Source organism: Lichenostomus cassidix, chromosome 1 (genome assembly GCF_008360975.1).
Source record: "Lichenostomus cassidix isolate B80296 chromosome 1, HeHo_3.0, whole genome shotgun sequence".
Taxonomy (NCBI): Eukaryota; Metazoa; Chordata; class Aves; order Passeriformes; family Meliphagidae; genus Lichenostomus; species Lichenostomus cassidix.
Window position 1 is genome coordinate 14,198,276 of NC_139479.1, and position 128,852 is coordinate 14,327,127.

Sequence of the window (128,852 nt, forward strand, 5' to 3'; positions counted from 1 at the left end):
TGCTAGAGCAACGTGGTGGGTTGCAACACACCACATAAGGTCAACCACAAGAACAAAAAATGTCATTTCCTAGAGTGTTCCTATGTCCTGGGATTTTCAGGTAGATGCCTGGCACAGACATATGTCTAAATGTCAGATATACAAGATAACAGCCAGAGCTGATCAATAGCTCTTGGAACATGAATTTCTTCTCAAGTAGTTGCTCTGTTCTTCAGGTCACATGAAGAAAGCCATAGCTATGATGTGTGCATCCTACTTCTTGCTAAATAAAATGAAGGAGAGGGAAATATTTATGTTCAGTGCTACCTGGAGCAGTTCAAGAACATTTCAGCCCATTGACACAAAAAATAAAGGAAATGCAGCATGAAGTTTTTAATTTTGCTGAAACAAATATACTTGGCATGAAATCTTGAATAATCTTTCAATTCCCTTCATATGTACTCCATGTTAAGGAGTTTATTTTTTTCCTCTGAATCACATTTTAAGGACAGGCTGCCAAGCCCATTTGTCCCTCCATTTGCAGTTAATTTGTGTTTGCATGAGGTTTCCACATGCTGTTCAGTTTTCTGGTAGAGAACAGCTCGTTTCCTTTCTTCAATGAGTTTCCTTTCTGAGAATATGCTGCACTCCCACCATTAGAGGAGATGCAACCCTCCCACAAAATTATGGGTGATCAGTATTTCTGAAAAATACCAAAATGAATACTCAATACAACTCAAAAATTCATATCTAGCATGGTTGCAATTGGGCATCTTACCATAGAAGCATGAAAAGCCAGAAGGCAGTTGTGAACTATGATCTTGCATTACATTAGTAGACTTTTGTCAATGGCCTAATTAATCCCATCACTAATTGCTAACAACAGCTCTACTATATATTATCTGAAGACAATGCCTCAATCCCGAAAAGCTAACAGATACAGCCACTTGCTTAGTTCTGATAACACTTGTCAACCATAAGAGGTGGAGACCTCAGCCCTCCAAAGACTCTCTTGATTCATACTGCTGCACAATTTTAGTTTTAATAACTTTGGCTTTTAAATTTTCAACTATAACAAAATTAAGAATTTTTTTTTAATGGGAAAAAAAAAGGAAGCAGACTAATTTTGTGTTTCCGCTATCACAAGAGCTGAGCTATAGCTTTCTGAGGAAAACACAGGAGCAATAAAATCAGGCATTATCATATTCAAAAGTCACTCTAATTCACATAGAGGAAAGAAAATAGCAACAGTGGAAAAATGTCTTTTAGAATAACAACTAGAACTAATCTTTGCTATAAGACTTTGTAATATATCCTCATTGTCTTCAGTGAAACATGCTGTTATCTTCTTAGTATTTGAAATACCTAGTAATTGTAAATTACTAGATTTTCATAATGCATTTACTTTGAGCAGATTTATTAATAATCTATTCGGTATGTGAGACAACTCACTGAAAGTATTTCAGAAAATAATTCAGATGTATTATTTTTTGTCCTTCTCATTTTCTTCTTTTATGATTCTTCCTTTCATGCCCCCACCCCAATTTATCTATTGTCTATGATAGAATAATAGACAAGGTAGAGTTTTATTTTATGTGTATATCAGGTTTCAACCCAGAAGGAATTCCTACAGGCAAACTATCTGTATGTACAATTTTTTAATTTCCAGCATGCAAAATGAGAGATGGTGTTCTTCAATATTAGGGGAGTCCATGGTGGCTTCTTTCTGGAACTGGAAAAGTATTTACTCAAATACATCTTACAAAGTGCAATAAGAAGACAAAAAAAAAGAGGAAACCGTGTTAAGTAAGATTGTCCAAACCAGAACTTGTTTGCATTGCCACTTACACTTTGGGTTGGAAGAGGTGTGAATTAAGGATGACTAATAAATTCAGATAGATATTCTTTATAAATAGAAAAACGCTTATTTATATTTAACCTGATTAGAAGAGGAACTGAGTATCTTCAGGTCCTTCAAGCTTCAACTGAAGATGAAAATATTCAGTGTTCTCTGCATCCATAAAGAGCAGCTGCACCAATATTCTAGCACATTTACGGAAAATAAACCTACTCTAATCAAATTCTGCTTCCTTTTAATATCACCTTTTTCAATGGAAAGTGGATGAGACTAAAAATGAGACTGAAAATCACAGACCTGGAGGAATGAGTAATCCACAGCTCATGTGATCAGAATTTTAACAAGAATTTAAAATATTAAATATCATTAATTCTGCTTTTCAAACCAACAAAGCTAACATGAAAAAAAGGAATGTGTTAACATTGCACAGTATTTCCGGTAACAATAAAGTTTTTCTATCTCTAAAATAGTTTCATTTAGTCGTCTTTCCCCCTTCAGTTTCTGGAGTTTAAATTTAGAGATTATACTTTCTCTCTCCAAATGAAAAATATCAACCTTCACTACACATAAGCCAACACTTTGTTCTGATGAGGATCACTGAGATCTGTCAGTTCTTTCTTGACAGATTCTTTTGAGAAATAATTCTGTTTACTTTTGTTTAGTTTTTAAAGACATAATTGAATTTGATCACTATTTAATGACAAAGATGCCCATTAAAAATCTGGTCTGATTTTAGGATAAAAGCTCTCTGTTAGTCCTTCAAGACTTGGCTTCTTGGAGAGAAGGAGCACAGCTAACAAAACAACAGTGCAATTTCACAGAGAGCATCCCAGTGGTGTGGAGGAGAGGCCATACACTGTGTACAGAACTGTGATGGGAAATTAATCAGTTTTTAGCTATGAAGCTTACACATCTTGTCATATGGTTTGTCTATGAGCTGTAAGTATTCTGTACAGCACATGAAGTTCAGGGTACCCTTCCTGGGTACAAATTACATCCACAGAAATCTTTCCTCCTTTTGAAAGCACATAAATTTCAGCTAAATAAATGTGAGAACCCTCAAGTGGATTTTGTTCTACTTTGTGAGGTGGACTGATCTCTTGTGCACTGTAACTGGACCAAACTTAATGCTTACAAGTTAATTAATGTCTTCAACCTATAATGTAGACATAAATCCAGTATCAGACATCAAACTACCAAATGGCACACTAGTAGGCATGTACTAGGTGTGTTAAGGTGTGAGTTCACATAGACAGGACTGATGTGAACAGGATTAGGTGTTTGTATCTGAAGGAATATCCTAATCTTTGGTTCTATGAAGAGAGGAATTTCTGAAACACAATTCACTGCAGCCCAAGATATTAATTTAATACATGATATGAACCCTGCCCTCAAACCAACTACTCATTTGCACTGACTGCAGACAGCTCAGAGTGATCTAGCTCAAGGCAAAGTTTAATGTTAGAGACATCTAAGGTTAAGTAAAATGAATCCCACACCACTTAAAGTCTGAAAAATAATCTGAGACATGAACTTGTCTTTATTTATAAAGATGCAAAGTCAAAGAAGAAATTCAAGCACAAAACTCAGGAGAATTTTATCCATCTTAGTGAACTCCAATTACGCTCCATTTATGGTAGTACTTAGAATACTAAATAATCACAATTTAGTAGCAATCATGTGCAGGGGTCACACTGGCACTTTCTGTAGCAATACCACAGAATTACAGAATCACACAATATGCTGAGTTGGAAGACACCCACAAGGATCATTGAGTCCAACTCCTGGCCCTGCACAGGACATCCCCAAGAGTCACACCATGCAACTGAGAGCATTGTCCAAACACTTCTTGAATTCTGCCAGGCTTGGTGCTGTGACCACTTCCCTGGCAAGCTGTTCCAGTGCCCAACCACCCTCAGGGCAAAAAACCTTTTTCTAAAATCCAAACAAAAGCTTTCCTGACACAACTTCAGGCCATTCCCTTGAATCCTCTCACTGGGTACCACAGAAGGCTGATGTCAGTAGAGAAGATCTGTTCCAAAACTGTTTGAAAAGATGCCATTCCACAAAAAGAAATGTAAAGCTTTCTATGGAACCTCCTGACTCACATCTTAGCCTAACCTGAGGACCTGCACCTCAGAAGATCCTGTTCTCGGAGAAGTTGCAAACTACTGCAGAGAGTGTCAAAGTCTGTGTCACCCTTGATCACTGTGAGTGACAGCAATTTCAGATTAAGGGTAGTACATATGGCTCTTACTAACAGAGCTACCATTTCAACTTTACCTTTAGCAATCCCATGATGCTGTTCATTCTGTTATTCCCTGTAATGGACAAAGCACAGAAAAGACCTCTACTGGGAGCCAGGGACTTTCAACCAAGCTCTCTTGTTACCATGATTTCTAAGGCACGAGCCCTTCAGGGAACATCTGACTATACCTGCTGATTCATTCTGACAGATGCTATCAATTCACTGCACTTTTTCAAGGGAAGTGTTGCAGGAGTAGCTTTAGGCAAGCAGGAGTCATAAAGTGTTCCATGCTCAGTGGAGCCAGGATAAGTTGCTCTCTCTTAAGTGATTCACTCGTGAATACTCCCTTCACATGGATCCCTATTCTCACTTATATATGTGTGTGTACATCCACCTCACCAGACCATATTCATGTCACCCAGGGACCCCATCCCAGTATGTGCTGCAGAGAGTCAATCATCCTCTTTGATAATAGGTCAACTGTTAAGTAAACATAACAATATCACTTCTGTCCAAAGGCTGCAGCACAGGCAGTGTCTCTCCAGAGACAGAAAAGACTGTAAGGAAAGCAAAGGGGGGCTTTTAACTTTAAGAAGTAAACTGGGATACAGCTATTACATTTTAGAAACAAGCTGGAGCATTCTTGAATACTAAGAATAGAAAGCCTTCCTCTTAAGAGCAGCACAGAAAGAGAATGTAAGTCCTCTGTCAATGGTAGCAACAACTTAATTACTGCATCCCATACCCTGTGGATTTAGGACATAAAAATAAGCACAAATATATTGCTCTGGTTAGTGGTGTGGAATGAGTTTTTACCACCACATCTCATTTCCTTTGCATTTCCTCATGGCACTCATTTCCTTCTTCTTTCGTTGACTGTGAAAGAGAAATGTCTTTACCCATAGTCAGGACTGATCCAGAGGTCCTGCTCAATCCTCTGATTTGCAGACAATAACATGGCAAAAAAACCCCATCACCACAGTTTCTCATGCACCTGAAGAATACACTGAATTCCCAACAGCTGGGCACAGTGTCGATAAAACTCGTGTGCTCAAAGGATTACAACTTATGGAGGAAGGCTGAATTGAATTCTTCAAGCTAGGTTAGTCAAAGCTTAGTCCCATACATCAGTTCCTAAACCATAGAAATAACCCTTGCTGTGACAATCAAGAAGTGCAGACAGGACCAAAGAGATACCTCTTGCCCTCAGCTCTACAACAGCCCTACAGCAGCTTTCCAGCTGAGGTAGCACAAGGCATGACCTGGCTCCCCTGGCACCTCTCTGGCACTTATCCTCTTCTAAGCTACAGCTGGACAGCTTCCAATGCCTGAGCCACCTTGTTCAAAACTAGCACAACTGTGTTTTTACTAGATTCCCACTCACAGCTCTACCTCTAGGATTAAAGCTTCGTCACAACAAAGGAGTGTGGGAATCCTGTGACATTTAAACAATGAGCAAAACCATGAAGAATACATAGCAAGTAATAATCCTACACCAGCTGGGGAGATGCTCTCAGGTACCTATTACGATGTGACAGAATTTTTTTATGGCCAAAATATTTTTATGCCTGATTCAACAAATAATTCTGTGAAACCCTCTTCCACAACTCAATTACCATTACATGGATATTCTGTAAAATATGGAGACATATTTTGAACAGTTTTTTTAGTACTTATAAAACTACTGAAATAGTGTTGTTTCTAATTCAAATATATTATTCTGTAACACAGCCCTGGATTTGCACAGCAGAATGTCGAAGTTTTTTCATTGTTAGTCTGACAGGTAATATATTTTAACTAAATGATTTACCTATACATATTACAAATTATTAGTTGCCAATTAGATACACTAGTAATACAGATAATTATATGTTTCAAGTAAAAAACCTGTACTTTGACTTGCATTTACAGACTAATTAGCACTTATGGCAAGTTTCTAGAAATAGAGCATTCAAAGTAGCAGTAACAAAGTACTTTCTCTCACCCTTCTTTTATCCCATAACTTTTATTCTCCACACATCTATGTTTCACCCTAATGGGGAGTATTTATCTTCTCAGAAATACATATCTTTTTCCGTATGGAGAGTTCTGTAAATAATTTCTTTTGCATCTTAAAAATACAGCAAAATAATCCAAACTTTTTGTCATCTCCATTAACTTGTTTTCTCAAGATAAAAATTCATCCTGTTCCAAGGGTCTGGACTGTAAAGAGCAGAAATCTTTGGTGGCCTTATTGAAAATGGGTTGTTTTACAGATATATGAAAGTGTCATTAGGAAAGGGGCTTGAACCCAGTGCTGAATAAGAGAGAGCAGCAAGTGAAATGTAAGAAACATTCCTCAATTAAATGGTCCTAGCTTCAAACCAAAATGAAAAATCAGAATTCTGTTCCTACACAGAACTTTGAAGGCTTTGGTTATGAACTAATTACAGCAGGCATTGAAATGAAAATAAAACACAAACCTTTGAAAGTCATTAAGAACGAATTCTTGCCCTCTGGACAGCTCTATGGCAAAGATCAGCTCATTTTCAGGGAGGGCAGTGACAAAGGACAGAACTTTTACCCATGACTGAGCACATACAAGAATTTTTTTTGGTCTGTTTTCATAAATTCTAGAGAAAAGCTTTCAGGGTGTCTGTGCAGAGATGAGCAGAAGGAATGTTGTTCTCTGAAATGCTAAATGAAAGAGTTTTTAATTACTTCTGCTGGTGAAAATCCTAAAACTCAGTGATGTCTCAAGACCGACAAAAACAAAGATAAAATAGGAACTGAGAATCTTACAATACATGGGAATTCATGGATACCAGTGGTGTCTAATTTGTTCTACAATGTAAGAATGTGGGAACAACTGCAATTTTAAAAAGCAAGAAAACCACTATTAAGGAAGCAGATCTTACAAATTGCATCCTCCATACTAGTAGTGTGGGCTTCACCAACAAAATCCAGAGCTCTCCTTCCCTCCTGTTTATTTCACTCAGCATCTCATTTCCAAGAAGCAGCTTCTCCGTGCACAACACAGGAAGTCCCTGGGATAGGCAGCCTTGTTTTCCACAGGGAAGTGTATGTGGAGTCAGAAAGAACCAAAACATCTAAAAGTACTGCCCCTAACACTCTCCTTGCAGATGGACCTCTCCAGTTTTCCACTGCCAGGGTGAGAGGAGCTCCCAGAGCCAGCCCAGTACTTTTCCATGGAAGGATGAAATCCCTAAGAATAACAATTTATCAGGAGAGCTGTGGCTGTTTGACCTGGCTCATTTTCAGAGACTAGGAACCAAAGAGCTCCCAATGAATTGTGGTGACTTTGTGGTTGTTTTTTGTTGGTTTTTTTTCTTTCCCTAAGAAGTGATTTTCATGTTTCATCAGTTCTCGAGGAAGGGAGGAGGGGAAGGAATGCACAAGTGTCTTCCCAAGTGGATCAGGGAGAGAATAATAACAAATAATAACTCACCCACGTGGAGGGTCTTTCATCCTGCAGGAGCCCAGGAATGCTGGGGGATGAAGGCTGTGGATTTCAGGGAGAGCAGGAGCATCACACAGGACAGGGCAGAATCCCTGGAAACTTCAGGTGTCCCAAGGGAATCTCCACAGGTATTGCTGGGAAAATAAGTACTTTTAGTGGAGTTTTCACATTCCTGCTCTCCTGGAGCAGAGGATTTTCTACAGGAACAACTCCTTGGTGTTCCATGCTCTGATGAGCAGGTCAGTGGGAGGAATGGGAGATATCCCTGTTGTGATGGAGCAAACAGTCGTGGAATGAGCTTGGAAACCCCTCAGGATGTCTGAAAGGGTCACTGTCATTGTCTTACTGACAGAAACACCCCCTGGCCCTTCCTGCAGCTCCACCTGATGCTTTGCTGACCGAACCCTGAAGATGTGGGTGCAAACAATACCAGGCTCACAGAATCATGGGATCATGGAATGGTGTGGTTTGGAATGGACCTCAAACATCATCCAGTGCCACCCCTGCCATGGGCAGGGACACCTTCCACTGTCCCAGGCTGCTCCAAGCCCCAGTGTCCAACCTGGCCTTGGACACTTCCAGGGATCCAGGGGCAGCCACAGCTTCTCTGGGAATTCTATCCCAGGGCCTCCCCACCCTCCCAGGGAACAATTCCTTCCCAATGTCCCATCTCTCCCTGCCCTCTGGCAGTGGGAAGCCATTCCCTGTGCCCTGTCCCTCCGGCCCATGGAAACTGTCTCTCTCCATGTTTCCTGCAGCTCCTTCAGGCCCTGCAAGGCCACAATGAGGTCAGCCCAAAGCTTCTCCTCTCCATGGACAATCCCAACTCTCCCAGCCTTTCCTCCCAGCAGAGCTGCTCCATTCCTCTGCTCATCCTGGTGCCTCCTCTAGACTCTCTCCAGCAGGTCAAAGAAAATCCCAGCTCCCAGTCCAGTGAAACCAAAGGAAAATTGCTGAATTTGAAGTCTTGACTCCAGAGCAGACAGGTACTGATCCAAAGAGGATTAAAGGTGAACAAGCGGGGGGGGGCTGTTCTTTGAAACAAGTGGTTCTTGGAAGTTGACCCTTAATTTGAAGTTTACCCTTAATTTGTTCCATTTTTACATTAAACTGGGAAAAGTAAATGGATTTTCCAATCCAATAATATTTTTTTTTCTAGCCTGTTATAACAAGCTTGAGCTGCCCTGAAGGCAGCTCTGCATCCAGGGACTCCATTTCAGAGCTGTTGGTTTGTGGGAAAGACGTAGGGAAAAGATTGACTTTGATGTTTTGCAGCCCATGACAGAATTGTTCCCAAGATCCACTCTTCTCCAAGGAAAGGAATCTTCTGGCTGCCAGCAACGTGAGTCTAAAAGGAACATTTTAACATCCAGCAAAAATGCTGGTGATCATAAAAACATTCCCAGAGTTTGGGCTGTCTGAGCACACAGGGAGGCTCTGGGACACTGCAGGAGAAGGTCTCCAGCAAGGAATTCCGTGTAGTGTTTGCATCCCAAGGAGTTTCCAGCTCCTTGGGAATTCTCCAAGTGTCAAAGAGGCTGATCAAACATGGAATTGGTCCTGGGACACGGACAGCAGGCAGGGAGGGCTGGAGCTGGGCCAGAGCAGCTCAGGCTGGAGATCAGGAAAGGTTCTTCCCCCAGAGGGTGCTGGGCACTGCCAAGGCTCCCCAGGGAATGGACACAGCCCTGATGATGCCAGAGCTCCAGGAGCCTTTGGACAGCACTGCTGGGGATGCACAGGCTGGGATTGTTGGGGGTCTGAGCAGGGCCAGGGGTGGCACTGGATGATCCTATGGATCCTTCTAACCCAGGATATTCCATGATCCCATGATGATTTCTGCTGCCAGCAGCTGCCTTGCTCCTGAGGTGCAGCAGAGCCAGGCAAGCACAACTGGAGAAAGGAGCATCTTTTCTGAACAGGCTGTGATCACCCACCCATAAAAGGAAGGAAGGAAGCACCCAAGAACTGTAGACAGAGACAAAAGGAACAATAAAAGCTGGAGCATCCAGAAAAAAAACAGAGACTTTGGTTAAAGACTTGCTATTATTTTTATTAATATCTTATATTTTGTTAGTTTTACTCCTGACTGCACAAGTGCTAGGTCAGTTGCTGACCTAAAATAAAAGCACACGGCAGTGAGTTTGGGCTAAATGGAAAGGGAAGACAGAAAGGAAGAGATGAATTAAAGAGGGGCAGAAAGAGAGAGAGCGAGAGAGAGAGAGAGCGAGAGCAAGAAAGAAAGAAAGAAAGAAAGAGTCAGTTCTCCTTCTTCTTACTACTCTTCCTCTTTTCTTCTTCTACATATTTTTAAATTTTTATTCTTATTCCTATAACTCTTCTTCTTCTTCTATGTATTTTTAATTCGTACTCCTATTCTTATTCCTATAACTCTTCTTCTACTTCTGTATATTTTTTAAATTCTTATTCTAACTACTATTCTTCTTCTTCTATGTAGTTTAAAATTATTCTTCTTCCTCTTCTTCCTGTTGTTCTTCATTTTCTTCGTCTGTGTCATCCTCTTTGTCTTCTTCACCTTCATTGTCTTCCTCTTCATCATTTTCTTCATCATCTTCTTCCTCTTCTTCATTGTCTTCATCCTCATCTTCCTATTCCCATCTGCTGTCCCCAACTCCCACTGGTGTTGGCAGCCCTGTGAGTGCTGCAGTCCCGAAGGGAGGGAGGCTCTGGGAGCAATCCCTGCTGTCAGTGCCCTGCCTGAGCTACTCCTCGGGCTGTGGCGCCAGGCAGGGACACTGGAACAGCCTGCGCAGAGCCCACAGTGCCTGCCTGAAGCAGGAGGGATGTTTCTTGGAGTCCTGGTGCTGTGCCTTTGTCACCTGATCTTGGAAGGCTGCAGAATGTGGTGCCTCTGCCACCTCTGGAGCAAGAGGCCCGGGAGGATCCTCCACCTCAGCAGCTCTGGCCATGGCAGCAGCTGCTGGCTTAGCATCCGTGTCACTCCATGGGTCAGGAGAGGCACTGGGATGGGCCCAACTGGGTCCCTCCAGGGGGTCTTCATCATCCACCCACATCATGGGGGTGTTCCAGATGTCCTGCATGGCATCTTGGGACAGCTCTTGGTCTCTTCAATGCTTTCCTTTTGAAAACACATTGTCCTCAACATTGGAACCAAGAGATGACTTGGAGTCGAACAGCTCTTGCCATTGCGCCTCCACCTTCTCCTTGTACCTGTCCAGATAGGACAGTTCTTGATGTCTGTCAGCTTTGTTGTGTTCCTCAGCCCCAAAACTGTTGGGCAAATTGCCTTCCAGACACTCCAGCATCTTCTGACTCCTCCACACTTTCTCCAGTTCCAGCAGGTTGATTGATGATCTTCGAGCTCTCTCCATCCCACCGAGCAGAGCCCTCCTCATCTGCTCTTTGTCCTCATCTTCCTGATGGGAGAGCTCTTCATCCTCACATTCTTCCCACTGAGAAAGCTCTTTGTCCCCACATTCTTCCCATCAGGAGAGCTGCTCTCCTTCCCACGGGGACATGTCCTGGACATTGTAGACTTCCCCGAAACACAGTTCTTTGTCATGTTTGCTGTCTTCTGAGGAAAGCATCTTATCCTTGTTTTGCCCTTGCGACAGCTCTTCTTGGTAGGTGTCTGCACCCTGGGACAGCTCCTTGTAACTTTTCTTACCCCCTCGGGAGAGCTCATTGTCATCTTCCACTGGGGACAGCTTCTTGTCGCTTGTGCTGTCCCCCAGAATTACTTTGATGGCTTCTTCCACTGGTGGCAGTTCCTGGTAACTCATGCTGTCCCTTGGAGAGAGCTCAATGGCCTCTTCCACTGGGGACAGCACTGAGTCACTGTTGCTGTCCCTTGGAATTACCTTGAGGGCCTCTTCTACTTGGGACAGCTCCTTGTCACTTGTGTTGTCCCCTGGAATGCCCATGATGGCTTCTTCCACTTGGGACAGCTCCTCCCCACTTACACTGTCCACTGGGAAGTGGTCAATGGCCTCTTCCACTTGGGACAGCTCTGGGTCACTGGTGCTGTCCCCTGGAAAGACCTCAATGTCCTCTACCGCTGGGGACAGCTCCTCACCACTTGTGCCATCCCCTGGGAAGAGCCTGATGACCTCATCGACTTCAAACAGCTCCATGTCACTTGTGCTGTCATCTGGCATGATATCAATGGCCTCTTCAGTTTGGGACAGCTCCTCATCACTTATGCTGTCCTCTGGGAAGAGCTTGATGGACTTGTCAACTTTGGACAGCTCCTGGTCACTCGTGCTGTCCCCTGGAATGACACCAATGGCCTCTCCCACTTCAAACAGTTCCTGGTCACTTTTGCTGTACTCTGAAAAGTGGTTGATGTCCTTCTCTACTTGGGACAGCTCCTTGCCACTTGTGCTGTCCCCTGGCATGACATCAATGGCATTTTCAATTTGGGACAGCTCACTGTCACTCATGCTGTCCCCTGGAATAACTTCAATGTTCTCTTCCACTTGGGACAGCTCCTCTTCATTTGTGCTGTCCACTGGAAAGTGGTCAATGGCCTCTTCAACTTTGGGCAGCTCTGGGTCACTTATGCTGTCCTCTGGAGAGAGCTCAATGGCCTCTTCCACTTGGGACAGCTCTGGGTCACTGGTGCTGTCCCCTGGAATGACCACAATGGCCTCTTCCACTGGGGACAGCTCCTCCTCACTAGTGCTGTCCACTGGAAGAGGCTCGCAGGCATCTTGCATTTCAGACACATCCTGATCACTCTTGCTGTCCCCTCTAAAGAGCTCAATGTGCTCTGTCACTTGGAACAGCTCCTGCCCACTGCTGTTTTCCCCTTGGGACAGCTCATTGTCATTTTCCCACTGGGACTCTGGCTCAGTGCCCGTGAGGCTGAGCTCCATGGTTCGAGTCCCTGAGAGGATGCGTGGCAGAGGTGACAGCTGCCAGCTTGGGCACACATGGGCTGTGCCCTCCTGGGCCACCCCAAGTGGGGGCAGGAACACCCTGTGCACAGGGCTGTATGGCTGCCAAGGACAGGGGCTGCAGGGCTTTGGCCCCTTGTCCCCTGCCCTGCCCAGCTCTGTACCCTGGCTCTGAGTGTCCCTGGGCCTCTCCAGGCAGGGCAGTGGTGGCAGCCGTGCCAGCGTTCCCAGCTGTGGCAGAGGTGGCAGCGGTGGCAGGCTGTCCCCAAGGTGGGACAGGCCCTGGCTCTGGCTGCCCTGCAGCACTGCCTGTGGCTCCCTGAGCTCCACCTGTGTGACCTTGAGCACTTTGAGCTTTTTGGGACCTACCTTTGGCTGCCCAAGGTGCACAGGGGGCAGCTTCAGCTGCACCTGCGGGGAGCAGCAGGAGGAGGAGGGGGAGGAGGCGTGGGACAGAGAAGGCTCCCTTGGCAGAGCGAAGATCCTGGCCCTGTCCATCCACTGGCCTCTCCTTCCTACCTCATCCCTCGCTCTCTGCTTCCTCCGCAGGCTCAGCAGTTGACCTTGGGCAGGCTGGGAGTTGGGGTTCATCTTCTCCTTTTCCATCTTCTCAAAATTCTCCGTGGTCGTTGATTGCAGATAAATCCCGGGAGCTGCTTTCTTCTCCAAACGCTGCTCTTCTGGGACTGGGCAGCCCAGGGCTCTGCGCCCCTTATATACCCTAGGCCAGGCTGGGTCTCTCTGGTGTCACAAGGGTCTCTGGCCACCTCCATGTCCCGCATCACAAAGTGCCCCGACACAAAGTGCCTGTGTCACAAAGGCCACACGCGGCACCCCAGCAGCACAGAACAGACAGGCACTGCCACAGAGCAGCCCTGGACTTGTGCCCTTGTGGTCCCTGCTGTGCCCAGAGCCCTGGGAGGCTTTGGCTCCCACAGAGAGCCCCACACTGCAGAGCCCTGCCTTTGCAGGCTGTGCTCTTGTCATGGTTTACATGCTGCCCACACAGCAGATACCCACAACTGCTGATCACTTGCTCTCCCCTTCCACAGCAGGGCAGAGGAGAGGAAAAAGGAAACAAATTAACATAGTGGTCATGAGTCAAGATAAAGGCCAGGAGAAAACACTTCAAGGGCACAACTTAGAGTTGTAAAGTGAATTTATTACTAACAGAGTCAGAGGAGGATAATGAGAAGAAAAATACAGCCTTAAAGACACCATTCTTCCCCCCCAGTCCCTCCCTCCTTCCCACCAACAATGCAGGTAACAGGGCATGGGGGTTTGGGTCAGTTCATCAGGTTTTTAAGTTTATGAATGAAGTTATCTTAACATAAGGTAAGGTTTCCATATTTAATTTACTATGACCTATCTACTTGAGGGACTATTCAGTCAGTATTGGAATGAGACTTAAACCTATCCAAAGCTTACTACCAGAGCCTCCTTCAGCCATGAAAGGCATTGCAACTATTTAGTATTATCTGTATTAAAACCAGAGATAGAGAATTAGGGAGTTACAAGAGAGATATAAGATAAATAACAACTCATGACATACACACCAGTCTCATGTGAGAGACAGTTTTACCCTCAGAGCACTTTTCTAGCTAGGAAATATAGAAATTCAACAAAACCATCTGTTTTGTGCTGCTTTCTACAATGAATGCCCTTCTTCTGCTCTGAAATGCCTTTCAGAAGGATAGCACAAGCCAAACTGAATTGCACAGCTTGAATTAAATAAGATGCTTGTAACAAAATTGTGTCTCCTATGTAGTAAGGGCAGCCCTAGCATGGGTTTGCACACAGAAAAAAAAATTATTTCTTATCATTCACTCCTATTTTATTGTGTTTAGCCAATATTCCATGGAGGCATGCCAATGATTTTCCCAAACAGAAATTGCAAAGGAAATCATAGCACTGTGAAAGTTAAACTTCCTTTTTTTTTTAAATATCAGTGTTTGCTAAGTGTTTGTGCAGCTTTTGCAATGCCTTCTAGAGAGCTGATAAGGGAGAAAACTGAAAAAAGTTGGAATCCACTGTACTTCCTATATAACTCCTTTAGGAATGCAGCTGACTGCTCAAGAACTTGCTATGACAGAAAGAGTGAGCACAAATTCCAGCTTAAGTTCACTCTTGGGTTTCTGCTGTCATGAGCAGCAGCATCACCATTTGCTTGCTGTGTTGAGCACCATATCAATACAGGGAAAGAAAAAGAGCCCCATGAAGCTTCCACTTCTAACTTAGAAGAGTTCTTTTTGTGTCAGTTCCCAGAAGACATTATCTCCTCTGTTTTCAGAACAGGATTGTCAAACACTCTGGATTTACAGCATGCCCTCCATAATACACATGAAGCTGCAGTTGCACAAGACAAGAGCTATCCAACAGTACTCAAAAATCAGGAAGTGCCAGAGCACTCAGAACACCCTGTCTCCTTTCCTTCATCACTCACTGACACCCAGCACTCCAGATTCTGATGAGGAATAAGCAACACAAGTCTTTAGTCCAAATAAGACTGAGCTTCACATCTAAAATACAGTCAACACAGCAACATCTCTATGTCAAAAGCTACTATACATTTGATACAATGTTAGATTACCTTACATGATATTAAACGGGGATTTTGTGATCCCTTATCTAATATAACAAACTTCCATTTAAGGCCATGCCGGAACAAACTATGGTTCCCTGCTACATTTGTCACCCTTCCCTACACAATTCAGTTCTCAATTACTCTTCCTTTAGACTCTAAACCTCTAACTAGAAAGGACCCAGAGGGCAAACCAGCACAATATATAAGTGGATTTTATGAAAATTATTGATTTTTCCCTTACTTTAATTAAAAAACTTGTTAATAACCTGTTACTAATCAGCACAGAAGTGCCTGCACCACTAGCTAAAAACAGGAAAACTGCATTCCTTTGCAAGTTCATCACTTTATATTACTTTTGTTGTATATCTTAGTCTTCTGTATTCTAATTTGAGAATTCCCATCTGCCCTTTGTGACCACAGCACATATAAGGCAAGCCTTAACAGTATTTTTTTTTTTTGCTAAGCACTGTAAATATATATGTTCCAGGAATCCTTAAGCTGTTAAACTGCAAATAAAGAAAAAAAAGGCATGTCCTGCTGACATGCTGTCCCATGAGTCTGCTCTTTCTTGGTGCACTGTTTGATGCAACATAAATACAGCATTTCCTGTCTGCTCCCAGAGTTTGCAAACTTGAACTTCCTTCAGCAACGTTTGTATGTGTGTGTCTATGCATTTTTTGGTTTATCACCTTTGTGGTGTTTGTAGCATAGAATTTCTGCTGCATTATTCACTTATTTTTTCTAGCTACAAATATTTTCTGAAAGAAGTAAGAAATAATGAGTTTTAAAATGGAAAATCTCTCTGATTATCATCAGAGATGAGCTATAAACTGCAATCTTTGAGACTTCTTGAATAAAACATTGCTTTTATAATGGAAAGCACAAGCTGACATAAATACAAGGGAGATCATGCAGTTTTCCTCTAATTCATATGGGTAAGTCAGAATGCTCATGCTCATGAGAGAATTCTGAAAATCTTGCATAAATACTCCCCAGAAGAGTTTTCCATATATTTTCAGCCATAGGCCTTTGCTTTCACCCTCTGCTATTACACACAACTGTGCATACTGGCTGAAAATGCTTGTCAAGCCTTGGGCTCCAAACTTTAAGATAGGTCTTGATGATCTAAAAGATTTCTTTCAACCTGATGATTCTATGAAATTGCTTAAAAGACGGTCACATCTTAGCTTAAAAGAAATCCCAGTATGTCCATTCCAAGTCTTGGTGTGCTCCTAACAGCAGGCTGGACCTTAACAACATAGCCAAACACCAAGATACTAACTTTGACATATATAACAAATTGAATGGTTAGGAAAATAAAAACAAAAAAGTGGGGTAATACTACATTATGGTTTCTCCAACCAACAGCAGGAGCAGTCTGCTTCTATTCCAATCCTGTTGATTTCAGGAAAGATTCAGTTGGGTCAAAAAAAGAGCAAAGCTGTTGCAAAATCGGGGATTTTTAATTTATAATTTTGAATGGAATCCTGACATGGTGTAAATTTGTGTTTGCTGAGAAGTGCTGGCAGCATGACTTACTGGGAAATGGAAAAGCTAGGACCTCAGAGCCTGTAGGGAGCAGAAGGTTTAGTGCTTTTGGAAAGAACAAGTTGAGGATACACAGAACAAGAATTGACAGGCATATTCTTAACTTCACTGAAGGGTCCTGAATAACTCTACCTGGCTACTTCCATTCATTTACTTAAAACTTCCCCTGGCCTCTGTCCTGGTCTCTAATCATTTCACATCATGAAATTCACATTTAAAATCTTCAATAATTCAGCTGTTCAATTAGTCAGCCAATCAATTATTCAGCTATTTATCTGCCCCACAAGGAAAATAAAACCTTAATGGATGGACAGTTAAACTTTCACGAACAAAGGAACCTGTGTTGCTGATTACAACTTAGATTTGATCTCTGCCCAGGCACAATTCTGCAGGGGTGGGCAGGGGGGGCAGGCAGGGGGAAAGTCTATTTTTTCTCTTTGAAGTTCTGAGATCAGCTCTGATATAGTTCCAGAAAATTAGAAATATCTGAAAGTTTCCATCTCTTTGTCACCACGAGTAACATTAAAGGTGATGCTTATCTACCTCACTGGCTTCTTGCTTAGGAAATTATTATGATTGAAATGATGCTTTGGTCTGGAGATAACTAAACACTCCTCTAAATGCTATAATGGAAATTTTAAACCTCAGTCTCATTGTTTTGCTCCTTGCTTTTCCTATTCTAGATGTAATTTCTTCATAAGGGAGCCTTCCAAAAGATTTTTCTTTCCTCTTCTAAGCTCCTTATTTCTGATCTACATCTTTCTTTTTAAGCTCCTTATTTCTGATCTACATCTTTCTTTTCAAGCCTGCTACCAAGCAGTTCCTCCTCCTCCCTTCCTCAGTGATCACTATGCTGAAAGTCCATCTCTTTCAATCTCTTTTCACAAGAACAATGCTGTAGATTTGTACAAGGACTGTGCTTGCTTGGAAACCATTCCTACAGTTCCTAGAATTAGTCACTGATGTCACGAAGCACTGAGACAATGTTACACAACTTGGCCAACCAAGTTCATCCCAGGTCACAGAACTTAGTCCTGCAGATAGTCCAACTTCTGTGCTGCTTAAACCCTGCCACCAACAGTTTCAAACCCTCCCATCAGCTCAAAGAGGGAAAGTACAACCAGGCAGTTACTGACACACCAGCACAGAATTAAAAGGCATTTTTGACATCATACCTGTTTTCTACTGTCACAGTCTCTAGATTTCTAGAAGGAAGGAAGGAAGGAAGGAAGGACAGACAATTTACACACTTACCAGAAAAGAAGACAGCTATTTTCTAAACATCTTCTGATGAACAGCAGGTATCACAAGATTTGGTATTTTTATGAAAAACAGAATAGCAAAGAAAAGTGAGTGGAAAGTGGGTCACAGATGGGTCTCAACCAGCAGTACCCCTGCACAAACTGGTCACCCCAGGACATGTGCTAAACTAATCCAAAAGGGACAACAGGCCTGGATCTCCTCCAAGAGCTCTCAGCAGAGTTATGTGGTTCTTACCACATTTACCAGTGCCCATCAGTCAAGCCCACAAACTTTGACTATTTCTGGTTCTGTCCTACGCTGATGAAAGTTCTGAGAAAGACCTAGTTTAGGGAAGGGAGAGGAGGAAATAGTTCATGCAACACATGTGATGTATAGCACACAAGCACATACACCTGTAATGGATTTCAGCTTCATCATAACGTGTTTTTCCCAACTGCGGTTATAGGAAACAGAAAAGCCATGGCTTTGCAAGGTTGTAGCAAAGTACTACTTACTCATGAATACCTACATGCTATTAAATGTATCCATCCTAAGAATAAGCTCTTAATGCAGTGAAACATTTCTAATCAATAATTTGTAACTTGTGATCATATTAAATTGCAAGACAGTGCCTTCCCCTACCTCAAGAATGCAAACAATGGTACTTAAACCAAAAGAAAAAAGCACAACTTGTCTAATTTTTGGGTTCATGTGTATGAAATTTATGTAAGGTTTTGCAGATAATTCTTCTTCTAGTAATGCACAAGTATACAAATAATAAATCAACTTCAGCAAATTACTGGGAAATATTCATTGAAGAGGAAAAAAATCAGTAATTTTAATGTCAATAGAACTCAAATCACAAAATTGTAAAAGATAGCTTATTAGTTACTTTAAATAGGCATTCAATAATTGACATACCCGGAGGAATAATTTCAGAATATATTAAGATGACAAGAGTTTAAATTCAAAAAGCTAAGACTGCATGCCATAAAGTGCCAAAGACAAATTGAATGAGCCAAAATTTCCTTTGCATCTATTCTCATCCCACATTTGTCCTCCCTGTTATCTACATACAAAGCACAACAAAGTACCTTCAATCTAAATCAGACTGAATGTTTTGGCCTATGGATAAATTTGACAGTAAAATGCACCTACAAAAGATCCACAGAATAGAGCAATAGCAGTCTTTTCCAGAGTAATATGACTGCAGTTTCTTTGATTTATTTGACTTGAAAGAAGGCAGTGCATCTTTTCAGAGCCATATTGGTTTTTTCCTCTGGCATTCTTTATTTCATTGTCACCAAAGGTCCATGGTTCAGCTTATGCTGGGAGGTGTGGTCTCAGTCAAGTAATTGGTTGCTGTATTGGGTTTCCATGGTCATGTTTTGGTAGTGGTGGGGCCACAGGGGTGGCTTCTGTGAGAACCTGCTGGAAGCTCCCCCATGTCTGACAGAGCCAATCCCAGCAGGCTCCAAGATCAATCTGCTGGGGGCCAAGGTTGAGCCCACCAGAAATACTGGGAGCACCTCTGGGATACCTGACCTAAGAAGGGGAAAAAGTTACTGCACAGAAGCAACTGCAGCCCCAGAAGAGAGGATTGAGAATACACAAGAGCAACAGTGCTGCAGACACCAAGGTCAGTGCAGAAGGAGGGGCAGGACGTGCTCCAGATGCCAGAGCACAAATTCCCCTGTGCTCTGTGGTGAAGACCATGGTGAGGAAGGCTGTGCCCCTGCAGCCCATGGAGGTCCACACTGGAGGCAATATGAACCTGCCTTGTGTGGAAGACCCCATGCAAGAGAAAGTGGATGTCCAAAGGAGGCTGTGACCTCATAGGTATTCCATGCTGGAGCAGTCTCCTGGCAGGACATATGGCCCATGGACAGAAAAGCCCACAATGGAGCAGGTTTGTTGGCAGCACTTCTTACCCCATGGGGGATCCACAGTGGAAGATTCTTTTCCTGAAGGACTGCCCCCATGGAAGGGACCTGTCCTGGAGCACTTTGTGAAGAACTGCAGCCCGTGGAAAGGACTCACACTGGAGAGGTTCATAAAGGACTGTCTCCCACTGAAGGGACCCCATGATGGAGCAGGGGAAGAGCGAGGACTTCTTCCTCTGAGGAGGAACAGCAGAGACACTCGATGGACTGACCAAATCCTGATTCCCCATCCTGCTACGTCACCGTGGGGGAGGAGGTAAAAAAATTGAGAGCAAAGTTGAGCCCAAGAGAAAGGGAAGAGCAGAGGGAAGATGTTTTTAAGATTTTTTTTTATTTTCTCTTTATCTTACTCTGATTTTATTGGTAATAAATAATTTTCCCAAGTCGAGTGGGTTTTGCCCATGACAGAAACTGGTGAGTGATCTCTCCCCATCCTTATCTCAAATCATAAGTCTTTAGTTATATTTTCTCTCCTCTGTCCAGCTGAGAAGGGGAGTGACAGAGCAGCTTCAGTGGTCATTTCACATCCAGACAGTTGTATTAATCAGTTTAATAATTAACTCTCACTGAAGTGAAACTTCTCGTTTATTTTCACTTGAGATAGAAAAGGCATAGCCTAACTACAGACCTATTTAAGTAACTACTGGAAAAACAAATTTTATTTGATGTAAAATTTGCTTATTTTCTTTGCTCTTTCATTTTCGTAGCTTTTTCTTCTTTCCTTATCCTTTAGCTTTGCATTTAAACAGTCCAGGCAAAATAGCCTTCAGGTCTAAGTACTGTAGTGCCGTACTGTACTCAGAGTCCATGATATAGCTCAGCAACTACCTGAAATACTAGACAATTTAATCTCTATAATTTCCAAGTGGGGCTGACACATACCTTTAATTTTTGGCCTTATATTTTAGAGATCTATTAAGCCTTGAAATATATCTATCTGCAAATAAAGCAAGACTTTTTCTCCAGAAATTCACCAGACTGACTCTATTATAATCAGACTTTGACTGTACCACTAACAATCATAATTTTCATGCTATGAGATACAAGTGTAGTTTGCAAATATGTTACTAGCTGCAGGGTAGGAAATAATTTAATCAAAAGTCAGTATGATTGGATTATTTTTCTCACCACTGAAAAAACATTTTTTTTCTATACAGATTTCTATATTCAGAGTTTTCTACAAATGGTGATTTCTGTATTTTTATATCACTGTTAAAAGAGGGAGATCCCTGAGCTCCTTTGATTAATATACATCAGAAAACAGGCTGGGTGGAGAGTGCTTCGGGTCAAAAAAAGCCGTCCTTAATTCATGTCTGCTTCTGCAAAGTTTGAAACAAGAAATTTCTTTCCTCAAGCCTCCAAGTGAACCAGACATCAGAGAGAGTATTCCCTCTTGGGAACCTGCTACTAAACCCAGGCATTAAAAGTACATCTGTATCTGTTGAATTCAAAAACCAATGTTCTACATGTTATCTTTGAAGTTTATCTAAAAGCCCAATAGATATAAACATAGGCAATCCTTATAAGGTCTCTCCCCAAAATTCCACCATACCTACCCCAGGCAACCAACACTTTTCACACTTCTCAAAATATTTTATTCATAAACATGTGAACTGTAAGAAGTATACACTGACAAGCAAAGAAACAGATTAACCCTGCAGACCTTGAGGGGAATAAAAAAGGCTGTTTCCTTTGGATGAAGACTTAAGCCACTGCTTCCTCAGCGAGTTTAATAGCTTCCTCCCACACTAGGTTTATTTTTTTAATTCTTACCAGTGGCACAGTCTGAAGTGCCTTCTATGCCTTCTACTGTGTGCTTGGCAGCCATTCCTTCACTGTCCAGCTGGTTTCTCTTGCCATTTACACTGGGATGCCTTTGCTACCAATGGATAAAATTTACAAGCACATTTCAGGCAAAATTACAGGCATTCTTCCTGCTCAACAAGACCAGTATGGAATTATGATTTCCAGAGGAGTATCTTCCACAAACAATGTATGCTGTTTCTCAATTCCTCTTGGCAAGAATGGTATATCCAATCTCTGCTAATTGCTTCCTGTAGACACACTTCTAAATAATAATTTGCAAGCCCCCCAAAAAAAACCCAACTAATTAAGATGCTGATTTTTTTAGGCAAATCCTTCTCAGTTTAAACTTGGTTTAAAAAGTTTTTCCATTGGGAAATAACCTGACACACAGCGTAGCATCACTTGATTCATCACTGTATGAGGCCAGACAGAGGTAAAAAGTGCTCAGAAAAATTTGCTGTTAGATGAACTTTGAAAATTACACCTAGAGCTAGTCTTCAAACACAGTTCATTTCTTAACCTAGAACTGACTAACTTGAATGTCCTGACAAGACTTCGAGCTGTCCAATGTCCACAATAAAAATCTAGAGAGACCTTTCTCAAGTACTTATTTCAGCAGTATCCAGCATGGTCTGAAGCTGAAAAATTCAGACTCAGAACAAACATGAGTAAATGTGTCAGACACTAAAGGACAACAGAAGAAGCTGATAAATCAGTCCATATTAAATGTGTCAATACTACCTTACTAAATACTCATTAGATAGTACTACTACTTATTAAATAGGTGGCATCTAGTAGATTAGGCACCTGAAAAAATTCAAGATATTTAAGACCTATTACTTTGGCTATAACTTGTTAGATGATATCTGAAGAGTAAAGCATTCTCATGCCTTCTAACCCTTCACCTTTATCCCCCAGACTTTGCAGAGTGCTTTCAGTGCAAGGAAGTGCTTAAAAACATCACATTTTCACGCACATATCCCACAAGCTAACTGTGAAAAACTAAAAGTTTACCAGCATGGATTGCAAGTGTGTATGATTGATAAACAGGTTACCCAAGAGACCACTCTTCCTCCTATCTTATCCACTCCTAAGTCCTAGCCTTATTCCTCTTCCTTCTGTCTCACATAACCTAAGGGATTCATTTCCAAGCACTACTTCTTTGTAAGGGTGCAAACTGAACACATGAAAGTAAGTGTGATTAACCAAACACTCGTCTGCTGCAATTGTATTTCTGTTTTTCATTAAGACATAAAACATAGAACATTTGGAGCCAACAGGGATCTATTCCATATTAAGCACAGGAACATACAAAATGTGGGCCAAGCGATTAACATTTCTTCACACAAGGTGAGACAGATTATCCCAGTCTGCATTCCTGCACAGGGACTGTACACTGCAACACACTTTCCAGGCCTGCTCCAGCTTAAAACAAGGGTGACACCACACTGACTTCCAGCTGGTTTATAAATTATATATATATGTACCTTCCCTACCTGCCACCTAATTACTGGAACACAAAGACAGGAATAAATTCAGTTCAGCCTCTTTTAACAACAAAAATGTCAAGACATGGGCAGTGCATGAGCTGGGGTAGTTTTCCCTGTACAAATGCACACAGAGTATTAGGCCCAAGCTAAACATTAAATCAAGATTATGTTGGTTGGGTAACTACAAACTGATGGCTATTTTTTTTTTTTTAGCAGTAAACTGAGGTTTGAGACCTCTTTTTTGACAGGCAGGTCTTTTTTTAAGACTACTACTCATGAGGAGGTGGGTTGCTACATACAAATGACTTACTTTTATGAAAATAAATTGCACTTGCTTTTTATAAAAGAAAAAAAAGTGCAATTCATTTAATACTTGCAAATCCAATGAATCTGTGAATATTTATTAGTTCCTAGACCCATTCTATTTTCACAATACTTTGACCTCCAAACTCTGATAGATGTTTGCTGCATTACAAGACAAGGGGTTTACACAACACAGGGATTTAAAATGTACCTTACACAATAATAGTCAGAAATTTCACAGAAATAAAAATGACAAAAACCCAAATCTCCTAATTTCTTAGCAATATATTTCTATATTGATTAACAGTGACTGAGGACAATAAGGGTCTGATCTAAATCCCATTAGAGGCTAGAGGAACCTCTGCACTTATGTTTTTGAAATTACAAGCAAGCCTTTAATTATTTCTGTGTTTAGATTCTTATGTTGTAAGCCAGTGGATATAATGAACTGCCATGTTCAGTGACTTCAGCTCCATTTGACAACCATATACTTGGAAAGCACCTGTATGTTGGGTTTTTTTCCTTTATGGCCTCATTTAAATGCAGCAATCACTAAGAATATGAAGGTACAAACCAAACACTACACATAAAACAAGATGTCATAAACAGAAACAACCTTCAATCTAAAAGATCCACGGTTAATACCACCTAAAGCACTCCAAACACTCAGCTTTTATGAATTCATTTAATAAAAGTGTCACTGCAACACAGAGTGGGCTACCTCTGATTCATTCTAATCATATGAAAGTCACGCACTTTGTTCTCACATATGGTTAGCAGCCTACAGTAATTGTTCCAATCCTCAGTGATTACTTTATTTTATACTTTATTTGGCATACAAATGCATGCATCTATCAGACCAATTGCAGACCACCAATTTTGGAATCTTTCAAACCACATGGCTGATGATTTGAGGCAGGATGTGACCAAACCAGCACTACAAGCATTAAAAACCTGACAATTAAGGAAACAGTCACCTGGAAGGGGAATATAATTTTGTCTTGCCTTCTGATTTGCATTCCCATTAGTGTGCAACTATCTTCAAACACCAGCATAACGAGAAGATCCCATCCTGCATAGTATTTCCAGAAGAGGAATTTGTGCTGTTTCATGTTTCTTCACTGCCTGGCACAATCAACATCTTTTATTGACTTTTATGTACCACACTAAAAATAATTTCTACTAAAAATAGGAATTATTCAGATTAATGGAGAAAAAAGCTAAGTGTGGGCTAGCAATATAAAAATTATAAAGACAATGATTTGATTAACTGTATATTAATTAGTGCACTATCATCACAGGCAAAGCAGTAAAAAGACTGATTCAGAATACAGCCACAATATAATGATAATCACTGTTTTATGGAAAATAGGTTTCACGTGTTTATGGGACTATGTATTTGGTTAATTTGTGTTTCAGTTAATGGAAAGTATGTTAATAAATTGTCTTGATAAAAACATTGTGATAAACAATTTAGTTTTGTCACATAATAAAGGAATAAACTAAACAGATTGAGGCTTGGTTGATGGATAGGTGTCAACAATAACTATATATGTCAGACCAGTCTGCTGTGACCATCCTTCTGCCAAGACTGGCAGGAGTAACTTCTGAACTGACCATAAGTCGTCATGCAAACCCATGTCTTCATGAATAACCCAGAAGTCCAACACTTGCAGATGACAAAAGGGCAACAGAGTACAAATTAACTGTGGTAACAGGTCAGATTAAATGGTTTTGGTGAAATAGTTTCATTTACATAACACCAATTTTAATACAGCCAAACACAAATCTAATGAAAAAGAACATATGCCAAAGCACATAATGGATGGAGGACTCTAATCTCAAATTTAGAAAGATGCTGGGGATCATGGATAAATTACTGACTGAACTGAAGATCCAAATGCAAGGCTGTGATAAATGTAGGTGTCCACATTGCAAGCGAAGAATTGGAAGTGCCTTAGGAAAAACTGCAAGAACGACACATGTTCATAAAATATGTGACTATGACTAAGTGACTTAATCTATCCAAGAGAATGTTTAATTAGCCTCCTTGATCAGGGTATAGAGACACCACCATTAGGAAGACACTTAGCATAGAAATCTCAGCATAATTAATATTAGAGAAATCTGGACTAGAAACAAAGCATACCACTGCAATTATAAGGGGAAAAAACTTCTGAGGGGAAGTTACTAGAAATGCCTGCCACTATCCACTTTACATAAATTAAAGACAAGATATTTTCTATATGGTATGTCATGGAGTGAAAAAAACACTGCCTTGATGCTGGATTTCCATGAGGTTTTGCATCCTGGATCACAGAAGAGGGGAAGGTACATGATCCCTTCTGCTCTTAAATATCTGTGAATCCAAACTGATACTTGAGGTCTTTGGTAGAATACAGTTTACCACTGTCCAAAAATTTATCTCCAAACCAATCTTTCTCCTGAGTCAAGAAACTGTGATGTCTTCTGTTCACAAGAGGTGAACCATTTTGACAGAAGTCATGCTTTTATGTTTCTTTTCTTCTGTTTAAAATTTAGCCAACACTGAAACATCTGAGAGCAGGTTCAGCATAGCCATTAACCTTGCATGCACCCTGATTCTGCCCAGCAGCAGTAAGCAGTTCATAGCAGTCACACTCAGGTGTGGCTCTGGCTTTCATATAATTGCCTTTATTCTCAGAACTTGATACTATACTTATCTCAGCTCTCAGACTATTTTACTTTCTTTCTAAAGTGATGCCCAGGTGTGAAACATAAACGGCCCATTGAGTCTTAATCAGTCAATGACATTTATAGTTCTAGCTCTCTTTAGTCTTATTAATGAAAACAGATTCTAATACAGCTTGTTCTGGGCCAATACTCCAGCCTGATTCTTGCTTATAATTGGCAATGCCAGGTACCCATAACAACTCTTCTGGTACTGATACAAATCACTTATCATATATTCTTTCAGCAGGCAGTTATTTGCCTTTTGCATCCATAAGTAGCATGAATACCATAATATGCCAGGCAGTCATTTCTCATGTGCTCTGTGAAAATTGTGAAATTTTGCAGTTCCACAATGCCCAAACATTATTATTCTAAAAAAGTAACAGCTCCTTGGTATTCCTGATTAATATTTTCTGTATAAAGACAAAGTGGTTGCATGGCCATCAATTTGAAAGAATTTTTTAATGGCAAGTGTAGCCCCCATCTTCTTGCTTTCTTGTCTAGTCTGTCAATTGGTAGATAAGGACAGCTGAGATTGACCAGCAACCAACATCATTATTCACTTGTAAAATTACTGCCAGTAAAATGGCATGGCTTGTGGAACTGGCAAATACTGACCATTCACCAGAGCTGAACATTGGAACTCTGTCTAATGAGCATTTTTTCCTACATGTGGGCAATTTTTGTTGGAACAATTTTAAAAATGTTACACAGGAAACTGTGAACTGAAATCATTGGGCTATATCCTTGTACTTTATCCTGATGTTTTCTTCCTGTCTCAATTCACATGTACTCTATTACCTACCTTGCCCTAATAGCCTAACATCATGTCTTAGTATTCACTGTTTTCCCAATGTTTGCACCAAATGCTGGAACTGGAACCAATCTTGGAAGCTGGCTGTAACAATATTAAGTTCTTCAAACACAGACAAGTCAAAAAATTATTGTCCAGTCGACTTTGCATCCAGAAAGTGATCCAGAGTCTTATTTATAACCATGATAAACAGACTCAGCCACAGGGCTGAGTACCATCTTTTACTGTTTGTTTCAGTCACTGACTAGGGCATAGAGTGTTTTATAGCTGATTGTTCAACTAGGAGTCCAGACAGCATAGATTTCATGTAGTGTATGACTAGTTGTTTAAGATCCTAATATATGCTCAGTTCTGTCCTCCACTGGGAGGACAAATTCTTGTCCCTAATACAACTGTAAGAAATTGTAAGCAGTTTGGGAACAAGGTAATTCCAGGCATAAGAACAAAATAGTTCTTAAATTCTATATGTGGGTAGTTCCAGGCAGATAACTGGAGAGAACTATGATGAATACGTCATCTCATATTAAACTTCTATGTACTGTCAGTGTCAAAATAATCATTCTAAGCTCACTTCTCACACCAAAGCTATTTCAGGTAGGTCTATGAAAAGTCAGCTGCTGCCAAAATCCGTCCCAGTAAGTCCAGTTTCAATGCAACCAGGGCAAACTTTGAGCAATCAGATTTGCCTCCTTAGCAGAAATTTTATATATCCACAGCATGAGTAAGTGCAAACCTCTATCAAAATGCATTCCCATCATCCTCAATTATGTCCTTGAGTCAGAGAACTGCAAGTACAGTACATTCTGCCGTTTCTTTTACTGCATCCATGCTGTCTATTCTCCCACCACAAAAGTTTTCAAGAGCACCAAGCTGTTGTTATGACTCATAGTAAACACCAACGCAAAGCAAGCAGCCCAATTTTCTTCTTCCCTGATTTCACTAACACACATTCAGTTAGAAGAGAGAAGGAAAAAAAAAAGGGGGGGGGGAGAGAAAGGAGAAAATAACAAAGATTCAGTTCTTATAAGCTTGTAAATCCATATTGAGAAAAGAGAAGGCTGGAGAGGACTAGACAAGAGACGAACAAAAATACCATAGCAATTCAACACATGGTGAGGGGGTGGAGTGGGATAACACTACAGAAATGAATGCTTATGACTCTCACATCATCGCCCCCAAAATAATCAGCCAAGAGAGATAATTACTGGGTTTATCCTAAGTATATATATGTGTGTGTGTACATGGAGAAAGGAACAGAACGAAAGGAACTGATCAAAACCTCCATCTCAAATGAGAGACAGGTTCAATCTATTACTTTGCTAAAACATAAGCTCTAGGTGAGATCAAACTCCAAATCTGAGTCACAAGATTTCTGACAGAAGTGTCCATCTTAACAGAATGAATTGACAGGGTGTGGTACAGATACAAGATAAATCACACAACCCTGAAACTGCTTATAAAAATCCTCAAATAGGACTTCTGAAGGCAAAAGGTTAAGAAGGTCATTGCAACCCAAGCTTCAGCCAATTCATGATCTTTACATAGTGGGGTTTTAGTTGGAGAGTGCTGATGGGTTCTACCTGAGAAGTGAAGGCAAAGATCCAGACTTCTCCACAAGGCCAATCCACACCTGCTACTGCAGGTACTCTTTCATGAAGTATCTTAAACAGTATGGATGACAAAATCTGTGGCTAAAACTGGTACTCATTACCTTTGGCAATCAGACTATCTTTTTTTCTGAACACGAATTTAGGAACATAATTTGATGCTCTTGTATTTGGGGTTAACTTTGAATCATTTTGTGAAACTGAAAACTTCTGCATTTTTAGAGTACAAGCAAGTGAAAAATAAAATGCAAAATAAATTAAATTATATACAAAAACTATTCAGTTTGTTCTCCAATTTAATATCATAAGCTGTTTTGGAAAAAAAAACCGAATTCAAACAACCAGAGATGGACTAAAGGGAGGCTGACAAATGTACTCTGTAAACAAAACAAAAAAATATAAATGCCCTTAAATGGCTTATCTATTTCAGAATGATCATTGCTAATTTTAAATAAACCAATGAGAGGATGCAGCTATGTAAAACATGTTTTGTTACATTTGAAACAATTGCTAAGCCATTATTGTCTCTATTTTCAATTACAGATCAACATTCAGGTAGTGCTGAAATATTCATCATTACATTTTTTCTTAAGCTAATTTAACTTTGAAATTATTTTTAAAATGAAAGCTCCTTTAAGAAATGTGAAAGAAGATGTGTGTAACTTTGGGGGGTTTAAATAAATACAGAAGCCCATACCATGGTCTGTTTTTATAGTAAAATTTTATTTGGGCATTTTTTTTTAAGATTACTGTTATTCAGATTAAAACTTGCTCTTATATCTGCAAGTTGGCATGATGATTCATTCCATGAGCAAGCCAACACCTTTTACAAAGTCAACAAGATCTCCAATTGCGTGCCAGTTCCAGGCGGACTTTTAGACTGGTAACCATCTCCTCTATAAGGAACAAGAAAATAAGAAGTAATCTTACTTATACTGCCACAAAAATGCTAAGGTGCTGAATAAAGAATTCACAGAATTCACAGAATCACATAATGGGTAAGGTTGGGAGGCACCACTGGAAATCACCCAGCCCAACCTCCCTGCTCAAGCAGGGTCCCCTCGAGTACATGGTTGAGTCCAGGCAACTTTTTAATATCTTCACCTGCAAATCCAGTCAGGAAGTTACTGACCAGCTGGTCAATTTCCATTCTGGCTGTCTCAAATTCAACCTTGCTGTTCCATTTCTACAACAGAAATTTTAATTTGGGAGAGTTCAGAAACTGTATTTGGCAATGCAAATTATTCTTCCAAAGGACAAGATACAAGATTGAGTTAACTGCCCCAGAAACAGATTTGAAAATTTCTATGTTCAGAATATCAAGAATAAGAATAAATTATATTTAATTGTGTTTACAATTCTATGTTTGAAATGCATACCCTTTCTGTAAAGAATTTTGGTTTTACCATTTTCTTCTCTGTAAAAAACACATTTAAAAAAGCCCCATTGTAAATGTTCCCATCAGCAATAAATTTCTTCTTAGTATAGCTCAAATCAATACCATGACTTTTCTGCAACAGATTTGGGGACTCAAAACAGCAGTAAGTGGGCCACATGCAACTACTAAAAATGTCACACTTAGTTAACATTTCATTGCAAGCATTGAGATACGCAGCAGGAATAACTATAACCACAGTGGAGAATGGAAAAATGATGGACAACTTCCTCTAGCTTAAGGAAAGCATCAGGAGAAGCTTCAAATGGAAAGGAAATTAAAATCAAAGAATTACTCATAATTCATAAAAATTACTCATAAATAGTCCTACACAGAAAGAGTAGGGTTAAAAAAATCTTGTCATAGGACTTAGCGGGGGGCATCCACCACAGATTTGGGGATCATGACCTGGGAGAATGCTAAGAGTTCCTGTGTAAAATGAAGATTTAATGTAGCCATGGGAGCTATCACCAGTCAAGAGTGACCTCATTTCATTTCAGAGTGGGTGTTCTTGCAAAATTCTGGTAATTTTTTTCCAGAATTAATCAATTTTAAGATAGTTCTACTTATTACCCTGTCTGTGCTATTACCTTGTTACCAAACTGCAAGTGTGATAAAGCTCCAGAGTCTACAAGGTGCTCCAAGAAGAGTAGGGGCTCAAAAAAGAACTGAGTGCAGCACAAGAAAGGAGACTTTTGGGAAAAGCAGGGGAGCTGATGCTCCAAGCTCTGAAGTCATGGAAAAGAAACTTTCCATGGATCAGAGATTACTTCGCAGAAATTGCCGCAACCCAGGAAGCTACTGAGCTGTCTGAAACCTGATGGAAACAAGAATCCAACTGCAGTGACAGTGGCAGGAGATGTAATTACAGACCTTTATTCCATCTCTAGTCACCTTCAGCTTTCATTATTTGAGGAGAAAAGATGCTAAGTATTCTAATGTATGCTATTATAAAATCTGATGTCTTTTTGATTTATAATCTTGTGGAACTTAGAGAATTCAAGGTAAGAAAAATTTTTAAACAAATCCACCTCAAATGTCTGGAGAACTGGTCAACTTCTCCAGTTACACCAGACATGGCACTACCAAAAGGCTCAGAGAATTTGAGTTCCTTCAATAGCACTGCCTTTGGTGTCACACACCAAACAGATGTCTCACCAGCCATTCAGTTCAGGACACAGCCTGGTTAAACACCAGTCACGAAATACACGCAGGAGGACACAACCTACAGTAAGTGTACAGAATTTCTATCAGGGCAAAATATCCTAGGTAGATATTCTTCACCGTCATATTGCTCAAACTAAGAAAAAAAACCCCACTTTTTCTGCTACTTTCCCAGTCAGCAATGCTATGAGTAGCTGTAGCAGCACCTTCTGGAAGAAAGAAAATCAGATAAAAGTGAGCCAGCAAGAAGAAAAGTTTAGAATCATACAGTAGCTAACTTGATTTCATCAATTGCCTTACGAGGCTAAGAAAGAGATCTGGCATGTGGCCTATGCTGCAGAGACTGCAGTGGCATGCATCCAATTATATAAATCTGGCATCCAAGTTTCTCTCCTCTCTGCTCCTCATCCCGCAGCTAAATCTGTAATAGATGATGATCCCTCTCTTTCTCTTCTCATATAGAAGCACAAGTGAGGGATGGGGTCTACTGCACAATTGAATGAGCTGGCACTGCTTTGAGAGTGCAGAAGGGCATGCCTTTTGAAATATCTGGCTGTTAACCAAAGGTTAACATCTCTCTGTAGCTAATGTCATTACAAGCCAGTGGTATTTCAGAGAAGAAAACATAAACATCTCCAAACGCTCTTCTAATAAATAAATTATGGTCCAAGAGTAAGAAAAATTTAAAAAACAACAACAAAACCAAAAAACCAACCAGAAGTGAAGAGGCTGGAAAGAAAACAGATGTAACGGGTGCCAACTATGAAAATTAACTCAAGTGCCTATAAAATAGGTAGAAATCAAACACACAGATGATCTCACATTACCCTTAGCTTTTCTCAATGCCTTTTGCTGTTGCAATTTTGACAGCTCTTGATTTACACACGTTTGCTGCTCACCTAAAAGAAGGCACAAAAGAGAGTTATTCTCTAATTGCTGACTCCTTAGATGGCTGTGTCATTTGCATTTCACACAAGAAACAGTTTGACAAAACCCTGCACACAGTCAAGTCCCACATACTTGTCTCTACCCAGTGTCACAAATGTGCAGGCCTTGCATCAGCACTGCTTCTGGCAGTGCCCACACAAAGCAGCACATGAGTGCTATTAAAAGACACATGTATTATTCAGTGGGACACTGCCCAAACTTCACCCACTAAACTGAGCAAAACGAGCACAGAAAATGCACAGGTCAGACCAGAGCATTCTTATGAGTGCTCATATACAGAGAGAACCAGGCAGTGTAGTTTATTGTTTGAATAACCTTGTATAGAAAGTGAGAAAGAGACCCATCTAATATACCATGCACTCATGGTATTTCTGTAATCCACTGGCCCACTTATAAAGGGTCTTATGAACTGTCAGATCTTGTACTCTTACTTTTTTCCTCCCAGTTATTTTTTACGTTCTTTCTCTGAGCCTTAGATTCAGACACCATCAAGAAAAACAGAAAAGGATGTTCAAACAAATTAGCCAGCTGAGATCTGATGGGAAGCTAAAGGGTCTGGACACCAATTTTCAGTAAATGACCCTACAAATACCAGCTGGGGGTCTCAGGATCCTCTTACAGCCAAGTACATAACTGTGCCAAGAGGAAAGACAATACCTGTGAGCAGACACTCACCACACTTGGCAGTGTAGAACTGAGCAGAGCTGAGCATCTTTGCACAGACTGTCCTCCACACTGGCACCTGTGCAGGCCACAACATAGAGTCACAACATACTGTGGGAACATGCAGCTGTACTCTTCTCCTTAGCCTCAGTTTCAGTATTTTTGGGAAAACAGTGGGAGATTAGGAAGGAGGACTCTAAACACACACAAGAACTGTCAGCTGGGGTGTCAAAACTACATATATCATACTAATTGTTGTTTGGCCATGTGTGCTGAACAAGAAGAATATCTGTGTTTAGATAACACAGACCTGTGATAGACTTAGAGGCACCACATCAAACATGCTTGAGATTCCTGCCTCGGTGTGGGAAAGACCAAAGCACAGTGGTAAATTACACCTGTAGGGATCCCAGAAGGGCAGGTTAGGTGATCATCCAGCATGGACAGTGCTCTGTGGTGCATCCTTGCCTGCATGCCTCTGGTCAGGTGCTGCTTTGGGGATCCTCTGGTTGGGAAGGTAATAAAAATTGATTTATTCTTTGCATTTCATCCATGGTTTTGCATTTCTTCCTGTGGCCTGCCTGTGCCAGCTCACACAGTATTTCAATTTGCTGTGGGTTTGAGCTGTTTCATAAGCTTTGAAGCTAACACATGCTTCACAAGTCAGATATTGGGGACTGCTACTCTGTAGGGACTCTCTGTATAGGGAGAGGACAAGGACATAGAAACCAGCTAGTCCTGTATCTGAAGAAGGAATCACAGACTGTATCCTGGCACTCCAGACTCACTCAACAAATAAATAATACCCAAACTGCTTTCCAGGAAAATCAGTGCTTGTGCACAAGCAGTCACTTCCCAACATTTGTTACATATATAGCATGTATTTCTTTAAACTACCAAAATATAGGCAAAGTGATTCATTCCATCTTTTCACTGAAAGCCTGACTACTACAATTTTTTTAAAGTCCTTTGCAAGATAATTCTCACATAATTCTCTGTGCAGTTCTCTATAGTCCTTAGATCTACATCTTCTTCAGTCTCAGTCTCTTGATCTCAGCATAAACATTTTTCTCTATTTATTTGCCTCATGTTTGTTTTCTTTGACACTGCTGAGTGCAGGCTATCAGCCATCTATTATAATCTTACTGTGTTGAGAAGAAAACTGGTAAAAAGGTTTCATTATTGCACTCCCTGAAGCAGTTGCTTTTGCTTCTGGTCTTCTACAAACTTAGTTGTATTAACACTGCGTTATGAAAGACACCAGATGGACAATACTGGAAAAACCACATCCTTGTTTTCAACAATACATGCCTTAGGTCATCACTGCTCTTCCTCCCTATATGAGGAAACATTATTGCATTTCTTAGAAAAAGTCTACAAGGTGTAGCATGTGGAAGTTTTCCCAGATTCTATAAGCAGACAATTACATCAAACTGCAAAACAGTTTCCAAAATAAAGGTGTTTCATACTGCAAGCTAATACCAGTGGGATGGAGAAGTCTGCTGTAAATATGTCAAAGCTCTAGGTTTCTTCTCACTTCACTCAGCAGCCCTCATTCTGTTTAGACAGACGTCTTGTGTTTATTATTTGTCATATGTTAAATGTTGTTGTTTTTTTTCCATAGGAAAGACGTAAGGTTTTTTTCAAGACGAAACTGTGAAAGCTTCTTGCTAATTTTCTCTGGATCTTGAAATGAAGGATAAGAAATGGGATTAAAGCAAGAGATTAGTAACATTAACAAATAAAATGAGAGAGCCATCCTCGTATTTATGGAGAAAATTCCCTTTGCCCTGTATTCTGTTTACTGCATGTCTTTTGGCACAACTGCTGTTATCTCAAGCTGACATACTATAGTTTAAATGCATGAAACAGTGAGAGAAATAGTGAAATAGGTCTGATACCTGGCTGACATGATTCCAGTGGGTTTTCCCCAGTAGACAAGAGTAAGGATAGTAAAGTGACAGTACAGGTTAAAACAAAAAAAAAAAAAAGCCCTCAAGAAGTCAAGTTAAAATCAGTTGCTGAAAGCTGAATTTCTCTCCAAGTTTCTGGCACCTGGGAACAGGGAATTTCTCATCTGAGCACTCAAGTGCAGCATTTTCTGTTCAATAGTGTCCTCTAGTGACGGGGAAAGACTTTTCAAACAGGAGTTGAACATTTTTCAACGGGTAAAAATGAGGTGGAAGAAAGTCTTGAAACTACATGAGCCAATTTGTTAATGATCTTACTGCCACCATGGGAGTTTTATGTTAATGTACACCTCTGCTGCACTGCAACTAAAAAGATGCCTTGTTGTTGCAGCTGGTCCTGAAATCCAAGCTGAAAATTGCCATTCAAGTCTAGGGCATGGCACTGTAAGGCAGGCTCACCTGAATGGGATGCATCCTGTAGCTGCATAAATTTTTTTCATTCTACAACTGCTACCTCTACCATGGTAAAAAATGTCTCTGATTCTGTCAGAGAAGATAATGACTGATACTGCATTGTAGCTAAATTCTTGCATCTTTCCTCAGGCAGCCTTTAGGTCTACAGAAAGGTGTGCATCCTCTAAACTCCATGATCAATACTATAACTTACTATGTCAGCTGAGAAGTCTAAAGTAATCTTTCAAAATTTAAGGAACTTTATTAGTCATTTTATAATGTAGCCATAACAGTCAACTTTTTTTTCCTTTTGCTTATACTGTATTTTTTGAATTGTCATGAGAAGAATAAACTAAAACACCAAAAAGTAATGCAGATTTTCACATGTTTTTATAGACAACGGAAAATGGAAATCATTAATCTGGCTTTGCTGAAATCTATATTGGCAAGTCTGGCCTTTTTTTTCTCATGTTGTGTCCCTTTACACATATTATTCAAGCACATGGAAGAGTGCATAGACATGAAACACTAGACTTATTTTAGAGCAGCTATTTTCTAGCCAGTTTTATACAAAACAGATGAAACTCTGGAAATTAGAGGTAATTAAAATGTTACCCTTATTTAAATGCCCTCCCTCCTGATACTTTGTGCTGCTCTGAAACACACATTTCCTACTCTTAATTCCCTTTCATCTGTGTCATAGAAACAAACCTTTACTCTGAAGTTTATTTCTTAAAGTGAAAAGTCTCACCCTCTTTACCAAGCTGGCTGACATTTTAAAGAGTTTAATGCTGAACCAGGAAAAGATAATTCTTATTTTTCCCTCTTAACTAACACAGTTAGCCAATTTCAGATCTGCTGAAAGGTTATGGAAAACCAGTAGAAACGTCACTAAGGCTTTTAGTGTTCTTTGTCAAGGACAACCTGGCTGTGCTCCACCACTGAGAGGACAGAGAGACACACAGGGTGGTGGCATGAAGTCATTTCTAGTTTCTCCAGTCAGGGTCAGTGGAATCTGACTGCAGCACCATCCGTGACAGAGCTCACCTTCCTTGGAGCAGCTTGCAGGTGAGATCTCGAAATGTCAGTGTAAATACACACCGAGTCCCATCAGAATACAGCTGGTGCCAGCTGGGAAACTCAACACCAAGCACTGCAAACACACCTGCAGAGAAACACACGTGAAAGCATCTCCAGATGAATCCAAGCCCTGTGGAAGTGGGCAGCTCTGCCAGGAAGGTGGGCAGCTCTTCCACAAGGTCATTTCCCCCTTCAGACTGAACCCACTACAGTTTTACTGAGCACCCAGGCCAATTTCACAGGATTTGTTTTCCTCTTCCTTGGCATTGTCAGTGCATGTCCCCAGCTGAAACCAGTCCTGATACATAAAAACACCCAAAAATGACATAAAATTCTTGTCAGGAACTGTAGTAATAGGACGAGTAATGGGTACCAATTGAAAGAGGAGAAATTTAGGTTACATGTTAGGAAGAAATTCTTTACTGTGTGGGTGGTGAGACACTGAACAGGTTGCCCAGGGAGGTTGTGGATAGTCCAATAGAGGCAGTGCTCAAGGCCAGGCTGGATAAGGGGGCACCGATGGGGAGGGAAGAAGGGGGCAATTTCCTGGTGCTGTTCGCATTTCCACTGTGCTAGCTTTGAACGTTAATTTTCTCAAACCGGTCTAGACGCTTTTTCTTTCCCTACCTTTGCATGGTGCGAGGAAACACAGCGGCCAAATGGCGGCCGCGCGGCTGGGGCCTGCAGCGCCATCTGCCGGCGGACACGGGCAGCACGGCGGGGCGCTGAGGGCGGGAGGGGTCGGGGAGAGCCGGGCGGGGTCGGGGAGAGCCGGGCGGGATCGGGGGGTCCTGGGCGGGATCGGGGAGAGCCGGGCGGGATCGGGGAGAGCCGGGCGGGGTCGGGGGGTCCCGGGCAGGGTCGGGGGGTGCCCGGGTGGTGCCCGGGTGGTGCCCGGGTGGTGGTGTCGGGGAGAGCCGGGCGGGGTCGGGGAGAGGCGGGTGGAGGCCGCGGGCACTCCGCGCCGCTGGTGCGGAAAGAGCCGCCAAACGCCGCCATGGTTTCCAGCTCCGCGGCTGCCCCCAGCGCCTTGCCCGCTGCAGAAGGGCTGGCACGGGCAGGAAAGCCAGCGGGTAGCAGGCTTTGTCTGGGCAGCGCTGCAGAAGGGCTCAGCCCTTGTCTCCAGCGTGTTTCTCACAGTGTTGCTGCCATACACCTTTCCATACATCTCTTTTCCCCTCCCCTGTGTGTAATCAGAGGGTGCGGGAGGATGAGCAGGCAGGGATGTGGAGGGTGCCGGGGTAAGAGCAAGCAGCCGGGACGGGGAGGGCACGAGTGACCGTGTGTGCAAGGGGGTTGTGACAACAGGAGGCAGCTTGTCAGTCCACAGGGAAGATTGCAAGGGAGGACAGGGAAGAGAAAACCCCACAGTCTTTTTCTGTGTACTGTTTCCTTCTCCAGATGAAATCCAAACCCTCATCAACCTAAAACTGAAACCCTTCTAAACCTGCGTAGTTCTTCTCTACCATCCTTACCCCCAAATCTCAGAGAGAATCTCCTCCTCCTCCGAGAAAATCTTCTCATTCCACCACAACAGTGAACTGAATTTTCACATCCTCTATTCAGTTCCCCCATAATTTTCTCATATATTTTCCATCAGAAACCAGCCTGGTGTGGCTTTTCACTCGTTAACTGATTTCTTCACAGGGAGCATTGCACAAAAGAAACGAGCACAATCTTGGCAAAGTGCTTTCTAAACCAAAGTGACTTAGAGTTTTCCAGTTTTGGCTTTAAGGATTCACAGTTCTGAGGTGGAAGCCTGTGTACCTTTTTCCTGACATCGCTATTTCTACAAGTGGTTCATACATATTATCTTACACATGTCTACAGGTAGTTCCACCTACTCAAAGAAGTCAAATCATAAAAATCAGATTTTGATCCCGTTTTGCCATGTGCTTTTCGTACCTTAGATGGAGTGATCCTATGGGTTGATTCTAAGTGTCTTGAGTCTCTGCCTCTTCATTACTTCAACACAGTTCTCAAGTAATACAGGTCTGGTATTAAACTGACCCTGTCCATATCATACTGGGTTGTTGGGTTTTCATTTTTTTTCAACAGCCCTATTTGCAACAAGAAATACGAGACAATGGATGGACAGCTAAAGAAAAAGTGAAATGGAAGTTATAAAAGAAAATTAAGTTCCACATTTGGTACTGACATAACATGTTTTGTAACCTATCATTTCACAAAAACAACCTGTTGATGGGGATCACAGTACCTGGTTTTCCCACATTCCTCCTTGTTGTTTCATAATTTTACCATAACCAATCCAACTTCTTCTATTTCTGCACTAACCATAGCCTCCCATGCAAATGAGATTCATTTTAATAATAGTAAGGTGCAGACTTTGATAAAGTCAGAGAATCTGCAAGAAGACATACAGGAGTCCCCTTCAACTTCCAGAAAATATCCAGCTGCTGGCACACAGAGCAGATTGTTAACAGTGTGATATCCCTCTGCTCTGCTGGGTAGGCATGTGCTCAGCACCATGTGCAGAGGAGACTCCTTCCCCTCTGTATCCACTCAATGCAAGTGAGCACTGCACTCATTCTTGCTTGCTTTTCACTTTGCATTGATAACATTGGCTATATATGATGCAAAGATGAAATTCAGAATGTCTAGGATTTGCTGCTATTTCCAGTTGAAATGTGGTTACACAATAAAGGATTCAAGATTAATCTGCTTGAAATGCTAGAGATGCTAAGTGACAAGAAGCTGGGAACAATGATTTGGAAATGGCAGCTCAATTATGCAGTTTGGAGAAAAACAAGCAAAGACTGAAATTGAGATTAAATGCCTTTAATTCATTCTATTTTGAACTGAAATTTGGATATCATTTCCTTTCTGGTGAACAGCTAGTCTCATCTGCAAATAGTCTGCTGCTGTCTAAAGAGCAGTCTGAAGGCAGTTAACAAAGGAGATGAAGCAGTCTGTGCTTCAGAGGCTTTAGGCAGTTGCAGGAGAGAGACAGGAAGGAAAGAACACTCTCCCTGAGAGATTCTCCACATAGATTTGGCCAAATGAGCACATCCAAAGGTTCCCATGAAGCAGGGGTTAACTGAGAATTTCTTTGTACAGGAAAGAGGCCATGGTTCACGAATAGTCACAATGAATAACCATGTCAGATCAGCTCCCTCTACACACTTGAGAGGATGAGGCTTAGTTCATAGAGTGTCTTCTTAGTTTGCCCTGTCTGTAAGGTTCGGCCTGAACAGCATTGACTTTTTGAGCTTTGCCAAGGCTGCCCTCAAGAGGAGATTGATATTTCACACATGTAAGCATCTGAGTGCAGGCCACCTATGTAGCCTGCCTGTACTTGGATGGTTTGGGCAGCCAGCTCTAGGTGATCCTGTTTGAGCAGAGACCTTGGACTAGATCACTTCCAGTTATGCTTTCCAACCTCAACCATCCTGTGGTTCTGTGAAGGACTGTTTTATTTTATACCTCATGCACAAATTACAGAATCACAGAATCACATACTGGGTGAGGTTGGAAGGGACCACAGTGGGGTCATCTGGTCCAACCTCCCTGCTCAAGAAGGGCCATCCCAGAGCACTTGGCACAGGATTGTATCCAGACAGTTCTTGTAGATCTCCAGTGAGGGAGATTCCACACCCTCTCTGGGAAATCTGTTCTTGTGCTTGATCACCTGAACAGGAAAGAAGTTCTTTCTCATGTTCATGTGGAACTTCCCATGCATCAGTTTCTGCCTGTTGCCTCTTGTCCTGTTGCTGGGCGCCACTGAGAAGATCCTGGCTCCATTCTCTTGACACCCTCCCTTCAGGTACTTACTGTAGTGTGTTGACCCTGGCTGGATGCCAGGCACCCACTAGAGCCACTCTTTCACTCCCCTCCACAGATGGACAGGGGAGAGAAATGTTCATGAGCTGAGATAAGGACTGGAAGAGATTGCTCAGCAAATACTGTTATGGGCAAAACAGGCTTGAATTAGAGATATTAAGTGAATTCATTGCTAACAAAATTAGAGCAGGATGAAGACAAGTAAAACAAGACCTTAAAAAACACCTTCCCCCTCCCCCACCCCTCCCTTCTTCCCAGCTCTACCTCCTATCCCAGCAGAGCATGGAGACAGGAAATCAGGATTATGGTCAGTTCATCACACATTGTTTCTACCACTGCTCAGGGAGAGGAGTCCTACCCCTGCTCTGCAATTACAACTGCGCAATAACTTTTTTTTAGTTCTCCTTCTTAAGAATGTTGTCACAGAGGTGCTACCATCATTTCGAATTGGCCCAGCTTCTTCCAGTGGCACGTCTGTCTTAGAGCCACCAGGGATTGGTTCATAACATTTTACTTTCTGACAAAAATAACCATCTCAGGATGTCCTAAATTTTGTATATTTTATCCCATTGACAAACAAGCCAGCCATCTTCTCCCCAGGAAGAGCTTACTTCTCTAATGTAAGATAGAAAGTATTTTCCTCTTCTTTTAAGATAGCCTAGAATAGGAGCAGTTTATTACAGTGCCTCAGGGCATGGAGAAGTAGTACCTCAGTGGTTTAATTTTAAGGAGCTGCCAAAAATGGCAACATGTCAATGACTAGCTGAGGTATTCCTAATAAATCCATTACCTTGACACAACAGCAAATCTAGATGTACGTCATTTCACAAATGGAGAAACTGAAGCACAGGAAAACCCATTAGTGATGTGTAATCAATGAGTCAGACTAAAGAAAAGGAAAGGAAGGATATCAGGAAAATCTATATGGCTGAAAACAGTGAAAGAACAAAGAGATGTGAAAACTTTGGCTGAAAGGCTTATGGTGATCTTAATGTGTATTTACCCATTTAAATGCACAAAAATGGCACACTTAGGGCTGAAAAGTTTTGTGCCTGCATTTTTAACTGACTGGAAAGAAGTGATTCTGTTTTTCTTGAGTCATTCCTAAATTACTTTGTTTGGATATAGGGGGAGGACACAAACAAACGAACAAACAGAAAATAGCTCACAAAACTCATAAATTCATTGATGTAGGATAGCATCTACACATACATTTAGCTGTTCTTGGTTCTTAGCTAAATTCACTGAGAATGGTCCTGATTTTTGTTCCTGTTTTCTTCTGTTCCTTCCTACATAAATGCAGTCAGATTTTTAACCCTTGGAGTTCTACATGTTCCAGCAGTAACATGGATCTAAGACTTCTCTTTATAACATTCTCATGCATTTCAGATAAAGTGTACATAATCAGTATCCAGTCAGAATTCCCCATCTGCAGGTGCCAGTAGCAGCATGTAGCCATCGTTTTACGCAGAATGAAATGGGTCATAGGAAGCCATAGAGACATACACCATACTCAGCAAGGAACAAATTGAAGGCATCAGCAAGAAGGCCATGAATAAGGAGGAAAACAAACTGATACCTCTTGGAGTCTTTTTTTTTTAAATCAGAAAGATAAAGGACTTATGACACAGGAGCACAGGAATATAATGAAAATATTTTTTCACATGTAGGAGGTAGACTGTGGAGCTAAAAAAAGAAAATTATATGGGAGACAGACAAGCAGTAAAGCTGCATGAAAAACAGTGTTCTCCTTGTGTGAAAATTCCTAAGACTTGGCAGTTTCCCTTACTAAATCACAATAAGTCAAAATCTAAAAAGTATTCATAAATGAAGCAAACGCAAAAAAAAAAACAAAGTCTAAACAAAGAGATTCTGTTTTGATCATTTTGAAGGTCATGTTTTTAGAAGTGGCTTGATTTCATAAAGGAAAAATTAGTTGTCAAAAAGAAACTGGATTTGTTTATTTTTTTCACAATAGTAAAGAAAGATGCCAAGGTTCACATAAAAATGAGACTAAACCTATCTCACAGACAGACTTTTCTAAAAAGCAGAGTTTTGTATGAGAAAAACAGCCACTGAAAATTCTGAAGTAGCCATAGCAATCTAGTAACCTCTCCCACATCTCAGGCTATAGTAAGGAGCTGTTATGAACCAGTAGACAGAACTTTTTTTCTATGGGTGCTCTCTCTTTTCTATTTTAACCACAACACATTTATTGTATGTTTTGAAGGCATTTCTGGACATTCACATGCGTGAAAGAGAGGAAAGAAGAGGTGGAATTTACTCTTTTTCCTTTCAAATCTGGCATCAATGAAATGAAATCTAGTAAAAAGGTATTTCAACTTCAGTAGCAACTCAGATTGCTATAGTGGTTATGGTAACAAAAAAATAAACCAACCTGGAGCCAAAGTAAAAAAATCAACTGGCACCATCTAGTACTTGAGAGACACAGACTCTTTAAATGCTGGTGGTCTCTGTTCTTCTTAGTTTCAATATGAACAATGACTGACTTACCCTACAGCTTGAGTATATTCGATGTGTGGATAATTGTCTCATAAAACAGTTTCATCACCATCATGATGTCTTTGTTCTAGTGTACCCAGAATAAACAGTATTCAGAAGAAAATACTGGACTACTCATTAAACTTTCAATCTACTTCATGTAATAATGAAATTCCTACAAGAAAAACATATTTGTCTTCATTGAAAGTGTTCATCAGCAAGGAGCAGACAGTAGCTGAAATGCAATTTGCAATAAAAGAATCAAAGTGGTTAATTAGGGTATACATCAACCCTTTAGGGGATGTAATGAAGGAACATGTGGAGCAAACTAATAAAAAAATCCTAGGTTGATGCATATAACTCCCGTTAAATTTTAAAGCTAAACATGAAATATAGGGAACTGTAGTTAAAATTGCATTAGCAATTCAAACTACCATTACAAACTGTAGCCCAGCTGCCTACAAGAGGCAGGAAGGATTTCCATTTGCATTGTCAGATTTTCTATAGAGGTTAGGGAAAAAAAAGTGACCTTTCTTGTGGTCATCAGAAATGGTCAACAATTCAACAGATTGGTTATTCTAATTCTTATAAGCAGAAGGCAGTCTGAGAACATAGTAGCAGGATGGCAATTCAAAGCCAGCAGGGTACAGAATAAACTACCCAGAATGACAGAAATGGAATAAAATGTGTCATCTAACCTGGTCTTCTTCTGTGAGAAGGTGACCGCCTTCGGGGATGAGAGAAAGGATGTGGATATTGTCTATGTAGATTTCAGTAAAGCTTTTGACACCATTTCCCACAACATATCCATGGAGCAGCTGGCTGTTCATGGCTTGGATGGGTGTGCTCTTCACCAGGTGGAAACAGGGCTGGATTGCTGGGTGCATAGAGTGGTGGGGAATGGACCTAATCCAGCTGGTGGCCTAATCTAGCAGTGTTCCCCAGGGCTCAGGGCTGGGGCCTGTCCAATACCTTTACTGGTGATCTGAATGAGGGGACTGAAGGCACCCTCAGTCAGTTTGCAAACAACCCCAAGCTGGCTGGGAGTGTTGATCTGCTGGAGGGTGGAAGGCTCTGCAGAGGGACCTGGACAGGCTGGATTGATGGGCTGAGGCCAATTGTATGAGGTGCAACAAGGCCAAGTGCTGAGACCTGTGCTTGGGTCACAGCACCCCAGGCAGTGCTACAGGCCTGGGGAGGAGTGGCTGGAAAGCAGCCTGGTGGGAAAGAATCTGGGGGTGCTGGTTGACAGCAGCTGAACATGAGCCAGCTATGCCCAGGTGGCCACAAAGGCCAGTGGCATCCTGGCCTGGATCAGCAATAATGTGGCCAGCAGGACCAGGGCAGTGATTGTCCCCATGTACTCGGCACTGGTGAGGTCAGTTTTGGGCCCCTCACTAGAACGTCTTTCAACATTGAAGTGCTGGAACATTTCCAAGGGCAACAAAGCCACGGAAAAGTCTGGAGCACAAGTCTTATGAGAAGTGGCTGAGCGAGCTGTGATTGTCTAACCTGGGGAAAAAGGAGGCTGGGAGGGGTGGTGGGCAGATCTTCACTAAGGTGGTTGTAGCAAGGTGGGGTCAGTCTCTCAGCTAGTTTTAAAAGCAACAAGTGATAGGACAAGAGGAAACGTCCTAAAATTGCACCAGGGGAGGTTGAGATTGGATCTTAGGAACAATTTCGTCACTGAAAGGGTTGTCAAACATTGGAACAGGCTTCCCAGTTAAGTGGTTGAGTCCTCCTGCTGGAGGTATTTAAAAAAACATGTAGTTGTGGCACTTCGGGACATGGTTTTGTGGTGGACTTGGCGTTGTTGGGCTAATGGTTGAACTCCATGATTTTCAACCAAAATAATTTTATGTTTCTATGTCCCATATTTTGCTTATTTATGGCTAAATCTAAAGCTACATTAATGATTCCTTTAACTTCTGTAGCATTTCTAACCCAAGCATTTAGAGACAAGGACTGATAAAATATTGTGCTATAGGGTCATAAAACAAAAAGTCACACTATTTAGATGTTTTAGTCCAGAGCCCTTCTGTTGTAGTGCATGATGTAACAAGCATTTACCCAAGACAGCCCACAGATGTACCTGTTTGCACAACATGACACAAGCTGAAGGCGGTAGCAGAAGATCAAAAGTCACCTGCAACACGTCACAAGAACAAAACGATGAAATGCCTGTGTTGCCTTAAGATGTAGGTGACACCCTTCTGTTACCCAAGAAAGCATAAACCATATTCAACAATCCCTGACCTTCTGACCTGGGAAAACTTCCTCCTGCTTTCAGATCTAGTGATTAATGTAATCCTGACTCCATAAATGCAGTATGTCAGCCAGACACTTCCCAACATCCTGCCTTGGAACCACATCAGAAAGCTGACTTGCATTTCCAGGGAAAAGGAGGGGAGCGTCTCCATAGCTGTGCCCTGACGTACCAGATCGCTGTGGTGCAAATGGAATGCAAACAAACAGCAATGCCACAACCTTCCAGAACATCTGATGCTTCACTTGCTAACTCTTATAATTACATTAACCTTCCTTGCAACTACCTCATACTGATGCCTCAGTGCTATTTTATGGTCAGAAAAAACCCTCAGGTGTCTTTTTGCCACCACTTCCAATTATGGTCTAAAGTTTACTGCAGAAGTTTCCATTGGAAGTCCCTAAGAGCATGTCTTTGAACAATGCACCCTCCCATCTCTATCCTTTTCATAACATAATGTTGTTTCCATTTTTATTGTTTCAGGGGAGAAGAGCATCTGTTTCTTTCTCACTACTGATGGAGCTATGCTTTTACTGTCAAGAGCAATTGGTTTTGGTCTCTGTGGGCTCCACAAGCACACAGCTTTCCCTTACTGCAGGGATGTGAATGGATATTGTGTCCTGTAGTGTTTTCACTACCTCAAGCCGACAGCTCCCTGCACACAGCAAACTGTAGTAAGTGGAGAGAAACAACAGAAGAGTGAAAAGAAATCAGAAACAAATTGTTTATAGAATAAGTGGGATTAGTTTGGGGGGTTTTCTTAAAATTATTACTCTGTGACTATTCCTCATTAAGTTTCGCAAAGTCCACATTAAATTTTCCAAGCTCAAGATGCAGCACATTGTAGCCATTCATGGAGGGGTTAAAATCAGACAAAATGTAGTAATTTCTTTTCACAGCATGGTGTATTGCCATCTTGTGGCTGGTTTATCTATACCCTGCTGAAAATGTGAATAAAATAAGTGCACTTTTCTTTTTGAAATCTTATGTAAGCATAACCATTTAAGAAATATAAGAGAGGTTGATCACAAGTGAATGAAGTTTCAGATAAGCTGACAAAAGGCTCAGATAAACTCAGTACCATTCCATCAAACTATTTCTCTTTTATGTGTGGCTGCTGTTTTTCTCAACTGTAACCTGTGTATTCATTGCCTCACTGATGTCCTTCTTTCTCATTTTTTGTGTTATGTTTAATTAAATGCAGTTCAGTGACATTTTTTCTTATTTTTGCCTTTTAATATATCTTGTATTTGATTCTGAAAATAAAATCTCCTCTAATGAGATTCTGTGAAATTGTTGAAGTAAATTCAGCTGGAACTTTGATGCGACTAATGAGTAAAATAATTAGCTAAGAAATTAGCATCAACAAAATGCAAACAGAAAAGCTGTATCACAACAGAAGTGTATTAGTTACATGTTTATATGTCCTGCTCAATAGAATTATTTTTTCCTTAGGTGTATCTCCAGAATACCCACATAGTAAACATCTGCACAGAAAATTAAATACAGTAAAGGGAAGGGATCTCTGCTCAGTAATATACATGAGCCCAAGACTTGTCTTCCTGAACAGGAATAGATTTGGGCTAGCACTTAATGCTTTCCTGGATTAATACCCATAAAGAGATCTGTGTTGATTATGAAACTGTCCTGCTTTGGTGACAGTGAGAAGAATAAATCACAAAGTGACTCTGAGTGGTTTCGTCATTCCTTTGATCTCACTCTCTTTCGTAAAGATGTAAATCAGATATGACAAAATCAAGAGAAAAAACAGTGGAATCAACTGAGGTTACACTGGTAATAGATAAACATTAAAATAAGATAATCGCTCTCAGTTACCATTTAACAATCTCCTGTAGAAAATCTGTATTTTGAAGCCTTTCACAATTATTCTTATGCTGCCTGGCTTTGAGTGCTCAATACTTAAGGAACCTGAAGTTCCTTCAGTCTGAAGAAGGTGACACCCTCATTTGACCTGCTGCTTCCAAAGGAGGCTGAAGCAACTTCCCTGCAAGACAATTGTGAACAATTGCATACCTTCAGTGTAAGGGGATTTCTGGGGGAAAAAATTTAAAAAAAAAAAATTTAAAAATGTAAAAATTAAAATTAACCAAAACACACCCCGCCCCAATCCAACCACACATCTTACCAGCTCCCCCTTTTCTGTGGTCCACTCCACAGTTGTGGGCAACTGTTCCCTAGCAGAAACAAGAAGGATCAATTTTCACAGGCTTCCACATGGGAAAGATTAACAGATAGATGGCAGAACATGACCCTGGCATCAACTACTGTTTCCATTGATAAATGTTGACACCAGCATGTACTTCCTAGAGCAGTCCTTAGGCAGTCTTGCAGCTGCAGCACACAAAGCTCATCTAAGCAAAAGATCATCCAGAAAAATATTGCTGATCTTCACAGGAAGCAGAGATGAATCACTTCCTTTTCATGGTACTCTGCCCCCCATTTTGCTTTTAGGGGAGAGTGGAGCAGAGAAACAAACACAATGTACATTTGCTGGGAAGGAGAGAAAAAACATGGAACTGATTTCCAGCTGCAGTTTCTCATTCAACTGTGTCACTTATAGCAGTTTAAGCAATCCCAGGCCTCTTTCCTCACACCCTCTTCTCCATCTTTGTGCTGCAAATGCAAGTGGTTTTGCCCCAAACTCTAACAAACAACTGTTTTGTCTGAAAAATAACCTGCCAAAAATGAATTTGGCTACTTTCAGTTGTACCTGGTCCCTTATGTAATTCATTGGTCACCTACATGGGCAGTAGAAGAGAGAGGACAGGTAATGCTGCAGCAATTAGCCATGGGAACAGTGAGTGGGTAGCAGGTAGAACCTGCTTTCTTTCATGCTGAGCTCCTGAAATGCACATCAAGTTTCATCTACAGAGTTCTTCTTCCTTTTTCAGAAAGCATTACTATTTTCAGAAAGCATTAAGCCTTCAGAAAGCTGTCTCTTGTAGAGCTCAGACCAATTAGGACCATGCTTGTACTGCAATTTGGGCAATACAGAGATAGAGAGAAAATACCTATACATAAATAGGAATTTTGAAGCTACCTTGGCACTTTTCTCTAATGGATTTGAGCATCTGTTTTGGTGTGTAACTATACTTATGTAACAATTCCCAGGGCACTAACTCTATTGCCTTAACACAGCAAATCCAGGTCCTTCCATGCTAAAAATTCAAGTCCCACAGGATTGCCAGTTCTCCCTAGATAAGCAATTAATTCAGCAGGTAGCAGCAGTAGACACCAACATGCCTACACAGTGGGTTGTGTTATACATAACCAATCTCTACATTTCACTCTCAGCACTTAAGATGATGAGAAGGGGAGGTGAAGCAGTTGGCTGGACTGAATTAACTTGTCTGTGTTCCAGGTGAGCCCTTGATTGCTGGTGTTAATAAAACATGCAGTAGAAGGTGGCCCTGAAATCCTAGCTTTACTTATTTTTTGATAGTCTGCAAATAGAAAGGCCTTGCTCTAGGCATGGAGAAGACACAGCAGCCTCAAAAATGAGCTGAACTATGCTTCATACTTTTTTTCAACTATGCTGTGAAATCTGAACCAATTGGCAAAATGGATCAGCCACTAGAATTGAAGACAACATGGCTGGGGCCCTGCAGTTATGTTCAGTTTAGCTATGAGTTGTGCTGGCAGGCATTATGTATTTAAGGTCCAATATAAGACGACACTTGGCATTTCCTAGAAGCTGATAGCTGCAGGTAGTGGCAGAGCAACTGCTTGTGATGCAGCAGTAGTGTCAGTGCTGCTATTCGTAATACAGGGTGACTGCAAGTGCCCAGAGGTTTGTTCCTGTTCAGTTTCTGCATTTCTGCTTTGTAATTAGAGCAAACACTCCTCCCTAGATAACTGCAGGTACGATGTCCCCTGGCTTTCTCCAGGAGCTGCAGGAAGCCCCAGTTGAAGTGTCTTGGGACACATAGGAATTGCCATCAGTGACAGAAGGTGGCAATGAAAGGGAAATGTGAATTTGAAGTGCATCTTTTACAGATGTCTCATTGGAAATAATGTGCCTTCACCTGGAGTTACTGATTCCTATCCAGACAGGTAACCACTACATACCATGTCTGGATAATATAAATGCCTTTTTTGATAAATTAAACCCTTGAGCATTGTTTTTGGTGGTGGTGTTTTTTTACTTTGAACTGTATTAAAGGAAAAGAGGGTATTGATTGGATCTGGCAGGTGGTAAAGCAATTTATCCAGGTTGCAACCTCTTCAAATCCAGCCAATTTCAGCTTTCCTATTTTAAAAGCATTAACCATTTGCTCCGTGACTGGCAGTCAGGGAAGAGACAACCAGGGACTGCAACGAAATTACTTTACTTCTTGGGAGGCAAGCAGAAGGAGACGAGGGTTTTAATAATGACTTCAGAGTTGTTACCACGTCATCTCTGATGCATATATGAAGTTAAGCACCTTGGAAAATGGTGTACATATCTTCTGTAGAATGCTCTCTCAAGAAAATTGCCTACACTGAAATCAGACCTGGAAAGCATCCAAATCACTTAGACTGGGAGAGGAAATATCATCTAAGGTATATAGGAAAAAAAGCACCTAAATAAGAGGCTTCCAAATCGTTCTTGAAAAGCAATGCTACTGGAAAACAGGGAAGTGGATCATAGACTGCCATCTCAAGGTTTTCATTAAAAGTAAACTAGAGATCATGGAAGCATTTCTTGGGAATCAGAGAATATGTGTTAGTATTACTGTTAAAACCTTAAAGCTGAAAATAATTTACAATTATGGGCATTTATAATGCTTAACTTATATGTAACACTTTGTAGAAACAATGAAACTGATATTAGGTGCATTAACCTGAGCATCTGAAATGCCCTTGCAACGCCTCCTGAATTCAGTGGGGGTTTCCTGAGCTTCTTCAAACATTACTTCAACCATGACAAGAAAATCCTGAAAACAGCAGAATATTTTATATATAAAGGTTGTTGAATCATGAAGAGCAGAAGACAGGCATCACAGTGTTTTGTGCTTAAGTGCAGAAATTCACATTCTCAAGATCAAGTCTGGCAAGGCAACTGTAAAACTCTGTTGCTTATAACAAACTCAGCTGATATTTCCAAGGAAAAGTTCTTATTTTCTCAACATTTTCTTGAGGTGTACTGTGTGCTAAGGTTATGCTGATAAAATGGTTGCATAACAGATGCAGATTTGCTTTTGGTACATTGGAAGGCAAGAAGTGACAACATGCTAATTCCCACAAAGATTTTGCACCCAAATGATGTTTGTCACTTTTTACTCCATATCCTTCGTCCCACCACTCCTGCCTAGATGATGGATTGGACTTGACTCCTGCTCCAGTGATGTGTGTGATGGCTCTAGCTGCAGCATAGAAGACTCCATAAGCACCTGTCACTTTTCTTACGTTAGGGTTGCAAAATAAAAGGTGTAACCTTTCCAAAAACCAAAATGACTATGTTATGTGGCCTTGATTGTCATTCAGTGTGAGAAGAACTCCATTATGATCTATAATTATAATTATTGTACTTTGTTTATAATAAACAGAGCTGCGAAATACAAGGGTAGCTTTACATTATTCATCTGCTTCTTGAAACAACACTTACTGCTGCTGGAATTCCATGTTTATCACGTCCCACAGGCTGCCAAGCCTAATCTGCCCTACTTTGAAAGAAATTATAAATTCAAATTGGTTTATGCCAGTCCTGACAACTTCACCAGGAATCTCAAAGCCCATGTGGTTGGCAGCATCACCAGGGAAGAGAGGTTTTGAAAGTTTGGAATAGGAATTGAGTGAACAGGGATGCAGGTACTAGATAATGCAGAAAGGACACCCATCCTTCCTCTGCTAAATGTTAATGGAAGGGGGGAAGCATGGGAAGGATGATAATCACTGGAGACTGCAGATCTGATTCTGAAGAGATAAATGGATTTTGATTAAATATCAGGATGCCTTTTTCTCTTTTTTTTTCAGCTTACTGTTCAACACAGGATGACCCTTTGGGTCCAATCCCGAACTCTGCTGAAGACTGCCATCAATTCAGTAGACTCATATGACACATTCTAAATTACTTTATTCCCTTCAGAAGAATGCAGCCAATAAGAACAAAGAACAAAGAACACTTTTTGACACCTTGGTAAAGTCATGAGTATCTCTAGTCACACTCGAATGCAGCTGCTTGAGACCGTATGTCCATTTCATTTTAGCAAAACAAATTGATTTCCTGAATGCAGTAAGAAGAGGTTAAGACTCTGTTCCAAACCTGCATGCTAATACCAGGCAAAGAAAAATCCATGTCTCTGTAGACAAAAATATAAACAAAAGAAGAATTGAGGGTGTTTTTAATCACATCATTAAGCTGTCCTAATTATATCATTATAATGTAAACAACATTTATAGAGTAAGCAATTGAGGACAGTCAGATCTGAAGCCTTTCCACTCTGTCCAGCCACAATCAGGGAGAAAAGTTAAGCTTATGACCTAACTCCCCTCAAAATATCATGATCCACCACGCAGTTATCCCATTAGAAAACTGCATTTCTCTCCTCAGATTTCTAGAGTTTCTCACCTTAGTTTTTAACAAACTACACCTTGCGGAAAGGAATAAGTCTGGGTCTTTTGTATTTACTTCAGCCTTTAAATGCCCAGGACTGTGCGTAGTGATGGTGGGAGGAGAGAGAGAGGAAAGTTCATCCTGCAGTCCTTGGGAAGTAATCCTGCAGTTGCTTTGCAGCACACCCCCAGCAGCCCATGTTGCTCAGAGCTCTCTGTGCCCAACGTGCAGATGTGGTGGTTTTGATTGGCCCAAAACATCAGCAAAGTGTTTTTAACATCTAGGAGAAATTTGGGCCCCTCAGAAGCTGTTCTAGTAGGCCTAGGGAGGTGTCTGAGGGGTGGGGTGTGGCACAAAGATGGCTCCTGTGTGTCCTGAGTGCAAGTTCTGGAAGTTTTTACATCAAGTCCAGCAGAGCCAATCTCTGATGGCTCTGAAGGTGATGGACATGCTGCGGCCAAGTTTGGGCCAATTGGAGGTGCTGGTTACGCCTCTGTGAAAACATATTTAAGAAAAAGTCAAAACAAAGCAGGCGCACTTCTTTCACTTTGTAGTTGGAGGAGGAGGAGGTGCAGGTGAAAATATGTGAGGGAGAACAGCATGGAGAGTGCCAAGGTCAGTGAAGAAGGGGGGAGAAAGAGGTGCTCCAGTGCTTCCGGCACCAGAGCTGAAACTTTCTGCTAGCTGTGGTGGAAGCTATGGGGGAGCCAGAAATTCCTCCTGCAGCCCATGGAGTCCATAAGGATACAGAAATACACCCACAGCTCTCTCCAGAGGAGGAGGTGGATGCCTGGAAAAGACTGTGAACCAGTGGGAGTCTCATCTAAGAGTTAAAACTGCAAAAGGCCTTGACTGAGAGAGATAGGCCTTGCTCCTGGCATGGAAGCAGCCTGGCCTCAGCTCGGGAGAGTCTGCACAGCACCTTATGGACAAAAGACTCATGTTGCAGCAAAAACTTGGGCGGGATGTTGCTCATGAGATTGGACCCACGCCAAAGAAGTTCCTAGAGGACTGTCTCTCGTGGGAAGGACCCCTGGCTAAGTAGAGAACCTCTTTTCCTGATTGGACTGACCAGAAGACCCCTCAACCTGCCCCCTGTCTGTGTTGCTGTTTGCAAAGAGGGAAAAGGGGGGGGGTGAGTGCAGAGACTGCTTCTTAAGAGGGTGGGGGTGAGAGCAGAAAACTGTCTGAAGAGAGAGAGAAACAAGTAGAGATAAAGAGTAGAAGAATTGTGGTGATGAGTAAATTTGAGAATCTGCTCTGTGGACTGAAAAGAGACCCCACACCCTGCCCCCCCCCCACCTGGCTTGTGGATTGTAGAGGAGGAAAGGGGGTGAATACTATAGGTTTGTAAGAGGGAAGGGGAGTGAACAAAATAATGTATGAAAAGCATATTTTCGCCTTGCATTTATCCTCCAATTCTGTTAGGTAATTAAACACTTTTTGCAACTTTAAGCTTGAAGCCTGTTTGCCCTTTTTTGTGCGTCCTCCTGGCAGGGTCCTGTCTCAAACCCACGACACAGATCATTTCAACCAAATCCATTGGTTTTGAGATGACACTTAAGTAGGCCTCTAACCCAGAACACACCTCAGCTAAAGCTAAGACCTCTGCGTTTGCACTAATGTTGAACTAAAAAGAGCAATAAATTACACCTGTTTCGCCAGATCAAAAGTTTTTCCCATGCTAGAAATCTGCATTACTACATCTTGGTGGCCTTTCAGTGGAATTCTTTGCCATCCATTATGCCAGGCTTACATCCAAGGAAATTGACAACTCTCTGCTACTCAGCTGAGACTTCCAACCCCATGGTACAGACATGCTCCATGGTGTAGATCTGCTCCATAGTGTTTCATTTTGGCCATTCCTGAGTCTCTTCTCACACTTAGAAACACAAAAACTGCAACACTGCATCAGGTGAAATGCCAGTTTAGCCGAGAACAAGGACTCAACAGCACTTATTATCCAGTATTTCAGGAAACAGAAGTATCCCTTGATATAATAGAAGTACAGTGATAAAATAAATGCAACTTTCCAGCAATTGGCTGTTTAGGATCTGATATTTGGGAATTTTTACTGGACCACAATGTTTAATACTCAAAAAGTTGTACCTTTTTATTTCATATAATATCTACTTTTTAATCCTTTTGGCCTTTTCTTACGAAGAGTTCCATGACTTAACTTTGGATATTATAAAAAATACTTTCTTTTGTGTTTTGGGGTTTTTTTTCTTAATTCAGTGCTGATAATTTTATTGAATGTCTCCTCAGCCCCAAGAACAAAAAAAATGTGTGTAAGAATCCCCAGTTCAGCTTCTCTCAACCATTTATAGTTCCACAGGCTTGTATCATATTAGCTTTTCATCCATCTCTTTTCCAGACTGGAGAGCTGCAGTCTGTCTTTGCTGTGTCTTTGATCACCTTGCAGCCCTTCTCTAGCTCATCCGCAGCTTTCTTATACCTGCCTTGAGGCTGCTGGGGAAGAACTGTACGCTCCTTCAAGCTGTGGAAGCACTGTAAAGTTATGCAGTGACACAAGAACATTTTCTGGGTCTACTCCATCCTTTTCTCAATAATTCGTAGTGTTTCATCTATTCTTTTGACCTCCCCTGAGCATGGATCAGATATTTCCAGAAATCTATTCACAGTCACTCCAAAGTTTATTTCCTGGATATTAATAGCTAATTTAGAGCCTGTTAATATCTATGAATAGTTTGAGTTATTTTCATTCCATTTGCATTACTTTGCACTTACGAGCATTAATTTTCATTTGACATTTTATTATCTAGTTACACAGTATTATGAGATTCTGCTACAGCTCTTTGCAGCCAGCTTTAGATTAGACTGTTCTGAATAATTTGGTATCAGATGCAATCATCTCAATGCAGTGTTTATCCGCTTTTCCAGCTCTTTCCAGCTTCATACTTTCCATTCTCTATACCACACACAGATTTTTCTAGAACATGGTCATCGCCCCCTTCTCAGTCCTTTTCTAGGCTTCCTCCTCAGAACACCATGAAAAAAATGATGCTCCTGAATCTCCCATTCAGTTAGCACATCTACAACAGGCTGTCTGTGTGGGATTCATCCCACCTAACTTTAGATGGTGACATCTATTTCAGAGCCAAGTTCTCTCTATAATCAAATAGAGAGGAAATAGGCAGTGCTACAGGGAAGTGATCCAGCTCTAATGTAAATGTCTAAAATGCATCAGATGATTCATGTCCTAAAAGTGTTTATGCCTCCTCATTGACTCCAAGGGAGTCTACAGTGAGTGGAACAGATGCAGATTATCTACGTCAGAGGCAGAGACATCATAAATTAGGTGAGAAGAATCCTGCTTTTCCCACGCAGATCTCACTGGGCTGCAGCCACATAATTTTTCTAATGGACTGAAAATCCAAGAATGTCAGACCTGGAATAGGGGAGGACTGAGCTTAGCAGAAGTTCTACAGAGCAGCATCTTCGTGATTTCCCACACAGGGAAATGCCACCCCTTTGCCCTCTATGCCATATGGCAAGTAGCCACATGTAGCCAGGATCTGGTCCAGCTGGATGCAGACTTCCTAGAACAGAGAGGGCATAGCTCTGCATGGGCAATATTTCACATGCCCTGTCCCCCATTCCTACATTATCCTGGCTTCAGAATACCATAATATCCCCACAGTTATTATCAGAATGTTTTGGCTTTGGCTCTTTCCTTGGAAAGTTTGATTTGCATCACTGCATCATTTCTGTAGCATCGTGTCTTCCACAGAAAGAACAAGCTTATAATGGATATGTGGACTTCAATTTCTCTGCCCCATCTTACTCCATTCCAAATCACCTGTCACAGAAATCAAGAGTCATGCCTGGCAGGGCATTATTCACTTACAGCTTTCAGACTGTTGCCTCCAGAAGTTAATGGTAAAAGCTACATTTCTGAACAAGCAATGTTTCCACAGCAGTCCACTGAGGTAGCTAATGTAATCCTGAGACATTTGGTAAAGTTACCTCTGAGATCTGCTTTACAGGCAATAATAGAGAGGAAAAGTGCTGAACTCAGGATGTAAAAAAAAAAGAAAGAAAGAAAATATTCTAAAAAATCTGATTCCTTTTCCATTATGCAATATTCACCGGGGTACAAATATCCAGGGAGCATCTTGTTCTAAAGCTTTAAAATGTTACTGCAAATTAATGTGCACTGGCTAGTACCCTTAAGCAACTCAACTACTCTGGAAACATAGCTATTTTTACTGTGGAAAAATACTTTTTCCTCTGTCAAGGAAATATTCACAAAACACAGCCTATTAAAAGTCTTTAAAAATAGAATTATTTCTTTTATCTCCAATTAGACTACAAGGCAATCTTCTGACCCTAGCTTGGATCAAATACTGTCTGAGATGAGAGCAGTGAAGCAATAAGATAAAGTACCTAGAGAATACTACTGCTAACCTTAGGAGAAATGGAAATATTGAAGATGGTAACAGCACAATCTTTTATTAATTTTTATTTATTATAAGCTTCTTCACTACAGCTGGAAGTGGAGGAACCATGTCCTCTCTAGAGAGAAATCACTGGATGTGGTGTTTGGCTTGGAATTCTTGCCCAGAGACTGGTGAGTAATGCCAACCCAGGAATGGCAAAGGAGTGCAGCTATTCTCCCAAAAGAAAACTTGAACCAAGAGAGAAGACAGCAAAGGATTATTTAAGACTATTCCATGATGAAAAGGACAGAATGTCATTATTCTAATTACCTAATTTTTAATCTAGTTTATAACACAAACATCTAGTACATTTTTCCACATGAGGAATGGGAGAGACTTTGCAAAATCTGTTATATACTCCCAGAAACTATCAGAGCAATGAGATGGAAAGTACTGGAATGCAGTGTAAAGCCCTACCAAAACCCTGACTTTAAGAAACTATGACAGGGAGATGGAGGCTAAGCTAATATAATGAGATATATGAAGAAAAATCACATGATTGCTATAATAAACTGTTACTCTATGAAGGTAAAGTTCTGTGCCCAGTGGTTATAGTGGATGTCCCAGGTGAGTGCTCACCTCTAGGCCATTTTACAGTCAGTGGAGAAAAAACAGATATTTCTGGGGTATAATTAATTTTTTCTTAAATTAGACCCTTAAATTAGGGCACAGCTGTGGAAACCCCTCATCCAGAATGTTGTCTTGTGAGCAGGCTCCCATCCCTGGATTCCTACTGCTCATTTTTATTAAGGAATTTTCTAGCTATTATTGAATGCAAATGATGTGTCTCAAGAGCCTTATTATTTATCTACTCATTCAGAAAATCTCATTGAGCTGCATTCTTGTGTAACTGCTTAGGACCTGCACAAATGCTAATGGAGCACTCTTATGCTTGTCTGAAATTGATTCCTCTCTGCTACACAGAAGAATTCTCCATAGGGCTTCTTCTTCCCAGAGCTGTTCATTGGGCTTCTTTTTCCCCCATGATTATTTTTTATCTTAGAAAATTAACAGACTTGCAGTTACAAACTCGAATTTTGGCATTGTGTATATTTTAAATGTCGTATCTAATATAAAATATATATGGTAAATAATTTCCCTCATTAGATGGCTGTTTTGACAGTATGAGGCATGACCCTTTTGGCAGACCACATGTGCCATGTGAAATTTAAATTAAAGGCATATAAAACAAGTGTTTTGAGGTTTTGAAGATTTCACTGATACTGCAAAAGGAATTATTTTTTCCCAATCACAAAGATGCTGCTTTTCACATACTGTAATACAGTTTACAGAAGTGGCTAAAAGTTTTCTCCATTTTGCCTACCAGGAAATGCATTCATCTCATTTCAAGCACTTAATTCTTGAGTGTTCAGAATTAGTTACATGAGATGAAATGTTGGAAAAGTTCCCTTTAACTACAGCAGGTCCAAATTTCACCACAGGCTAGATTTTCAAAACAACTGCTGGCTCCGACTCTGAGAGAGATCAGTGGAAGCCTCAAGTGCTCAGAGAAGCAAAAAATCTGGGTCTAGATATAGGAACCTCAGACTGAGTAAAAGCAGAGGCATCTCAGTTCAATCACTGCTTTTGAAAATTTGCCTGCACATGTAGGATTTTATCACTGTCAATGATCTACCCATGACCTGCCCACTGGGCTGCAGACCCTAACCCACGGGATTCCTGTCACAATTATAGCTAAGGTAAAAAGCCAGAAATGGCTTTTTTATCAATACAGCTCTTCTTGTAATTTGAGTGCTTCAGATTGCTCGTTGCAGCTTTGCCTCATGCAGAGCAGACAGAGAGGGAGGCAGAGGATCTTGACAGAGATCAATAATGTAGTTTAGACAAGGAATTACGAGAGCGTCTGTCTGCTTTGGTATCTCCCTCTGCTTTACCAGAGGGGATAATGGGCTTTGACATCTTGCCAGCTCTGCCATCCTAGAGAAGAGGTCGTTGCTAGTTCAGCTCTGAGTGTCTCCTGTTTATCCACCATCAACCACAGCACTCTTAGGAAATTATTTCTGTCTGGTATTTCCATCCTGAAAAGGATATTCAAGCTACCTTACAATGCACAAAACAGTGTTCTTACCGGCATATCTTATTGTGACCCCCATAAAATAACTCCTTCATTTTTCCCCTATAAAGGGGATGAATAGGAAGCTTTCTACCTATTCTGAGTATGATGTGTATTTTCATTTTACTTACTCTAAATATGTTTTTAAATTTGATTTTTGTGTCTCTTGACTGTTATATATTAAGTGGGAGTCTTCTGAGACAGCCACTTACTGGCAAAGGGAAATCAAAATCCATTGAATAAATATCTGATGAAACAAAATGCTGACTTTTCTGCATCATCTCCTGGAGATGGTTTTCAGTGATCTTGACAGCAAAATATTATTGATAAAATTAATAACAGATGAAGAAAAAATTAAAAGGTGAAGTAAAGAACAGAGAGAATTTTTCTGGTAAGGTTTGCAGACAGCAAATCAAATGGAAAACCAGAAAAACTTCTTTATCTCAGAGCATGTGCAGGAAGAAAATATTCTTGCAGCAGTACTTTAAAGGTGATGGTAAAGAAGAGAATGAAGGCAAATCCCACAAGAACAGAAAAAGTAAATGAAGAAAAACGGGATCAGGTTTGGACAGCTGGGTTCAGATACCCAACTAGACTGGAAAATACCATGTTATCAGTGACATGCTACTGTGAAACCTTTATTTTCTCTGCACTCCATAATGCCCTTCATGTTTTCTGTCTTGTGACCACTTCCAACAGCTCACTGTAACAATCCCCAGGACCTCTTTGTCCTGCTGTGCCATTTCACCTGTTCCTGGTACTCCTCAAACGCTGGGAGCTGTAAATGCCCTCCCCAGGCAGGTCTGCTGCAGCATCAGCCAGAGCCCAACACGAACCTGCAGCTGCAGCTCCCCCATCAGCCTGTTCCCTCCATGCTCTCCCCATGCTCAGAACATCCTGTACAAGGCAGTGTGCTGCTCCATTCTGTCATGGCTTTTTCCGTATTGATCCACTTTTATTTCCAGCCCCCAAGAAAACTTTGTGAGGGAATAAATTTCTGCTTTTAGAGCTTTCATAAAAATCTTTTTCTTCTGTCTGTCCCTTGCTCTGCAAGGCCTTTGCTAAGTGACTGATGTTCTTCTGAAGATGACTTTATACTTTCTCAGTTTTTGCATAACTTTTTCAGAACTAGAGTGTGCTTCCTCCCAAAATCTCCTTGTTCTATTCTGGTTTGTTACCCATCCTCCTTCATGGCATTGCATCTGATGTGAGTTATTTAGGGCAGGGACACTGTGCTTCCATTTCCATTACGAAAAGCTTACAGAGTTCTCCATGACTATAAAATAACAATTTTCCCAGCTTGCTAAGTGGGGACAAGGTTAGGGGGCTCCAGAAAGGCTGGTCACTTCAAGTACAGCAAGCCCTTCTTCTGGTTTTTGCCATTCCACAAAGCATTCCTTCAAAGGAGAATTTCTGTGGCCGTGTGCCAAAAAATTATGCAATGTCTCTAAAATGTGAGGCACGGAATGGATTAGTACTTAGTCTGTCAGCTGAAAATTTGGGTTATTTTCATGTACTGGGATAAAGGTGGTTCAAAGAAATCGTGAAGCTGCCACAAATATTCTGTTACCATTTGTCTGTTATGAGCTAATGCTGAAATATCTGTGGAAATGCTGCTTCTGTTCCACCACTGTGTAGGCAAAGGATCATTGCAGGAGATGAGAAAGTGGGACACAATCTGCAGCCCACTTAAACCCAGGAAGTTGTGCAATTAGTTTAATTCAAAGTGATAATTGACCAACTCATGACTATTCCTAGGATGAAAAGAGCAGGAAAGATGGTTTGGAGCTAACTCTGTCTCAGCCACTTCAGGCTTTCTGGTTATCTTCTTTATATATTTAATTAAGTACATTTGAAGGACAAATCTAGAGGCTAATGAGCTTTTACAACTCCCATTGAAATTAAAAGCAGCTGCACGTGTTCCTGAGGTTTTGAAAGAAATATATTCATCTCATAAAAAATACATTAGCTGACCATTAAAGTTCTAAAACACAACAATAAAAGCAAATACGTTTATAATTAGTGCTGCCCCTCATTCATTAGACACAGGCTGGCGTCTCCCCTACTCAATCAATGCTTTGCTCTTACTTTGTACTTTCTTAATTTTGCCTTCTTGTTTGCATTCAGAGTTCTCCTGGATGAAAAGTACTATAAATAAGCAAGCTGCTATTAGTGCTGACTGCAGCCTGTGACATCCTCCCAAAGCTTCTTGTTTTGCTGGGTGTCAGACTGATTTGAAAGGAACTGGTTACATGAGTGACGAGTGCTTGTCCTCATCTGGGCAAGTTGCTCTAGAGTAATTGTAGGAATTTGAGACAAAGATTTCATCCTGTCTGCTTACGAAATCACAAGTGCAAAACTATTTCATGTCAAAGGCAGAGAGTGATGATGGTGCCAGATGATGGGACAAAGCCTAGTGGTACATGACTGATTGCTTTGGGAGACAAGGCTTTTATTTATATCAAAAGGTAGATTATAAAAAATGTTGGCAGCTCACCCCTGAATACACACTCCATTTCATGTGACTTGAATTCCAGTAAAATGTGTCATATTAAGGGAATTAAAAGTTGATTAGTACATTGATAGGGGCACAGGAAATAGACAAATGATTATTTTAGTGGGCACAAAGATTCGAGTGAGATCAAGTCTACATTATCTTGCAAACATAGACAAAGTACATAAAGTCAGTATTAGCAATATAAATATTTCCATATAAATAGTGGTAAATAATGTTGCAACATAGCAGTTGCACAAATTAGTGTGTCTCTACAGACCTTGAATAGACAGGATAAAATAGTCTGAACAAGCATATGTTTTATCACAGTCATAAACACTGAGTGTGGATTCTAAAACATGTAGACTGAGATCTTGGAAAGCATGGATGCTATAAATATTGTAGAGGTCCCAACATGTAATCAGCTAAATATGTGTTGCCTTGTATCAGCAAACAGGAACTTCTATTGCTATGGCTAAGGCTAACCATTGTTTGAGATCAATAAAATTTCAAGCTCTTGTATCTGCACATCAAAGAGACATTGACAGATGGGATGGAGTTAAATGAAAGATTCAAGATGCAGAAAATGTATTTTCTTGTCTCTCTCAGTGTAAGTGATAAGTTTGAGTTTTGCTTGTTTTGAACCAATAAAGTGTCAGCAAGGAACTAGAGACAGAAGGAAATCATCATTTTGTAGAATTCCCTGATTTCCTATCACAGGCATTAAATTACTGTGCTTCCTGTAGAAAACAGTGATGCAGGAGCATGGCCTAGAGAGAAAATAATTCAGAAAGGATTTCACTCCTTTTTTGTCAGTATCTAGTCAGTATTTTAGTCAGCTACCATGGAGCTGCACATGAGTTATTGCCTCCTTGAACAGAGAAGGCAAAAGTACCACAGCTGGGCAGCTCCCAATAAAAACCATCATTGGTGCAGTGGAGAAAAATGAAGATATGAAGGTGCATTTGCAACAGTATCCTTCCATTCTTCCATCCCTGCACTGAAATCTTCCAAAAGAGACAAAAAAGTAGGAGATAAAAACAGAGGGAAGATTCTGGAGTCATACACCACAAAGGTGTTAAGGAGAGAAGGAGGGAGGAAGAACAGAGAAGTGAAATCATGAATGATACAAAAGGGCAGGAATAAGAGGAAAGAAAATAAGAAACAGGCTTAACCAAAAATATCAGGAAGGACACTTCATATTCTAGAAGCGTTGCACTATTACAGTGATATTAGCACAGAAAGAAGAGAAACTTTTCTGAAGCAGTTAGAAATGTATGACTTTGATGGAGTCCATCAAACCTTCCTGTCTCCTGGCCATGTCAGTTCTCATAGGGGTCAGAAAGCAATGAGGGGCTGAGGACTGCAGCAAGAGAGCAGATGTTCTTGGCTACCCTCACACTTCCTCTCCTCTCTTCTCTTGGTCTCAGTTTCTTCTTGTATTTCCTCTGCAAGCCTGAGACCTCGACTCAGTGTCTCTTACAGTGTTACATAAGTCACCCATCTGGAAGCAGCATGTTGTGCAGGCAAGGAAAGGATACTGCTGCTTTGAAATTTAGAGACAGAAAAAAAAGAGTAACAGACACTGTGGCTGTGAAATATTGGCTGGTTTTATTATTTTTGACAGACGCTTTCCCCCCATTTACTGAAGAACTGTGGAAAATTTATACTTTTATCTACTCTCACACCATTACAGTTATTCTGTAGGAGTGGTTTTAGCTTTGTCTCTCACAGAAGTAGACCTTTCTGACTGATTTTTCCCAATGTTTCTTTACACAGTAATGAGGTTCTATTTGCAATACATATCAACATGTTTACTGTACTTATATGCATAGCAATACAAGTAAGACATGGCTGAGAGCATATATTCTGCTTTTGTTTACTGTGTTTTTCCTGTTTGTTTCTTCTGCCTCTCAAATGTGGTGCTGCAGAATCTTTTCCTTTAAGTGAGAGATTTGGTAAATCCTGCCCTCTTTCACCACAATCGTGAACAGGGCACCAATTTTCCTAGCTCACATTCCTTTATCTTCTGGCTTCCCAGGTTTTCTTTTGCCTCAAACTCAGCCCTGCATGGACCACAAGCATTTCCCCACCAGGTGACTCCCAGACCAGGATCATTAAGGGAGCCAAGCAATTACCCAGCAGCAAATACAGAACCTCTGTTGTTGTCAACCACTATTTATTTCAAACACAAAGCACCTGAGAGAAGACAAGGTGCCCACAGTGGTGCAAAGGAAATTTTCTTCTGAAAGAAAGTGCTACTTCTTTCCCAACTCCTGCACAACAGTCTCAAAGGAAAGTTAATAAGCAAAGGCAGAGATGATGGCTGGGAGAGAGAAGCCAGTGCTGTGGGGGAGAATTTAATAGATTCTCACTGCCTACATGGAGAGGTTACCTGTGCTCCTCATCCAAGTACTTCAGGTTCACTTTCTTGAATTATGTATTCTATACTCTTGGAAATACCATTACAGATTCATATTGCTGAGGACTCTGCCTTTACTGTTATCTGAGTGTCTACACACTGAGATTTGCATTTCTGGCTTTAAAATTAAATCACAGTGTTGAATTTGGCACAGAGCTTGGAGAAATTTTTCCAAACAATGGCTACACAATGCAGCTGCCTGTCAGTGACAGGGTCCAAGTCCAGGAGAATTTCAAATCTCAACAAGCTGAGAATTCAGTTGGCATTCTTCTTGCTTTTTAGTGTGTTTTAAAAGCTGATATATATTAAAAAAGGACCTGCCTCATTGGCATAACAATTTTGTGGTCACAAGATAGTAGTCAAGGTAAAACATAGACACTATAGTGATTATAAAATACACAAACATTCATCAGAAAGCTCTGTTTGGTACAACACATTAATGAATAACAGAAATAACTCTTGAGGGATCACTTATCAACTCAAAGAAAAATCAAAATATTTGGAATATAGAATACTTCTTTCACACTTGTCATTAGTACAAGTCCCGTCAAGACTGCTGAATTTATCCTGAGCTCAACTGGTAATGGATCAGATGATCAGGGTAACACAGAATTCTTTCTCATTGTATGGACAGGTTCTTATAAACTAAATTTTTAGAGTCTGACAGCTGATTTCAAGACAATTGCCCTGGAGACTCAGGAAGTCAGTTCTCTGTTACATGTCAACTGAGGCAAACCAATGATCCTCCTCTGTCCATTTTTCTAAAGCCTGTTCAAGAAATGTTTGATTGGACAAAATAGTTCCAATGTATCCTATGAGTAATAGAGTAATAAACTTTTTCTATTTTTTTTGCTTCTTTACTACAGAAATGAAACTATTCAATAGTCTGCATTCAGTCTTGTGCAAGATACATGGATAATTCTGAGTGAGGTTCTTTGAAAAATACTAATATTTTATGTCAAACATTTTGATCAATGCCTTTTCTCCATTGGTCAGAGGGAAATTTTCATTTTCAACTTTCAGATGTTTGCCAAAGCTAATGTGATTTCATAGCCAGGGATAGTTTCTTTCCAGCTCCAGTTCTCCAACATTCAGGTATCAAAACCAGGCAGTAAACTGATTTTCTTATCTGAAAATAAGTGCTCACCAAGAGCATCTCCAGGGTGGGCAGTGGTTCTTTGCTTCGCTTTGGTAAAGGCTTTGCCTAATGAGACATGGGGCCTTCCATCAGGCTGTGATTTCTACCTACACTGCAGACTACAGATTGAGGAAAGTCTGTTCCTCAACTCACACCTGTTACATCCAAACTGTTTTCTTTTCCAGTTCAGTAGTTTTCCTTCTCACGACCATCTGGTTGATACTTCTCTTCCTCCTTTAAATCACATTTTACTATGAAAGTTCCTCTGTATGACACCAAATATTAGCTGACAAATACTACCCTACTGCTAAATTATTCCATATTCTTTGTTATTGCTTTCTTCTTCATTCTTACTCCAGCATACACAAAGCCAATTATTTTGTACCAAACCTACATCATTACCAAGATTAGGAGGCAATTTTTAGTTTTCTATATTGGCCTGCAGCTGCTTTCCATGGACCTGAACAGCCTAATAGAGAGAGGAGACCATGCAGTCTGACATAGTCAGTGTAGGCATTAGCAGTAATTTTGATGTAGTTGCACTGAAAATTGACATGCTATTCTGTGGGTTCAAAAATATTCATATACTCTCTATTAAAATTCTGACCTCAGTTTTTACTTCAGATAACAGATGCAACATGATCACACTGTGTTTTTGCCAAATATATTCTGTATATGATCTTCATTAGTACTAGAGCTCCTTTGGAGCTTCTGTATGAAATTAAGAAGCACCAGTGAAAAGGAAAATATAAAATAGGCCCCAAAAATGCTCAAGCACGCCAGCAACCAGTCTATTTATCATTTTGAAGCTAACTTGTTGACCTTTCTTTCAGCCATTGTTTCTTTCAAGCTGTTCAAAATTCAGAGGCAATGAAAGCAAATCTCCTGAGACTGAATGTGTGCCATGAAAGAAAGAGTGTAGTAGAGGAAACAGTCCAGGAATACATACATATCTGATGTGACTGCTGCTGTCTTAGGTGAGGTGGGCAGAGGTGAAGTGGAATAGGAAGAAGAAGAATTTAAAAGAATCTTAAAAAGAAGCAGTGTACCTGGAATACAAATGCTTCACTGGAATATACAAGCTGTACATTCAGGAATCCATAGCCCAAAGGACTGGTCAGATTTATAAGTGTACTATTTGTAAATCATGCATCTCTCACATGCTCTCTCAAATGAGGAGATTACAACTGTAATCAGACATGCACTGTGGCAGGTCTCTGATTTCTTGCTTCTGTATATTTTCTTGACAGTGTACTACACTGAGCAATTTAAGAGCTTTCAAGGATATGCTTACCCATAAATTAATTCCTGGGCTAATGAGCTCTCTCTTCACTGGATTAATGGTTTTGTTGGAAGTGGTAAGAATGCAACAAATAAAAGCAAAATTATGAGAAGCAAGCCACCGTGTCCTGGAGACAGAGATGTCTAGTGACAAATATATTCTGAGCTTTAGGAACCCACAAAACAGGATAGTCAGAGAGCATCTTTCATATCCTATTGCCAACTGTAGGAAACGATAGTGTGAGATTACTGTTTCCAGGAGATGAAACATACTTTTCAAGCGGTTCATTTGAGCTGAAAAGCTGTAATGTACCTTATGCACTGTTAGTAGTTTCTAAAGCAGCATGTATTTAAATGCCTGACCTCAGTGAATACTGATCAAAGGGGGCTGGAAGCCATGCAAGCTCCTACTGTAATTTTGATTTTCAATCCAAATGCCATTCTGCTCTTTCAGAGCAGCTATGTTTTTTTTAATGGCTGATAGTATCTAACTGCAAAGACTTGAGCTATGTCCAGGAATCTTCCCTAGTTATCCCAAGTTTGCTAAGGAAATTCAGTACTACAATAAACCTTTTTAAGGATAGTTCCACCGAAACACTTTTTTTTTTCTCTTTTCGTGTACAATTTCTGCCACTGGCAGCTTTGGCAGTCTTTTTGTATCTTTGTAAACTGACACAGATTCAAGTTAAGTTTTGTCTTAAATAAAGACAAGGAATTTCTTGTCATTTTCTGAGCTGTTATCCACTGACTGAGATCACTTCTCACTGAGTTGTTCTATAATCACTATCCTCCCAAATACTGATGTCACAGTTTAACATGTTTATAGCAAACAGCATTACTTATGCCCTTTTAAAGCAGTGGATTTGTCAGTGAACTTCTCCATATGAAGTCTCATCTTCAAGCCAGAAAGAACAAAGACATTGGAGCTGCTGTAAGAGGACAGTGGGGTTTAAATTTACAGCCCATGCAGTCCCTGAACTTCGGTCATCATTGCTGAGCAAAGAGCAGTGGTTAAGTCCCTCTGGGAATTGGCTGTGAGACTCCTGTGCAAAGTTCCTGGCACCACTTAAGCATCTTCTGCCCTCTATTTAATGCTATCAAAAGTTAAAGAAAATATTGAAACAGGGAGAAATTACCAATACCCTGCTTCATGTTGGGAGACAGCCCACTTCCTACCTCCAGAGCTCCACCAGAGCTCCAGCAGAGCTTCTCCTGGAGACTTCACTCCCTGTGCAGCACAGAGCATTGGTTTACAATTACTGTATGAAGCTCCCTGTACCCCAGAGTCCAAAGAAGATTTGCAGTGGTATAAACCCCACACTAAACGTTATATAAAGACCCCTCAGAAAAACTGCCAGCCTCTTGCACCTGCATCCTGAAAGGGGTGTGTAAGCAAACAGCCCTGGTGGGATGGAAAGCTCCACTCCAGGCAGCAGAGATGGAAGTGCCCCATGGGATGGCTGAGCACTGGCAACTCCCAGGAGCAGTCCTGGGATACAGGAAAGAGCACAAGGCTCAAGGCAGCACAGGGACAGGCCATGGGCCAAGACATGAAGGGTGGCCAAAGATCAGTGTCACCAAGGCCAGGGGTGGAAGAGCAGATGCCAACACCAGAGGTGCCTGGGGCTTCCCAGGGAAAGGGCATGAGGGAATGCACAGGCTTCTCCCTCCAGCTGATTCTGCTCTGTGCACTCAGATACCAACTTTAATACATAGCAAAAAACACAATTTGGAGAATCTGTTTAATCTGGTTCTCACAGTTGGTTTTGAGTGTTGTGGGGTTTTGTTGTTCTTGGTTTGGTTTTGATTTTTTTTCAGCAAGATGATTTCACAACAAGAAAAAAGCTTCAGAGTAAGAAATACAAGAAATTTTACTGAAAACAGATGAGGTATTTGAGTTCAGTTCAACTACCCAGATATCTATAACCTCTACTCTTTTTACTGGAGTGTTTGGGAGGTCCACAGAGAATATACAAATTTCAGTGAGTCAGAAGATATTTGGAATATCCAAGTGCTTCATATGTCTTTAGTTACCAGCATAAGCAACTTGTATCTTGCCTTGTTCTCCTACAAAATGTAATATCCTGCATGAAAAAGACACAAGTTTTAAACTTTGATCTCCAAGTTGTTCAGATAATCCAGAAAATTACTCAGAAGTGTTGTAGGTGCTCACTATAAAAAGTACTAATTTCATCCATGTTCACTGATGCCTGTTATTTAAAACATTTCCTGAAAAACCAAGCTGCTGTCACTTATTAGTGCATGGCCAGATTAAAAGAACAGCAGTCTTAAAACAAAAATTTCTGTCTGTAGAGATTGTGCTGCTATTGTAAGGAGAATAAGTTTGGCAAATGTCAAATTGGAAGGGGCATGCCATTAGGAAAAAATGGAGATGGAAAAAATTGTGATCAATTCTTGTTTAGTAATAATTTTGAGCAAGACAAAATGCTCTACTGCAGTGGATGTTAATTACTGTTAATAGCAAGCATAGTGGCTGAAGAAAAAAAGCATTAAACCAAACAAAAAACCCTGAACAAACAAATCAAACATCCAAAACTTCCAGAAAATAAGTGTTTTGCAGTAAAACAAGGGAGGATGGAAATAAGCAAGCCAAAATCATATTTTACTATAATATTTGCTTTGTGATGTCACTTTTTCAATGTTACAGTGAAGAAATGAGGTTTCCGCCTGGCCCAATCAAGTCCTTTTTGGCCTTCCTCCCCTGCCTCACCACCATACCCACGAGTGACACCCAGTGATCCACCCACTTGGAACTGCAAAACCAGAGCATCACACCTATTTACCAGATGTGTCATCTCCAGTGTTTCCAAATGGACTCAACCCTCCTATGAGCAAACTTTTGGAGTCTGTGCTCAGTGTGATGCTGTGGTGACTACAGGGAAGCTTCTTCAGAACATATGATGTATTTATCCCTGGCAACACAGTGCAGAGCAAAACCACTGAAATAATAAAACCTCTGCACTTACGCCACCCAGCTCCAGATTTTCCTCTAATTCTGACTAATTGGGTATTTAAAACTGCATTTTATGATTTACTTTCCTGTCCATCAGAAGTTTCAGAGAGGCAGATGATGCCATTTTCAAGGCAGGCTGAACATCAGATCTTTTATGCATGTCAGGATTTCTTTGTTACATCTGGATGTCATCAGTGGTAAGAACCTGAGTTACTGCACGTGATGAAGTTAATTCATGTGTATCAACATTGTAGATTACACAGAACATATTACCAATATTCTTCTTTAAACATCAAGCAATTGAACTAGAGCTGTTGCCACATTTCTGGACACCCAGTAAGAGCTCCAGGAAGATTTAACTCTGCAGTTCTCTAATAGTCACTGAGTCCCTGACCTCTGAGAAGGTGTCTAAAAGGTCAAATTTGTAAATTAGTAATCTGTGTATAAAAGTAGGATTAGTAGAGTATTCTGATAAATTGAAATTTCCAGGTTTTTCACATTTATATGTAATAGTGCCGCAGTATAAAACAAACAAACAAACAACAACAACAAAAAAAAAACCCAAAACAGCCAATTTGTTACTTTAATGTCATGTTTAAAGTAATAGATAATGCCATGATTATTATGTAAATCTCCTCTTTCCTGATTCCCTTTGCTTACAGAGGTTAGTATAGAAAAGAATATTCTTTCTGCTAACAGTTTCTGTTTGTTTTGTGGATTTTGGAGATATGTCAGGAGTTTCACACAATTTACTCAAACTTTCCCCTGCAATTTTGCATCCTACATAGCACATAATAAGATAGGTCCATGAGGGGAATCTACCCAGTAGATTTCTCATGTGCAGTAGGCTTTTCACCAGAAAGCCCCAATATCTGAAGCAGTTGCAACACCTACAGGTCAGCTACTGATATTGATTTAACAAGAGCACAGCAAAGCTATCGAAACTCCTAAATGTTTTTTTCTCTTTTTCTTGATATTTTTTTTAAGTTGGCTGGAGATGTAACCCTGTTACGTTGAGGGAATTCCATTCTGACATAAGAACAAGAGGATTTATCCCCTTCATTGTAAAAGAAGGTTCACCAAGTGATTGAGTAAGTGGGGAAAGGCAGGAAATGAAGGTGCTCTCGAGTCAATACACATGTAGCAAGCAATGAGTGGATGTTACTCACACAGGTATGAATAACGCATTGCGATGCCTGTGCCATTTCACATTAGCCCAGGATGCTTCACATGCACTTGTGGTTATGGAAATAGAAACAGATTGTGAGTCAGAGAAAAAGTTGAGTCAGAATGAATATGTGAAGTGAGTAGAAAGGAATGATCAGAGCCATTAACTTTGCCTGTTAAAGGTAGTAAGGCAAGACCAGTCAAACAACTGAAACAAATGGAGCACCCAAAGGGCAACTCAGTAAAATTGCCAAGATATGTTGACAGCTGAAATGAAGGGTATTTCCATTATCCACAGAAGTTACATCTGCATGTTACAGAAGCTCAGATGACAGTTTATGTAAATCTTTTGGGTACTTTTTGTTGACATTATTTCCCTCTGCCCTTGTTTTCATTACCTAAGACCTGTTTGTACTGTGAATAAACAAGGTAAAATTTAAATGCTTCCCCATTTATATGGCAAGATAGGAATTCAACATGAGTGCTCTCACAGACTGTGTATATGAAGAAGATATATATATTTGACTTTTTGATATGTGATTTATTTTGCAGAGCTTGAAAGAGCTAGAATGTTGCAATTTTAAATGCAACAGGTAAAATGTGCCAGAGAAACTTCCTGTAAGAAAATAGAACCAAAGAAAATCAGATTTCCTTATTAAGATATCCAGAGTTTTCTGTTTTGGATAATTCACGGATAGCATGAACCTCGTGTATATAAAGTATTCTAGTGTTGCAGCTCTGATTTAATTCAGGTTGTGTTCAGGGACAGAGAAATGTCAACAAGATGTCAGTTTTATCAAATCATACTTCATTCAGTGTCTTGGGATTGGGTGAATAATTCTGTTAACAAAACAGTTGTCTTCTCAAGATGAACATAAGTTCTTGAAATAGAAATCAAACTGACCAAAAGAATAAACAAGTCTTAAAGTAAGAGAAGCTGTCTTGTGCCCACATACTTCTGAGTTTTGATAAGCCAGCATGGCAGGGAAAAAATTACCCTATCATGATCATACAGAATTCACTCTAGGTTTGTGTTAAAAATATGTAAGTTTGGCATATATTATAAAATTCAGATCAGTTCAGATGAATTTATTAAAGAGGCTCTCTTGCTGAAAAGACACTATTTGCAAAGAGGTAATTTATTAGTCCAATTTACATTACTGAGGAAACAGACAAGCTTTCAGGCACACAAATACTTGTACAGGTCTGAAACAGCAGAAGCATTTTGCAAAGGTAAACAAATATAGGACAAGTTTCTGAGTTTAAATTGGCTGCTGAGTAGTAAGATATGAAAGAAAAATTTGCAGGCAGCAAAGGTAGGAAGTGATCAGGAAGACAGATGGTGATTATCTCCTGTGGGTCAGAAAGCAAAAAATAATCACAACCTGCTGAATATGTTTAGCTCATCCTGACAATTAATACTTTACAAGAGAAGGCATTAGCATTAATTCTTTTAAATATATCTATCATAAGGAGGAAAATGCCATCAAGTTTCAATACAAAGCCTGGGTTCAGACTCATTAGCTGACCCAAAAAACATAATGAGTGAATTTTTTATTAATTTTTGAACATGACTACTCAAAGCAAAATATTTTCAGCTTACTAGTGAAATCCGCCTCAGCACACACCTATATGTTATTCCACAGTTATGACAATATAGAATAAGGTCTTGGCCTTGCAGATGTGTGTATCTCTAAGCATAAGAACAGTCCTGTTGATATCACTGTCCTATTGATATATTGATAGCATGTATTGTAGTATTGTAAATTTTGAAGACTATGTAAAAACCAAGAGCATTTTTTACATCAGCAAATTCAGAAAAGTTTGAGAGTTAATTTTAAATCAAAACACCTTAGAAGCTAAAAGGCCATGATTGTCATGAAAATTGTAGTCAAAAATTTTCTGTTGATATCACAGGCCCTCCCTACCTGAGCTGGCAATAATTGGAAAGCTTGTTGACAGCACCAAAAGAAACCCCATGGACCACATCGACAAGAATCCACTGTCTGATCCTAAAACATCTCTTCAAAGTGATTTATGGAAGGTGAGAATGATGGTGTGTGGACAAATCCGAACACTCTCCAGTCAAGGCACAGCAATTTCAGACTGGGAATCCTTCTGTGCTCTCTACCACAGGAAATCCAGCAGCCACTCCAAGCCAGGCAGCCTGGCAGAGGTCTGCTGCACAAGTGGTTTGGGTCTGGCTGCTCTGCACTGCTGACTGTGTCCTGGTCCACACAGTAATCAGTCCCAGCTGCCTCCCTGAAGAAGCTCTCCAATGGCTCCCCAGTCAAAAACAACAACAATAATCAAACTATATTAAAATTTGTTTTCAAATGCCAGCCCATTCCACAGTTTATGGTGTTTGCCATAGCATATGAAGCTCCATATGTTGTTTTTTGTACCGTCAGCTTTGAATTTGTCACTTCTTCGTGCACCAAGTCTCTTTTCTTCTGTGTTTAGATTTTGTAGTATCAACCACATCTGAGATTTTCTCCGTCTGCTGCCTCACTTATGAACAGTGCTGTGCAACATGAACCTTTGCCCAACACAGTCCAGGGCTCTAATTATCTTCTCTGAGATCCTTGTAAAGGTACTCATGACTATCACCAGTAATCCTATTCTGAACCAGGTGTATTCTCTTTAGTGGTAATTTGTAACATTTATACTCCAAATACACCAGTACCACCTGTCATCAGAAACAATGCCACTGATACCCCTTCTGGTCTGTTTCTCCATTCACATTGCTTTTTCTTTTCTGTTTTCTGACCCCAGGTATTCTTCAGAGAGTCTAAACATCCAGAGTTTTACTTCACCCTTTTTTTTTTCTTTTTCTAGTAGCACAGCTGCCTGTGGTATGAGAACTCAGCTAATACCATATGACTTTTCTGAGAGCATCTTCAAGGTAACTAATCCTAAATTTGCTCTAAAAAAGACACTTTCAGCCTTGTCATAAGTTTGTGGGTTTTTTCCCTCTCTTGGTCCTACAAAATCTTGTCATGAAATGATATTTGCAAATGATATGTGAGATTTTGCCATATTCTAAAATCCAAGAGGGAAGAAGCCATTAAACTGGAAATTAAGCTTTGCTTTTTCATCAAAAAAAGCAAAAATCTGAGTGTCTTTTGTGTACTATTGTCAAGGAAAATGCAAAGTCTAAAATGAAATTGAACTAAATAGCCTCACAAAATTATGTAGAAGTGGGATGTTCCTTTGTCATCAGCATCCCTAGAGTCTTTGTGAGACCATCAGCTAATTCTGCATATGGTGTGTTGTAAATAAAATATCACACAAATGCTTTTCTTCCTGTAGCAGAACTGAGTGATTAATGCCACTCTGCTGTGCTCTTCACCCTTCACTTTAATGAGTCATGCAGTCTGGATAATGGTGGACTTGCATCCTTTTCAGTTAGGGTTATTTGAATACTTGTTAATTTTTTCAGGGCCACTACAATCAGGATGTTATGTATTAAAGGAGGCGTGCAAGATTACAGCTTTTGACACTCTCCCATCTTAAAAATAAATTCAGCAATTATGATAAGATGAAATCATCTCCTGTTTTTCTGAGAAACTGGGGAAAACTTTCTTGTTATTTTTTTAAACAAAAAACCCCAAACTGATCTCAAACTTACTCCATTAGGAGTTTTGGGACTGAGTAACCAATAGAAGAATTCTACACACTCCTTCTCAGCCCAGGAGCCAAGTGCTCTGGCTCTGGGGCAAGAAGGAGCATGCACAGGCAAGCAGGCAACCATTACTGTACCCTGAGAGCCAAAGCAACTCCCCCAGTCTTTCCACACCTACAGTGGAAGCTTTCAAAGCTTTCACACACAGCTCTCTCCCTTCCCCTGTGCCTGCCTTAGCCTTGCATTTGCAAAGGCAACCTCCCCTGGGACTTGACTCACACAGGTACTTGACTGGACTCAGGACTAGGGCTGAGAGGGCTGATAAAGACATCTGACACTTCACAGTCCTGGAATAAAAAGAAGACAGAAAGCAAAAGCTAATCATGTGCACTGGACCTTTTGTACTTCTGCAAATCCCATCAACTGCTAAACTGTGGTGGTAGCCTGGGGCAAAGCACAAAGCATCTGCAGCCTCATCCCAAACCTTCGTTGAAATTTGGACCCTGGAAGCATCAAACATCATTCATGGTTTCCTTTTGTAATCTGTGTACTTAATTAATATCTGACACCTTCCAAGCACACACTCTCCAGACACATCTAACCACAGATCTGTGTGGTTAGAATATACAAACAAAATATATTCACTCCTCTCTAGGCCCTCCTTCTGCTTCATGTCAGTAGTGAAAATGAGACCAAACAAAGTCTTACTGTGACTTTGGCTGCCATGATTTCCAGGCTTGGTACTCATCAAATGCAGACATCTCTATCTACACAACCCAGAGGTTTCTAGAGCACAGTCTCTTTCACTTTGTGCAATGTGACTCACACAGAGTATCCATTGCTTCTCAAGGGTCTTGGTATGATACACTAATCTGAAATGCAGATATATAATGTTTGACTCTCATTCAAACTGTGCTTTCCATACCTCAGGGTTTCCACACAGCTCTCTGTCCAAAAATGAGGCTGCTTAGTCAGCCAGATTGGTGACAGTCAATCATAGCATAGCCATCAACAGGAAAACTTAACAAGTAATCCAAATAAACTTCAAGCAGGGCTCTGGTAGAAATTTTAAACCCCTTTTTGATACAAATATTTGAGAGGATCAAATGTCAGAGGTCTTACTGGTAAAGAAACTTTTTATAGAATTAAATGCAATTTTATTTCCTACAGTACTTTTCCACTGAGAAAGACAAGTTTTCTTTTCCACATGTACTGAAATGTTGGTTTATACCACTGTAGAATATGTTTCTGAAACCCATTGCTGTTAATTGTTCATTGAGAGAAACGCAGAATCAATGTTTGTAAAGATAATGCACAGACTTGCAAAATTACTCTTCTCTTATTTTCTCTCTTTCATTTGTCCCATTTAGAAAGAAATTTGGGCCATGGACTGACTACGTGTTTTGAAAATTCTCAGAACAGTCATTTTCCAGAACACAGGTGAGGAGATTTTAGCAAACATTCAATCTAGCTGCAAAGGTGGTCAGCACAGATTCACACTGAACAAATGGAACATCAGTCATCTGCTTCAGTTTAGTGCGTGCATTTTGCGAGACAAGAAGTAACCAAAAACCCAAAACTGTGCCTAGAAAAACTTTAAAAGTCCGTAGCAGTCCACAGACTGCAGGGGCTCCTTAGTAGAAAGTCACTACCCTGGCTTCCTTTCATCCTGAATTCTGATTTTCATCTAAAATGTGAAACTGCTAAATTTTACCAGGAGACAAACATGGGTGGTTTTAATGAATGCTATCGGAGATACACACACAAAAAATGACAGGATATGTCTACATGCTGTAACAAGGCAGAACAGACAGGTTTAGTCCAAATCCACTTAAACAGAGCTAGCTCTGGTGGTGCAGGTTAACCCCTGTGTTGTGGTTGAGCTGATCAGCCTTGTGGAGAGTAGATGTCTTTTCACTTGGAGGGAGTGTATGTTTTAGCATAAGCTGGTATCTCTATGTAACACTGAGCTGCATGATTTGGGTGTAGCTGTTCACTGCAGTGGCATCCAGGTTTCTCAACTTGATCCTCAGCCATGCAGTGAGGACACATCATGACCCACCTGCTCCTCCCTTTCCAGTAGCAGAGATGTGCACTGAGCAGAGACCTTTCAGACCACTGTGGTGTCACTAGAATCCAGGTGCTCTGGCATGTTTTTGCCTTAACTCTTGCTCTTGCCACCTTCAGATTATTAAGTCACATGCTGGATCTGGGGCCAGAACCTGCAGAAAGGACTGGCCCATCAGAAAAATACAGATTGTGAGGATAAGGCACCTCACCTTTTCCCGTACACACACATAAATTAGCCACAGTGCCTCTGATCTGATGCATACAGCTTTGCATTTTCTAATAACTTCTTAAGGTTTTTAAAATTGGAAACACAAATCCCATTTCTTAAAATAGTTCTCTTGCAAAGCACATTCTGTAGAAGTGCTTCATACTACTACAAACACCCCCTTCTCTGCTTTTGGATCATGTGTTTGCCTTCCTGTCCAAAATGATTCTGCCTCCTGGAAATGGTGGACAAATGGCTACATCTGAATATCTTAGAACAAATTCAATCTTGCAATTTACTGTCCTCAGAATTAATGGAAAAGTGGTGATATACATTTTCACAGATCACATTCAGCAGACTCACAGTAATCCAGATTGTGCTTACACAACTCCCTCTGTCTACTACCATTTCAGAGGAGTGTTTCCTTGTTCTTCCCCTTCTCTGATTCTTGAGATTTACCTGCATGGGAAGAGGGAACCAGATAAAGCACAGAACATACTTTTTTTTCCTTTAATCTGCACAGAAGCCCTCAGGAGGGCCATAGGATGATCAGAGGGCTGGAGCACATCTCCCGTGAGGCCAGCCTGAGAGAATTGGAGCTGTTCAAGCTAGACTAGAGAAGGCTCCAGGATGACCTCATTGTGGCCTTTCAAAATATAAAAGTGTACTTACAAGAGAGCAGGGAGGGACGTTTTACCAAGGCTTGTAGAGACAGGAGAAGGAGCAATGGTTTTAAACTCAAAGAGGGCAGGTTTAGATTAGATGTTAGGAAGAAATTCTTCCCTGTGAGGGTGGTGAGGCACTGGCACAGGTTGCCCAGAGAGGCTGTGGATGCCCCATGCCTGGAAGAGTTCAAGGCCAGGCTGGATGTGACTCAGAGCAATCTGGTCCAGTGGAAGGTGAGGAATTGGATTAGATGATCTGTAAACTCATATCTGCCCCAAGCCAATCCGTGGTGTTATGACTATGACTTCACAAATCACATCACAGTCTCCTAAGCTATTTCTTTATAGGAATAAACAAAAGGTAAACAAACAAAGAAATTACTCTTTTGCCATCTACCGTAATAGAAATAACAATCTTGAGCTGATAAAAAGGGAATTTCTGTCATGGAAAAGATCATCTTTTTCTCTTTCAAACTAAATTGAGCTATAAAGCCAGCAGTTATCACACATGCTTCCCACCTTCAAAAAATTACATCATGTAACTCCAAATTTTCTTCTCAATAAATACCATTTTGAACCTTATTTTTATAGAAAAATAAATGTATTTAGAAGTGATAATTTTTTCACTCTGAAATATTTTTTTTTAAAGAAGAATGCCAAACAGCAATCCACCAAAATCTGTATCCGTTTAAGAAATACATTTCACTAATGCACTCTTCCTTCTAGAGACAGCTGTTCAACAAATGTTTTTGAACAGTTCTCATGAAATCTAGATGGGGAGTTATAAAGAAATTAGTATTGTCTTTACAGTCAGGATGGTTTAATTGTTAGAAAACTTTAACAGTAACATATACGTCATCTGCATCAAGAGACAGAAGCTGAGGCATCCTACCCTCCCTGCTTCACATGCTCAGTAAACACAGAAGGGGTAAAATTTTATTAGTGGTGGCAGATCTTGTGCAATATGGAAAAGCTTATGCACAGAGCTCTTTTTTTGCTCCCAAATATACTCAGAAACCATACCCTAATCTTTTAAAATATATAAATATATAGCTATTAAATACAGTAGTAGCCATTTGCAAGGGAAAATTTTCTTCTTTGCTCATCTTCCCCTTTTGTGTCACTATGGGAGAGTAAGAGTGGAGTGGGATTCCTGTCAGGGAGAGGAATTTTTTTAAGTAAATTTCACTGAGATTTATACAGGGCTAAACAGTAAAAGATATTTTAAAACAGTATTTATTTTGCAGCTTCTGTTCATGATCTCTTAGCCCTGTACCACACTCTGAGATCAAAATGCAATATAAGCAGAAGGATTTGCCACAGTCCTTTCCACCTCAATGAAAGATGTCTTTCTCTCTCTTTTATTTCCCAGCCATTACTATTTCAGCAGAGCACATTTATGAGGTAATCAAAAGAAAACATCCCGGAAATTTCTGACATAACTTCACTTTTTTTTTTCCCCATCTCAAACAAGGGCCAGATGCACACTCTGGGACTGAGTCATAGTGAGGGGCTTTTTGGTTATTTAATTACAGTTTTTAATTAATGTGAGAAAGCTTAACTGATCCTAACTAGTGGTAGTGGCTGACAAATTACAAGAGCACTCCATGCCCACAGAAGAGCTAATGCTGCAAGGAAAGCACAGGGAATCAAAACTAGTTTCTAATCAGTTACATTTCAAAGAAATAGTTTTTCCAAGTGTCTTTGTGCATGTGGGATTACTATCGTCTTTGAAGTTTAAATCATTTTTAAGATCTGGCTAGGGGCAAATTAGATAAGAAGGTGGCTGTGCAATTAAATTAATATTTTGGAAAGCTCATACAGTTACAAGATCCAAATACTTATCCTGATAAAATGCTGCCAACACTTTAAAGAGGTGTGCCGACTTATTTTTCACCTATAAATTTTTTTGCTGACAGATTTGGTAGGTGCATGATTCAGCACTAAGCACTGGTAACAGGATTCACCCAGCTTTCTGAGCAGCTGTCCCAGATGAAGGCTGCAGAGAAGATTCAACACTGAATCCTCTTCCACAGCACTTGGCCACACTCACAGCACAGCTCAGAGAGACTTGCTGAGCTGAAACTTGGTGTGGTTTCCCAGCTCAGCCTACTGAAGCATTGGCCAAAAACATCTGCTTGAGGTGGTGCCAGACCCTCTGAGTCCCACATGTGATCATTTCTGATTTCTGTCCTCCCCCTCACACCCACCAGCAGAGCCTCTGAGCAGCTGTGCCTGGTGCTTGGTTTCCCTGGGCATGGGGAGCTGCACCAGCCAGGGACAGGCACAGGGACAGGCACTGGGACAGGCACAGGGACAGGCACTGGGACAGGCACAGGGACAGGCACTGGGACAGGCACTGGGGACAGGCACAGCTCGGGGACAGATGCTGAGCAACAACCTCTCCCACTAGGCTTCCCCATGCCACCCTCAGCACATTGTCTGGCACGCTCATCTCACGCTCTCATCACCTGACTAAATGCTTGCCCCCATCCCTGAGCCTGCAGGATTTGTAACAGGGCTGCACAGGGCTTTGTAACTCGACAGGTCTGTTGTGATGGACTGTCAGATCCTGTCTCTGAGTCTCCTTTTAGATTATGTGGGTTTTGGTTGTCAATCACTCTGGCTGACAAAGAAATCAAATCTCTCCACAGAGCCAAGTGGTTTTGTAAAATATGTTCTGAATCATATCAACCAGATGCCTTTATAAAGCTGCATTGGTGACCAAGACTTGACAAAAGAAAGTGAGTTGCAAATTAATGTATATCTTAATCTATAAATCCCTTGAAAATCAGCTAACTAGGGAGCAATGGTAGGCAGGTAAAAAGAGAGTTATTTGAGCTTGTTCATGTAAATCTTCATTTCAGTGAAAAACGTGAACAAAAGTAGTCTCATTTTTTAAGAAAAAGAAAACAACAAAAAAGTAAATTCATGTTTGCAAGAGTCAAAGCTTCGTGCAAACTCTTTTCACACAGCCTTTGGGAGCCAAGTCCCATTTGATCAGCAAGTGTTTGAGGTGATTCACTGTGATTCACTCCAGAAGAATTAGATACCTGCAGTATTTTGAAAACCTTATTGTGTAATTGTGTGATTGTTTGCATCTTCAGATGCCTGAATATTTTTAGATGTCTACCTCGATTTGCCTGTCATATGCACACAGTTAAGGTGAGGCATTATCCCATTTTCTGTATCTGGAAGTGAAGGAGCACAGAAGGTGAATCATTTATCCAGGTGATGCCTGATGGGTTTTTGTATTTTTTATTTTACTTTTATACTCTCTTTATATATATCCTTTATACATAACCTTTTACCCTTCCTCGTTCCTGTACTTTTTACTCTCTGTATCTTAATCCTACCTGTCTATCACCCTAGTACCCTTGCCCTGCTCAGAATCCTTTGGGGAAGACGAAACCTACCTACAATCTCAAAAGTATGACGCACAACCTTGAACAGGGCCCCATCACTGAGACATGTTTTATGTAAACTAAGTAGCAATCTTTTGGGGGGGGGGCAATTTTAATAAGGGGGCAATTACTTCATTTGTTAGACTTCTTATTGAAAACTTTTAGATAGGTATTCTAATCTAGGCTGTCCATAAATTGTATATGAGAAATATCGTCGGGGCTTGCTTTTTGGGGCTTGCTTGTTCGTCAGTGCGCATCTGAGATCCTATTAAACCAAAGTAAAACCCCTTTCCTATACTGTGTGTCTGCATCTAAAAATTTTTTCTAGCAATTTAAGGCATCACAGGAAGCACACAGGAACTCTAACCACAGGGCTAGAGTAAAGAGCCACTCACCCCAGGAGAGCATCCTGAATGGTGCCAGCAGTGGAGGCTCAGGACAATGCTCTAAATTATGTGTCTTGAGCTGCATTTCCCCCCTTTTGCCTTCACAGCTTCTACTGACCATCAGTGTAGGGAATTTTTGAGACAGGGTTGCCTCCAGCAGACCATGTTCAGCAGCCATCTACAGTGAGCTATTGTCCGAGAATGAATCAAATCCAAATCTTCTGCCTCCTGCCCTGTAGGCTGTATCCTTGTAAAGGCTGTCTGCACCCTGGAATCAAGTTCACCTTAAGACTGAAATCTCCTGAAAATGAAAGCATAAAATGGCTGTCCCCTGAGAATTTGGACACGCAACTCAGCCTGGCTTCAGGGACACAAGGTTTTCACGTGGGCTGTCTCACAGAATTTAAATTTCCCATCTGGAACTGGCTCTACCAAGGTGAACAGAAGTGTTACAAAAGCCCACAGAGCCAGCTGTGCAGTTAAGTTTGATATCTGTGAGACTGAGCAACGTGAGTCACTTATCACAATCGCTACACTCAACACGTCCCACAAGAGGAACCACTGAGAGCTTTCAAGAGCACTTCAAGGTTTGCTTTGCTGCAGTGCCTGTTGCAGAGGACAGCATTTTCCATTGTAATGTGCTGCTTTAGAATGAATCCCAACAAGGAAAAAAAGTCTTAAGCTATTGTGGTATTATAATTTTAATAAATATTTTCCTTGTTTCCCTAGTAGTTCATGCAAGCAAAGCAAGGAAGGAGTCGCTGCAAGCAACCTCAAATAAGAACAGCAATTGAAAGAATCAACGGATTTACCTGCCGGGCATCACTCACTCATCAGCTTGGCTTTCACTTACCTTAAACACCCACGAATGATTAACAGTACTTTACATGCCCACTAAAAAGAGAAAGCACACTTCTGAGAAATTAGCTGTATTGCATCTTGCAGGACATTTGTGGCACAGGGAGGGGTAGGTTTTGCAGCTCCTCCCAAGAAAGCCAATGCCTTTGCTTAAAGAAAAAAGTCAGAAAAGCACAGGATGAGAAACAGAGGACAAGTGGGAATGACACTGCAGCAGCACAGCTCCTTGGAAGCTGGATAAGGTGACAGGAGCACCTCTGGCTTAGCAAGTCAATCCTGCAAAGTGCAAAGAGTCTTCATTCTTGCTGGAGTTAATGGACACCCAAATACGAGGAGAAATATTTCTAAACTAAAAACTCTTTTACTCAGCTCTTTCTTTTTGCTGAAGCAAAAAAATCACTGAGTTCAAAATCAGTGAAAAGCTGATCCAACAGCTTATGCAAGTGAGTCTCTTGCCAAAAGAAGGAGTGCTGGAACAAATGAATGACGTAAAGAAAAATGGGGAGACAGTGGTAACATCTAAAATGTTTTAATGTTGTGTCTGAGCTCATTAAAAATAGCATATTTTTTACTAGAGTATGGAATTGAAACAAGTTTTTATATTTCAAAACAAAAAGCAAAAGCAAAACGTCATTTTGGCAATTATTAGGCAGTTATGCTTATTTCTGAAAACAAATGAAATTTAAAGGTTATGTTTATATAGCACAATGCAGTATCACGTAGTAATGCCCTTACACTGAATGTTGGAGAAGGGTATTGCCAAGGGAGCAAAGAGACATTCGATGCAAATAAAACCTGCTGCTGCTTAGGAAGGATAGTGAAGCAAGGCAGAGTCATGCTGTGAGGGCCAGGTCCCCTCTAGAATCAGAATTAGCTTGCAGACAACTGGTGCCAAAATTTCTGGATGGCAATGCCCTTTGTAATCCTGAAGGAGACTACATGCACTTAGACATTTTATCTAAATCTCTTTCTGGTTTGCAGAGGTTTTCAGTAAGTCTTTCTAGTTATTGTGCTTGGTTTTCCCTCTGCCATTATACTCCTCTGAATACATGACTTGACACTGAAAGGGGGACCAGGTTCATAAAGTGCAACTGGTTCTTGCTTAAGCTAAAAAATTTGGGATACTTCAAATTAAAAAATAAAAAAAAGGTCATATTTAGGGTTCTTGTGACAATCTGCACTGCTCCAAAAATCCATGTCTGCAGTCCCTATGGTAGTACTGCCCAGTAAACTCCATTTAAAGCCAAAACTTTGTTTTGTCTGTGCAGACCATCACCTTGACTGATGTCCTTTCATCTCTGTCTTGAATGTTAATTCTAAGGGGCTGCTAGCACAAACCTAAAAATAGAGGCTAAGTGAACTGCTGCCTTCACAAAAACATTAATATCTTGGGCAATACAACAGCAACAAAATCAACAGGGTTGATCTGAGTTTGCAGCCCTGCTTGGTAACAAAACAACCTGGCCAGGGTCTCCATCCCTTGGGAGGCCTGAACAGGATGTCACATGCAAGTCACACTGTGCTGAGTTCTGCTAGAAATGCTTGGGAGTGAAAGAAGAGTTTCACAGAGAAAACTGTTGAAATGAAGCTGCTTTATACAAAGGAAAGTACAAGAGGTAGGAACATGTGGATGAAATAAGGGAGAAAAATTAAAGGGTAAATTTGACATGCGTGTGCATGCTTTTTAACACAAATTTTATATTTCTGTGAAAGACAGCCAGCATTTTTCAATGAACTCCATAGATCGTCCTTGCAAAGAGATTTACTCTTTCTTGCTCTTTCTTCAGTCAGATTTTGCCTCAGTTATGTTCCTTCTGAGAGCCTAAGAAGCAAAAATACTGTTTCCTATGATTTCACCTCTGTGAGGCTATTATGCCTCCACTTGCCTCAGCCTCAAAAAGTGAAGTCCCAACATACCCTGGTTAGAGGCTGGAGAAGAAGCGAAGATCATGGCAAGACTCAGAGCTAATTCTCCCAATGAGACCAACACATTTCCCCACCTTCTGCCCCTCAGAGCCTCTGAAAGTCACTATGCAGATGTAGAAAACCTCACCACAACCTCCCTGGGCAATAGCCCTACCTCCTTGCCCCAGGCATAACCACAGGCAAACTGCTAACATCTGCCCACAAAGTTTTGCTAGCATCCAACTTCAAGATATTTGAAAAACAGAGAAAAGCAATTTAGATAGATATATTTCCCACAATAAAAAAAAAAATCATTTATGTAGAAGTACAGGACTTACCTTATTTACTCTGACCCATGCCCACATTGCCTCCAAAGCATAAGCTTGTATTACCTTTTGGAAGTGCAGAGAAATACTGCTCAGGCACATCTTCAGCATCTTCCCTTTCTCACTTTTCACAGTTAACCTCATTTATGACTGGAAAAACTGGTTTCCTCTTTGGAGGTGGCAGCTAATGTAATTGCTGCAAAAAATAAAAACAATGCTGGAAGGAATGGCCCAAAGTCCCAACAGCATTGAAAGTCACAGACATGACAAAAAGAAGATAGGTCATGTTTTAGAAGTAGGGGGGGGAGGAAGTGGGTTTTCATTAATTGTGGAAAACAAATACATACATACCACATGAGGACATAGCATATGATAGGGATCAATCACTAATCTCCAATTCCTATTTCCTTTTGTGAACTTTCCTTCTGTTTGTAGCAGTGTGCAGGCTTCTACAGGCTACTTGAACATTTTCTTCTTGCATCTTCCTATTTCCACACGATCATTTCAGCAGAGGCATTTCCACTCTCAGCAAAAGCAGACTGTTCCTGTTTATATCAGGCAAAGCAGATGGAGAAAACAAATCATTAATTTATGACTTAGAAGATACATTTGTATGACAGGACTTTGTAACACCCTACACTTCTTTTTTATTTAATTTTTCATGACATTTATGAACAGATAGGAAAATAAAATTAGAATCAGGAGATTCCTCACAGAGGCATCATTCTGTCCTCAGTCCTCATGCTGCAATTACAGATCCTCTTCTGCCAGGAGCAGTTCCAGGTAAGGCTGTTCCTGCTTCCTGATATTCCCAGCCCCCCGAGGCTGGTGTGTAAGGGATCAGGGCTGTCTGGTGGGGAAGGAGGGGCAGAGATCTGGGACAGCACCACCTTTACTCAGCTAAGCAGCAGCAGAGCTGCACGTCCAGTCATGGCCTTGGCCAGCAGCAATCAGTCTAGTCCAGAGATCCCATCTCCTCTTTGGTTCAGCATGGTGCCCAGCAGCTTTTGGGGACACCTGCCATGTCCTTCACGGGAGTGTTGCAGCTCTTGCTGCCAGGGGCCTGGGAATGAGGGTTTGGAATGACTGCCAAGTGCCCTGGGCTATTGGAGGGATCCAGTTAGCCTGGGACAGCTCCACAAGAGTAGGGCTGCTCCCCTTGCAAATAGCCTGGGGTCTCCCTGCCTTACACTTGCAAGGTTTCCCCATGGCCAAGGGAGAAGAAGAATGGTCAGAAATATTGCTTGTCTTGCTTAAACAAGGCAGAGTCTCTCCATGTCCACAGCTGAATTATTCCCGTAGCCAAGGAAAGCGTGTGCTTTCTCACTGCTCCCACAACTGCTCTAATAGCATCACAAAGCAAATGATTTGTGTGTCTGAGTGCTTTGGATAGCCCTTTGGGCTTTTTTATGGACCTCTATGCATCACAGTTATCAATCAACACTGACAGAGAGACAAGGTTATGAAGCTATGTATTCTCTGGAAACCAGATCTGATTATTGGTTTGTTTGTAAAACTGCTCCAATTGTGGGAGCTGTGACAGGCTCTAAGAGGGCAATTTAATATTTTTTTAAGTTGGATGAAGCAGCTGCTGGTTTTAGTTAATTGCCAACTCTGTTTTTCAGTACCATACAGAAAACAAATTCTGTTCTATTTCCCATAATGAGCCAATTCCAATTAGGGTAATTACCACGGGATAATTCTAGACTACCTATGGTTAATTGGGCCTGCACTGTGTGTTTACAACACTCCAGGAGCATAAATATTTAATGATAACCACAGCTTCATACATCATTACCACTTAATTTAATATATTACATCATTATTATTGGGAGGGTTGAGGGAAAAGAGGCAAAACCTTGAAACATGATCAGAAAAGCTGCAATGAGCTCTTTCCCCAGTAGTAAATCGCCCCGCCTGATAATGTCATTATGCCAAAAGGTTCCCCTTTTTTAGGTCATCTTGTGTTCACTCAGAAAGAAAAACAAGTGCACCATCACCAGCTCTTGAGCTCTGAGCTTAATGGCAAGCAGAAAAGCAAAGATGAGAGATGGTGATGGACTCAGTCATCCCCATGCAGCCCTGTTTTTCTGGGGCACCACACTGGTGGGACAGTGGGCACTCTGCATTTTCACCCTTGCTGAAAAACACTTCATGAAGCACAAGTAATATCAGGATGAAAAAGGGAAACAATAATAAATATATGCAAATTTTACTTGGTGTGAAATGCTATCTGGTATCCATGGAAATGTGGGTGTCCTTCATTTAGTAATTCGTTCATCAAAAATGTGACATCACGAGCAAGAAGAGAATGTGAAAGTGTACATTTGACTCCAGAACATGAAGAAATGCACAGGAAATTCCATCTGCAATTAGAACCAAGATCTGGAATACAAAAATCACAGAAACCCCTCTATTTGCTAACTGGACCCTTAAATTTGTCCCACATGCAGAGATTAACATTTAATAGAGCAAAGAATATTCCCCAAAGCATGTCTGTGTGTGGGGTGTGAGCAAGTGTGGTTTGGTAGTTGTGTAGAATAATTCTTAATCTGTTAAAGTCTTTCCTTAAACATACAGAAGTTCAGAATCCCCATCCCAGGCAACAGGGAAAAAATTAAAAATTCAGATCCTTCCTCTTCCCTATAGAAGGGATAATATGATATGATAATATAGTCTCATCCATCTGTAAAGAAAAAGCTTAGTAACAATTTTAGTCTAGAACCTTTCTCACAAAACAGCCCAAGAAAGCAGCAGAGTTAATAATTCCTGTTGTCAGTTCCTTCAGGATAACCTCCCATTTAAGTGACAAACATGACAATATGTGACTCTTTTTCTCTCTTTAAATTCTATTTTCTGAATAATACTACAACTGACACAGAAGCATCTTCCTCAAACACCTCTGGTGTCCTTCAAAATGGAAACTGTGTTTGCAGCACAACTAGTGAACACTTCCTTGTATGCCATGCCAATAGTAATGGACATTTTTGCTGCTGATTCTCTTCCATTGATTTCCAGCCAGAACAGTAAATTAGACACAGATTTTTATTGAATCCCTAAGTATAACTGAGCAGTTAGGTGAAACTGCAAGAACAATAGCCATCCATGGGAATTATGCTGTTTTATTCACACTCTGAATCTAACCATGGGCTGTACAAACTGTGCTTCACCCACCCCATTTTCTGTGGAAGCAGGAAAAGGGTGGGAGTGCTGTCAGCAATTTGCATCTCCTCTGGAGCTGGCTGCAGTGCTTTTGTTGAACCATAAGTATGTCAGTGGTTCCAGGTCTCCTATTTAGATATAGCCTCTGGGTCTATCCCAAATGTGAATCGCTGTTGGTGTAAAAAGTCCATGTGCATTCCCTGGCTTGTTACCACTGTTTATCCCTCATGAAGAATTATTTTAGACTCATTTCACAATCCCTAAATATAGTATAATCATGTTTACAATTTTGGTGGTTATCAGGAAATCTTCAAACCCTCAGAATATTTTAAAGTCATACTGCAAGAAGCATGAAGCAACCTTATTACCACCTTTGTTGTGCCCAATTCATCTCAGAAACACCAAATTATGACAATTTATATGCAAACTTTTTGTTATATTCTAGTTACTGATGCTAATGAAGTTGCAAGTAATTTGGGGTTATGGTCATCTTTAAAAACCCTCCCAGAGCAAATATTTTAGATGCTCTGTAGCCAACTGCCAGAAACTATCATCCACCTTTGGCAACTTCATCAAGTTAGGACTGTCTTAAGGGAAGTAAGAGACACTAAAGAGTGACATTATGGGGCAATATTAAAAAACCTTATATCATGGACTGTACTGCACTTTTAAACTACTGTATGTATTCAGTATTCACAGAATCACAGAATCACAGGATCGCAGAACATGCTGAGCTGGAAGCAAGCCACAAGGATCATCAATTCCAAAGCAGCCCTGCACAGCACCATCCCCAAGAGTCACACCATGTGCTTGAGAGCATTGTCCAAATGCTTCTTGAGCTCTTCAACATGACTGAACTATTCAAACCACAACAAAGTATTCACTGGGAAAGTAGCAATGTTCTTCTGCTTTGAACTTAATTTAAGAAAGACAAATGTTGTTGCCAGATTTCTGTAGCTCTTGATCCACAGATCATGCAGGTAATTACAATCTCCTTTGCTTTCAGGACTTGACAGAAGGCCAGCTGAGTCCCTGGTATTTTTGGAGTACTTGCATACTGGGAAGAGGCAAGGGCAAAGAAATAGCAGTTATTGAAGAAGCTTTACCAAAGGTGGACAGGAGAAGAGTTTAACAGCCTGTGAAGGGCTGTCCTTTGTGGAAAAAACACACTGCAGGAGAATTGTGTGCAGGAAGGCAGAGGTTGGGCAAAGGGGAGCAGGGCTGAGGCACCTCACAGACTGGCAAGGGAGACAGAGCCCTGGAGAGCAGAACCCTGCAAATCCCCTCTCCTCTCCTGAAATCCCCAGAGCCCGATGCAGTACCAGGAACATGTTGGTCTTTGGTGATCAGAGCAGCTCAGGAAGCAGCCTGTCTGTCGCTGTTGAGCAGCTAGCAGAGTAATGAATGCACCAGTTCTCAGTGGCAAGAAGGAATGACCTTTATTGTTTTGATTTCATCACATATATAGAGTTCTCAAAAGTCACCCAGATTGGTCAGTCAGAAGCCTTCTCCCAGGCCTGATTGGCCAGGCCTGCACTGCCCAAGCTCTGGGACACTGTTCCAACAACATCCAAACTTTATCTTTATTTACAAAACACAAGAATACTTCTCATGGGAAAAACCTGTGCTAGCCACACCTGTCCACTTCTTTCAGTTTCCTTGTGGGTTCATGCCATGCACAAAATATAGCTCTAAATTTCTAAAGGCATTTTATTAGGCCATGCAGACTGAGTGAACTGTGTTTTATTTTCAGCACCAAAGCAAATGAACTATTAAACATCAAACATTAAGCATTAAACACAGCTCCATCTTGAATAAAAGTAAGCTAAGTTACCTGACAGTCATGTTTTTCATTTCCACTCCTTCACACTAAAACTTCAACATTAATTGTTTGCCAAAAGTAAAGCCTTATTTAAGTATGCAGATTATAAGTGATTCATTTCAAAGCTAAAACTAACAATTCTTACAAGAAAGCCGGAAGCTCATAAAGATAAAATGCGCCTGACCTAATCACATTTCCTTTTCTTGAACTCATCCTACATTTTAATAGCTTAAACCACCTCTAAAGGAGAAAAATAATCAATCCATACACATCTCTGGAGCAAAGTAGAATTATTTTTAGATTGCACTTTGTGGCCAAAGCTATAATGTATTTTTCTGCTCCAAGAAAGCACTCCATAAATGTGGCACCACACAGGTCTGCTTCAGCAAATTTACCAGCTGTTCATTTCTGAAAAAGCTGGCATAATCACAAAGAATTAAACTCTTGGAGAGTATATTTCCTTTAAAAATTATTTTATGGCTAAATCAAAGGTAAAGGTCAGTAAGCAGTGGAGAAGTTAGTTGAAATCTCAGGAGGATAACACAGTCAATCCCCTTAAAAAATCAGGAGGAGGTAGATGATGGAGCAACTGCCATATGGACACACTTTTAAAGGACTTTAAAGAATACAGGAAAATAATTTCATGAAGGGAATCCTTATAAAGGGTAAGAAAATGCTACACAAGAGGTTTCTAAAACAGCTGACTAAGAGGTAGGTTTGTAAGCCTAGGGAAATTCCTCTGTAAAAGGGGGTCACAGATGAACACTCATTTGGGAAATATAAAGAAGCAAGGGAGATAAAGAGAGAAAAAATATGAGCCTTATCCTGTTTTATTTCATCTCTGTGTTCAGAGCAATACTAGAACATAAATGCAGGGGGCAATATGGCTTTAAGGTAGCTTCCACTTCTATTTAAATTTGACTTTGAAAAGAATAGAAAATTACATACCCTGAGAAAATAGAAACACTGCAAAATGCCAGCCCCATAATCTGTGCTCTCTTGGCCCATGAAAGCCAAGCAGGCAGTTGTACCAACCCATCAGCACTCCCCACCACACACTAATGATTCACTCATTCCCAAAAACCAATCTGCTCAGCCTGCAGTTCCTTTGGATGTGTCCAGGAGCAGCCAGTTCTTCATGATGAGTTTTCATTTCATATCTGACTCTCTTTAGCACTATTTTCAGTCACCTTGACAGCCATTAAAACTCCTCCAATCTTTTCTCTTAAGGGAAGCTGAGTCTATAAAAAACAGTGGGAGCACAGTATCAAGCATAGCAGGGCAAGGCAATTACAGATAAAATTTAAACTATGGCCTCTAGTAGACTTTATGTGAGAGCTGTGCTGAGCCATTTTAGTGAAAATGGGAGATAGCTGAAGAATTACATAACCTCTGTACCTCCTACTGCCTGCATGGCTTAACTTGCCAAGCACTTGTAGCTGTTGAGCTATTGTTTCCAGAAGAAAGGGTGTGGGTGAGTTTTATATTCCTTCATGCCCAATGAAACATTCTCTTCACTCTCCCCTTCAAGTCATAATGCACTTTGGCTAAATCATCAAATGGACTTAATGCTTTTTGTCTTCCAAGGATCCTCCTATTTCTGTGTCTTTCTAAGGTTTGCAAATGCTCCATTGCATTTCAGAGCAGATGCCAGCATGGACTTCCACAAGCATCACTTCATTATTTCTCGATTACACAAACCATACTTCTGAAACGGCTTGGTTAGCTTTATTATATCCATGAATTTTTTAAAGGCTTTTTAATTACATCCCCCGCTGTCTTAAGCACCCAGCCTTTGAACAGGAAACAAATTTCTAAAATTAATTTCACAACAGGCTACAGCAGCAGTTGTATTTCTCAAAAGACCAAAAACAATGGGATGGTTTTGTGTATACAGTAAGAGAGCTTCAAAAGAGAATTGCAAGACATCAACATTTTAAACTGTGACAATGGTAGGCATTTGCAGTCATTCTTTTATTTTAAGAGAAGAAACACTTATAATAGTTTTTTTTTAATCAGTTTTGTTTCTTGGTATTTTGGCGACTTTTCTATAGAGTCCAAATAAAGAATAAAAATTGGGCACGCGAACACTCGTGTAACCCAAATCAAGAAGTGTACTCATGTAGTCTGAGGAGTTAGTGGAGAAAAAAGGATTTTCCAAGGCAAAGACTCAGAAGATTAAATTTTCATGAAAAATTATCACAGTAACAAGCTGCAGCAGAGCCACAGTAAACTTTAGAATGAACAATCTCACTTAGACCTTATAAAAGGAGAAAAAACAATATGTTAAATACCTCTTCTATTATAGAGATAATTATCAATGCAGTGGTAAATAATACACCTTAGAAGCAGAGGTGAAATGATTTCAAATCTATCATACAAATATGAATTTTGTTAATTATTTACCACTGACGTACTTTTCTTGGGTGAAAGATCCCCTTTTGCTAGTCATGGTGGAACTGGTAACTAAAAGTGCAGAGAAAAGACCTTAATAACCATGAGCCAGGTAATAGAGAGGGTGCATGATCCATTTGCACAGAGGAGAGTAGCCAGAGCAGTGACTTGTACTTGGGCCGTGCTGAAGACACATGGAAAAGAATTACTATAGTTTAACATAAGCATAGGTCATATGGATTTGTTTATGAAGCCACTAAACTCTAGCTACAAAAGTGGGGAATGTAGTGCAGCTACAGCTGCTGGACTGCGTCATGACAAATGTGTGAACTATTTTCACCCCATTATACAGCATGACGCAGTCAGGAGCCAAAGCATCACACCCTGAGCTCTGCTCCAAGATGATGGAGTCATGAAAACACATCTGAAAAAAATGTGGCACTTGGCAATGAGCTGGATAAATTCTTCAGAGGAGAATCCCCCCAGACCTTTAAGAATCATGGACCTAGAATATGACAATACACTCTCTTTTTACCACTCTTGTCACATGGATTTCCATTTATGTATCATGGCAGCTCCATAGTCTTGTGCCATTTTCCTTTATTTGAGAGATTTTGTCCTGATGTTGCTTTCATACATCATCAAGATCATCATTCTATCATAAAACCTATAGCTCACTTGAATATTTTCATTACTTGCTATGAGCAATGCAGTGCTGGAAACCAAATTCAACATCTGTAGAGATTCAGGAAATCTACTTCTGTTCAGGTGAAATTATACTATTGTTAGCTTTAAAACTGAAGTACCATGGAAAATTCTTGAGTGAATATATGTTTATTTTTGTGGTCTGTAAATGGTAGTACTTTGTTTTAGGAATGGAAATATACAATGACAAGGGTTTAAGTGAAGCCAGCAAAACTAATTTTCTCCTTCCACAAAAAAAAGAGAATGTAGTCTAGAACACAGGAAGTAAATCAGTACCCAAAATAAAAAGCGAAGCACTGGAAAGGAAAGTCTGCAAAGCTGCACTAAAATATTGTAGACTTCATTTGTATGTGTTCTGCAGCATTGGGGACTATCTATTCTAAAGAATTTGTGTATTGAGGACCCTCTTATTGAATTTGCAGCTTCTAATGTAATGAAACAGTATTTTCTTTGTGACAGTGACTACTTTTACTCTGTGTGCACAGGTATGTATCTGTCTATTTTTATAGACCATTCAGTACTATATATGACCAACTCAATTCATATCATTTCCAACAGTTTGTCCATAAAAAAACCAAAACCAAATAAAAAATGTAAGAGGGAAATCCTGTTTCCATTAAAGTTAATGAATACTTTGCTATTGTTTCCAGCACGGGTGTGATTTCCCCATAAAAGAGAACACTTACATAAACTAAGTTGGATTACTTTGCAGAGTCACACAATAGAATCAGTGTCTTTGTCCATAGTTTTAAGGGGAAGAGAGATCTTCTTGCAGTCACTTTTTAATTTTATTTAAATTTAAATTTAAATTTTAAATTTGAACTGTATGTGATGCTATTAAGAAGTTTAATGTATTTTTCAAGGAGCTGGGACATTTTAGAAAGAAATCAGTGAAGACGACAACTAAGATGTATTAGTCACTCTTGTTTTATTGCATTTCATCTTTGATAACACAATGATATAAAGATATATAGATATAGCTATACTGTCATTGCATAAAAAGATTTCAGCACTATCAATTTGCTACACATCCACTGTTGGAGGGATGTTTCTATTCTCAAAATACCCAGCTGATTGATCAGCTGGCAGCTAACAGCTGACAAATTTGGGCTTCATCAAAGCGGGGCATAGAAGGCAAATCATGGGATTAGGTTTAAACTGTTCTTCTGGTGTTCCTATAAATCTCAGTATTTGTCAGGTGTATATCTGTGCTGCTGAGGACAGTCAAATTCATCTTGCACAGTTGTTTTTTCTCCATTCCTGCAATGACAAGTGCAGCCCTCTGCTCTGACACCAGATATGTCAGCGTCAGCAGTGGGGGACATGAGACTGGCAGAAAGCAGCCAGCCCAGCTACCTGAGCCAGGGGGGAGCAGGCAGAATGTGTGTCAGGAATGAACTGGGCAACCTAGCTGAAGATAATCAGGTATTAAATTATGCTGTTTCACCTTTTCTGTAGCTCCTAACTCCTCCCCTGTAAAGCAAGAAGCTAAACTGGAAGGCACAACTAAATTAGATGCAGCTTAATCTTATCTATAGATGTACAGAGAAAATCTCTGTAGCAACTGTGCAGCTTAGAGTGCCCCACTTAGCCCTCAAAAATTAACATTTGAAACTAAATCCCAGCACCAAAAGGTGACAGTAATAGAAGTGTCTGGTGTGTGTTAGCAGAAGGGATAAAATGTCTGAGAGTGCAAAACCTGAAAGCAGTAAAACAGACAAATGTACTCTGCATGTTCCTCTCCAGGTTGGCAACAGCAACTCTACAGGTCTCATCAAGTTGTCCTAAAAAATGGCATTAAATTTTAGGTACCTTGTTGCACAGGTCAGTACAACTAATATGATGAAAAACAGAGATATGGACAGGCTGGCATTCACACAGAGGAAAAATAAACACTAAAAATAAACTTGTGGAGACCATGGAGAAGAACGCTCCAGGTAGGGAATATGGATATTCTAATTAGTACATAGAAATATGTTTAACGTGCCAATAAACCATAGAAAATAATATTTAGTTTTAATATGTCTAGCTTCTAACAGTCAATTCTTATAAATCATTGTCACTCATAAATCATTGTCCAAAAGGTACACAAAATAAATTTTTAAAAACTTCTTAAACCAGGCATATTTTGGTAATCCTAAAAAAAAGGTTTGGATCAGAGGTTCCTCAACATGCAGAAAAGTGATGACCCAACAGGATCAGTAATTTCTAATTCATCCAGTTGAACTGCATATAACTGAAGTAGTATAAAATATTTCTTACATTTTCTGAAGTCTGACATCATGTGATAAATACCACTGGGGAAGAAAAATGAACAGATCAATTAGCCATCCATAGCTCCTTATTATCTGTGTGCTTTTTCAGCTTTTTATAACATGAAAGTCATAAAAATGACAAGAGCCATTTTACAGATATTTATGGGTAGATGGTCCCTCAAGAGAAGGAATTGCTCCCTGCCATCTGGGATAATAGCAAAACCTACAGCTTACACTTTTAATATTCATACAAACACTAGGCACACAGCTTGCATCATCAACAGTAGGGATTCTTTTACAACTGTAATAAAGGAAGTGTGTATATTTGTATATCTTAAATACAAAAGACTGTGTTTGTATACACATGTATGGGTACCTGTACACATTTCATTTGATTTCTTCCCAAGAAAGGAACCATTTACTGTGTCTGAGACAGAATTCAGCCATCAGACTATTTCTGTGCTTTCTGTAAATTTATTTCTCCATGGTTATATAAATAAAGGATCCTCTAATCTGAATGAGTCATTATTTACATAATATTTCACTGTGGACAGTTGATTTGTTCTCTTTATTGTTGTGAATTTGATTTATTAGGGACTAGGGGGCAGGGGAAGATTTAGAGAACAGTAACTGTGTGTTGATCCCAACCAAGCTACACTAATTCTGGATTCCTTACTCACACTAAGTTGCTGATGCCTGAAAGCCAGCAAGCAAACATAAGTTGTTACTTGTGTATTCTATAATTTGGGTGACTTTCATAAAAATTAATAGAAGATACAAGCAAGGAAAATTTGCTTTTAAAATACAGAGCAAAAGGGGCTGAGTAGACAAGTCTCCATCAGACAGATCTCAGTGCAATCCTCAGTGATTACTGACTCAATCCACAGCAAAATAAGTAGGTTTTGGTAGGATGAACAGTCCTTTTGTCATTTTTCTGCATTTATAGAATAAAAACACAGCCCAAGCATTCAGCCAAGCAGCTTTAATTTGGTCCCCTATGTCTCCCAATTCAATCAAGAATCTATTGTTTATTAGTATAACTTTTCAATTAGACCCTCCTGTATACATTCTTACTCTACACAAGGCACTGAGAAAAACAGCTGAAGAGCCAGGACAAAACTGACTGAAGAAACCTCCAAATTAATATTAAAAAAAATGCAAAACCATAGCAGCATCTGCCTCCTTGAACTGTCTCTCATTTTCTGATGGAGGTGTACCTGAGCAGTCCCAAGGGCTTAAATAGGTGGAATTGGCTCCTCTGCCTTCCCTGACAGCTGATTAATTTGCAGTCATTGCAACTGTTCATGTTTGTAAAGCTGGCAGGTCGTGTTAAAAAAACAGATGGATATTTTATGCATTCAGTTTTGCTTTCACTACTGTGCAATTCACTGTATTATTTTCCAGACTGGAAATGATGATTGATTATGGCCAGGGAAAATGAGGAATTGGGAGAAAAAATGAGTGAGAGGGGACCTCATCAATGTCGGTAAGTATCTGAAGGAGGGGTGTCAGGATGGATCCAGGTTCTTCTCAGTGGTGCCCAGCAATAGGACCAGAGGCAGAAAATGATGCACAGGAAATTCCACCTGAACATGAAGAAGAACTTCTTTCCTGTGTGTGTGACTGAGCACTGAACAGGTTGGCCAGAGAGGGTGTGGACTTTCCCCCACTGGAGATGTTTAAGAACCATCTGGGCACAATCTTGGAATGTGCTCTGGGATGGCCCTGCTTGAGCAGGGACGGACCCCACTGTGGTCCCTTTCAACCTGACCCATTCTGGGATTTTACGGGAGGGTTTTGAAAGCACTGTGGCCTCAGCAACAAAAAGCAACAAACAGCTTAAAAGGATAACAGACAGAAATGTCCATGAAACATCAGTTGCATGTTTGTCATCTCTCAGAGGAACCCTGATAAGGAAAACTGCTTAGGAAGCACTTTGAAAGCCTCCAGTGGCAACACAAACTGTTATTACTATTATAATTTCCTTCCCTCCCGCAGGTTGGATGGGTTAGTCACTGGAAGTTAAAATGACTCACCAAATGGGCATGCATTTGTGCCTGACTGCAGGCACAGAGAAACCTCCTCTGAAGATCCCTGGCTTTAGCAAGGAAATTGAGGAGGAAACTGGTATGCTAGTGCTACTGTGCTCACAGCATGCACCACAGACCCCTGGAGAAAGGCACAGGGGTTCAAAAACTGATCCACCAAAGTTCCATGTCTTTGTTTCAACTATTGCATGCCCCCAAGAGTTGAGCCAAAGAACCCAGAAAAGAGGAAACCCAGAGAAGAGCCTCTCCCAGGACAGGTTCTCAGGCACTTGGGCCAGGCTCAGCCACTCAGACCCAAACAGTCTCATTTTGGATGCAGCCGTTGGACTCAGCCTAGAGAACCCTCACAGGATGGCTCAGCCAGCCTCTGACAAACGAACATTAGAAATAGGCCCAAATAATCCTTCCAATGCTTCTCCCAACCCTCACATTGTAATTTTTCCCATCAGACACTTGTGTGCATGCATTGCCATCCCAGTGCCAGCTTGGACACAATCCTTGTTCAAAGGTAGCATTGCTTCCACTGGGAAAAGCAGGTTGGGATGTTCTAGCTAAAGGTCAGGTACACAGGGTGACCTGATGGAATTAAGTGACTTGGAGATATTCTGGGAGACAATGAGGGACCTCATGCTGAGAGGTAATTCAGGTCTGACATCTGTACCCAGGCAGGCAAATAAAAGAAACTTTCTCTGGCATTCACAAGTGTAACCCTTGGCAGCTGTTAGCCAGAGCTTTCCAGCACCCTGTGTGGATGCACTAATGAAATATGCCCTGGTATTGTCAGCAAGAGATTACTCTTTAAGTGCTGCAATAACACTCATGCACAAGCAGCACAACACCGAATGGAGGTTTTGCTCCTGGCCAAATTTATCTTTGCTCTGTCTTCCCTGATAAAAGAGGAGATACAGCAGGCATTAATTTTGCCTGCTATGTCCAAGTGCTTTGGACATTAATGCAATTGCTTTCTTTGAGGCAGAATGTGACTTACGTAAGAACAAGACAATGATATACCCTCTTGCAAACCAGTAAGTACATTGTGTGCTGAGACAAAGGCTGCAGGAAGAGGAGCTGGCAGGCATAGCTGGGGCCTTCAGTGTCCTTGGCCATGCTTCTAACATGTCCTTGACCACTTATTAACGTGTCTGTGTAAGCTAAACACATCCTAAGAACTCTGCAGCCACGAGGATGAGTGAAGCACAGCATGGCCAGAGGAGCAGAGCACAGCCCTGGCAGAGGTGTCCTGTGGGCACCCTGCAGGAGCCTGGCTGCATCCTGCCTCACTCTATGGACTCACCCTGGACCACTCAGGAGTTTGAACTCACCTTCAGCAGTGCATAGGGTGCACCACAGGAAAGCTCTTCTTCCACCCCCATGAATGGGCAGAGATTGGGAGGGAAAGGAAACATTGAAACTCTTCTGCAGGGTAGAAAGGGAAAATGCACACTCCCTTGGTGCAAGTGGGCTTTGCTGCAGGATTCCCTTATTTGCTGGTAAACTCATAACGTGACCATCATCTGCACTTTTTCGCATGACAGCATTAATCCCAACAGTGGAATAAGCAGAGGACACCTTACTTTGCATTTTTCAAAGTAAGAGTGACATGCCAAGAATATCCTCATGAATAATTATTCAAGAAAAAAAATGGGAACCTTTGCCAAATGCTACACATCATGAAGCACTTTAGCCCATGTGACAAAAAACCATTGCATTCATCAATGCTTTTGTGATAACAGGCTTTCCTGTGCTAAAATACATTGTTACAGCTACAAAAGGATTGGTGACAGTTGTTTTGTGCTGCATTTCCTACACTTTGTCTGACAGATCATTTCTCAAAAAGGTGCTAGATCTAGGCATTTACGCAGATATAGGGTAATAGTAATTCAATACTGCAAACTGAAATTTGCCTCCCGTGATTACCTCTATCATCTCAAAATTAAATGGCTTTGGGAATGAGGACTCTAACACATACTGTGTTATGTTTCCTCAAAAAAAAGCTGATGTAAATCTTCATCAGCTTTTCTTTCAGCAACAAAAGAACATAAAGCTGCCACCCAGAAGCACTACCTTTTTCCTCATTTGACCAGTTAGCTGTTGAATGAAATTTGCTATGTAATTTACTTCTGGGTCACATTTGGGACCAAAAAGGATTAAAGCCAAAAGGGTTAAGCAAAAGAATTTTTGATCTTAAAAGCCACATGTTTGGAACATCACCGTAGTCATGAAGAGGACCACCTGCCAGAAACCTGTCCCCAGGTTCAGTCACTCTCAGGCTTTGTAAGCAGAGAAGTGGGGAGAGACATAAGCACTGCCCTGTATCCACCAGGACACATCCTGCATCCACCAGGACATGGTCACAGCAGGAGGGGTTCCCATGGGGTGTCACTGTCCATACTGTGCCTTAGACCCCCAGATGGGATGCACACAGTTCTGTTCACTTTTTGATTACCAGAGGCAGGGAGTCCTCAGGGAGAGTCCATATGCCACAATGGACTTTAGAGTACATTTCTGGCAAATGTCATCACCACCACTGCCAATGTGGTGACACTTGCAGAAGAGGCCTGGGAGACTTTTACTAGTGAAAGGGAGCCTTGGAGACCTGAGAGAAGTGTTTGTCCATTTGTAATTCTTCTGAAATTTCCTTGACATGGAATTAAGGGAAAACAGCTTTAAAATTTCCACCCCAAGACATCAGAAGGTTGCACAAGCATACATACAATGTTACAGAAAGCATACGTATATAAGCAGCAGTCATTTGCTCCTTTTTCAGCCTTTACCATCATAATGAAACTACAAAAAATACTTGTCTTACTTAACAGCTTTTTAAGAAGAGTGATTTAATTTTATTGCATAAGGCACTGGAGAAGCAATTAGAGCCCAAATGCTGCTATACAACTTATATGTCCTCTTCAAGGCCATAATTAACAAAATTAAGCAAATCCTGACATGGGGGCAGGCTTTCCATGACACTGCCATGACTTTGCAGTGAGTGTGATGGTCCCTAGCTGCAGTTTATTGGCTTCACCAATGGATGTGATGGGCGCAAGGAAGGACTGCCAGCAGGGAATGATGGGAAGCTCTATTCCTGTCACTTGCCAATTTTTCCAAGTTGGAATGCAGGCCTGCCCACAAACAGCACTTGAACTTGGCTAGCAAGAGGAGAGGCAGCTCAGGAGGGCAGCAGGAATTAGTACAATAAGAAGCAAATTGCCCCGTCCCCTCAGGGTGCTGGCAGGGAGACAGCTCTGATGAGGGCATGGAGTTGGGGTGCACTTTACCCACACCTGGGGAGAAGGTCATGCCAGTCCTAGACCAGCAGCTCAGTGAGCTACCCCTGCTGTCTCTGCACCTGGGAGGCTTCACTGGGCAATAGCAAAAAGGCCACTTTTCTGCTGGGTTTGTTCCTCTGCACAGGAAGAGTGCGTGTGTGGTCTCCTGGCTTATGAAACACTTGGCATTTTATTGCTCCTCAGCTTTAGTGTAACTCAATTGCAGCAGTTTTTCTGCCGTCCGGGCCAAGCGTGTCTCAACTTGCATGAAAGGAAATTAACACTGAGGTTTTGAGCTAAAACCATTTCTATACTAGGGTAGAACTGAAGCATTTTGATACATTCAGCTAATTTGTGCTGTAATCCAAACAGTGGGAAAAAACTCCCTCATGTTAACCCGTGAGCAGCTAATATCCACTACAGCTTCAGTTCCTTCCTTCATATTGGGACTGAGTCCTCTCTCATTAAAATTTTGCCACTGGCACCAAGATGCCAGGAATCCCTGAGGATTTCAGCACACATTCATTCATACTCATGAAATGTCATTTTTCCCTAGCAGGGACAAGCTCTCAGCTGGGCTGAAACATCCATGAACAGAGAATCTGGTGGGAACAGGAAGAGCTTTGCTTTGATAAACCACTGCAGTTGCACTGTCTGAGCTGTGCTGAGCATCAATTAACTTTATTTAATTTATCTCTTTATTTTGGGAAGGGTTAATGAAGCTCACCTATGGTAAGAACTGTAGAAGTGAGCTATCTCCGGTAAACATATCCATGAAGCATTCAGAAGGGTTTAAAGGTATGAAACTGTGACATCACTGACAGAACATAACCCAGAGGGCAGGCTGCATTTTCTTCTTTAAGGTATTGATTGTGGCTGTTACCGTTCTTAGAAAAGCAGTGAGATGCCAGTAATAAGCCAAATTGAGTTACAGTTTTGCTACTAAATTATCAACATGATTCTAAAAAAATTCTAATTATTTACCAATAAACCACCATAAGTTAAATAGCAGCTAGCTATTTATTTTCCAACACCACCACATACAAATTTACATCTACCCATTTCTGGGAACAGCATTGGAACAGCAAGGGAAAGATCATGCAATTATACACAATCTGTTCCTATGGAAATTTATACTAGCTGGAAAACAAACTGCAATCACACCTCACTGTGTTGAATGGGGAAAGACTCCCTCTTCAGCTGCCCCATGAGGGGTGAATATGCCTGTGCTTTCTGTAAGCCTTCAAGTTTCTCCTTAGGTCCAGCAGGAGTGTAAGTTTTCTGTGAAGCATATCTATGTCTTGTCTTGTGGCTTCTGAGGGTTTCAGCTACAAGTCAAAAGCTCACGTTGCCATTGCTCTTCTGGGAAAGGAGATGTTTAAAATACAGAGAAAAAGCCAAGAGTTAGAGCCCAGATCCTGTGGCCAGCCTATTGAGTCAATGAGCTCCTGCACACAGAGGGGTCTATCTCTGCTACAGCTACAATGCTGGAGTTTCTTGGGGGATCCTTCAGCTTTGTCCAACGACTATAATCTGCTAACAGATTAGTGAGATTTTTCAGCCAGGCAAGTGTCACATAAACTGTTAGCAGCAGAGTTTATAGTACAGTCCCCACAGCATTCAGGCTATGATTGAAAACTAGAAATATTGAATGCTTAAAGAAAAGTAATTATTCCTACTAATCAATAGAGATGCCATGGTGGTGGCTTAGGGCCTGCCTGAAGCTGAAAAGTGTCTTTCAAATACCTAGTCCTTGCTGCATTGAAATTCCTTCCCAGCCCAGACCAGGGTTAGTGTTTTGGCTTGCCTCCACTAAACACATCTCTGGGTGGAAGCACATGCTGGCTAATTTGGCTTTACTGCCCCCAGAAAAGAGTGCAAACCAAACCCACTGGCTTTACACTGGACTTGCCTCTTTCCAAGTGGTTATAGAGAGGGTTATTCTGGAAGAGCCAAAGGTTGATGTCTTTGTTGCAAAACAGGAGATGAAGCTCCTGGAGGCAGAGTAGAGCAATGAAGCAGGTTCTAGCCTGGCTCAGGCTGCTCACCTGAAGAGATTGCTTCAAGGCTATTTTTGTGTCCTCACCTACGATTCCTAAGTCAGGACTTGGTCAGTTAAAGTGCCACATTCATCTACTCCAGCAGCACCCCAAGAGCTAAATGCCAACCTCTCCTACACTCTTTCAAAACTTCTTTCTCAGCACAAATGAGGTATTCAGGCTTTACCTGGAAATTATTGTTTTTAATATTCAAGGTTGCTTTTTTGATCTTTGAGCTACTGGTTCCTTCTACCAGTTCCCTAATTCAGATTGAAAATTGCTCATGTGTATCATGATCAGCTCCTAGAGACCTGCCCAGGTACAGGTGAAGTATTCATGGCTTATCTTGGGTTGAGGGTTATCTCTAGCATTCAAAGCACTTCCTTGTTATTACAACATTCCTAAGTCTGATCCTGTACACTATTAATTACATTTTAGTTATACATACTCTAACTAACTACGTGTCATCAAACAATCTCTACCATTAATTTGGCTTTTCATAGAGATTGTGCATGACACACAAATACTACTTATGTCACAGACATTGTTAAAAGGCTTCTAGCCCAAGTAACTTCCACTCCAACCCACCAAGGCACAGAACACCACAGTGCCATGCTGAATGCTTCAGAGATGAGGAGATAATACCCGTGAAAGCCACAAGTCTGACATCTGCCAGCACTGATCTTCTGTTTTGGTAACTGTTCTGCGGTTGCTGAGACTGGTGCTGCCTGAATGAATTAGAAACAGAAAATAATTACTCCTTCTCCCATATTTAAAAGTTAGAAGAAAACTCAGCTTGTAATGGATTTTCAGCAGAATCTAATGCTAATCATAGATAGAGGCCTGAGTACATGAGCCTAATTACTGTGCAGGGCTGTTTCTGCAAGATTACCAAGTGCAAAAAGAAGTCATGCTGCTTGACTCTGATTCTAAGGTAAACCACACTGGCAAATACATCTTCATGCTCCTGAATATGCTGACATATTTATATTATTTGCTGTGTGATTTCCTATAGACTTTTTAAGCAAATTGAGAAAACTGACACACACACAGAGACCTTAGAACGAAAAAGACTTTTATATTCTACATTTAAAATGTGAGGATACCAAGAGAAAAAGAAGAGTTTAAGTTTGTGAGACATTTTATTGTTGGGGTACTTTCAAAAATCTATCTGTGAGACCTTGGTTTCCTGAAGTGAAACTGTTCAGGGTTGCTGGGAGAGCACAAGGGATGGGGAGGACTTCCTGGGGTCAGAGCCACAAAGAGGGCTGTGCTGCTTGACTGTGGCAGTGCACCCCAAGAGCAGCAAGCTCTCTGCACCTCACACTCATCCCAATGCAAGCATTGGGTCCCTTCAGTCACACTTGACCAAAAGGTGGAACTTGTGTCAGGTCACTTCCTTTGGCCTTTTTTGGCCATCCCCATGATGGCTGGAGCCAAAGACTGGCCTCAGGGCAGGTACAGCCAGCAGGTACATGCCAGGGCACCAAAACCACCAGCACTCGACCACCAGTTCCATTCCAGGCTCTGCCCCTCCCCAGACCATGGGTACAACTTACACTGTGTTATAACCATTATGCCTTTAATATTGGCAGCAATGGCAATATGAGTTATCTGCAGGGTGCAAAAGGTGCAAGGAGCATCAGTCTTGCTAGGCCATAGGTTAGGATGCCACTTTTTCACTTGCCCTCCAATCTCTCTATTCATATTAACTGTGTTTAACATCTGCAGCTGTGTATGGGGGGTTCTTAAATTCCACTGGCGACCAGATATTTTGCAAACTCAATCCGAAACTAAACCCTTGCTTTCCCTGGTATTTATTTTTGACATTCACATTTCCTTTTTCTGTGAATGTGACTATAGCACATCCCTGGGTGTTAAAACTTTCCAAAAGCTGTGGTAAATATCTTAGGAGCTCTGACAAGGAGACCTGCATGTATTTGGTGTGTATTCAAGAGGTGAATGCAGGAGTATTTGACTCCTGAAGACCCCAGCTTTTAGGCATTGAAAGATGTGATCTTCTCACCCACCAAGCTGGCTGGCATGCAGAGTGATCAGCAGCTGTATGACAGAAGTCAGAGCTGTGAGGCAGAACTGCAGTACTTACAGCAGCACATCCATAAAAGACATAATTCCCCTTAGAAAAAGGAAAAAAAAAAGAGGTTTGGTTTTTTTTGTCGGCAACTTCATCCACTAGTAACTCTGCAGTGCTATCATATACCTGTTTCCAGTTTTAAAACTTACTAAATAACTTTCACAGTCTGCAAAATTTCCAGACCCTGGATTGTGCCATCCTCATTTGGATCATCTTAAGATGCTTGCTGAGTCACTGAGATGGCAATCTGAAGGGAAGCTGCCATTTCTCTGAGCCAGTGCATCCAATATGAGTGTGTGAATGTGACTCTTTGAGGGCTCTCAGGATGAAAAAGGACAAGGATAATGTTCCAGATTAGAAAAAAAAAAAAAAAAGAGAGAGAGAAAAAAAACAAGGAATCTCTCTAAAGTACTTCAAGTACATGAAAAGTGGGAAAGGACTGTTGAAACCCAGACCAAGAAAATCATAGCATTATGATATAAAAGCAAAATAAACAGAGATAAAATCTAAAAGCCAGAACAAGGAAGACAAAAACCTGCTTGCTTATATACATTAAAAAAGAAAAAGCCCTTTTATGAATAATCAATTGCAAAAGTTAGGAATCATTTTCTTTTAAAAATAAGCTGCAAACCTTTTCTTTTTTCCCTCTACCTTCCCCTTTGGGACACTTCCTTGTTTTTCAACAATAGTGAAATCAGTAAACTGAAAATCTCCCATACAGAGTGACTGGTTTTGATATGTAATAGCTACTCAAAAACTATTCTCCTGTCAGCTCAAGAATTGTGTGTGCAACTTGCAAGATGAAATTCATTCATGAAATGTCTGTGACACTCACTGATCTGAAGTTTCTCAGAGATTTGTGCCAAGTTACTGTTTATTTCCATAGCAGCTATACGTCAAAGAAAAGGTAAGTATTGCCAATGTGTAACTCTTGTTAAAAGTTAGAGTCATCATAAAGGACTGGGAGAGGCATTGCTTATTTTCATAGCCAGAGTCTCCTAATGAGACATCTCTTACCTTATCTCAGCATTAATAAGAATTTGTGTTTTGCTTTGGTTTTGGGATTTTTTTACGTTCATGAATTTGTCTAATCACTTTTTTTTAATTAATGTAAACTTCTAGTACTACACATATCCCCATATCTGGGCTCTACAGCTGAGCTGCTGCCTGGTGATTTACTTGGATGTTCCCTCTTATTTTAGAAGAGCAAAATTATCCTTCCTTGTTGATCTTCATCCCATACATGACTTTACAGCTCTCTTTCATATGTTCCCTGAGTCAACACTTTTCATAGCTAGAGTCCTTCTATGTTTGATTTTTTTTTTTTTTTTATTGAGCCTATTTCACACACAGTTGTCATTCAACAGTGCTCCTTTATAAATATATATATATATACACACACACATACACTGATATGAAAGCTAGAAAATGTCAGCAGCATTCAAGATATTGTAGCCCAATACTGATTGATAAGTCATTCTCCCTCCCTTCCCTAGTAATTTGCTTCATACTGGCTGCCATTCAGCACTCTGCTGATGTTCCTGCAGAATTTGCTAGTAGAACTTCAGAATCTCTGCACTAGCTGATAATAGCTGCTTCAGAGTCTGCAATCGAATATATTAAATTAGAATTCCTCTTCTGGACTCTTTTTATATTTTCACACTTTCCCCACCCTGCCATGTTACTCAGTATCACAAGATGTTACAGTAACTTCAGATTTTGTTAGCTTTTGTTTTTACCACAAAGAAGAGTTCAGAACAGCCACTGAACTTTGTCACTTCATTTTCCATTCATTTGTGAATGTAATGAAGATCAAGCCTCATCAGATATGTCCCTATGGGATTACAGTGTTAAGTTCTCTCTGCTGAGAAAAGTAACTTCTTTTACTTGGTTGCCTATCCATGTCAGCACTGTCCATCTCAGTCTTACCTTCTTTAAGACCCTTTGGTGAATGATATTGTCAAGTGACTTTCAGGAATCCAAGGAGACCATATCAGCTGTATCCCCCATATCAGCATGCCTGTTCACTCCTTCAGAGAACTGTTAGATTTATGAGAAATTCATTACCTTTACAAAACCAGGAACAATCTTTCTTAGTGAAGCATATTTGCCTACATATCAAATAATTCTGCTGTTTTATTAATGTCTAAAACTGGTCTGTAATCTTCTAAAATCTCTGAAACTCCTTTCAACAGCAGGCAGTATAATTTGTCATATTTCCTTTCCTCTGCTATCCAGGTTATTGGTTGAAGGTGAGAAACAAGTTGCTGTACATTAAACTAGTAGTTCATCTGCATCCATTTAGAGCTCTCAGGTGAAAAATATCATCCTGCTGGCAACTCTCTGTTAACTCTACATGCAGTGGCCACTTAGGGCAATCTGACTTCTCATGGGTTTGCCATTGCCAAGGCTCAGTTCTCCAAAACTGCTTCAGGCTTGGACATTTTGAAGTCAGTCTTTTATTCCTATAAAATTAACTTAAATTAGAGTTGCAAAAAGTTCAGGAGAGAAAAAAAAAATCATAACAACCTGTCACTGGAAGATTATGTCAGAATGCTAGGCTAGACATTTAATTTAAAGGCTAGACATTTAAAACTTCCTGATGTAACTTTCCATGGCACTTCTTGAATAGCTCTGTGGATCAGCAGGAAAGAAAAGCAGGAGTCTGTGTGTACAACTGCCTCTTTTCCCTTTCAGTTGTGTTTGTTTTTCTGTCTACAGTCAGACCTGATCGGATTCAAAACGAATGAACAAAAAGATAGATCATGGCACATAGGCATGCTTTTCTCAATTAGGATGAGCCCTCATGAAATGAAAGTTTCTGTAACAAAGGCTTTTAGACACTAGGGCTTTTTATACATTGCTCACATATAATTTAGTAATGAGTAGTTAGCGATGCAGTTAGGCAGTTGTGGACCCAATTATCCAATTACTGCAACTGGCAGCACAGAGTAATTGTACAGTGAATGCATTCACGTAGTTGGCATTCATGCTTTTGTGACCCTGGTGTCACCCTTTCAGTGCTGTGCCAGAGAGGGGATGTTTCATCTTGCTTATTAACACCTCTGTCCTTGGGGAAGTTTTAGCACATGTTTTGGGGAGAAAACATTCTGGGTTTGCACCAAAGGCAGCTAACAGTGGAACTGTCACAAGATAGCTGGCAAGCAGGAGCATTAATTCTCTCAGATTCAGATGACATTGAAGTTAAATTTGCTAGCTTCTCTGAGCTTCCTCTTGACAAAGTTCTTTCTTGTGATAATTCTATTCCTTGTAGAAGTTGAAAAGTCATAGCAGCCTCATCAGCCAGAAATTTGCATGTGACTGGAACAAATCCACAGTGAAAACTGAATTTTCTTCTTTGCCTTAATAGAATATTAGTTTAGGGTATGCCAGAAAATACAAACCCAAATCTAGCTTAAAACAAATTTCAGCATTCCTCATGTTATTCCTCTTGACACTTGGGTTTGGCGCAGGAAGGGAGAGGTGCATCTGTCAAGTCTGTGCCTGTGCAACAGCAGTATAAACAATTAGGCAAATTTTTCATCAAGACAAGAGTTCATGTGGAAAGCTAAATAATAAGAGTAGGTTGTCTGGGCAGTTGCAAATAAACCAGATCAAAATTTCACGCCAAGTGGAAGTGGGGTACGTATTCTTCCACAAACTGAAGCAATGCATTTCCCTTCACACTTACATTTCTGACTCTGAATTGTTGTGTGGGAGGTCTAATGACTTGGGACAATTACTGAATAAAATGGCACTGCAAGAAAGGAGATATTCTTCGTGGGATGCAGCAAAGGTAAAATCACAGATTGTTCTAAACTGCTTGTATAAAACGAACCTTATAAGCATAAAATATATGTGTATTTTTACCTTGATACAGTATTCTTACAGTGTTCATCTTTTCCCCACTAGTCTGCTGGATTCCCACAGTGCACAGCTCCCTTCCATTGGTCCCTTATCCTAAAAAGTAGTTGATCAAGATCCAGACCTTGTTTATCTTGCTGGAGGCAATTAGTTGGGACCAGCTGTCGAAGCCACAGCCGGTTCCCAGCACATGTGTGCAGCCTGTCAGCAGGCACAGCAACAGCATATGCCTTCCAGAAGATAATGACACTGATCTTAAGCTGAAATCGGGTTTTGTTGGGTAGAATAACACATGGAGAACCAGATTACACCATAACCAAATACTATGATATTTCAATAAATGATTCAACTTCAGGCCTGTTTTAGGTTTTGTAGATTGTTAGCACAGCAGCTGCTTGTAATATAAGCTCAGTTTATCTTTGCCCTCCCAGTACTTAGAGGTTTGAAACTCCTTTTGAATTCACTGCCATCTCTATTTTTAAAAGCTCATTTATCAGATAAGCACAGCTGAAAGACCAAGAAATCTCTAGGCTTTGAATGGATGGATTAAAGTGTTGGGCATAAGAAGTGAAGATTTTTTCAATTATGCAACTTCCCCTGCACATCAGTGTTTTCAACACTTTGTCATATTTAGAAACTGTTTAGCTGCAATATTATTAGAAACAGTAGTTAAGTGTTACTTATGAAAGAAAAGCAAAATAATGTTAAGCTTTTGTGAGCCAGAACTGTCTACCTCCTACTGAATGAGACCTATCAAATAATAAAAAGCTCTTCAATATCTATAAAAATACTCTGGCGCTAATTATGCTTTACATCAAACCTTTGTAATTCCCAACAAATTCATGATGTAAAATTGATAAAGAACAAATGAAGATTAAGCTCACAGTGATTACTAAGAACAGATCAGAGACGGAAATATTCCATTCCAGGAATAATTATCAGGATTGAGAAACTTTGTATCTGGGTTGAGATACATTCCTGGGGGTGAGCTTTACTCCCTTGCATTCTCAAACATGCTGCCTCTCCCCAAAAGGCTGCAACAGCTGCAGAAAGGAACTGCAAAGGCCAGAGGATGTTCTGTGAAAGTGTCTTTAGGAAGAGAAAGTGTTATTAAACTTGAAATGACTGAAGCAACTTATTGGGAAACTGAGACAACCATCTGTGAGGGAAGTCCAAACCCAGTGCAGTGATCTCTTCTGAATCTGGGAAGCAGAAGAAGAGCAGCAACAAACCCCTAAAGTTTTGAGCCATTGGCAACTGCATAACCTTGCAATAAAAAGGCACCTAATTAAAAGCAGACAAGGTAATGTCTTGGAAAGAAGCAACAAAAGGAGGACTTTTCCTCTTTTCTGAATCACTGGTGTCTCAAGCTGGATTTGGACCTCTAGATGTGTTTTGTGCCTGTCCATCACTTTGACTGTTAACTTTGTTTAAGCCAATGTAAAACTCCTGAGCAGCACAAGAAATAAAATTTTATTTGCTTTTGAATTGCTGAGTTCTAGACTACGGAGGTGATGGCCTCTTCAATAAAGGCTGTCCCTTTCTTTAGAGAAGGGAAATGGAGCTGGAAGCTCACAAGAGGGATAATTTTGAAACTCTCTCCACACTAAACCTTCCAAAAGTATTGCAGCAGAAGGGCCAAGATCACAGCAACCTCTCTCGTTTTTGGATAGCACTCTGTGAAGTGCAAGACAGAGTAGAATATAAGCAAGAGAAAAGATGGGAGATGGAAAAGGAAAATGTCGAGCAGATTATGAAATTATCCAAGTAATTTCTTAAATGAAAGTAATCCTTGACTATGAGCAGCAGAGATTGCAAGTGGATGAGACTTTTGGGCAGAGAATTCCTCTTACTAATCAGAAAGAGAAGCTCGGTGCAAGCAATCTAAAAGGAGAATAATAGTATTAGTCACTCTTCATGCTCTGGGATTAACTTCTTTCAAAACACTGATTACAGCTCTAAGTACAGCCCAAAACTGGAATTTATAAATCAGACAAGAAAGTTGCATTTTTAGCAGTTCCGTTTCAGATCCCAACCATCCTCTTTCTGCATAACCAAGATCAGCTTTTGTAAGCTTATGAAGTTCTACCATATATAGTTACTCATCCTATATAGTGAATCTTCCCTGCAAATCACATTGCACTTCAGCTGATTTCAGAGCTTATTGCCTAGGACTGGAAGGTGTGTGGGGTATGGCAGCCCAACAACCAGCCCTGGCTACTGCAGACCTCAGTGAAATGTCTCTATTTGGCTTCTAAATTACATCAGGCATCTGCACACAGAGGCCAGGCTTAAAGCAATTTGAGCAAGGGTCTCTTTTGTCTCCCTTTCTATATTTGCTCTCCCAGCTGGCACAGAACCTACGGGAGGACACAAGGACAGGTCCTGCATGGAGCACAGGGTGAACAGGAGCAGTGAAGCCTGACCAGCCACTTTCACGTGCCACCCTTAGAAACCCTTGGCTCTTGGCCAGGGCAAACCAGTTTTCAGATCTGAATACTCAAGGTCAGTGATAGCTAAGCAATATATTATGTCATAAGAAGATGCTGAGCCCCTGAATAACACACCTGGAGAGAATAACACAGATTATCCATTTTTGCAAAAATACAGGAGGAATTAAAAAGCAGGAGCAAAGAAGATTGTCAGACAGTGGACAACCTTCTGTCAGAAGATGCCTAGTCTGATTTTTTTTTTTTTTTAATTATAGCCTGAAAATTTAAGCACATTAAACCTGAAGTAGAAAAATTCCACGGATTCTTATTTAATAAGCATATGTTTTCTCTGGCTTCTTAATGAACTAATTTGCAAAGTCAGTTTCTGCCTGGTTCATCTCCAGATATATGAAGGTTGAACACTGCAGGTGTCCAAAGCGACTTCCAGGGTCTTTGGAAGATGAATTTGTTTCAGAAAAACTTCTCCCTTTCTCTCTTTGCCTTTTCTTTCTTGTGCCTGAATATGTGTGATGAATCATGGCATCCCTAGGCACAACTCCAAGAAGGGACATGTTTGTCCAGCAGAATTCACATAACTTTAAGCTCTTGCCCAAATTAAATGTTTAACCACTGCATAGCTCATACCCTGACAAATAAAGGCATAAGGACTAATAACCCCAGTGCTCAATGATTATGAAACTGTGTGGTCAGACTAACAAAGCAAATGCTCATCCTGAGCTGAATCTGAGTAAGCAGGCTGAAGGTTTGTTGACATGGATGATGTTGCTAGAAAAGATCTAACAAAATTTTAGACTTAAATATTAGGAGACCAAAGCTCTTTAATAATTACATTTCATTACAGTCATACAGAAGGTACAACTGATAGCCCAGGTGAAATTGAATTTATCTCAGTACATACACTGACAGCGTATCACCTCTGTGTTCATTAAAAACACATCCATTCAAAGAACATGTAAATTGCCTCAGCACAGCAAGATGGAAAATAGAAATGCTGAGGTTATGCATTCAATCTTAAATGAGTCCCTTTCACTTGTTTTTCAACTAATAATACAACATTTCTCTCTATTTCACTACTTATTCCAGTGTATCAAGTAATTTATTGTATAGTGTCACCTAGCCCCAGAGGGACCATTTTATCTTTAATTGTTCCTCAAAGCAGTTATTAGTGTTTCAATAGATGCCCAAATATTAAAATCAAACAGATTTTTTTTTAAAAAGGAACAAGCATCATTGCTTCTTTTATATTGTCTCCTCTTTCCTCCATTTAAATTACAACTTTGCTAATTACCTCCCAAATTAAATGTTTTCCTTTGAAATACGCATAGTTGAATTAGGGTCCAGCTCAGTTAGGGTCCAGTTCCTATTCAAACCTAATGACGCAAATTAAAGGGAAAATGAGACACTGTCATATCTCTAACACCCAGCCTCAGCTTCCTTTTTTCTCTTCCTTCTTAGATTCACTATACATTTCTCTTGGTTTCTGAAGGAGATGGGGATTATTTGACCACATTGTCTTTCTGCTCACCTTCACTTTTGAACCCTCTGGCTTAATGTACCTTAACTTGAGAGAGCTACTGATCTCCAAGAGATTATATTTCTATGCATTCTGGGGAAAGAGCAGAGAAGAGACAGCCAGATCAGTCACCCCTCTAGGAGAAAGGTGGCAGTGTGAGGTGGGTTGTTACACCCCCCCTTTTTGCCAGGCTGCAATCCCTGTAGCAAAGGCAGTACTTGGGAAGCACGGAGAGCAATGCTGATAGCTGAGTATCAAAGAACACAGAGAAGGATGAGTCAGGATGAGTGTGAAAGGAGCCTTAGGCAGATCAGATGCCAGACTGCAAATTAAGATTCACAAGTGACAACTCACAAACTGAATGTTCTGTTATTTTTTATTATTATTTTTTAAATTTTTTTTTAGCAGGGGAGGGTCAGTTTGATCATGACTTGTAGTCCTTGTGAATATCTAAGTTCTGAAGAGGAATCCACATGAGTCAGACAAGCATTTAACTGAGCTAAGTCTAAGCAGAAGCTTTGGGACTTGGCCCCGTGGCTGTAAGATCTCAATTCCTCACAGCATTTCCCCCCCAGATGTCAAATGAGTATTTCACCAGTGTACCAGCTTACATCACCTAGGCCAGCTGTGAAAGCTCATACTAAGTCCAGCTTCTAAAAGTACCATTTCCCCTGGATTTTTCCCTCTTTCCTCTGAGATAAATTCAGCAAACCTTTCATTTTTGTTTCAGAAATATTATACACCAAATCCCAGGTCTTAACAAAAGCTGCTATATGTAATGTCTTATAAACATAAAAGTAGGACAAGAGATATGAAAATCAAATCCCATGGCCCACTCAGTTGTGGGAATTTTCTTCATTATAATAGTGCACCTAACGTAGCTCAGCTACATCTAAAATTGCTCACATGCCTGTTCCATTTTCTTCTTCACTGCAGCTTTGCTATTAAAAAAAATTAATTTAAAAAGGTTTTGTCCATATACTGATCCTGCAATTGCACTCACCAGCTCCTCCAGCATCTTCAGATAAATCCTACCCAGCCCTATCCCCTGGTATCAAGTACATCCAGCTTCTTTCAAGCCTCTAACTTGTTTGACTCCTTCCCACTGAGGAAGTGCTGCCCCTCTCCATCCCACATCATGCCAGTTCCAAAGCAGCTTTTGCTTGGGAATACTGAGGCAAGGAAGTCACTGAATATTTAAGCCTTTTTTGCTCCATTGTAACTAGTGCTTCTTCTCCACCCATCACTGGGTCCACACTTTTCCTGAATTTACTTTGAAACTAACATTCCAACAGAGTCTGTGAGCACCCCTCAGTAGCTTCAGCTCCAGCTGGGCTTTGGCCTTCCTAATTTTGACACTGATTTTTGAACACTGCTCTTTCTATACTGCCTGTCTTTGTTTCTATCTCTTCTCCACTTCCTTTTTGTGACCTAGTTCAATGAGAAGATCTCCACCTAGCCGTGCAGACCTTACCCAGAAATTCAGTATTGCCATATGGTGGGATTCATTCCTCAGTTCTCAGTAAGTTACCTTTAGAAACCAGAGAGCTCTCCTGGGCACTCTTCCCCTTCACAGCAGCTCCCTAAGGGATCATGCCAGGCAAACCTTGAACAAGTCCCTGTTTGCTTCCCCAAAGCAGGGCCCTCTGCTCACCTTCCAGCCTTCCTCTGTGCCCCAACCTCCAGCATTTTGTGTCGCTGCATCCTGGGCTGCCCTGTGTGACCAGAGCTGCCACCAGCTCTTCCCTGCTCATGAGGAGAAGGTTGAATGAGTGGGGTTCTGGGCTGTCAAACCCCCACCCTGAGGAGGAGAGCCTGCCAGCAGGATCATGCTTCTGGTTTGGACCTTGTGCCTGTTCCAAGGAGTGAGCACCTTTCTGCCACAGGTGAGCATTGCCTGTCTGTACCACCATGCATTGCCAGCCACAGACACTATCAAACTTCATAAGATTGTTCCATAACAGTTGCCTTGAAGAGGCAAGGTGGTCCTCTATTTTGAGATAAGTGAGAGCTTCTCTATCAATTATGGTGATACTTAATACAATGAAAATTATATTTCTTTAAAAATCTAGAGTTTTGAACTCTTTTCTGAAAATAACAGGAACATCAGCTCAAATTATTGCTTATCAATGGCTATATAACTGTTTCATGTGAAATACAGCTTTCCAGTTCATTTTAATTTTTAATTATTTTTTGGCATGACAACCACATGCCTTACCCCACTCCAGTCAAAGACTTCTGGGTTTTAAATTTTGATACAACATCTGAGTCTTAGGAGGGGATTCTGGCAGTTAAAAAACCAAAATAGTATTGTACAGAGAGCTTTTTTCTTTAAGCATTAATTAAGAAAATGACCATGTCTGTACTTTAGGACTTTATTAAGCACAAACACATTTTGTTCAATATGTGATTATGAAACCATTGTTTCATAAAAGCAAATATACATTTGAATGCATTGTGGGGGCAGGGAAAAGTTTGCAGCATAGTAGTAATGGAGTCTCATGTTCCCGACAACAATAGCACATCTGAAAAATCTCACTCAGGGATAAATATGGTATAATTATGGGTGAAAAAAATATATATTGGTTTGGCACTGGCAGCAGTTTGCCAGTGGTTGGGTGGCTAAACCAGTACAGTCTGCACCAGTGAGACATGACCTTAATACCATGTTGCACTTCAATAATGTTTTTACAGCATCTGGAATCTTCAGTGTTGAAATTTAGATCCAAAAATGTAAAACATGATGAAAAGGGGGTTACCTTTGAGACTTTTCTCATCTGAAAGGTTTTAAGACTTCTTTTTCTACACAAGAAAAAGATAACAGCTCTGTCAGAGCTGCTGAGTGTGGTATGTGGTAGGTAGTTTTAGTCTGCAGGGTCAACAAATAAAGGTGCAGAGTGTTGGTTTAATTGTTACCATCTATATTCTTCCTTTGCTGTGCCATTCTTTTTGATCCTTGAGGTTCACACTGCAAATTTTCACTACCAAAAACTCTAATTTTAGCATCAGAGATCCTAAAATGAGGTCATTATTCCTGGGGATGAAGAACACACTGAAGATGGATAGAAATGCCAATAATTCTCAGGAATAACAATCACAGAAATTTAGGAACAGATAATTTGGCCCATCTGGTCCAATATTTCTTATTCCAGTCACATGAATCAGCCACCAGTAAGGTTTTCTTTCAAAGCTCAGAAGTTGTGGTGTTCTTTGTTGCCTCTGTTGCAGTAGAGTGAAACTCTGAAATCCTTGAGTATTTTAAGGACCATATAAAAAAAAATTCCCCTAATGCCTTATTCCTTAGCTTTCAAGGTTCTAGGTTAATAGTGTTTGCTGGGCCACCTCTGTAATGTAATCTCTGTTCATAAAGCATTATTTCTTATTTTCTATCTTACCCTAGCTGTCTTTATCTAATCAGGTTTGCATGTTGGCATTCATGCCTAAGTACTGAATGCTACCAGCAGGAACTTGATTCTAGTACCTACAGGAGCATAATATCTTCTAAATTATCCCTCATCCTTCCACAGAAAGCCACTCATATTTCAACTTTAGTTTAGCTTTATCTTTTTTGTGTTATGGACACTTGCTATATCTGCCCAAGTTTAAAGGTTAGAAACTGACCCAGGAGCAATGGACTGGATGGAATTTCCCAGTGCATCAAGTTTTACTTATGAGGTATTATTGGCAAACAACCTGCATCTTCCTTTTCAAAACTGACCAACTTCTGGTTTAAAACTATGTAGATTCTGTCCTCCCTTATTTCCACTGTAGTTTTAAAGCAACCAAAACCTTATTGTTCTGATCGTTATAAACCATCCCAGCTTTCAATCTAGTTTTATTCACAGCCAATTTATACTCATTAGTTTCAATGTACTCATTGTTCTTGAGCATAAGTGGTTCTTTCCCTTCCAGGTGCTTTACCTGTTTAACATTCACAGAGAGTAATCATGTCCTCTTTCAGCCTTTGCTTTTCTAAGCTGAGCAAGCTCTCTGTGCTAAAACACTTTCCATTATCATCATCAATTCTCCACACCTGTTCCCTTCTGAATTCCCTCTCCCCCAGCCATTGATGCTCAGAAGTGCATACAATACTCCAGATAAGGTTTTGGCAGAGTCATTTACACCTGCATGAATATGTCTCTTTTTGTCCCTACAATTAGTTCAATTGACAAATCCAAGCACTGTGCTTCAAGGCAGCGTCTCATTAGTAGCTCATAGTCTGATTCTGAGCAGTTAATACACCCCAAAGTAATCCTCTCCATCACTCTCACCTGGCATTCTCACAACATCTTTCTCCTAGATATTTCTGCAGGAATGGTTTCATTCATACAATTTTAGCAATTTAAATGTTAGTGGTCAGAATCATCAACTTCAAAATATCTGTCAAAGGCAATTTAGGTAGGTAAGTCCCACTCTGTGATTCATCCCATCTATGTCCAATAGATTTCCAGTACTAACTTGATGTCTCCACCCAAAGGTCACGCAGACTCTGACACATGGGCCATATTCCCATGTAAATATTCAGCCCTTGCCTAAGACCCTGGGGCCTTTTTGTCACATGCTGGCCCTGTAAGTCCCATTTCCTCAACCATCTTCCCAGTTCTCTCTGAGCTTACACCATCCCTGGCCAACCCAAACATGTAAAGACCAAAGCTCTCACACTGACAATTAGGTTCACCCACTCTATGCAAATACTAAAACCCTCAGCCATGAAGTACCCAACACCAAAGAGATACATGAGCTGTGTTTTCACAGAAACCAGTTGAGATTGAGAAAGATGAACTTGAAGACAGCAACAGGGCTTGGAAGGGATATTAGGAAGTAGATAAGGACTGGGCTACTGCTCATTTTCCTGGAACAGTTGTATGGACAGACCAAGACCTGAGACAGCTTTAAAGTTTGGTGAACCAGAGAGAGCACAGACTATAGGGCAGCTCCAGCCATGGCTGCAGGAAGGGTAAGGGGAGCTGCTGAGGGAAACACTGTCTCCTAGATACCAAAGAAACAATTGAAACTCACTACCATGGCCTTTCTCACTCGGGAACTTTAAGCTGAAAATGTTTATTGGCATTTTTTTATGATCTGAGCACAGGCCTTTTTTTCCAGGATAATTTCTCAGATGATTACTGAGTATAGCATGGGAAGGCCAATCAGGACTAGAGCAATGTTTGGGAAACAGCCTTTGACTACACTTGTCTGCTTTTTGTCATTGTTTGAAATGGGCAAAGCCAGAACAGACATGGAACAAGCCCATACTATCTCTGGAAAAGCTGTTGTCACTGTCTGAAAGAAAATCATGGTTAGAAATTATTGAGAGTTTTCCTCCATGAAAACCCAGGAGGCCAGCAGTCATGTCTGACATGACAGGCAGGTCAATAAGGCAGGACTAGGTCTGTCTGTTCATTCCAAGGCCATGGAGGCAGAGACTAAGACTTTCTCTGAACCCGCTTATTTGAGCAACCCCTGGTTGTTGTAGTTTGCTTAGCTGTCCCTCTAAGTTTTGCTCTCAGGCCCACTCCCACCCTCTGCCCTGATCACAACCCTCCTGTTCTTATCAATGCAAGCATTCTGGCACTTTGAAACACTAGGAGTCACTTCTTCAATTTCTTTGGGTTTGGGGTTGTTTTGTTGCTGTTGTTTAGCATTTCAGCCCAAGGAGTGAAGGCTGATCAGCATATTGGTGACCTTTTTAGGTGCAGCCACCAATCTGCTCCTACCAATGAGGGTCAGCTCTCATCTGATGTGGCTGGACCCCTCTTGTATCCCTCAGCTTTGAGACTGCTGTGAAGTCTGTTCAGGCATCCAAGGCTCTTTAAGATGTGGTGGGCTGGAAGGCAGATGTGTATCTGACACATGGCTGAGAAGAGAAAGGAAAAGCAACTCTCGCATTCTGAACAAGCAGTGTTCAAAATCAAGGGCAGAGCTGTGTGGTACTACATTAAAGGATTCCCCACAAGTCCTTACAGTGACTCGATAATTTTTTTGTACAACACTGATTCTATGCTACAGTCACTCTTTCTCACATCTGCATTGCCCTAGTGAAGAGGAATTCAGGGTGGTGAGACAGTCTGTGTGTGAGTAGCAGCCTGAGACGTGGGCCCTAGCAGTGGCTGCCCAGGGAGTTGAAAAGCTTGGTAGAGGTTTGCCCACAAGAAAAATCATAATTTGTTGTTCCACTTGAGAAAGTACTGTCTGAGTGTAGAAAGCCTCCTCCAGATACATCGCTGAGCTTGATTTCAAGTGATGGACATTTTTCTTCACATTTTCAGGTTCCTCTTTAGGCAGTGACACAATATACAACTACATGTAAGCTACACGTGTACCATCTTTCTATTGTCTGTATGTTTTTAAGACTGTTAGAAGTTAACAGTGCTTGTCTCAATATTACGAAATTATCAGTGATAATGCCCACATGCTACTTTACAATTTTCAGACAGTGAAGTTTAGTTGCCTTACCACAAAACTGTGTTATAGATGTGCTAGAAGAACCAACATTTCTCAATGCTAATAAAACCTGCCTCTCCATCCTAGAAAAGTTTTTTTGAAAGTATGTAATCTCAATACCTCTGAAAAATAGGGCATTAGATATGGTTCACAAAGCAATACAAACTCATAAAGCTGGGATTGCTCTGTATTTTTTATTCTCTCATAGTCCATGCATCCACCTGGCACTTAATGCATCATAAATGCTATAATAAGCATGTCAGTGCACGCATCTATTTAATTTTGGCAAGTTCTTGATTGCAGTCTTTTGTATGGAAGCAGTTGCAGATAGGAATTGTGACAGACAGTAAATCTAACTGACTTTGAATTGGCAACAATAGCTGTAATGAAGATTTGCATTTTTAAAGGCGTGTAATTAACACCAGTATTAGCTTCTTCCTCCAGCTAAAAAGTCAAGCTCAATTACCTTTTGCTGAACTTGTGTTAGCTTTTGTATTTCTTTTTCTTTGCTGATGAATATAAAGCATGGAGATCAGCTGCTGCCCAGGTACTGTTTTTAAGATTGTTCCTACAAACGGTTAACCCATGAGAGAGAAGCAGAAGAACCAACGGGTAGATTTGCCAGGAACCAATGGATGGAACAAATACTTAGTTTATCTCAGGGCCTGATCTGAGACATTACCCTTAGAAAACTTGGGCTTTAATCTGTTTGCTAATGCAAAATTACACAATGCATAAGGCAAGAATTTTCCTTCCATAGTTTCTTCACTTTTATTATATTTCATATGCACATTCACCTAATGCACACAGTACCAGGCATAGAAATGGCTTGGGTGTCCTTTATGTTCCCTCAACTTTTAGACTCTCAGTTTGAACATTACCCTATAAAGGCATGACATTCAATCCAGTTATTTCAATTTTTTTAAACACCACCAAACATGTAACAGAACAATATTATGGTAGGCAAAGTACTAATGACAATGGTTTTGAACAACTTAAAAACCACCTCTCAATCAACAAGGCTGAGTTCCCAATTTTTGCAATTCTATTTACTTATTATTTCTGTAATTTTTTATTTTCCAGATATTGTTCCTTTACCTGAAATCTCCTTCAGCTCAATAATAACAGGCTCAATAATTGCCAGTAGTAATGGTGAAGAATTATTTACTTGAGCTTTTCCTGGGCCTGACCTTGAGGTTTCTTTCTGAAGTTCACTCAGTTCTTTGTCAAACAAAACTTCCATGAGATTTGATTGGTCCTTGCCTTTTGAAAGTTATGAGTGTAAGCTGTTTTATAGGATGCAGAGCAGTTCATGTGAAGAATTCATCTGATTGTATGGAGAGCAAGACTAAGCAAGACTAAGCATTAACCATTTAGATGCCACTGTGGGATGTGAGATGAAGTCCCTCCCAGTCTTGTTTGTGACACAGAATGGAAATTTTGGTTCTCCAAGTTAAAGTTCTTCATATGTCTTTTAAATGTATGGTGTTATACCTGAAATGTGTTTTGAAAGCTCCTAAGATGAAGGATGTTCTGCAGCAATCCTCTACGACTGGATGAACTGTGCCATTTTAAAATAAAAGTTTAAAAGAAATTGAGTTTTGCTCCTGTAGGTATTTATTTGAATTATGCTTGTGTTTTCAATGGGAAAACAATTCTATTCATTGTTTTACTGTGTTACTACATTACAGAATCAGAGAATGATAAAATATTCGGAGTTGGAAGAGAATACCTTTCCACGTACCTCATATTTAAATTAAATGTTGCCATTAGTTTTCAGTTTGTTTTTAAGAAAATACATTTTACAATTGAAATTAGTCTCTAGGGGGAGACTTATAAAAGAGTGGATTCACCAAAATGAAAACATGCTTGACCAATCTGACATCCTTGTGTGGCATGGCTGGCCAGGTAGATGAGGGAAGAGCAATGGATGCTGTCCACCTTGACTTTTACTGTGAAGGTGAAAAAACACTGGAATGTCTCCTTCTCTGGAGATATTTGAAACTTGCCTGAGCATAATCCTGTGCAGCCAGCTCTAGGTGAACTCGCTTTAGCAAGAGGGTTGGACCAGATGACCTCACTGTGGTGTCTTCCAACTCCAACCATTCCGTGATTTTGTATTTCTGGGACTCTGCGAGTATTGTTAGTGGTGTTGTGACATCAATTTCTAAAATTCTTTTTTTCCTACAGAAATGCACACATGATTAAAAGTGTGACAAATAAAAAAATTATTTGTTGAGTCCATGAGAATTAGAAATTTGCCAGCATGTTTTTCTTCTGCATCCTAACAAAAGGGTGAAAAACCAGCAAGGAGTAACTTCCAGCCCAAACTCTAGAAGAAGAAACTAAAAACAAATAAGCTAAAGGCAGAAAATAGATTAGATCTGATATCAAGTAACTTCTAAGGCTTACAGAAAAATAAACTGAGGCAACGCTACTTAAACATCCTGAGGAAAACCACAAAACTGAAACAATATCTATATTTTTGCTTATTCTTATTTCATGTGTGTGTTCTTCCTTGCTCTGAATATATAGAGACATTCATTGCATTCAAATACACTTTATCTTTTGGATAGATATGAATACAACTCCATTTTGCTTAGGTGAGTCAGTGGCATCTCTGGAAGATGCAAAGTGGTCAGAAAAGCTACAGCCCCTTTCATCATCTGCCAGCAGAGGATCTGGCCCCTGGATACTCACATACAGAAGGAGAGCTAAAAAAAGTATGCTGTCAGGAAAAGCCTCCATTTGCTGCTACTTTGCCCATCCAAACGAAATAGCAACTTTTTGCCCCCCCAAAACGTGCATTATATATGTCATGTAGAAATCAAAAATACTCTTTGCAAGCAAGAGCAACTCTGCCCAACCTTGCAGGTATGGGGGGAAAAAAGGTAATAAAATGGACAAAAGAGGTTCCATTTGCATACTCACCTTCCACAAGACTTTTTCACATCGGTTTGCAGAGACATTATGGAGCAGGCCAGGAAGGAAAAATAAAAGCATCTGAGCAGTGGATCTGCAGCCAAACCATCACTTGCTGACACCACCAGCACTGCATCAGCTGAGGTGAAGATAACAATTCAACCATCCCAGACAACCAACAACTAAACCAACACTGTGGATTGGTATGGAAGAAAAAAATTCTTCAGTAGGACAACTCTGCAAGAATCTTATCTATTCCTGATTTAGACAACATCTTCTGTATGATACCAAAGTGCAAAACTATTTCAGTCTCCATTTCCATGTTCCTTCATGAATAGGAGTACCTGTACCTGCTACAAAGAAGGTGGATATTTAAAGACCCAAGATCATGGCCAAAATAGATGAAATAAGCATAACTACTCACTTCAGACCTAACAAGTGAGTCAGCAGTCAGATTCTATTTCCCTTGTTGAAGTCAGAAAACAAACTAAGCTGACAGCATGCCTCTAATGGTGATGACATCACTGAGAGCTGAGTTATTTTCAGTCTCTACAGCACCGGTAAAGGAGAAGCATAAAAGAGAGAAAGGGAAACTTAACTTTTTACTCATACCTGTTCCTAATACATGTGCTTTGCACACACCCCCTCAAGTTAGGTACTTTTTGCTGTTGTCATTCTGTGTTTAAAATTATATATGCATTTTTCAAAAACTTGTAACTGAACAAAACCTTTTTCTTCCTTTCTTTCTTCAGGAAGCACCAAAACATAAGATTTACAGCAATTTTAGCCCGGTATGAAGTGGGAACAAGTCCTCCAAACACTTTAGAATTGCATCTAAATAAAACAAGGAAGGGTTTAAGCCATTTGCCAAGATGTCCAAAAGTAACCTAATATGAAGTGTGTCAGTCTTCAGATGCCCAAACTGTGAGCCCCACAGGACAGTATAGAATGTGGCTCTACATCTGCAAAAATACCTGTCTCTCAACTGCACTGCTTACTTTTAAAGTGGAGGTGGAAAAGCTTCTCCTTTTTACAGTACAAAAACTGCGCTTTGAAGAGTTTTCTAACTTAGAAAAAAAAGACTTTCTGGGACAGAGGCAGAGAGACACTCTTAAGGTGGATACGGGAAGGCTCCAGGGAATTTGGGGGAGAGCAGGCCTTTCTACATAAGCCTGAAGCACAGAGTGACATAAAAAATGCATGAGGCTGAGAAGCAGCAGAAAAGATGCATGAGTATACAGGCCCATGAACAAGGTAAAGGAGAAAATGAGGAAAGTGAAATAAGGCAAGACAGAGTTCTGCCAAGCTACGAGGCTGAACCTGAGTAAGAAGCAGAAAGAAGTGAAAGCGTGGAAGTGTTGAGAGAGATGGGAGCAGCCTGGCTGCATCAGTGAGTGATGTGAGGTGATGAGAACGTTGCAGCAACAGGGCTGCAGCTCCTGGCATTGGCAACAGACAGGAAGGAAATGCTGAATTGCCAATATGCAGTTCCTGAAGGTACATGATTTAGTGAGAAGCTGATGACTTAACAAGGAGGATTAGAGAGGTTGGTTTCTTGTGCAGCAAGTGGGAAATTATTAAGAGAAGGGGATGCAAAGTTTAGGATGCACAACATAAAATACACAGATAATTAAAAAATAATGATGACTGGGCAGGAAAGAGGAGTCATGGTAAGTGAGGAAATAGATACACATGAGATGGGTGGGCACCTCAGATCCACTTAATGTATTGCAAGGAGAGCAGGCAATCTTCTGCCATGTGCCAGCTTCAAGCAGTGTGAGAAGGATGAAGAATACCTTGAAAGAAACACGAGAATGAAGTTAAGAGAAACACATCTGTCTTTAGAAGATAAAATGGAGAAGAAGAAATGTACAGAGGACTAAGAAGACTGAGACGAAGCAGTCAGAGCTGGCTGGAAGGAAATTAGTGACAGATTTCCTGCTTGTCTCCAAGAAAAAAACAAAACCAGTGTGGAACGTCACACTCCAGACAAGAACATTCATGACATGATGTGTCATGAATGTAAAAGGTGTTTCTGTAGACTAAAGTGTATGATTTTTGTCATACAGATGAGTGGTGCTTTAAGGAGCTAATAATCTCTTTGTCCTGAGAAACTACTAAACCAAAAAAAATCTGCAGCAATGAAATTAATAATTAAGGAAGCCTTGCAACACACCAATTCAGCACTCTCTAGAGATGGCCATCTTATCACAATTTACAATCTCTCTTAACCAACGTCATTAGTAGTGGTTCTAGAAAGCAAAAAGCAATGAGGCACTGAAATACTGCAGGAATACTGTCAACACTGATCAAAGCCCTCACCATAGCTTTTCAACTTTTTTTTTTTTTTTTCAACTAGGGCAAGCAGCTCGTTTGTGCACAGCAGAGGAGCACTCATTCTGATGAAGCAGGCAAAATAACATCATTCCTTCCTGAAAATTGTGATTTTTAAAATAGCTTCTTTGATGTCAAAGTTTCAGTTTTGCTGAAAGTGAATCAGTAGAGGAGGAATATAATCCTGACAACTCATTTAATCCTTCCTACTATCTGTGCTGATGTAATACCAAAGACTCTATTAATTTACAGGTCCACTCATGAGCTGAAAATTTGCTTCTTACTACAAGCATCAAGCTAAGTCATTGGAAATTTTATCCAGTTGTAACAGATTTAATGAGACACTGAATGACTGTTTGTTTCATTAATCTTGGATCAAGTGACTTTAAAAAAGAAAATATTGACAGATTTCTACAAATGTTTAGAGCATGTCTCTGGCTTATCACTGTTAACACAACAGCCTTTACCATTTCCCGTGATTCACTAAATATTGACACAAATATATATAGATTTAACTGGCTATTCACATCCAAGACACCATCACTCCTTATGCTCTTTAAAACTGTTCTGTTCTTTCCCTGTTTAAAAACCCATCTTCTATTCTCAGCATTCCCTCTCCATTTTATTCTACATCTTACATTACCTTACTTGGCACTTACTGGAGAATGACCAACAAGCCGAAAATCTTCCACAATCTCCCCTCCTCCAGTATCTTGCCCCATCTAGTAGTAGATCAAGTCCATACCACTCATTAGCTTAAGCCCAGAACCTCCAACAACTCAGACAGCACAGACTTTACAGTTTGTGACTCACCTGTCATATATGTACCATTTTGCAACACCAAAGTGCTAAATAAGGGACCACATCTTAACACAGTCTTCAGCTGCTCTGCAGTACTGGCTAAATGTTGCTGCCTCCTCATCCTGCTACTCCTTTTGGCAAGGCTGTGACTCCACAGCAAGGCCCTGAGCATGTCTTTGCTCCCTCAAATAGGACAAAGTGTGCCAATACTGCCAGGGCAGAGCAAGGTACTAATGAGGGGCACAAGGTTGTTTCATCTAACATGTTTCTCTTCACTGCTTTCAGATAATGAGCTGTCTTCCATCACATTCACACTTCCTCTCAGTAAGCACTGACTTTAGGGGATAGAAATGTGCACTCACTGTGGAACTGTGTCATCGCAAGGTGCTGAAAAGATTGCTGGAAATCTAAAATATCGCTTCTTAGAGTAGGTACCTTTTCACCATTAAATCACTCAAGGGACACAAGGGAGGGTGACAGTATGCTTTGGAGTTTGATAGCTCCCAGCCAATACTAAGGGCTGAAAAAATGCTTCAGGGTAAGCCAGTCATCAGTGAAGCTCCTTTTTTGCATATCAACAGTACCCAGGAGTGTGAATCCATCATTTAAATGAATTATGGAGGGGCCCAGGGCTCCTAGAGGGAGCTCAGGAAAACACTACCTCTAAACAGCCTGTTGTACAACATGCATAATTACAATCTTTACTGATTTACATCTGATGATGTAACAAGTTCACTGTTTTATAGATCATTTTTGAACATGATCACAAACCTGGGCCCCACCTAATGGCACTGCTTTGTTCTCTACAGGGCAAAAGGTAAGGCACAAAGATCCTGATGGAAAAGTGAGTGAACTGTCTTGAGAGAACACATGGATCTTTCAAACCACTAGAGGTAGCAAACCATATTTTGAGGCATGATCACTTCAACAACACATATTTTGGGAAATATCGCCAGACTACTGGGAATGAGCATCAGGTGTTGTCAAGCAGGATAAAGGGCAGCTGTTAGCTCAATCTGGAGAATCCTGTTCAGTATAAGTATGGGTCAGTAAAGAGAAAGTGAAGCTTGCTAGATTTAAAAGGGACTCTTGGCTAAGAGATGCTGGATAATCTATAAAAGGAAGCGAAGAGTAAGATTGTTAGAATAGGGGATTTGGTGAGTAGCTTTCAAAGAGACCAAGGCACTATTTAACTGGTAGGACATAAAATCAGGAAATTTAGGTAGTAAGGAAAAAAGTGAGATAAACTAGGTTTTGCTTATCCGTAGGCTCTTTAAATCAGACCTAATTTGATAAGCATAATACAAGGGTCTGTGACCCTTAAATTCCTAGATCTGGGGGAGGTAGGATGCATAAATAATGTTGTGGCCTCCTCTAGACCTTGTGCGTTTTATAGCAATGACTTGTCAAGCTGACAAGTTTTTTATTGCTATATTATCTTGTAAAATATAATATCATATTCTACCTCTATCACCACTGTATCTTTTTCCTTTTTATTTTTTGTGAACAGCTATCTTGTGTCATATTTAACCCAAGAGAACCCTGACCCTTGAACACTAATCCTTGTTCATACTCTACCATTTCCTTTTTGTCTCAAAATACCACAATCTGAAATTCTAATCTACTTCTCAATGTTCCACTGCAAAGGGGTGACAACTTGCATTCAGTATTTGACAGCAGGTTTCCATGTAAGATTTCAAAGCTCAGCAAAAGGTTTCTTATACTCTGTGGTGAACAGGATAAATTTTGTCATTCAGAAGATAAATCTGAGCTATCAATATGTACAGAAACACTAAAATGAGAACATATGTTGGAGACAGGTATACTGTAATGAGACCATATTTTATTGAATTCCAGATTTCCACTCAGGATGTAGAAACCACAGGCACGATTATTTCCTGCTAGCATAGGGACCACAGATAAAACTCAGATAAGTAATTCCATCGAGCCTGATGCATTATGCTTTACCCTTTCAGTGCAATTTTATGTAAACATACTGACATCCAGGAAAGCAATAGTTTTAAGCAGTGAGTCACACACCACAACTCTAATATATATAGGATTTAGAAGTATTCTTATTGTCATTATCACATCTACTACACTTGCAGGATTAGAACTTCAAAGAAGAGCCTGCCAGAGGAAAATGCAGGAAATGTTTGCATTCCTGTATGATTCCATCATCCAGGGGCCTGTAATGGTGAAAGCAGCCTTGCAGATGTTGTTTGAAAGGTCAGGTTAAATCTTAATACACAATAGACATTCATTTAGTTCTTCCCGTTTTAGTTATTGATTGTAACTCTGATTTGTACAGCAAATCCTTCTGGTGTCTCTGCTATGACAACTCACAACAGCTGGAAACTTCTTGCAGCGCTCTGTCTCTCTTCCCCTGGTCTCTGTCAGCTCTTCAAACATCAATGAAGTCATCCATTCAATATCCCTATGAGGTTAAGGAGATGTTCCTTATATCTGCACCTAAAGCACAGAGCAACTAGTTCTAATTAGCACTAAGGCTTCCTTTGTTTATTTTGGCAGGATGTATTTACACTTCTCCAATCAAGGCCTCCTCACACTTTTGAAAACATCATGAAGACAGACTAAGTCTCCTTAGTTGAATCTCATCTACATGAAGTGACTGATTAAATTACACAATTGTCCTTTGTGTTCTGCTAGGAATTGAATCCAGGTGCCTTGAGAGCAAGAGACTCTCTTTTGTCTATTAGCTATACAAATAAATGGTATTGATTATTTTTTTAACTCCTTGGAGGTTTTTCCCATATAAATTTGGACAGTACCTTCTGCATATTTTCCTGTGCATTTAATTCAAATTATACACCTCAGTGCTAAGTTCATAATACTTGCAACAGATTTTCACACTTTTGCATTTATTTACTGTTTTATATTCTATTCAGAAGATACTGTATCATAATTCCCACCTAATGCACTACTAGACCTTCTAGATGAGTGTCAGATTGTAGGGTTTGTTACCATAGTTTCCTTTGTTTTTTCCCCCCTTTTATGTACATTTTTTAAATGCAAGTTCAAGTTCCCAAACATTATTCTGCTAGTAGTCTTAGCAAACCAATTCTGCTTTATACTTATTATTTTGGGGGCATGACTATGGTGATTTACTAACTCTGCAATTAATTCTGCCTTAATTGCAAAGTGCAAGTAGGTTCTACTTCAAAGCTAAGAAAGCATTAGATACCACCAACCATAAGCAAGCTTCCCTAATTTCTGCCACACACATATCAAGAGGCTGCCTGTGGGAAAAGACAGGTAAGTCTATTAAGCTGATGTCTCCCTTGCAATAGAGTGACATTTTAGTGAGACTTGTTGGAAACAAGAGAAAAAGAAATGGTGCAGCCTGTGAAGCCCACCTAATTCATATGACAAGTTAATGGGATTTTATGCAGCACTGTCATTTCAGTGCCATATGCTACTCTTTTCCTAACAAACGTGATCAAATTTTCCATTGCAATGCATATAAAACATCCATGTGGATGCACCATGATGCAACCACTTATGCAAAAGTGAAATCAACGCCTACAGCCAAGTCTGGTGACAGACAGTTATTAGCAGTGACTACAGTCAAGCAGAGATGGCTGTGCCCAGAGGGAAAGAGGGTAAAAGGAGAGGTCTGCTGCCACAGGTGAAAGCCTTACCTTGCTTTGGCCTGAGACAAAAAGAATGAAAAATAGGAGCTACTGTCTTGAGGCAAAATATCTTCAGCATCTTACCTCTTGCTGGGAGGATGATCCAACTCTGAGCTTAGCAGGATTTGAAAGTCAGAATCCCCCGCATCTCCCAGAGATTAACTGATATGTTTGTCTTCCCCGTGGAGACACTTTCCAGATGATTTTCTTGCCCTGAAGTCTGTTCTTGCATAGTAGCTCCGATTAAAATCCTGATGCAGCTTTCTCTTTTATAACATTTAAACAAGTGGTGTGATAATACTGAAACCCCTGAACAATGAAATGGCATACTTCTACCTACTCTCTGTACTTCAGTGCCTGAGAAAAGGTCAGATTTCTATTGTTTGCAGTCCTCTTACCTGCTAGTGCATAAGATCTTTGCCCATTTTATTTTGGATTTGTAAGATGCATACAGGGAAGGACAGAAGATAATTTATGTAAAAAATTCAGAGACAATAACCAAACTATGACCCCCTTGCCTTCTAAAAAGAGGTTTTAATTCAAACAAGTAATTTAGAATACGGACCTATGGCAAGAAAGGACTAGGCAACTATGATAAGAAAAGAGGACATCATGGAGATTGTCAGTTAGAGGAAGGAAGTCTTTTATAAAGAGGGACTTGTTGAACTATGTGAAATGCAAGCTTAGGTTTGGGGTAGTTTTCCTGCTGTGACTGCCACTTTTCAGCTGTTTAGCTTCTTCTCCATAATGGCACATCTTAGATGTACATACCTGACTCTGTAGTTGATGCAGGTACAAATGCATGAGCTTTGATAAAGCAAAGTGAAATATCCCAATGAGGGAAGAGAAATGTATATTTCCAGAGGGATGTAAGGTAAGGATTTTTTTTAACATCATGAATTTCTACATGAACTCAGGGATTTTTTTTAAGTCCTGATTTGTGGGTCAACCACGTAATGTATGACTGCTGTAAAAATGAGTTTTATGTTCAACATTCCAGCAGCCAGTTTGAGACTGAAGTGACCTGGTGCTCATCAGACCACGAAAAATTATTCCTTGCTATTAATATTATGATATTAAGCATAAAGGCTGCCAAGCACTACTGAATTATCTGTTTTCTATCACTTTGTTCTAAATTTCATGCCATTAACCAACTAGAGTTCTGCAAATTGACCACATTGGTAGGAAGCAGTCCCAACTCCTGTTCAGTCTTTAATAGGGTGGGTTGGTTGGTGGGATTTTTTTGAGGACAACAGAAGGTAATGGGTAGGGTTAGTTTTGATGTGGATCTACTCCCTGCTCTAAACCACCACACAACAGCACAAGCAATTGCACCACTTCAAAAGAGAGGCTGATGCAAGGGCCAGATGAACTGCCGTGAACAAGGGAAGGGCACATCTGCTTCTCCTAGCTTCAGGTGATCATCCAACTATGACCTTTTACTCCACATATGGAAGTCTCTGTAGGACCAGCTGAAGACTTATTCATTATGAGCAACTGCCTATCCACTCCTTTGTATCTCTTTGTAGATAGGTATTTATGCTTACATGAACATAAAGTGGGATCAAAATGCTACCAAGCAGAAACAGTAGCAGCCTGTGCTCACCACAGCAGTGTATGCACGCACGCACACAATTACTAGCACTCTTGCCATTCCTCCCACTCCAAAACACTTCCAAATACTTAAAGAATGTTAACTTTTCTAAAAGATGGAACAAATCTTGTGACCTGTCAAAAATACAGAAATGCTCCGGGACAGTGGGGACTGTTGAAAACTAAGCGGCCGTTCCAAACAGTTCTGGAAAGTTTGGCTTCAACAGCAAGAAGCCTGACAGTAATGCTCACCCACCTTCAGCTGCTGGTCTCATGTTTCTAGGACTCTTCAGCATCACCCAAGCCATCTGATATTGCAAAAGGATGGATGTTTATTTCACTTCTTAGCATTTCAAGAGAACCATGTAACACCCCGTACGTTGTGGGTCTCAATTTATGTTTGTATGTTTGTGTACTAGATAACAACCGAGAATAAAAAGTAAAATAAGGGCCGTTTTCAGAACCTGTGGGGGTTTTTCTGACAGCTTTATCTCCACGTCTCATGGCCTGTGGAAATATGACTTTCCCGCTTCGAGGCAACTCCTACTCACGCAGTCCAACTACTACTTAAACGGTGTTGCTACAAAAACAAATTCCTACACCTTAATTCCTTTCCCTCTTTGCCTAATGATATTCTGCACAACACCACGTCTCACCCGCCTCTCGACTTCTCCCTCCGCGCTTGTTTATGCAAACAAACTCCCGTGTCTCCCGTTCCCCCAGCCCGGGGGGCGCTGGCAGCCCCGGTTGCGGCAGCCCCGGTTGCGGCAGCCCCGGTTC

General features: G+C 40.6%; 2 long non-coding RNA genes across 7 annotated transcripts; both read right to left on the reverse strand.

The window, feature by feature from the left end:
• Positions 1-29,062: 29,062 nt before the first annotated feature.
• LOC146444231 (uncharacterized) lies at positions 29,063-40,147 on the reverse strand. Its single transcript, XR_014849771.1, has 5 exons — positions 38,033-40,147; positions 36,095-36,212; positions 33,083-33,189; positions 32,691-32,763; positions 29,063-29,365 (listed from the first exon to the last, which is right to left on the reverse strand). It is a non-coding gene; the product is annotated as an uncharacterized LOC146444231 (long non-coding RNA).
• Positions 40,148-40,187: 40 nt separating this feature from the next.
• Positions 40,188-102,551, reverse strand: LOC146444232 (uncharacterized). Of its 6 annotated transcripts, none has more exons than XR_014849766.1 (8): positions 100,989-102,551; positions 99,526-99,723; positions 83,061-83,254; positions 82,776-82,905; positions 74,953-75,112; positions 46,533-46,701; positions 43,129-44,576; positions 40,188-42,605 (listed from the first exon to the last, which is right to left on the reverse strand). It is a non-coding gene; the product is annotated as an uncharacterized LOC146444232 (long non-coding RNA). The 6 variants fall into 6 exon arrangements; XR_014849767.1 differs by having other exon boundaries at positions 40,188-41,614; positions 42,443-44,576; XR_014849764.1 differs by having other exon boundaries at positions 40,188-44,576.
• Positions 102,552-128,852: the final 26,301 nt, after the last annotated feature.